At 49.2% G+C, this 144179-nt stretch overlaps 1 protein-coding gene and 2 non-coding genes across 5 annotated transcripts; all 3 read right to left on the bottom strand.

The window, feature by feature from the left end:
- Window positions 1-24320: 24320 nt before the first annotated feature.
- LOC142423659 (U1 spliceosomal RNA) lies at window positions 24321-24484 on the bottom strand. Its single transcript, XR_012779264.1, has one exon. It is a non-coding gene; the product is annotated as a U1 spliceosomal RNA (small nuclear RNA).
- Window positions 24485-40430: 15946 nt separating this feature from the next.
- Window positions 40431-110362, bottom strand: ZFP64 (ZFP64 zinc finger protein). Of its 3 annotated transcripts, XM_075528524.1 has the most exons (9): window positions 110025-110362; window positions 105448-105687; window positions 86236-86397; window positions 84339-84401; window positions 79752-80003; window positions 51744-51893; window positions 51482-51544; window positions 44248-44499; window positions 40431-42370 (listed from the first exon to the last, which is right to left on the bottom strand). In XM_075528524.1, exons 1-9 carry the CDS (start codon window positions 110068-110070, stop codon window positions 41661-41663), a joined length of 1938 nt encoding a protein of 645 aa, XP_075384639.1. In that variant the 5' UTR covers window positions 110071-110362; the 3' UTR covers window positions 40431-41660. The 3 variants fall into 3 exon arrangements, with proteins under 3 accessions (XP_075384639.1, XP_075384638.1, XP_075384637.1); XM_075528523.1 differs by lacking the exons at window positions 40431-42370; window positions 44248-44499; window positions 51482-51544; window positions 51744-51893 and adding an exon at window positions 69650-71242 and having other exon boundaries at window positions 105448-105681; window positions 110025-110248; XM_075528522.1 differs by lacking the exons at window positions 40431-42370; window positions 44248-44499; window positions 51482-51544; window positions 51744-51893 and adding an exon at window positions 69650-71242 and having other exon boundaries at window positions 110025-110240.
- Window positions 110363-117786: 7424 nt separating this feature from the next.
- LOC142423532 (U6 spliceosomal RNA) lies at window positions 117787-117893 on the bottom strand. The gene has a single exon (XR_012779163.1). It is a non-coding gene; the product is annotated as a U6 spliceosomal RNA (small nuclear RNA).
- Window positions 117894-144179: the final 26286 nt, after the last annotated feature.

Raw genomic sequence — 144179 nt, 5'->3', positions numbered from 1 at the left:
CATATCAGATCATAGAATCCTGGTGACACCATGGGTTCAGGGTGGGGATGGGTAGGAAACTCTGTAAAAAGGCCAGCATGGGGTCCCAATAAATGCTTTTGACAGATGTGAGGACTGGCCTGCCCATTGGAACAACATCCACTTTTTTTTTTCAAAATGAGTCATATTTTTTACTAAATAAAACAGAATATATATATTTTTAATATGGGATATTATGTTTTTGGGTTTTTTTGAACAACATCCACTTTGTGAACAAAGCCTTAACCTGTTGCATCCGGTCTCTAAAGTCAACACGTGCCAGCTTGCTTTGGAAGAGGCCATGAGCTCCCCTCCTGGGTCCCATCTGTCAGCAGACACTGACAGGCTTGGGTAGCAGACCTTTACTGGCAGGTGTAGAGCTGGTTCTACTTCATGGCAACCTGGGATAAACCAGATGGAAATGCTGCCTGGTTCCGTGCCAGTTTCATGGCTGCTGACACATTGGCATCCATTGATGCCACCACCCTGTCTCATGCGTTTTCCCCTTGTTTTCACCAGCCCTCCACTTGACCACCCACGATGCCCTTCTCCACTGAGTGGTCTGTCCTGATGACGTGTCCAATGTAAGCAAGATGCCACACCATCTTCGCTTCTAAGGTAAGGTGACCAGATTTTAACATTGGTGAAGTGGGACACCAGCGGGACACCATTGATAAAACTCATATCCTGGTGAAATAGCCACATGGCAGCTGAAAACCGTATACTCTAGTTTGTCATGCATTCTTTCCAAAAATTGGGACTTTTAAAAAACACTGTGGGATGCGGGGAAAATTGTTAAAAATCGGGACTGTCCCGCCAAAAGCAGGACGTCTGGTCACCTCATGAGCACGGTGGATGTATTTCTTTCTAACCAGATGTCTTTCTAACAGACTTCTTCAGGGAATCCGCAGAGTGATCAGCATCCCCTGCCACCACCACAGTCTGAGTGCCTCGATTCTCTTTCTGTTTTCCTTGTTCAGCGTCCAGCTTTTGCATGTCTATGAGGTGACGGAAAAGGCTAACACACTAGCCCTCAACCTTCTGTCTGGCACCGAAGAGCTCTGTGCCCAGCTTTCCTGGCACTGAGTGCCCAGCTTTGTTCTTACCTGTCTCCCAGCGGGGTCCTCCCCCACTCATGACAGCAATGGGGGACTTCTCTGGGCCCGGAGCAGGAGCTGCCCCACCAGCTGCCAGAAGAACGACAGTCACATCTGCTTGTGTAGCAAGCGCCAGTTTGCCCTTTGGGCATCAATGTGCATCCCCTGTCACCAAGATGACATGTGAGGGGCCTTTAAATATGTGGACCTAAACGATCATGACATTTCCCCACGAACACTTTGAAGCCCCTTCGTATAATTAACACACGTTAGCAAAATACGCGAGTTATCGGTTTATAATTGAGCCTAAGAGTATCCATGCAAATCCCCAAATGAAGCGTCAACAGATCAAATTTGATTTATTTATTTTGTGTAATAAGGAACTGGTTATACTCGTTTGCCTTCTCTCTGTCCTTGCTTTGTTTCTTCTAAACCCAAAATCTCAATGCCATCAGGTCAACTCTGACTCACGGCAAGTCTGTCTGTCAGGAGAGAATCGTCCTTCCAGGTTTCCGAGATGGCCCATCTTTGGATAGCCTAATTTTTCTCCTAAGGAGCAACTGGTGGGCTTAGACCCTCAGGTTAGCAGCTCAGTACGTAGCCGTGTGCCTCCACTCCCCGGAGACCCACATTAGACAACACACGTACTGCGCAGGAAAGAAAGCCACGCCCCTCTTAGGGAGCCAGGGAGTCTAGGGCACCGTCAGATGTTGCACAGACAGAAATCTTTCTCTGCCTTGCGGATGGGTGCGGTGAGAGGCCATTGTCAGCGCTGCGAGAAGGTAGAATGGGGGACGGTTTGGGAGCAGGAGGCTGGGTGGGCAGTGAAGTGTCCCACGAGAAGTCACGAGTTTTCTGGATGAAAAGAGCTAAATCCTGATTTCTAGTTGCACGTAGTTGGGCTGCTCTCCTACAAGACACCGGGAGGCAATCTGTTGATGATCCCGACCAATGGTGCCCAGGTTTGGATTAAGAAATGGAATCCAAATAGGAAAAATTACCTGGAGATCATTCGATCCAGATTTTTTTATTGTTCACCTTGACAACCAGCATCCTCTTGCTTCTGTTTCCGTAGGCTCAGTATGATTAGGGAGCAACACAAATGGTCTTGGACAAGCTTGGTCCGACCCAGACCGTCAGAGCCAGGGTGTGTCACGTGGAGCCTCTCGCGGAGCATGTCTGCTGTTTTACAACCCTCTTTCTTCCCAAGGAGCGGCTGGGGCTTTCGAACTGCTTACCTTGCAGATTGCAAGCCAACACACAACCACTACCCCACCAGGGCACTCCAAATGGGACTCAACCACAAACGTTTCTAAGGACTTAGAATGTGGAGGGATGAAGTACCACCCTCAGAGAATCAGAAGTTGCCCCAAAGTGAAATGACACGCATCATGATTGCTCTCGTAGGCAGTCGTGAGCTGCATTGACCTGGTACTGGCCATTTCAAATGGGACAGGTGTATACTCTGCTCTATGGGGGTAACTCATTGTTGAAGAGGGGCCGCCATGGCATCAGTTAAAAGACCATTTCAGGCTCCACCTTGAATTACAACCCCGTCTGCGACAGGATCATAGCCATGGCAACAAGGGAGACTTGGAGCCCTGGTAGTGCAGTGGGGTTACATGTTGGCCTGCTAATGACGAGGCCAGCAGTTCAAAACCACCAGCTGCTCCAAGGGGGAAAAGACAAGGCTTTCTACTCAGAAATAGTTACAGTCTTGGAAACCCACAGGGCAGTCCTCCTCTGTCCTACAGGGTCACTTTGAGTTGGTCTCACCTCGATGGCAGTGAGGAAGACAAGGGAGACAAGCCAATACCAAGACTGCACAACTACCGACGAGTACTATCAGTACAAGCTGTCCTCATGTTCTGATAGATGCTACCACATGGAAACCATGCTAAAGAAGTGAAGTACACTTGGCACAGAAGAACAAAGATTTGATGATCCCCCTTCTCCCAAATATCCGGTAGAGGCTGATTCCGGGCTGGGAAAAGAGGGGCCCTAGGCATCTGAAAGCAAATGAGGAAATATGCAGAAGGCTGGCTGATGAACTATGAAGCCCCAACAAGTAGATTAAGAACGTTACCCATCATTAAATCCGAACAGTGAACGAGAATGATCCAGCCCCAGCAGTGTCATATTTCCAGGGGGGCCGTGATTATGAATCTCTCTCGGATCTGTACGCGCCATTAAGCCCTGTTTAGGAGAATACGCTCATGTGCTGCGAGACAGTGAATATTGGACCGGCAAAGGCATTCTTGGCTAGCCGGCTGGGATTTAATTACAGAAGTAATACTTTCCAGGGCTCAGTGCAAACACTCCTTCGGAAGTAAAGTCGAGGGTCATAAAAGCTAGAGATTACATTAGTTAGTCATTTGTAACGGGTGTGTGTTCTAATGTCCGGGAGTAAGGGCTGAGCAAGCTGAGGGGGAGCTGAGCAGGAGGGAGGAGAGAAGAGGGGGTGCTGGAGAGAAAGGGCTTTATGTTTTCCCTAGGCTCGTGAATGGACAGGTACCAGTGGTATTTATTGTTAGAGGACAGATGTTCAGGACTAACCTTTGGACGCATGTCTGAATGCCGTGGTTAAGGTGAGGTGTACGCTCGGCCGGGCAGATTCTCAGAGGTTTGGCAGATATTCTGTAAGGACGCTATATTCTGAGACCTGGTGTGCACATCCAATCTGTTCAAAGGGCTCTTTCCTTGGGGGTGTGGCCTGCTTCCATTATATCTGGCTGTTCTGGTAAAGGCCATGCTCTCTTGCTCCTGAATCCAACTCATCATCCTCTGACCTCCAGTTCTTGGGATTTAAGCAGGCAGCCTGCTTTCTGACTTGCCTCATTTGGGGCTTGCCAGCCTCTGCAATAGCATGAGTCAGGAGAAGCCTCCAGTCTGATGCCTGACCCGCAGATTTGGGATCTGCCAGGCTCCACGCCCGTGTGAGCCATTTTCTTGAAATGAATCTCTCTATAAGGTTGCTGAGAGTTAGAATCGACTTGTATGGGTGTGGTGTGCACGCAGGGGCATGCACCACGTGGGCGCTTACAGGGGAGCTTCCAAAGGTTCGTGGGAAAATAGAATGGGAAGATAATGGAATTCTCCCATGAGCTTTGTGAAGCCCATGGTATGCACTTCCGACCGGTTTTGCCCTTTTGAAGAGCCAAGCCGAAGGCAGAGAGTAGCTAATGCCCCAGTCCAGCCGTCTTTTTGCCTCCTGCAGTTGTAGTTTTGGTAGGGCACAGGGAAACCCCACGCCACCAGCAGGAAGAAAGACTGGGAAACATTTACCTGATCTTCAAATGGTTTTCACAGTCCAGCCCAAGCTGGGCTCCGGAGGGGAGACTTTACCCGCTCAGCCCAGGGGATGCTTAACAATGTCAGGAGACAGTTTGGGTTGCCACGGCTTGAGAGAGGGGAGGGGTGCTATCCTCTATCCACTGTGCAGAGGTGAGGGATGCTGCAAAGTGCCCGCCAGGGCTGAGGGAGACCCCATGGCGGAATTAGCCCGACCAGCCCATCAATGGTTCTGAGGTTGAAGAACCCTGGTCTGGGCTTTGTTGGATGATGCATCAGACAGAACTCCTCTGTATGCAAAAGGAATTCAGAGCCAGGATTCCTTCTTTAGGATGGGCCTGCACCACAACAGAGGACTGTTTGGGAAACTCTTCCGCAGCCAGGCAGACTTGCCATTGATCCAGGAAGCCCCCGAGAACCTTTGGGAGGACGCCTCCTTCGTAGCACAGACACCACAGGTCCCGTCACTGAAGAAACAGATTAGAAGACCTGGAAAACCGAAATTGGATGGCGAGACTCTGTCTCCCGTACTGTGGGCATGTTGTCAGGAGAGACCAGTCCCTGGAGAAGAACAGCGTGCTTGGCAAAGTGGACGGGCAGCAAAAAAGAAGAAGGCCCTCCGAGAGATGGACGGACACGGTGCCTGCCACCTTGGGCTCAAACATAGGACTGGTCGAGAAGTCAGTGAGGACCCGGCGGTGTTTTGTGCCATTGTATGTAGGGCCACTGAGGGTCGGAACCAAGTCGATGGCGCTGAACAAAAGTAAGTTGGTTCAGAAACATCCTCGGAAAGATCCTGGCTGTTGGGTGTATCTTGGATATACGACTCCAGAAAGTCAATGTCAGACACAAGCAAATACATATCTATGAAAAAAACAAAACAAAAGACCATGATCTGCTCTTTGGTTATCCTTTTTCACAACAGTCTGTATGTTGACTTCTTCCTTAGGCATCTTTTAGCTTATTCCATATCAACAGGGAGCATGTATACTGACGTACTTGTATTTCAAATACACACACGAAAGTCTATCTAAATCTCAATGTTGTACGCTATCGTTATACAAGAAGGACCGCTCACTGTCTTTCCCTCTTCAAGCACCGCTCTAACCAGCGGTTTTAATTGCATTTCCTTTGGGAAAGCATCATTTCCCCTTTCCAATCCATGTCGCTAACACTTAAAGGGACAGTTATTTGTCAGGCGATGTCCTCTAAGAACTAGTTAATCAAGTCTCTAGTATAAAAATGAAGTGAGTACCCCATTCTTCCTTTCCGGGGGTTGGCAAAAATGGCCAGGGCCGGTTTGGCTGACTTGGGGAGACACCCAGGGAAACTGAGTGCCCTGAAGGGCGGCCAGGCCTCCTCGGGTTTCTGGCCACTGCTAATTAGTTTAGAGAGTATAAACCCTTCATATTCTCAAATTCCTCTTTCAAAGGAACGGGAGGCTTAAGTGTCCACAGATGCGAAGGATGACAACGAGGGGGGCCTCCGGAGCTGCAGCCGGAAACCATCTGAAGCTGGTCGTGCGGCACAAGCCATGCCGCGGCTGCGGTTAATATAATTTAACCCCACAAGAGCCAGGCCGCCTGTCCCTGCAGGACCTCAGTGGCCCCTAGCACATTCTGCAAATAATAAGCTGATCCCAAGGGCTCAAGCAGCAACTATTTTGAGAATGATGATGGCAACATATGTACAAATGTGCTTGACACAATTCATGTATGCATGGATTGTGATAAGAGTTGTAGGAGCCCCCAATAAAATGATTTACATTAAAAAAAGAAAGAAAATTATAATAAAAGCATGTCTTTTTTAATGGGAAGAACATTTTAAAAGTCAAGTCAGGAATATGGCCTTCACTGAAAATTTTCCCAAGGAGCCCTGGTGGTAAAGAAGGTTGGCTAAGCCCAAGCTGCCAACACGACGTGAGTAGTTCAAACCCACCAGCCACCCCGCTGGAGAAAGATGAGGCTTTCTGCTCCCATAAGACACAGAGTCTCAGAAACTCAGTGGGACAGTTCCACCCTGGACTATAGAGGGTCTCTCTGAGTCAGAACGGACCCCATGGCAGGGAGAGCTGGGACATGCGCACCGGCTGCATCGTGAGCTGCAGTCATTGCGGTGTTGTGCACACGGAAGGTCGTGTCCACCCTGGGGTGAGCAAGTCTACTGAGGCCACTCTTCCAACAGCATTGCTCCTTCTGGGTCTCTCCGCTACATTTTCGGTCATTCCCACCATATCTCAAAGTTTTTCATTATGTTATTGCAGTCTCTCTTAATAGACTGCCAGGAAGCCAAACCCCACCCACTGCCTTTGAGTGCGTTCTGACTCATATTGACGCTACTGAGTTTCCCAGTGTGTGACTCTTCACGGGTACAGCCCGTCTCATCGGTTTCTCTCTTGTGGAGCAGCTGGTGGGTTTGAACCACTCCCCTTGCGGTTAGCACCCCAACACCCACCTACCACACAGCATCACCGGTTCTTTAATAAACTGTGCCCCCAAACCCACTGCCGTGACGTCGATTCTGAGTCATAATAGCTCTATACAGAGTCCGAGGCTATGATTTCCTACAGTAGCCGCCACCCTCACCTTTCCCCCTCAGAGCAACCGGGTGGTTTGAACTGCCAGACTTGGCCATTAGCAGTCCAACCCAACTCCAAAACCAAACTCACTGCCATCGACTCATGCCGAGTCACAGCCACCCTGTCGGACAGGGTAGAACAGCCCCTGTGGGTTTCCAGAGCTATAACTCTTCATAGGAGTAGAAAGCCCATCTTTCTCTTGAGGAGCGGCTGGTGGTTTTGAACTGCTGATCTGTGGCTAACCACTGTGCCATCCGGGCGCTTTGACACCAAGGACCCTTTAATAGAATATTCAAGATTAAACTCAAACTCCCCGCCATCGAGTCGATGCTGACTCATAGCAACCTTGTAGGACAGAGTAAAACTGCTCCTCTGAGATTCTGGAACTGTTAATTCTTTCTGGGAGTAGAAAGCCTCACCTGTCTCCTGCAGAGCAGCTGGTGGTTTAGAACTGCTGACCTTGTGGTTAGCAGCCCAGCTGGGCCACCAATGCTCCTTTCACAGGTGATGGTCTCTATTTTACAATCTAATCGGCTTTCAGTGGAAGGGTGGCTTCCAGGTGTGTCTCCGGTCCACAGTGTCAAGGGCACCTCTGGGCCCTCGTCTCTAGGAGCCCACTAAGCCACAACCAGCCCAGGAAGTTCGATTTCTAACAGTTGTGGTTTGGTCCCAGTTTTCTCCTGTTTGGTCAGCATCTGTTGATTGTGTCATGAGCAGAACGGTAGCTGGGCACTAGGCTGGCTTCTGAAGTCCCAGGACAGTGGTGGGAGACTGGGGGACACCGCCCCCCCCCCCACGGGGAGATGGAATGAGCGAGTCTCCGGAGCTGGTGAGAGCACAGGCTCCGCAGCACAGCAGTTCCCACGATACCGCTAAACAGCTAAGCTTGTGCTGGGCGTCAAGTGCTTTATCACGGCTCACGACAAGCCCGGGAAGACAGGGCTTGCTGCTCCGGTAAAGAGTTAAAGTCTCAGGAACCCACAGGGCCAGTCCCACCTTGTCCTTTAGGGTTGCTGTGGGGTGGCATGAACGCGATGGCGGTGAGTTTGGTTTGAGTTGTCATGGCAAACCCACGCCCCCTCACAGTAGAGCCATACTTCATATGGTGTTCTGTGGCTAATGGTCCACATGTCAATTGCCAGGTTTTCTCCCAAGGCACTGTGGACGCAAACCCCAGCCTTTCGGTTTCCGCTGAGAGTCTTCATCCTTTGGGACAAGAGAGACCGCAAGCTCAAACGTAACTTTTTTCTTGTTTTCATGCGTCTTCTTCTTTTCTTTTTATAAATCATTTTAGGGGGCTCTTACAGCTCTTTTAATAATCCATACATTCATTGAATCAAGCCAAGAACATTTGTGCAGACGTTGCCATCATCATTTTCAAAACATTTTCTTTCTACTTGAGCCCTTGGAATCAGCTCCTCTTTTTCCCCTCCCTCCCCTACCATCAGGAACCCTTGATAAATTATAATTATTATAATTATGTTTTAATTATTATTTTCATATCTTACACCATCTGTTTTCTCCCTTCACTCATGTTTCTGTTGTTTCTCCCCCTTGGTGTGTGTGTGTGTGTGTTATACATCGACCATTGTGATTGGTTCCCCTCAGATATAATTTAAGGAGAACATTTATGAACTCTTACAAAGGATGAATACAACACAGGTGCACCATCCGGATGAGGGAGGCCACAATGGAATTTGAGGATCCACAGTCAGGACTTAGGAGATTAGGGCATGGGACAAAGGAAACTGTCCGAAGTTCATGATTGGTGGCAGATCAATATATCATAGTTACAGGTGAGCTACAGGGTTGGGAACAGGACCGTGGTTGGGACATGTACTTTATGTTCGACAGAAGAGCGTACAAGATGGTTCCAGGGCTTTCTGACCAAGGCAATCAGGGAAAAATGACTCGTGACATGGGACACTCCACCCCCTAGTACTGTCCCCATCTAATGATCTCCATCAAGCACACCCCTAGGCAAGCCCCTATGAGAGTCTGACTGCTCCTCCCTGGGCTGGCTGGAGAGAAAATGGAGCTAATCCACTCTCATCGCATTCTGCTAGAGGGCATGGCCATGCACATTCTTCACTCCTTAATGATCAGAAAGAATTCATCGGGGGTTCAATCTACCTGAGGACTCTGTAGATGGGGTGTGCGCTTTCACGGTCATCCGTAGTCTTCTGCAAACGGGGTGCTCAGATGTAAACTGTAATAAAGATCCAAAGTTGTGATGAGTAACGTTCTTTGAGAAAATAATACAGTCATTAAGATTTGGAAAGCACTTTGAAATGAACATTTCTTCGGGTGGGAGGGAGATAAAAATACTAATAGGCTTAATTCTCATGGTCCCTCTTAAGGGGTCTATATGTTGACTCAACTCATTGCCATTGAGTTGATACCAATTCATAAGACAGGGTAGCGCTGTCTCTGCGAGATTTTGAGACTGTAACTCTTTAGGGGACTAGGAAGCCCGGTCTTTCTTCCACCAGAGCAGTTGGTGGTTTTGAACTGCTGACTGTTCGGATAGAAGGCCAACACCTATCCCCACCGCTCATCTGCACTGATATTTGTCTAATGAGGTTCAGGCAGGAAGCACCACCAGGAACAAGCAGGCTCTGTGTCTTGAAGTCTCCTAGACCCCACTGCTCAGCAGAGGGTGATGGTAGCTGAGGCAGGTGTCCCCTCCTCTGATCCACAATGAGCCTGCTGTCTGATGTTGGGCCCCAGAGGATATGAGAACTAAGTCAGACAGAGCAAATTGGGAAAAGAGAACTTAATTCTAAAGTGCTTCCCAAAGCTTAATGACTACCACAGGCTTTATAGTTTTCTCTTAGTAATTTAGTGCCTCACCACCTCCACCACCACCACCACCACCACCACCACCACCACCTCCACCTCCACCACCACCTCCACCACCACCACGAGCACTACCTCCACCTTCACCTCCACCACCTCCACCTCTACCACCTCCACCTCCACCTCCACCACCTGGGCAACTTACTGCCATTGACTTCTTGCCACCTCACAGTGACCCTACAGGACAGGGAAGAACAGTGGGTTTCTGAGACAAAAACTCTTTATGGGAATAGAAAGCCTCATCTTTCTCTCATGGAGCAGCTGGTGGCTTTGAACAGCTGAACTTGTGGTTAGCCGTCCAACTCATAACCACCAGGATATCAGTGTCCAGTAACGCTCCTAAGCCCAAAGCCTCTGCTCATATTGGGTTTCCTGCCCCTGTTCAATCTTATAATTGACCTACAAAGCTTTAAAAACCCAAAGCAACAACCAAACCCACTGCCCTCCAGTTGATTCCCTACTCAGAGGGACCCTATAGAATGGGGAAGAACCGGCCCTGTGAGTTTCCAAGGTTGCCAATCTTTTCTTGTTGTTAGGTGTCATTGAGTTTGCTCTGACCAACACCGTCCGGTCCTGCACCATCCTCACAATTGTTATGGGCGAGTCCATTGTTGCGGCCACTGTGTCCATCATTTCCTGGAGGACCTTCCTCTTCTCACTGTCCCTCTACTTTGCCAACCATGATGTCCTCTCCAGGAACGGCTCTCTCCTGGCAGTGCGTCCAAAGTGCATGAGAGGAAGTCTTGCCATCCGTGTTAGTCTAGGTGGACTAGAGATACAAATCCAGGGAGACTCATATGTGAATGAGAAAGAACTTTATATACAAAAGCAGCCGAATACTGAGCAAACATCCCAGCCCAGTCCAGATCAAGTCTGTAAGTTTGATATCAGACCATGTCTGATGATGTTCAGATTAACAGCAAAGAATATTTTAAGTGAGGCTAGCAATCAAGAAGCAATATGAAAATATCTTGAATAATAACCTTATTGGGTATTTTTGGTCAGGTATGGTTTAATATATTTGTTTCATATTTTAAGACTCAGAATCTAGTTTTGTGTACCTCTTGTTGTTTAAGTACTAACTTCACAAAATAGTAAACGACCTGTTGGTACCTCGTTTCTTATACTTAAAGTGGCTGTTTGGGCAGTAAACCTGTTGTTAAATTATTTGAATCCCGCCAGTGGGGGTGGGGGATGTTTTAACAATGCAACCACATCCCAAAGTCCCTGGTGGGGGGCCTGGCTGCTCCTACAAGGCACCTGGTCTCAAATCTGCATGATAATCCATTCCCCAGATTTCCGGGCACAAACAGCACAGTCTCTTCCTGGAGAGGCCTTGCAGCAAAGCTTCTCTGCCCTTGGTCCAGCCATTCTCTGGCCTCATGGGGAGTTTGCCCACATCAAGGTGCATCCACGGAGGATCCCAAGGGCATCTAAGAAGCCCACAAATGCCTCATTGCCGTGGTCTGTTCAGGTTAGACAGGCAACCCTGCCAGAGGGAGGGCCTGGGACCTTCCCTAGGGCAGCGATATTTGCAAAACCAAGAAAACAAACAAACAAAAATCCCCAAGTCTCCATTTCCCTACCGTACTGGAGTCACTGCCTTGGTTGGATTTTTAAAAAGTGATATGAAGTAGGGCACTTAGGAGCCAACACTTTCCCTATTTTCTTGTAAGCCACATTTTCCTGGTCTCTTCTGGTTCTTGTAGATTGAAAGCTCAGAGAGACACTCAAGTGTATTCACCTGCATGTCACGAGTGTCCCAGCGTGAAGTGAGGGGCAGTGGGGCGAACAGTCACGCAGTTTGTGGAAGGCTGTGGTCGGCAGACGGAGTGGTATCCATTCTGAGTCTTCACCAACGCTCTCCCTTCCCTCCCTGCAGCCATGGAGTCCATTCAGGCTTACGGACACCCGATAGGACAGGGTGGAACTTTCCCTGTGAACATTTAAGATGGTAAGTGTTTCTGGGTGTAGAGAACCTCGTCTTTCTTCCTTGGATCAGCTGGTGGATTCGAACTGCTGACCTGGCTACCAGGGCTCCTCCCCAATGCTTGAGGACTATGAAGTCAGCAGTGTGCTTAGGCTTTGGCAAGCCCAGGAAGGGGCAGTTTTCCTTCCTGAAGAGGGTGGTTAGAGGTAGATTCACTCACTCACTCACTCACTCACTCACTCACTCACTCACTCACTCACTCACTCACTCACTCACTCATTCACACTGCCAGCGAATCAATTCCGACTCATAGCAACCCTGTAGGGCAGGGAAGAATGGCCCCGGTGGGTTCCCAAGGCTGTAACTCTTCACGGGAGTAGAAAGCCTCATCTTTCTCCAGAAAGGCACATGAACTAGTACGCAGAAAGTGCTCACACTAAAGCGTAGGGAACTGACCTGGGGTGGGGATTGGGGTGTTTACCAAAAGTAGACATTCAAAATGCGTGTTATAAACTCCAGTCTATTCTGGCCTAGGTGCCCTGGGCGTGGTGGTTACTCACTGGGCTGAGATCCTCAGTTAGAAAGCACCAGCCTCTCAGTGGGAGAAAGACAGGGCTTTCTATTCTCATAAAGAGCCACAGAGTCCCGGCTGGTCGCTATGAGTCACATCGACTCGATGGCAATGGATTTGGGTTGCTGATTTTATTCTATCATAGTGTCATGGGGTAGAATCTCTGACATCAGAGCCGCAGAATGGAAGATGACTATGGGGTTTAACGATGACATCATCGTCACGGAATAGACGGTGGGTACAGACGTGACATCCAGGAATGACTATGACGCTCCATCATCCTGGCATAGTCTGTTCTGTGAAGCGTCCCCCTGGGTTTCCAAGACTACTCCTGGCAGAAGCAGACCCACCACATCTTTCTGCAGACAGGCCGCCGGTGGGTTTGCAGTTTCCCATTCATACTTTAACCACTGCGCCAGGGATCCTTAGGCTGTATCTAGTTTGCCACAGGAATACAAGGAATAAGCACGTATAAGATTCTGGAGATGCATAAATTAGTTTTCTGATGATGGGGAAAAGTTCTATAATGCCCACCTATGATTACCAAAAAGGAAAATCAGATTCAACTAAAATGTGGGGTTTTTTTTGGTTAAAGAGGTAACACAAAATGTTGCTCAATGAGCACTTTTTCTGCCTTCAGGATACTCATATAAAACAAAGGAATTCCTTGCTTTACAAATAGTCCATTCCGAACGTCCATTGATTGGAACAAAACTTCTTGCAGTAACAAAAATGGGACAGCCATGCCCATCACCAACAGGGGGCGATAGAGCTCGTGCCATGTCCTGTCCCAACTCCTTACAATTTTGAGGCCAGGGCTGAAATGCAAACTCAATCCATGAAACGGCAGTGAGAAGGGACCAGACACCCCTGTGTCAGAATGTGCAAAGGCTACTATAGCAAACCCCAAACACCCCCTGGCTTTGCGTCCACGCTGACGCACAGCAACCCCATCGGGCGGGTGGAACTACCCCAGTGGGTTTCTGAGGATGTACATTTTTCTCCCAGGGAATGCTTGGCGGTTCTGAATGCTGATCTTCTGGCTAGCAGCTCCACGTGAACCCCACTATGTCACCAGGCTCCTGCATCCAGGAAGAAAGAATTTAATTATCGCAATGAACATCTAGGGGCAGTGTTGAGTCAATGATGTCATTAGCATGTGTAACAAACATAAAGGACCAGCCCTTGGTTGTTCACTGGAGGGTCAGAGGTTTGAACCCACCAGGTTTGAAAGTGCCCCGGAGAGCTTCTCTAAGGGTGGAAGCCTGGGCAGCCCTGCTCTGCCACGTGGGGTCACTATGAGTCGGAGTGGCCTGGATGGTGCCCAGCAACAAGAGCAGACCTCTCACATGATGGCCATTCACTCCCCCATTGTTGCTCCCACCATATAACAAAGCACGGGGCTATAATCTCGTTCCTATGTAGTTTATAAAGGATTGGCCAGGGAGATCAAATTCTGTTTGAAAAGAGTCAGGTAGAAAAGGTTCCTTTAAAAAGAAAGAAAGAGACAGAAAGAAAGAGAGAGAGAGAGAAAGAGGAAGGAAAGAAAGAAAAATATGTTCCTGCCTCTGTAGCTCAAATATAGTCTCTGTCACCCATTCTTCATTTTTTCCTTTTACAAACCTTTAATATATATATATTCTTTCTTTAAAAAACAGCCTTAGTTCAGGGACCAGAGCTGACTCTTGGACTGCCCTTTGTCAACCTGCGATTAACATGAAGCACAGAAAGATCTGTTGAGAATTCATAATTCAGTGACATCTGTGAGAGCCAGACTTGGATGGGACGTCCCTGTGCTTCTGGGTGTTGCTTGCTTGGGGCCTCTGACAGGGTACATCTCTCTCTCTCCCTCCCTCCCTCTCTCCCTTCTCTTTCTCTGTCTCTCTCTCTCTCTCATTGAAAAGTATTTGAGCTTTCCTTCTCTGTCAGGTTTCTGCCTTACACAGGCACTGGCTTTTTGGTTGTTTTTTTTTTTTTTACTGTACTTTTCTTCTTAAAATACTCAGCTACATCTCAGACTGACTGAAAAGTAAACCACAAAGGACAAACGATTGAGATCAAGATTTTACATGAGAATTGTTTAAACAAAACTAAGCTCTGCTTAATTTGTAAAGAGGGTTAGCCAAACACAAACCAGTCTTTTTAAAGAAACAATAAAATCCAGGGATGGATTTGGAGGGTTTTATGCTGAGTGAGTTCACCCATCACAAAGGGACACATACTGTTTGAGATCACCCATGTGGGGGAGGTGGAGTAAGATAAAGGGCTAATTACCAAAAGCTTTAGAAAAGTACACCTTAACAAGAAAATACAAATAACCCAATTAAAAAACAGGCACAGGACATGAATAGACAATTTACTAAAGGGGCCGTCCAGGTGGCCAACCATCGTATGAAGAAGCGTTCATGTTCATCAGTGATTAGAGAAATACAAAGGAAAACATCGAGCTACCACCGCACACCAATGCTTTTAATAAAACACACGCACACAGAAGCTCCTAAACGCTGGCGAGGATGTGGAGAGAGCGGGATGGTCCTACAGGGCTGCTGTGGCTGCAGAATTGTACAACCACGGAAGGCAATATGGAGCTTCCGGAAACAGATGCAGACACAGTTACGTTAGGATCCTGCCATCCCGCTCCTGGGTCATTATCCTGAAGAAATGAAGAACACACGTGAATAGACATCTGCAGATCGGCGTTGGTGGCAGCCGTTTCCACCATGGCGTAAACAGAAACGGCCCCAAATGCTGACTGTGGAGGAATGGATGGACAAACTGTGGGACACCCACAGAATGGAATGTCGTGCATCCAGAACCAAAATGACGACTCTCTTAAACTCTGCGAGACCTGGAATACCTGGAGCCTATTATGCTTGGCCAAACAAGCCACACTCACAAGGAAGTCTTGACTGACACCATGATGATAAGGGAAAACAGAACCAGGAAATGGTTTCCCACCCAACCATGAGCCTTGGAAGCTGCTGAGGAGCCCAGGGCTCAGGGCGGGGTGGGGGGGGTGTAGGGAAAAGAAATCGAGTACCCCAGGAGGAGAGGTTTAATGGGACATTGTACAGATCTCGTTTGTTGACACGGGCCATGTAGCCACATCGAGGATGCTTCTTTAAAAACCCAAGCAAACAAATAAACATTGAAAAACAAAATCATAACATGAGCGTCAAGGCCTCAGAAACCTCCCAGAGGCCTTACCCCCGGAACTTAATCATAGAGTCGCGTGTAAAGGGGGAAAAGTAAACGGGAAGTGCGATTGGAGTTGTTAGTGACTTACAACTTCATAGAGAAAAACAGCGAAGTGAGGGTTTTCCCACGGCCAGAGGCAGGTTTTGATGGGTACCAGGGGTGACAGGCAGCGGAGTGGGGCTGGTAATCCAGTGGGCCCAGGGGAAGTGAGTTTGGTTTGGGAGTTTTACAGTCCAAGCGGCCACGGTGAGGACGGGCCTTCTTGCTCCTGTCTAAAGGCAGCCTTCCGGGGGTTTACAAGCAGGTCCAAACAAACTCCCAGGGGCCAAGGAAGGGCTGGTGCCACGGAGACAGGATGAGAGGGCGGTGGAGGTGGAGACGGTGGTGACCGGGGACCCAGGCGCTGTCTAATGAGGACATCAGCCCCTGACGGAGAGATGTGGGACGTTAGCACGGAGGGAGATGTGACGCGGACTATATGCCCTAACTTATTACAGAGGGAATCTGGAAAGCTGGTGTCCCACGGTGGGGCAGCCTCCACTGTGGCAAGTTAGAGGTAAAGTCCAAGTACTTTAAACATCATTCCCACGAATTCCCCCCTTCACAGCTGTGCTGCCTTCAATGAGCACATGGTGGGTTCTATCTCCCTAGAGAAGCCGACATCATTCTTCTGCTCTCTCTTCCCGCCCCTCCCACCCCACCCCTGAACCTTCCCCCAATGCAGGTGTTAGGTTTCCTCGCCTGTGAGCTCAGGGACCTATATGTAGACACCACCCACCTTGTGACCCATGTAACTACTGCATATGCACGTCTCAGGCTCCCTATAAATGTCCCAAGATGACAGTCTCTCTCTCTCCTCCCAGTTCCATGCGGACCATCCAGAGGGGCTGAGGTGAGCATGCTGCCATCAATGTGTCGGGCTCCTTTATTTTATTCTCTCTCCTATCTTTTCTATCCTCTATGACTTTACTACAGTCTTTACATATTATCACCGTACTGCTCTGCTAATTGTCCCTTCGGTTGTTGGAGGCTGGTTTCCTGTGACACGCAGAAAGGGGACCTGTCCTTGCTGGACTGTCTGATTTGTCACCCTTCCATCCCACCACACACACACACACACACACACACACACACACACACACACACACACACTTTCCAAGAATTCAAATGAACAAAAGAAGCTGACCTCCTTAAGGTTACATCTGTTGCAGAGGTCAGTCACCCTGTTCTGCTTTTGAAGGAGTCCCATGATTATTGACGCCTCACTTCGGACAAATCTTAAAGCAATGACAGGTTCAAACGGATGGAAGAAGAGGAATGTATTGAGAAACAAGAGCACTAAGTTTACACAGGTGTGTGCACGAGGCTTACCTGGATACCGTCACCGACTTGTTTGTTCTTTGGGCAGTCCGTGGTCCATTCAATCTTCTTTACTAGCACCATGATTCAAACCCCGCAACTCTTCTCTGGTCTTCCTGATTCAATGTCTAACTCTCATGTGCATAGTAAGTGATGGACAATACCACGGCTGGGGTCAGGCACCCCTCAGTCCTCAAAGACGAAGCCTTAGAAGCCCACAGCGTCCACTTGACAGCAATGACCGTCAAGGTGAGTACACATTCCTAAAAATGCGCTCACACTCATCACTGATGATCATGAGGAATATGAGAAAAATTGGGATTCGTGTGAGCACTGGAGTATCACTTTGGCGGTGGGGTGGGGCGAGGGTGGAGGGCGTGGGAATTTGGAGACAGAACCCTGTGCGTGGGTGTATATACAGCAGGAATCAGTACCCCTAGCGGTGTCGTGGGTTCCCAGTTGGGCTGCCAACTGCAGGGTCAGCTGTTTGAAACCACCAGGCACCTCTTGAGAAAAAGATGAGGCTTCCTACTCTTGTAACGAGTTACAGGGGCAGTTTGAGGCCATCTGATCGGGTCACTGTGAGTCGGAATTAACTCGATGGCAGTGAGTGGCTTGGGTGTGAGTGAAGGAGTGGTAATTTAGTGGAAGGCGCCCTGGTGGCACGGTGGTGAAAGCACTCTGCTGGAACCAAGAGGTCCGTGATTTTTGCCCACCAGTCACTGCGGGGGAAAGAGGAGGTGGCCTGCTGCCATACAGAGCCCTCTGTGAGTTGGACAAGACCTCCGGCAGTGCGTTAGGGTATTTAAGGGGAAAAAGGAGGAAGGGGAACGTTCATCAAGAAGAGTGGAGAGGGTTGGGAGAAGCCAGGGCAGGGCAGGGGAGGGGAAGAGCTGACATATGCAAACAAAGTGGAGACCTTATTTTCAGAAGAACACAGGCAACGCATGGGGTCAGGGTGGCGGGGCTGGGGTGGCATGGGGACCCTGTGTGATGGGTCAGCGCTGTCTGGGCCATCCTCTTTATGAGAGTGGATCGCCCACCTTCAGGTCATCAGCGACGGTGCCACCAGGGCAGTTTAAAATGCAGAGCATCTGACCAATCGGTCCCGGCTGGAATCCACAGGGACCCTGGTCATAGAGAGCCAACAGAGCACACTTGGAGGGGCGTGGTGTTCAGGACTGAGTATGCTGTAAGGAGGAGGAGGGGAGGGGTGCATATCACCTGTCAATGCAGTTGGATTGGCTATCCATGTCCCTCCCCTACCTGTACCCTGACCTGGGCACTGAGGAAAATATGAAGTCGATAAAGAGCATAGGCTAGTGAGTAAAAATGGCTGGAGGTATTTATTTCTTCTGCACTTGCACACCCTCCTGTAAAGCGGTTAAAAACTCATGGAAAAATGAAATTAAAAGATCGTGGAATGTTTTCCATAAACTTTTTGAAGCTCCCTCATAGAATGGCCAAAGGCCCCTGGGTCTGGATGAGGGATTTATACTGGTGGACTTTTGAGTATTCAATCACCCTGATATGCCTAGAATCACCCCACTTGGTTGTGCTATGTCCTCCTCCCAGGCACACCCCCCCCCCATCGCCAAACAGTCAGTGCCAGCTCAGGGAGGCCCTGAGGGACGGAGTGGAGCTGCTCCCTGCGCTTCCAAGGCTACAGCTCTGCGTGCGGAAGCAGAGTGCCACGTCTTTCTCCCACAAAGTGGCCGGAGGGTTCGAACTGCCGACCTTTGGCTTTGCTGTCTCCCTTTCCCTACAGGAAGACGTGACCCATCCAACCACCAGCCCTGCCTCCTGGAGCTCCGATCTGCAAACGTGTGTTCTCTCCGGCCCTCAAATAATCTCTACAACTATGGCTCCTTGTGTGTTTTAAGGATGACATGCGACATAGCTTCATATTGCTAAATAACCCCAAAGGTTTCTGGGATATTGTAAATATTGGTTACACGACTTTCAATGCATCTGTAGCCATCTGAAGACCCCGCGTGGATCCCTGATCTCTGCCATCAACTATTTAAACATTTCACAGATGAGTTATTCGTATAGCTTGAAAATTTTCACCACTCGCTTTCCTCCTGAAAGCTGTTCCTCAATGCCACCAGCATCCTGACATTTTCATCGATTTTTCGCCCCTTGGCTTGGAAGTCTTTTATCGATCACCCTATAAACCTTCCTTGCCAGAAAATGAATACACACATTTCGAGAGTGTTAACGTTCGCTGGCTGGGACTGAGTTAGTACAACGTCCATTTCCCCGTCAGCACTCAGGTGCTGCTGAGTCGGTGCTACCCACAGGGAGCCCGTGCACCGCAGAAGGCACCACGCGTGCCCGGCCCTGCCACTCCCTCGTGCATGGTCGACGTGCGGCAGCCACTGCGTCAGTCCGTCTTGTCAGGGGCCTTCCTCCTTTTTGGTGCCCCTCTGCTTTGCCAGGCATGACATCAAGCTGCAGCTGGCATCAGCACTGACCTCCCTTGTTCGTGGTCCTCTCCTGACTCTAGCCTGGCCCGCTGGCAGGCAGGTCCCTGTCAATGTCCTGCTACCCCCATTGTTGGCTCATCTTCAGCAGTTTACTTGGATATGATATCAATTTATAACAGGAGCATTCCATTGGGTCGCCTTTCTGTGGAATGGGTACAAGTATGGATCTCTTGCAGTCAGTTGGCCAATTAGCTGTCTTCCAAATTCCTGCCATAGACAAATAACTGTGCCCAGTGCCTCATCAGCTTGTTGAAACATTTCAACGGGCATCCCCAGACTTCCTGGAGCCTTGCTTTAAGCTATGCTTTCAGTGCAGTTTGAACCTCTTCCTGCAGTTTCAGCGGTCCTTGCTCATATGCGACTTCTGGAAATGGCTACGTGTTGACCACTTCTTTGGGGCGCAGTGACTCTGGGTAATCCTTCTATCTTCTTTTGATGCTTTCTGCACGAGTCAGTATCACAGAATCTTTCAATACCGCAACTTGAAGTTGGCATTTCCCCCTGAGTTCTTGCCGTTTAAGCCATGCTGAGAATATTTGTGCTTTGTGGTCTTCTAATTCTGGGTCCTGGCCCATTCCACCACAACAGTGCCCTTGGCCTTCTCCATTTGCCCTTTGACATTTTCTGTTCAGCTCGGAAACCCACAGGGGCCACCTGAGTCAGCATTGACTCGATGGCAGTGAGTTCGTTTTTTTACAGGAGGCAGGAGAAGTCTCCAGCCTAACATCTGATCCACGGATTTGGTGCCTGCTCAGACTTGGACTTGACCGCTTCTACAACTGTGTGAGCCATCTTCTTGATATGGACTTCTCCCTCTAGCTAAGAGGTCAGCGTCACCGGGCTGTGACTTCTCCAGGGAACCCAGCCTGGCACACCACAGGAACGTTGCTCTTCCCTTCCCTGTCCACATGGCCTGTTCTAAGCGAGCCTCTCCATCCTTTCCCTGCCCCGTTCATCATTGCTCCCATTTATCTTCTGACGTAAGGAGCGTTGTCAGTGCCTGCACATTCCTACCCCTCAGGTTGCCCTCGGAGTTATTGAAAACCCAGCCTGTCCACGCATTAATTGTCCTCTGGTGTCCTCCCCCACCCCTTCCCCAGGGCACTGCTTTGTCCGGCTGCACAGTGAAATATAGGCGTAGAAACAGGCTTGGAGGCTATTAGCAATGAAAGATAATCGATTGGAAATGGTTCCCTTCTCCGCTGGGCAATTTTCGAGCCGAGTCATCACCCCAAACCCATTGTGTTGGCGGCTCGTGGTCATCGGGAACCTCCCTGACCCGTTAGGAGCTACAGCGTCTCTGAGCCCTCGGATCTCTACCTGGGCGGCATTCGGGACGTTTATGCAAGTGGAAGCATGGGGGCTCAATCCCCCACAGTTGGGGGGCAGAGAGGCAAGATTGCTAAAAATGATTTTCCCATTTTGCTTGTTACTGCAAGAGCTACACACTCAATAAAGTGGTGGGCTGCCTATGATTTTTCGCATCTAGAGTGCTTACAAAGTTGCTAGCTAAAGGCTTGGTAGAAACTCTGATTGTATAGTGAAGCCTGGTTATCAGAAGATTCAAGATTCTTGATGTTCTTGTTACACTTCTGCTAAATCAACGACCACATAAATTATGTAAAATAGGACCACATATGGAGTTAAAAAAACAACACCCAAACTTACTGCCACCGAATCAATGCCCTCTCACAGCAACCTTCTCAGTCAAGGTAGACCTTCCTTGGTCTGTTTCTGAGATTGTGACTCTTTACACGAGGAGAAAGCCCCACCTTTCTTCCCCAGAGAGGCTGGGATTAAAAAAAAAAAAAAAAAAAAGAACTCCTGTAATAATGTCATTAAAAGTTTCTAAGCAGCTTGAAGTTAAACAAGTGGCCATCTAGCAGAGAAGCAACAAATCCACATGGAAAAAGCACAACCAGCCTGTCAAAGGAATCAGGTAACAGGCCTCAGAAGACCAAAAACAAACAAGCAAAAAGAACACCATATTGTTGAGAATGAGGGGGGTCAGAGCAGAGACCCAAAACCCATCTGTAGACAATGGGACATCCCCTCACAGAAGGGTCACAAGGAAGGGATGAGTCATCCAGGGCTTAGTATACCACCCATGTAACACACAACATTCCTCTGGTTCTTTGAGGCGCCTCAATCCCCACTATCATGACCCCAGGCATGCCTTTCAATTCGGGCTAGACCACAGCTGGTATAGATAAGAGCTCAGGACACAAGGAATCCAGGTCAGATAAAGCCTTCAGGAACAGAAATGGGAATAGAGATACCAGGAAGGTAAGGGGAAGGTGGGGGAAGGAGGGGAGGAGAGGAAACAGTTCACAATGATCAATGCATAACCACGCCCCCATCCCCGGGGGCTGAGCAACAGAAACATGGGTGAAGGGAGACCACAGTGGGTATAAGATATGAAAACAATAATAATTTATAATTTATCAAAGAGTGACAAGGGTGGGGTAGGGGGAGGGAGGGGAAAAAAGAGGAGCTGATACCAAGGGCTCAAATAGAAAGTAAATGTTTAGAAAATGATGATGGCAACCTAGATACAAATATGCTTGATACAACTGATGTGTGAAATCCTATAAGAGATGTAAGATCCCTTAATAAAATTATAAAAACAAAACTAAATAAAAAAGAGTTTCATTTAAAAAAGAGTTTCTAGTGCTGTAATCCTAACCAGTTAATGTAAACTGGTAGGAGACTTAATCAAAACCAAAACCATCTTAGAGAGGGTGAGCCGTCCATACCTTGCTGGTGAAGAGTAAACGGCACAACCTTTGATGGAAAGCAAATTGGCAGTGTCTTAGCAAGAGCCTGAACAAAGCTCATCCCCCTTTGGCCCAGCAATGCCTTTCTGGGAATCTATGGGAAGAAAATAATCCCTTTATGCACGAAGCCGACATATGCATGTTATTTGTAACTGTTAAAAAATACCCCCAAAAGGACCGAGAGGCGGATACACTCACAGGGAGGAACGGTGCTGGGAAGTAGAGCTGTCAAGATGTAGACATCGACACTCACTGTACAGCCCAGCTTCTAGACTGGGGCCGAGCAGAGCTTCCCTTCCAGTGCGGCTTCACCAGAGACTCTGTCGGTCTCCTGTCTTCTAGCCACCACGCTCCCCCTAGCATCCAGGAGAGACAGGAGCAGTCAGCCTCCGGGTGGCCTTAGAGCCGGCACTCAGCCCTTGTTCAAAAGAATATGACAAAATAAGAATAATTTATAAATGATCAAGGTTTCATGAGGGAGGGGGAGCAGGGAGGGAGGGGAAAAATGAGGAGCTGATACCAAGGGCTCAAGTAGAAAGCAAATGTTTTGAGAAGGATGGTGGCAACAAATGTACAAATGTGCTTGACACATGGATGGATTGTGATAAGAGTTGTACGAGCCCCCAATAAAATGATTAAAAATAAATAAAATAAAAGGCATACAGGACACACACACACACACACACACACACACACACACACACACACAGGATCTGTCCCAGAGGTCCCCCTTTCCCCTCCTAAGAAGCAGCATCTTTCCCTGGCGGAAATTCAGAAGGGACAGGAGGAGCTGCAGAAGAAGGACCCCAAGCCCCATGAAGGTGAGGTCGGGAAGTAGCTGGCTGAGGCCCCGGAGCCTGGGAAGGAATAGCTTCCCAAAGCCAGGGAGGAGAATGGCGGCTTCAGCAAGATGGCGGGACAGAAGGCGACACAGAACGGAAGCCAACACAGAGAACCAACGGCGGCCCAGTTGGAGCGTTTTTGAGAAAAGAACCAGCACACTGAGGCAGTGCAGAATAACAGAGTCCACAGTCCGCTGAGGCTGAAGCTGAGTAATTCTGAGGATGGACTGACTTCCCCTCTGCTTCCTAAACAGCCCAAAGCTTACCGGCTGGTGTTTCGTTTTGTGCCCTCCTGACAAATATTCTAAAAGCTGATATGGAACTGGACCACAGGATATTGTTTCAGGGGCTAAAGGGAGAAATGAAAAACGTTTTACTCTTTTTGTGTGTGGAAGTGTTGGGGTCTTGCTAAGGCGGCAGTTTTTCTTGTGGCATCGCTTTGACTTCAGCGCAACGTGGTGTTCAGTGTTGGGGCTAGTGGTCCTGTGGATACCTGCTTGTGACGAGAGTATGCAGTGACTTGTGTCAAAGCAGTTAGATGCTAAATTATCTGTTCCATTTCAAAGCCCTCTTCTGTCCCAGATGCCTCTGTACTTGAATGGCGGATAAAACAACCCAGTACTGCTGGTGGCAAAACAGAACAACGCCCAACGACTTCCATGGAGTTGATTCTGACTCACAGAGACCTGGTAGGACACAACAGAACTGCCTCCCGTGGGTTTGGGAGGCTTTACACCTTTCTGGGAGCAGAAAGCCTCATCTTTCTCCTGGAGATTTTGAACCACTGACCTTGTGGTTAGCAGCCTGTGGTAGTTACATAATCTGGTGTCAATTTGGGACTTGAGAGGATTAAGAGTGAAGGGGTGAAGTCTAGTCTGTCAATTGGGTTATAGTCAATGAGACCTCTGTGTGGGCATGGCCTTCCCTGGAGGATTCTGGGAATTCCTGTATTTTCCTCCTTGGAGGCAGCAGTCTCTCTGTCTCTTCACTTCCTGAGAGACGCTCTACTGACAAGACACATGGCACGATGCTGGTAGACCCCATGCTCTGGGAACTGGAGAAGCCACATGGAGACCCCTGCCAGCACTGAGATGCTTACAATGCCACTGGACCCACAAGACTTACCACCTACTGGCCTGTGATCTTCCTGCATTAGGTGTCATTACACATGTTTCGTGAGTCTGAAGAGGTACTGGTATCGGACATATGGGCTAATATTGGACTTATGGACTAGATCTGGACTGTGCTGGGATGTTTTTTCAATACTCAACTGCTCTTGTATATAAAGCTCTTTCTTTCCCCCCCCCCCCCCAGGGGAGAGCGCAAACACAGTCCCCCACTACCACAAATTCTGCAGTTGAGTTTCCCACATTTGGGGAAATCGCAGGGGTCAGCACATCCAGAGTGCAATGGAGAAGCCTCGCCCTGGGAAAACCACCTTCGCGATCATGGTATCTCCCCTGCCAGGTAAGTATATAGAAAGCTCTTTCTTACACACATGAGTGTCTATGGATTTGTTTCTCTAGTCCACCCGGACTGACACATAGCCCAAGACGTAATCCACAATGCCGCCAGGGCTTTATGACTGGCACCACATACAACTATGAAAACGCTCAACAAGTGTTGTTGGCAGACTTGTGACCGAATTATTTTCACTGCTCAGTATTAGTTTGTACTTCCCACAAATTTTCAAAAATGGAAAAATATACAAACAATATATTTCTTTTTAAAAATCATTTTATTGGGGGCTCGTACGACTCATCACAATCCATGCATACATCCATTGGGTCAAGCACATTTGTACATATGTCGTCATCATCATTCTCAAAACATTTGCTTTCTACTTGAGCCCTTGGCATCAGCTCCTCATTTCCCCCCTCCCTCCCTGCTCCCCACTCCATGAACCCTTGATGATTTATAAATTATTTAGTCATATCTTATACTGTCCTATGCCTCCCTTCACCCACTTACTATTGTCCGTCCCCGAGGGAGGGGTTTATATGTAGATAATTGTGATCAGTTCCCCCTTTCACCCCCACACATTTCCCTTACCCTCCTGGCATCTCTACTCTCATTATTGGTCCTGAGGGGTTTATCAGTCATGGAGTCTCTGTTTCCATCTCTTATCTGTACCAGTGTACATACATCCCCTGATCTAGCCGGATTTGTAAAGTAGAATTGGAATCATGACAGTGGGGGAGGAGGAAGCATTAAAGAACTTGAGGAAAGTTGAATGCTTTATCATTGCTACACTGCACGCTGACTGGCTCACCTCCTCCCTGCGACCCTTCTGTAAGGGGATGTCCAGGTGCCTACAGATGGGCTTTGGGTCTCCACTCTGCACTCCCCCTCATTCACAGTGATATGATTTTTTGTTCTTTGATGGCTGGTTCCTGATCCCATCGACCCCTTGTGAGCACACAGGCTGGTGTGCTTCTTCCATGTGGGCTTTGTTGCTTCTGAGTTACATGGCCACTTGCTTATCTTCAAGCCTGTAAGACCCCAGATTCTATATCTTTTGATAGCTAGGCACTATCAGCTTTCTTCACCACATTTGCTTATGTACCCGCTTTGTTTTCAGTGATCATCTCTGGAAAGTGAGCATCATGTAATATCAGGTTAATAGAACAAAGTGTTCTTGCATTGAGGGAGTACTTGAGTAGAGGCCCAATGTCCATCTGCTACCTGAATACTCAAACTATAAAGTTATGCACAAAAATCTATTTCCTCATCGTCATATATAAATGTATTTTCATAGGCACATGGCTGTATTTAGACCTCTATAAATGCCCTTTGCCTCTGAATTCCTTCCTCTATTTTACTTTCCTCTTGGGACAGTATCATGTTCAGCCTTTATTTGAGTTTCAGTAATTCCTCTTGGTTACATTGCCCTTGATCAAGCCCTACCAGACTTCCTACACCCTCCTCGCCATCTATTTTGGATCACTTGTTGTTCCCTTGTCCCTGGGTTGTTAAAACCCACTTTTTTTCCCCCACCTCCCTTTCCCATGTCTCCCCAGAACCACTGGTCCATTTTTTTCTCCTCCAGATTGTTTATCCTGCCTATCTTATTTAGATAGACCTGCAGAGATAATAATACGCACAAAAACAAGACAGAGCAAAACAAGGCAACAACACAACAACAAACCAATGACCAAAAAGACAAAAAGAAAGAAAAGCCTGTAAATAGTTCAAGGCCTGTTGACCTTTAGGAGTCTTTTCCGGTCGGATCTGATGGGGTGACATACCCTGGCCCCACAGTCTATTTTTGGTATTTCCTAGGGACTTCATTGCTGTGTTCCCCTTGCTGTTCTGTTGCACACCCTTAGAGTTTTGCCTCAGTGTGGTGGGGTCAGATTGGGCGAAATTCCAGCACTGACTCTCCAGTGCTGTCTCCCACAGCTCTATGGGTCAGTGAGGGACATGGTGTCTCATAGTGGGGCCGGCCCTATGGTTCTCTCTGTGCTTTGGCTGCTCTGAGCAGGAATAATGTCCTCAGGGCTTGGTGGGCCTGGATGTGCTCCACTCTCTCTTCCTCCCCCTTCATTTGCTCCTGTATGCTCTGATCAGTCATGTCCCTCTTCCCGAGCTGTAGCTTCGATGCTGTCCTCTGAAGTGAATTCTTCTGCGGGGAGGGGGCGCTGTCCACATCATTGGGATTGAGGCTGGCTCCTCAGACCTCTGTATTGGTTCCCTGCTTCATGCCACTATGTTGCATTCACGTTTCAAAAGAAAGATCACTAGTTTATTTTGGTGTGAAAGCATGATTAATACAACCTTGCACTGTGTCCTCACGCCAAATGAGCTGCTTCTCAGAGGCCAGAATGTTCTCTGGGAACATTTTGCCAGGCGAAACCACAGAGTGAAAGGCAAGTTATAGATGGGATCAGAGCGTGATGGTTAAGGTTTTGCATGAACTTGACTGGGCCAGAATTCTCCACGGTTTGGCAGCTGAGCCTTGGTCATCCCCCATGGTGAGATCTCATAGAGGGTGTGGCCTGCTTCCTACATAAGCACACGTGGTGGGAAAGCTTGCTTGTTTTTTGTTGGATCTGGCTCCTACAAGTGGCTTGCTGACCTATTTTTCTTTTCAACTTGAACCAGTAGCAGACCCTCTTGCCTGCCACTGACCTTTGACCTTGAATTCATTCACATCTACAGCCACCAGCCTGTCTTCCTGCTGATCTTGGGTTTGTCAGCCCCTGCGGACTATGTGAGTCAGGAGAAACCTCCAGCCTAACATCTGACTCACAGATTTGGAACTTGCCCTCTTCTGAAACTGGGTGAGCCGGAGGAAGTGTGAAATACCAGCTGCTCAGTTAGCAACCGAGCACTGAACTGTTGTACCACCAGGGCTCCTTTCCGAGAGACAGACACCAGCAATGTGTGTCTATAGCTTTTGAGGTGTTTCCATGCACCAGCCTTCTCCTAGAATCCCCAGCACAAATGGGGTTTATCCTTTCAGGGTACAGAGCAATTTCTTTTGTCGTCCCCCCCCCCCACCAACTTAATCATTGCCTTTCTGTCCCTCGCCAAGTCAACAGACATGGTTGACATGGTCAACCCATAGTTGCCATGGGTCAACTATGCCATTTAACAAGACTGAGATTGTCCCCTCTATGGCTAGATCATAGCTTGGCCAGTCTTCTCATGGAAGGAGTGATGGTATACTGATTACTACAGGTGGTCCAGTGGTTGAGTATTCAGCTGCTAACCTAACAGCTGATGGTTCAAATCCACCCACCAGCTGCTTCAAAGGAGGAAGATGTGGCAATCTGCTTCCAGACAGAATACAGTTTTGGAAACCCATGGGGGCAGTTCTATTCTGTCCTGTCAGGCCACCGTAAGGCAGAATCTGCTCAATGGCAATGGGATTTACTGATGGAAATTTACGTAGAACTCAATGAACTGCTCTTAGGGACAGTCCAGGCGCCTTGTGGTGTAATGGGTTACAAGTTGGGCTGCTAACCACAAGGTCGGCTTTCAAAATGGCAGGAGAAAGAAGAGTTAAAGGCTTAGAAACCCACAGGGGCAGTTCTGCCTTGTCCAATCGGGTCACTACGACTTGGAATGGAGTCAATAGCAGTGGGTGTTTTTGAGAGACAGCACGACTCTGAACATACTCATACATGCAAAAGGGTCTTCCGAAGATTCACCCAAAAAATCCCATTACACCATTACACCCCCCCATGATCTTTGAATATCAATTTCCATGAGCTTCTTGAAGCTTCCTCATATTCATTTACATCCTTAAATTATTTCATAAGAAAAATTCCTACCAACAGAAGTGCTGAAGTAAATAAGATTTGCCTTTATTTCATCTTTTGGGAGCGACACCCAAACTGTTCTTCAAGGCCCGGTGCCATAGTGGGTTCTGTGTTGGACTGCTCTGAGACCGCCAGCCACCCCGAAACATGAGACGCTGGCTCCTGTGAAGAGTGACAGCCTTGGAACCCCACAGGGGCAGCTCTCCCCTGTCCTCTAGGGTTACCACGCGTCAGAATTGACTCAACAGCAGTGAGAGCAAGACACCCCAACGCCCCACCTGCCCATTGGCCCTACTGTGGCAGCTGGCATGTTATTGGAGGCCATGCCAGCGGCATGTCAAATACCAACCGGATCATCCCTAGTTGGCTTTCAGTGAGGTTGCCAGTGTAAAATAGACTAGGAACAGGCCTGGCAAACTACTTCCAGAAATTACCCACCGTTGGGATCCCAGCAGAACACTCCTCAAGCCAGTGCTGGAAGATGTGCCCTTAGTTGGGAAGACACCCTGCAATTGCTGCAGCAGCAGATCCCAGCACCGACCGGTGCCAGAAGGAAACCGGACTCAGAGCATTTCATGTCTGAGTTCGTGGGGAAATGCCATTTTCTTCGCATTCCACTTCTTCTCACAAGCTTTTGGAAGCCCCCTTATAGATAAGGCCTCCATGAGGCAACCCACCTGGACGGCAGGCAACAGGACTACATGTTTCTGTCTTCCCCAGGCTGCGGAATTCAGTGCGGTTTGCAGAGAAATAGATGCATTTCTGTCATGTTCACTCATTCCTGGTTAGTCTATCTTCCAAGTACAGACGGGAGGCACCTTTGGCTGAGCCAGAGAAGGGGGACAGGAAGATCTGCGTTGGTTTGTCCTAATTCAAGCGTGACCATCAGAGACTATAATCTGCAAAGGAAACCCCAAATAAAAATGGCACATGAGATCCTCATGCCACATGGAAATTATTTGGGGGTGAAGAAAGCCCTTGCCACCGCCTCATAGGCACGGGCCACTAAGAATCTTCTGCAGTTAGTACGTGCTCATTTAAAAGTCAAGAAGAGCCATTAACCCTGGCTTGGGGCCTCATTTTCTGCCAGGCACGCTGCTCGTTCTTTAAACATATTAAGCAACTCTATGAGGTGGGCATTGTGAGGACTTCTAGTTTATAGATGATGAAGAAGAAGAAGAAGAAGAAGAAGAAGAAGAAGAAGAAGAAGAAGAAGAAGAAGAAGAAGAAGAAGAAGAAGAAGAAGAAGAAGAAGAAGAAGAAGAAGAAGAAGAAGAAGAAGCAGCAGCAGCAGCAGCAGCACAAAAGTCTTCAGCTATAGGACCAAGGTCCCATACAGCTACAGCCATGAAGCTGAAGTTCAAGTCAGTGGCCTCTGGGCTCTTCACTACCCAGCTACCCTGAGTTTGTCTTCAGGACACAGGAGGGGTTCTGTGAGGGTTAGGGGTGATCTCAATCGGGCACTCCTGCTTAAGGGTAGCGAGTGGAGCCCAATTTATCAATTGGGTTGAAGCCTGATGATACCTCTTTGGAGTCATAAGCTTTTTTGTTTAAATCTCATTTTCTTGGGGGCTCTTATAACAATCTATACATCAGTTGCATCAAGTGTACTTGTATATATGTTGCCATCATTATTTTCTAAACATTGACATTCTAATTGAGCCCTTGGTGTCAGCTCTTCTTTGTATCCTCCCTGCCCCCCCACCCTTGTGACTCTTTGATAAATTTAAATTATTATTAATTTCAAATCTTCCACTGACTGCTGTCTCCCTTCCCCCACGGTTTCTTCCCCCTTCCTCCCTCTACCTTCCCCTTACCTTTCTGGTATTGCTACTCCCATTTCTGTTCCTGAGGGTTTATCTGACCTGGATTCCATGTGTCGTGAGCTCTTATCTGTACCTGTGCACATGCTCCAGTCTAGCCAGAACTTAAAAGCAGGACTGGGGTCATGATAGTTGGGGGTGGGGTGGGGTACGGGTTGCGGAAGCCTCAAGGAACCAGAGGAATATTGTGTGATTCATTGGTGCTATACTGAGCCCTGGTTGACTTATCCCTTCCTTTCATGAGGGATGTCCCATTGTCTACAGATGGGTGTTGAGTCTCTGCTCTGACCCCCCTTGTTCTCAAAAATCTGTTTTGCTTGTTTGTTTGAGGTCTTCTTATGCCTGTTACCTGATCCTGTCAACACCTCATGGTCTCACAGGCTGGTGTGCTTCTTCCATGTGGGTTTGTGCTTCTGAGCTAGATGGCCGCTTGTTTAATCTCAAGCCTTTAAGACCCCAAACACTACATCTTTTGACCTCAGGCACCATCACCTTTCTTTACCGCGTTTGCTTGTGCACCCATTTTGTCATCAGTGATTGTGCCAGGAGGGTGAGCATCACAGAATGCTAGGTTGTTAGAACAAAGTGTTCTTGTATTGAGGGAGGGCTTGAGTAGAGGCCCAAAACCCATCCATTCCTTTATTTAGCAATGTATTGCTATATAAATATATGTACATGGGCCAATGTCTGTATTTTTATGAATTAATATATTTACATAAGTGCATAGCTATGTTTATACCTCTACCCATAGCTTTTCTTTCTAGATCTTTCCTCTGTTTCCTTTTACCTTCCTCCTTTTCCACCATCACACTCACCCTTCTTCTGCCTCTTAGTAATTCCTCTCAGCTAGATTGCTGTTGCTCCAACGCCCCCAGGATCTCTATGTCCTCCTTGTTGTTGATTTTTTTTCCTTGTTGTTGATTTAAATTCCCTAGTTGTTCCCTGTCTATGAGTTGTTTGCTCATTGCTCCCTTCCCCCACCTCCTCCTCTCCCTAAGTCCCTCCAGAACCTCTGGTCCCATTGCTTTTTCCTCAGGCTTGCTTCACATGTCTATCTTATATAAGTAGATACAACAACAATAATGTATGCAATACAAAAAGAAAACAAAAAATTGAATAAAAAGAGAAGAGAAAAAAGAAATGGAAAAAAATTATGCAAATAAAGAAAAACTAGCAACCCCCCTCCCTCAAAAAACATAAATAATTCCAACTCTGTTCATTGACCTTTATGACTATGTCCCCACTGGTCCTGGGGGGTTCCGGAAACTGACCCTCCGAGCCTGAAGTCTATTTTGGGGGCTCTTCAGGAGCTTTGTGGCTTGGCTTTGCTCCCATTGCTGGTGTGTTATGTTCCCTTCTTGGATTGCCCCACTGTGGGGGCTTCAGACTGGACTCACTCTCCGCCGTGTGTCGCCAGTATTGTCCTGTGTGGTGTGCTCCAGTCAGGGGTCCTCATGTCTTGAGCTGTTGTCGGCCCTACAGTCCTCTCTGTGCCTTAGCAGCTCCGTGCAGGGCCGTCGTCCTCAGGGCTTGGTGTGCCAATACGGGGTCTAGAGCCTCACTCTCTCTTTTTCCTTCTTGGTTTGCTTCTGGGTGGGCGTGGCAGGTCAGCCCCTCTCTCCAACCTGTAGGTTCAGTGGTGTCCTCTGTAGCACATACTTCTAGGGAGGGGGTCACCTTGGCTCTGATTTGGGCCGGCCCCGTAGCCCACTCTGTTCATGCGTTGCTCCATGTAGTTACATTGCCCTCAAGGTTTGGTGCACCGTGGTGGGGTCTGTATGCACATTCCCAATTATCTTCATTTTCTGGTCTAGCATCAGGAGTGCCGGGCGACTGCTTCTACGGGGACGCCATTGGACTCCCCCTCCATAAGCCCTTCTGCATAAGAGAGAGACTGGGCAGACGTGAGTTCTCTGACGCTTAGGGTTCAACCTTGCATCAGGTCCCTCCATCTCCTGACACTCTGTCGATCTCAGGAGCTGTCGGCAGACCACGGACAGTGGACTTATTCTGTAGCCTTCGGCCTTGACATCCAGCAGCCTGTGGCCTCTGCTCTTTCTGCTTCCTCATCCTGTCTCCTGTCCATTGGCTTTCACAAGTTGGAAGAAGCCTGACTTGAACCACACTGGGTTTACCTAGGTCTACGACTGCACAAGCCATTTCTCGATATAAATCCCTTTCCATGTTCAATACATACAATGGCATTGACTTTGGTTTGTTAACGAAACCAAGCCAGCCCAACTTCCAGCTCCCCTGCTCTCCACACAGTCCGGCATCCTCACAGTGATTTAGGACATGGCAAGAGCCCCTTCCTTGCTGGATGGCATGTGAGTGGCTGGTGCCCCTGCTGTCAAACCCATTTCTCCCAGACCCATCTCAATGGCTGGACGGTAAATCTAAATGTTTCCTTTGCTTCTCTACCTTCTTCTCCAGTGACCACATCTGCTTCTATGATCAGAAAATAAAGTTAAAGGGTTGGAAGCCCTTTCAATATCAGAAACTGCCATCTCTTCTTGCCAGAGCGTCTACCTTAACCCATGTGCCATCAGCCACTTGGCATCAAAACAGTTTCATGGTATCACACCTCAAAACCAGGCACTGTTTCAAAGTTCCCTATCCATGTTGGGGTTTCATACTGCTGGTCAGCGAAGTAGCTAATGTGACTCTTCAAGCCGTCATCCCTATTAACTCCCATGAGACGACCCTTTTCTGACAGGACTGGGGAGGAGAAGGTGGGGGCAGGTACTGATCAGATTCAGCTGTGCACACTTGTTATCAGAATTCATTGCAGGTACTATGCTGCTGGGTATGAAACAGGCTCTCTCAGAAGCAGGAGAGGGAAATCGCACTCCCAGCAAGAATCAGTGGAGCGTGCCTTCTTGACTCTGAGACCCCTGCACAGTGACCCTCCTTGAGCCAGAAGACAGCTGTGACCCCAGAGGAGTGACAGAGGAGCAGCAGCCGAACCAGGAGCCAGAGCATGACACAGAGTGGTGGATTTCCCAGCCCACAGAGCGAGTAGAGTGCTTTGGGGTGGGAGGCTGGCTTGTGGAGTAGGGGCACTTAATTTGGGGAGTTGGGATTGCTGGCCCATTGGGGCTGGAGCTGAGAGCCTTTGGGTTGAGGTTTACAGCCCTTTATTTCTCACCTGGATGGTAACCCCTAAGCTTCCCTAATCAATTCCATATTTGTGAGCAGTGTCTGTGAGTTCTGAGTTCTGTGTGGCCACAGCAATGGGTTAAGGAAGCCGGCAGTAAAGTGGGAGAGCATGTAAAGAGACAGTCAGAGACTTGTGGGAGCTAGACACACGTGTTTCATACAACTCAGCCCGCCGTCACAGTCTTCCCCTATCTGGGGTACGCTCATGGCAGCCAGCCCAAACTTCACCACTGGGTCCTTAGGCCCAATGGAGTTTACCACCGTGACAGTTAAGAGTTAGTGTGTCAACCTGGCCAATAGGAACACGTGGGGTTAATCAGGTGGCAAGGCCCGCCCCCATCTCTCTTGCTCTGGTGATCAGACCAACATGCTGCTGCTTTCGCTAGTTCTCTGCCTCCACCTGTGAGCTACACTACTTGTGGGTCAAGCCAACCTGTGGATCATGTAGTTAGAGCTTGAGGTTCCTTCAAGACCTACTTCACTATGCTGCTGGTGTGGACATCGCTTGAGTTTGAGGCTGGTGGATCCTGCTGTCTTGCATTGCTTGAGTTTGATGTCCCCTCTGGGCCTGCTTCACTAAACTCCTGAGCTGCTGACTGTGGCTGACCCACCCTGCTGTTTGCTGCCTGTGGCCAGACTCTGCCTGCCTTGTCAGAGGGAAAACTCCAATATATTATCATATAAGCTGAGCTTTTCAGCACATTTTTTTTATATTGAAAAAACCTACCCCCCACCCCTCGGCTTATATTCGAGGCAGGGTCCCACTTACCTGTACTCCAGTGCAGTACGGGTATTCTCTGGTCTCTCCCGCTCATCTACGAGCACCTGCAGCCTCTGTGGGTGGTCGGATGACTGCTGATATCACCACTCTTCTTTTCTGCATGCCGGCAGCCTCTGTGTTATCTGTGCTGTACTGGGCAAGAACCTGCCTGCTTCTGTGTGCTGGTACCTGGGGTGCACCGCATCCTTGTCAGATGACTGTCGGACGCCGCCTCTCTTCTTCTCCTGCTCTTCTCCAAGGCTGTGGTCAATGACGTAGCCTTTGCAGTCTTACCCGTGCTTGGTCACGCCTCCTGTATACAAGTAATGGTTAATCTCTGGTCTTGGAGACACAGTACATTTATTTACATTACTTAGTCTGCTATAGTTTACCTTTTACTTTATTAACCCCTATCTGGACCCAGTGTTGACTACGCTTGTATAGAGCAGCCTGTGTTACGGCTCATAATAGACCCGCTGCATTGTATACGCACTGTGTTGTGTGACGGCATGTGTTGCTTTAGCGCTTCCCATGCATATGCGGTAATGCTGCGTATACAGTAACACACGCATGCAGTAACACGGTGCGAATACAACGCAGCGTGTATGAGACTTAGCACAGGCTGCTCTATGCAAACAGTCATGTCATCACATTCTGGAACATCATCAATCAGCCTGCGTTAGGCCTCAGACTATACAAGCTGCATTGTGCACATGCGGTGAGGCCCCGTATGTAGCAATGCAGCCCAGGCAGTGACACAGCATGTGTAGTAATTGTTGATACCATATTGTTTTTGTTGACCCTGTTTTCTACTTACAGAGCTAGTTTACGGTTTTCCTTTGAAATAAATATTCAAAAACATCTAACCTACTGATGCCTCCATTAATGTAATCTTATTGGTTTCTATTTTTATTTTAAAATTTACCAGTAGCCGCTGCATTTCCCACCCCAGGCTTGTACTCGAGTCAATAAGTTTTCTCAGTTTTTTGGGGTAAAATTAGGTGCCTCGGCTTATATTCAGGTGGGCTACTACTCGAGTATATACGGTAACACGTCCATGGGAGTGAGTTGAACTCTTAGCCCTTGCACTGCTGTGTGGACTAATTAGCTGCTATATTCCTTCTCACTTAATCATAAGTGTCTTGGTTTTATTTCTCTAGAGAACCCTGCCTAACACACCACTTGAGGGGAGAAAGAGGCACAAAAAAGTAAAAGACGAAAAAAAACAAACCAGCAAAATTAGGTAAGAGCCACTGGCTGCTTTGGTAAGAAGATAGAGGAAAAAACTGGTTGGGGCAAGATGAGGCGGTGACATTTGACAGGACCTTGGAGGATGAATAGCCGCCCACTGAGGGCTATAAAAAGGGGCCCAGTCAACGTGCTGGCTAAGTGCTGGCCTGCTGATGGAAAGGATGGCAGGTTAAACCCACGAGCTGCAGCTCGGGAGGGAAGGGCGGACAAGCTGCGGACAGCCTAGGAAACCCTGTGAGACGGCCCTCCTGTGTCCCGTGGGGTCACCAGGAGATGGAAACAGTGCCATTCTGTGCTGCTCTGGAGCCCTTGAAATTCACTTTCTCAGCGTGTGTCTGAGCTCACCGACCTCTGTGGAGAAGCCAGGGCTCAGAGTACTTAGCATGCATGGTCCCCACAGCATGGTCCCCACTGGCTGGCAGCAGCAGCAGCAGCAGCTTGGGGTAGATCAGCGGTTAATGAGCCCTAGAACAGTGGTTCTCAACCTTCCTAATGCTGCGACTCTTTCATACAATACCTCATGTTGTGGTGACCCCCTACCATAAAATTGTTTTCGTTGCTACTTCATCACTGTCACTTTGCTACTGTTATGAATCAGGCGACCCCTGTGAAAGGGTCGTTTGATCCCCCAAAGGGGTCGCGACCAAGTTGAGAACCGCTGTCCTAGAGCACCTCGGCCTCCGCTTGATTTCCAGCCTTAGCTCTATGTTTATCACATTGCGGAAGTTCCTACCCTCAGTGGACTCATCTGTAAAATGGGGAGAAGAGTCCTGGTGAGGTAGTGGTATGCATTGGTCTCTCACAGCAAGGTCGGCTGTTTGAAACCACCAGCTGATCTGCGGGAGAAAGATGGGGCTTACCACTCCCATAAAGAATTAGTCTCTGAAACTCACAAGAACAGTTCTATCCTGTCCTATAGGGTTATTGTGAGTTGGCATCCACGATAGCGACCCTATAGGATAGGGTAGACCTACCCCCAGTGGGTTTCTGAGACTGTTAACTTACTATGGGAATAGAAAGCCTCATCTCTCCCTCAGAGTGGCTGGTGGTTTCGAACTACTGACCTTTTGGATTGCAGTCCAACATGTAACCACTCCACTCTCGGGGTTCCTCTCAGAAATGTAAGCCCCTCTAACTTGCAGGTTGAACAACTAGAGGTGGTGGGTTACCATCGGGGGAAATGTACAGGGGGTCTCCCTTTTCTACAATGGCAGATGAGCCCTACAATCACCTTGAGTGTAGACCGTGGGTCCAATAACACTGGAACACGCAGGGTGGCGGATTGAGCCTGGAGGCTATGGGTAGCTGACGTCTGGATTACTTCCCCAAATGCTCTATGACCAGCCACATAATTCTGCAGGGTTGACTCCTCCCCTCCCACCGACAAAGCCTCCCTCATTGCCTCACTAGTGTTGGGTTTGCTTTGGCGGCAGGAACCTAGTGCACGTGACTTGGTATCGCATGCCCTGGATCTGCCATGAGAAGATTATGGCAGCTGGGCCCTCACGGGCAGTACAGGAAGCTGGAACCAAGTCCAGTGAACCAGAAGCTCTATGCAAGAAAGTTGCAGATTCAGGAGGGCGGGGGGACCTTGATATGCAACAGTATCTCAACAACAGCTAATAGGCTGGCTGACCCTCCTAGCCAGCGAGGACCAGTGCTGGGATAACAGGCAGCCCATGGAGAGCTCTGCCCCTGACCACCGCAGCATGGCGAATCCCACAATCGTCGCATGGTGTGTGCTAACCAGTGCATGTGAAGCGGCTTACCCTATATTGCAAGTGTATGTGGACGTGCACAAGAGATGTGTGAAAAGGTGTGAAATCGTGGGAGAATGGTCAGGACGGGACCAAGAGACTGAAGCGAGCACATGCGGTTGGGGAAACGGTGCCATGGGGGCTGCGCAGACCTTTCATCACCTGGGACCCCCACCCAATCAGGTGTGTCTGTGCTACTGGAAATCAAAGGGGAAGAGGAAGCGGAGGGAGAGAGACCCGGGGGCAATGTGGCCCATTGGGCTTGGCTTCCCCCTGAATGATTTGACCGAACCCAATGCCATTGAGTCAATCCGGGCTCATTCTCACTCACTGCCATCTAGTTGATGCCGACTCACAGAGACCCTGTAGAACAGGGTAGAACTGCCCCAGTGGATTTCTGAGACAGTAACTCTTTATGGGAGTGGAAAGCCTCACCTTTCTCCCTTGGGACTTGAACCCCCGGCCAGCCTGTATGGGGTTTTGAGAACTGTGAATCTTTACAGGAAAAGTTAGCCTTGTCTGTGTCCTGAGGAGTGGCTGGTGGGCTTGAACTGCTGGCTTTCTGGTGAGCAGCCCAAGGCCTCAGGCCCGGTGTCACCGGGGCTCGATGTCAACAATGTCTGAGAGATTGATTTAGATACCTTTCTAAAGAACGCATCGAGCCGGTTGTCAGCTGATATTCCGTGGGATGGCCGCAGCGAAGGCACGCTACGGAGCCGAGCGGAAGGGCAGCTCCAGGGTGACGCCCTCGATCCTTGAGGGAGCCTAGTACTGCAAGCCAACCTCAGAGGGCCACACGGTCGCTGGATGAAAGAGTGGGGCAAAAGTGTCGGCAGCCAGGTGGGAACAAGGGTGCTGCTGTATGGTGTCATGAGAGGCGGGAGGGGCCAGGGGACTTGACGATCACAAGTGGGCCTGAGGCATCACACAGCATCACTTCCGTGCAGGCCACACGGAGCCACGGCAAAGTGGGGTCTTGGGCACCAGGACACCTGTGCTCACTCCCCGTGTCTGATCCTGCTTCTGCCAGGAGGCCAATCTGTACAGAGGAAGCAGCATCCGCTGTGCTGCAGAGGCGCTGTGTGGAGATGGTGGCTGGGTGCAAAGCTACCTAGGACTTACTTGCTCTAACTTTGCAGCTAACTCAACAGAAAGATGGTAGGCATGACGCCTTAAATCCAAACTCTCACAGACACGAATGGGGATGGCTTGTTGAAGGGAGAGGGGTGGGGGTGGGGGTCTAGGAGGAGAGTTTGCACGCCAGTCCTCGGTGCTTGGCTTGTGTTTCTGGTGCAACTGAATCTCGTGCCGAAGGTGAAAAATCTTGTGCTGGCCTCGGTCTGGTCCCAGCTGCAGACAGCACCTGAGCAGACCCCAGAGGGGCTCGCAGGTGGAGTTCACTAGCCATGCCAGTCTCACAAATGGGAGCTCATTTCATTTGAGGAGGAAATTCGACCCGGGAAACGAATCATGTTCGGGCAATGTAGGAGGGAGCCGGCAGAGGGAGGGGAGAAAGAGGTCACCGTCTCTGTTGCTGCCCCTGGCAGTGTCATTGCATGCTGACCTTGTGGGACAGAGGGCCACTGGCCTGTAAAGGTCTCCTAGGCTGGCATCTTCACAGGAGCAGACAGCTGGCTCCTTCTCCTGTGTAGCCATGGGCTGGCCTCGAACCGCCAATTCTTCAGTTAGCAGTCAAGCGCTTCGCAGTTGCACCGCCAGGGCTCCTGGGAGGTGCTGTGGTTAATCTAGATAAAGATAGAGCCACAAGCCACGGAGCAGGTTCCAGCTGGTCCCTGGACCAACGCCCAGTTGCCCCAAAGCAGCACCTTCCTGAGATGCGGCTCCAGGAAATACAGCATTCTTCGTAGGGCTTTCCGGTTGCTTGCACTCCCTGGTCTGGTTCAGGGCTGGCAAGCTATGGCTGAGGTGAACTGGTGGCCTGTGTTCATCAGTGACTGCTTTACTGGGACATAGCCAAGCCCAGGTCTTCACATGTTGCCTCTGACAACTTGCCTTGTCACAGCAGAGTTGAGTCATTTGGACAGAGCCAACCTGGAGCTGGCAAAACGCCCAACATTCACACCCTGACCCTTTACAGAGTCTGCTGAGCCCTTGAGTCCAGGTGGAAGTCCAACTGCAGACTCAAGCCCCTCTGGAGCTGGGTGGCTTGCAGACAGCTGAGCCTGTCTTCAACCTCATCTCAGCTGGCTCGGCGCTTTACTCTCCCTAGGAGTACTGATGATTTAACTCTATCTTTGCCTGCCACCACCTAGTTACCTTGCCAATAACACCATCCCAACCCCACCCCAGGAAAACCACCTTTTAGCCTGAGAAGTTCGATTCTTGGCTTCCTTTATAACGTACCACGCTCCTGTTCTAAAACCCCGGAGTTCCTGCTATTCTCGACATTGAAACCCCAAGTTTGCAGCCTGAACGGACTCAGCCTTCTCTCTCGGCCTGCGCTCCTAGCTTGGTGCCAATCTTTCTCACGTCTCTCCCAGGCCGTCTGGGGTCTCCTCCTATGCCCTACATGGCACGCCTACCAACTTGTGGGATGAAAACGCTTCATGGGCACCAGCTGCCGTTAGGGTGATGCTAACCCATGGCGGCACCCCCTGTGTGTTGGGAGAGCTGTGCTCTGTGGGACTGGCAGTGTGGAGTTTTTTCCCAGGAGATTGCCAGGCTTTTCTTCTGCGGCACCCGAGTGGCCTGGCACCTCCAGCCTTTCGGGGGAATGTGCTCACCTGGACACCACCTCCTTGACCACAGGGCTTGGCAGGAGACACACCTTGGCCCCAATCTGGCCCGGCCTGTGGTTTTCTCAAGTGTAGCTGGACCACAGAACAGAACGGCTGCTTCGACTCACCATCCACAGCTGCTTTTGTGCTAAGTCATACAAAGAAGAGGCCACAGAGACTGTATGGTCCCACAGCATCTAAAATATTTACCATCTGTCCCTGAACAGAAAACCCTTCCAGCCCCTGCTCTTACCGTGAATCCAAATTTACCTGGCATGAAGTTCCCAGGTGAGTGAATCTCAGACCTTCCACGGAGAGGAATCCAACAGGTAAATACAGATAAAGGTCTTGAGACACAGGGGTTTGAAGTCCACCCAGTGGTCAACCGAATTCCACCTTCTAGAAAGGTTGGTCTCGTTCCCGTTTATCGGAAGAGCTCTAATTCCAGAAGACCAAGGAACATTGCCGTGTGATTTTGATCTATGGGGTCCCCACTTGAAAGGTCAACAGCCCTTCTGTTTCCAGAAAGAAAGTGTAGATAAGACTCGTTCCCCACAGCTCCGTGGTGACGGCGATCTGTGTGACCACAGCACCGGCACCTGGCGCAAAAGCCAAAAGCAGTTTCCAGCGTCAAGAAAGGATGCACGCCATCATAGCATCTCTGCGTCACTTTAATGCTCCTTCTCTGTCTTACAATAGAGATGGAATAGTGTGGCTCTCCACCGCCTCATGCAAAGCTTCAACGGGGTCTGTCCGATTTGCTCAAACGGCGCCCCACAAAAAAAAAGCATAGAAACAAACACTTGTCTTAACAAAATAAGCTACGTACCTTGTGCTAGCTCATAGGTGGAATCTCCTGCCCAGCCCCCTGCACGCAGACGACTGATCAAAATTGGTTTTCACATCCCCTTTTATTGTACCTAGTTTATAAAAAAACCAGCTTGTCCATTTTAAAAGCATAGCTGTTGAACTGGATGTGGGCATACAAGAATTCGGATTTAACACAGACCGTGTGTTTGCAGAACAAAGATGCCTGGGGCCCTCCCCTGCCCTGGGGTCATCTGAAATTGTTCACGGAGGAGGGGGCAGGGTCCTCCCGCCTTGGATTGGCAAACATTAAGTGCTTCCCACGATGAAACCCACGTTGGTCTGCCCCACTTAACCCAGATCGGTGTTTGTGTGTGCATGTGTGTGTGGGGAGGGGGGTCCCCTAGGGCCCTCAGCATCCATCCACTAGGATTATGAGGGCTAGGATGTGGGACTCTCACAGAGTAGGCAGACCGGCTGCTCTGGGGTTAGCTTGATCTTTGGCGCCATCTACATACCTAGCTGTGTCTCCGCCCTGGCTGAGCAATGCCAGACTGCCTCCGGCTCTCGGAACACCCACTGTGTTTATGGGGGGGGGGGTCAGTCCCCGAGGAGGAGGCAGGCCGAGCCCCGTGTCATCAGTTGCCAGTGGAGGGCTGTGCTGGCAAAGGAAGTATACTTCTGGAGCTAGGGGACCCCCGCCCCCCATTGTACAGGGGACCGGGCCTCCGGGGAGCATCAAGCCCAGCTTGAATGACAGAAGTTGGACAGCTGTGTGAGACCCAGGCGAGCCCACCCCCAGCACCCCAGCACTCCCTCCCACGACGCAGAACAGAGCAGTCTTGGCCTTGCATTTTCTGTACCGCCTAGTCCTTCCCGCATCCGCCAGAGGCCGGTGGTGAGTGGCAGCTATCCCCCTGGGACAGCACCCCGGAGGAGGGGCTTCAATGTGCTGTAGGCACCCATCACCTGCCCTGCCCACAGAAGAGGCGCACACCCCACTGAGGCGCCTGGCCAGTCTGGCTCAGAGGACTGGGTAACACCAGCCCGTTAGGGTTTCCCCACGGCCGACAGCTCTCCTCGCCTGGGCTAGAGACCTGGGCTGGGCTCCGGGGCCACCTCAAGCTGCCCAGTCGAGACCAGGGTGCCTGGCTGGCGGGAGGCACTGCTCTCGGGTGGGAAGGTGACCAAGGCCACGTTCTTGCTCTCTTTCTGGTCACTATGCTGCTTCCTGTGGCATCTCAGGGAGTCATCCCTGACGAAGGAGGCGCCGCAGGTCTCGCAGCGGAAGGCCCGCTGTGTCACTATTTTGGCCACGTGCTGGGGGCCGCCCTGCCGGGGCCCCTCTGCGGCCCCCGGGGCCTGGTTCTCCCTCCTGGCCTCGTCCCTGTGCACCTTGTCGATGTGCTTGGCCAGGCTGCTGGGCCGCTTGGTGTCGAAGTTGCAGAAGTCGCACTTGAAGGGGCGGTCGGTGCAGTGGACCCTGCTGTGCACGCGCAGGGCGGCCGGGCTGGAGCAGGAGTAGCTGCAGTGGGGGCACTTCTCGGGGTGGTCGGCTTGGTGCAGCCGGCTGTGCTCCAGGAGGTCGGCCCGGTCCCGGCCCTGGAAGGCGCAGTGCAGACACTTGAAGGTGTGCTTGATGCGGATGTGGGACTTGAGGTTGGCCTTCATGGTGCAGCGCACGTCACAGAACTCGCACTTGAAGGGTTTCTCCCCCGAGTGCACGATCATGTGCCTTTTCAAGTCGGAGCTGATCTTGAACTTGGCGCTACAGAGCCAGCACTGGAAGGGGGTGTCCCCTAGCAATGGAAGGTGGGTTTCCGTTAGAGCAGGTGGGCAGCACAGAACTCCCCCCAAGCATGCACCAGGACACCGTGCCGCAATGGGGCTGCTGGGCCCTCTGAACCCCAACTCCCTGCCGCCTCCCACAGACGGAGATATGCTCTGAGCTTTCCGCCTGGCTCCAGTCACTGCGGCAAGCACGCTGTGTTCACATGCCCCTACGCCCCACAGAAATCTCCCGGGTGGGTACAGTTGCCCCCACTTAAGAGACAAACACCGATTCTCAGAAACCAAGTGCCTGGACTAGGTCCAACAGCAGGGGCTTGACCCCTCCCAATAATCCTGCTGTCCCACTTCTGGTGTCCTAATGAGGTAACTCGGTCAGCGTCGGTTCTAAGTCCTCATTTCACCCGACACCTCTTGAGATGGGACACGGAGGGTGCAGGGTGAGCCCTGCCCCAAATCAAGTCAAAACGTATGTGCACGCACATTCTAGGGCTTATGTTCTACTACCACGCCATTGGCTTGTGTTACTGGTTTCACAGCATCGCAATCACAGGCTGCACTGGTATTTATAAACTTAGTGCAAGAGTCTGATTGCAGGACACCAACAAACCAAATGCACCCTCATCAAGTTCCACTCTGAGATAGGGTGGAACTGCCCTGTGGGGTTCTGAGACTGTAACTTTCCTGGAGTAGAAAGCCTCGTCTTTCTCCCGCAGAGCAGCTGGTGGTTTTAAACTGCTCACCTTGGAGTTAGCAGCCCAATTCATAACCACTATGCCACCAGGGCTCCTATCTGTACCTCGTCCAGCACAGCTTATAGGACTGGCCCATTTTATGCCACTTGTTTGCCTCACGTGGCTGACAACAGCTGGCTGACTATTTAGATGCAGGAAGAGTGGCTTGTTGCCTGGGTTCCACCAGCGAGCGTGTGTCTGCTGGGCTGTTTCCCGGAGCCACTTCTCTCCTGGGTTCTACATGCTGGAAACATACCCAGAACCTTCATGCCAGCAGACATTGGCTGGGACGACTGCGGCTCATGTCTGGTCTCCTCTGCTGGAACATAACTGGGTTTTGTTTGTTTTTACCACATTTCAAGTGCCAGCAGACTCCTATCTGTTTGCCATTATTGGCTGATGCATTGAGAACTCCTATCTGCTCATGAACTTGAGAATCTCCAACTCCTGTTTCTTAGTGTCATGATGGACTGGCTTGTGTTGTGTATTTTTATCAAAGGAAGCTTTGAGAACTAGTCTTTCGGTCAACTCTCCCAGGCAGAAGTTAAAAAAATAAAAAGATGTTGCAAATCCTAACTTCTAGATGTTGCAAATCCTAACTTCTAGATGTAATAGGGAGCCCCCGTGGGCTGCTAGCTGCAAGGTCAGCAGTTTGAAACCACCAACCGCAACATGGGAGAGAGACGAGGCTTTCTACTCCCCCAGCGCCGCAGCCTCAGAACTCCATAGTTCGTTCTCCCCTGTCCCTCAGGGTTGCTGGGTGTCAGCATCGCCTCGATGGCAGGGAGTTGAGGGAGACCTCCCAGGTGGACAGGTTTAGGATCCAGTGTCATTCTATCTGAATCAGATTCCATGGTCAGAGCTCACGCTCCATCGCTGGAAGCCCTCAGGCAGACATCAGACTGCTACTTGGCACACTGGCCCTTTGCTTCACTGGATGGCCCGGGCCCGCTGCACTCATGCCAAGGTACAAACCCTGCTGGCTGTCACGCTGGCGTGCCTCACCGAGAGCTACGCACCCAGGCAATGGAAAACCCATATGCATCACCGTCACGGCCCAGATGCCTTTAATGATCCCACAAATCCCTTCGAGTGGCCGGGGTGCAGATGAAGTACAGGGTACAGGAAGCATCCACGCTTGGCCAGGGCCTTACCCGTGTGCGAGCGGAGGTGGACGGTGAGCTGGCTGGAGTTGCGGCTGGCGTACGGGCACAGCTGGCACTTGTAGGGCCGCTCGTCGGAATGAATGCGTAGGTGCTTCTTCAGGCTGCTGCTGTCCACGGCAGCGTAGTCGCACAGGTGACACTTGTGGGGCTTCACGCTGGTGTGGCACCGCGTGTGCATGGTCAGGTTGTCCTTCCGGCTGAAGCACTTGTCGCAGAACTCGCACTTGTGCGGTTTGTCCCCTTGAAACACAGCGGGAGATAGGCCGGGATTGAGGGTTGCTACAATCAAGCTGGCACCGCCGAAACGCGCCGGGGAGGGCAGCCCGGGTGGCGTGGCTTCTGCCTCCTGCACAGAACCCCACAGATAAAGAGATGCGGGAGTCTAAATCCGCACACTGGCGCACGAGATGCCCTGCCTACTGCCTGAAGGTCTGGACAGCGATAGAGACCCGCCCGTCACAATCAGCAGATGGGGAAACCCCTGTGTGGGGACGTGGGCGTGGCTTAAGCACCGGCCTTCTCAGTGCAATGTTATTGGTTCAGGGCTGGTGTCCACTCCCTGGAGAATTAGCCTCAGAAGCTCACAGGGGCAGCAGTTCTACCATCTTCCAGGGTCGCTTTTCTGGAGGCAGAGTGCTACACTATCAACACACCAAGGCTAGGAAGATCTTAAAACCGCCAGGAAGAACAAGCTCCCCGCAAAGCCCCGCAAACACCCAGATTTAGCCCCAAGTGCTCCAAACAACGCTTTGTACTAATAAAAAAAAAAAGAAAGAAAAGGAGGCCATGTCTTCACAGCTCTATAGAATCGATTCCAGGAGTCCCAGACATGAGCGAGCCTTGCACGGGAAGAGAAAGTGAAGCCCAAGTGGCAGGTGACTGAAGGTGTCACACTTGTGAACCAGGCAGAAAAGTCAGGGTGCTTTTCTGTGGATCGAGAGAGGCTGCCCCACCCGTGGGCTCTGCTCTTCGTGAGCAGAGGCGTGACTGACCTCTGGTGGACACTAGTGAGCAGAGCAGTCTTCCACCGCCCCGAGATGGGGATGGTTACCACACACTTCGATGGCTATCACACACTGCCGACCGCTCTGGAAATGATCCCATTAGAAAGGTCCTGGACAGAGTGTGAGAAAATATGGAACAAAACCCCCAATCACAAGAGACCAGGCGTATTGGCGGGTTCCTCCCCAGACTATGGCCGCTGGTCCCCCTTCAGGCCTGTGTGCTCCGGTGACACTGGAAATGGCGTCATGTTATTGTCCCTACAGCAGGGTCTCCCTTGGTGGGTGGGCTTCAGCAGAGCTTCCTGACGAAGAACAGAGTGGGAAGAAAGAAGAGGTGGCCCACGACCGAAAACTTAGCCACTGAAAACGTAGAAGAGCAGTGGACAGACACATGGTTTGACACAGCGCTGGGCAATGAGGCGCTCTGGCTTCAGTGAGGGCACTCAAGACATGACCGGGGCAGGGCTGCTTCCTGGATGCATCTGAATTTACAGACTATCACGGGGGCTTATTTGATGCACTGGACGCTGATGACCAAAGACCGGGCAAGCAGTGGGATGACATCAAGAATATACCGCATGAAGAAAACCAACGGTCTCTAAAAAGACAGGACAAAGAGAGAAGGGCACAATGGAAGAAAGGAGAGTCGCCGAGGCTTGCTTTTGAACACAGAGCCGCTAAAGCAAACGGAGGAAATGATGACGTAAAAAAACTGAACAGAAAACTTCAGCGGTCAACTCCAGAAGATGAAGCAGGCCATCACCATGTGGCAAGACCTGGGTAGAAAGGTAAACGGGAGAACATACTCAGCTGAAAGAACTGAAGAAAGAATACACGTCCTTCGAGATGAAATACTCAAGGATTTGGGCAAAATATTGATTCATATAGGAAGCAGCATCAAAGGCCAATGGAAAACACGGAGCCCCGGTATCAAAAAGGATTAGTTGATGTTCACCCGTTTCAAGAGGTGAGCAATGGTCAGGGATTCCTGGTTGTGAAGAAGTTCAGGCTGTACTGAAGAAAGAGGGAAAACGAGGATCCAGGAATGGACACAATACCAACGGAAATGTTTCAACAAACTGAAACAGTATCGGAAAGACGCACTAGTGTCTGCCAAGACATCTGGAAGACAGCTACCTGGCCAACTGACTGGAAGAGATCCATATTGGTACCCATTCCACAGAAAGGCAACCCAGCAGAATGCGGAGAGTATCAAACACGGTCAGTCATCTCACAGGCAAGTAAAATTTTGCTGGAAACAAAAAAAAAATCAAAAAGAGTTCCAGCAATCCATCAACAGGCAACTGCCAAAAATTTACGCCAGCAGAACACGTGGAACAAGAGATATCAATCCTGACATGAGAGGGATCTAGGCTGAAAGCCAGGAATACCAAACAGTGCTTTATTGCCTATGTAAAGGCATTTGACGGTGGATCACAGCAAATAACCTGAGAAGCTGGCCTGAATGAAGAGGAACTCGGCATCGGGTCAGAGGAAGACTCGCTACCGTATAAATAGAGGTATAAGCAGAGGTGTGTACTCATGTAACTACATCAATCCATAAAAATAGAGGCATTGGCCTATGTACATATATTTCTAAGGCAATCACTGACGTTGTGGATGGACCTTGGGCCTCAGCTCATACTCTCCCTCAATATAACACTTTATTCTAACAACCTGGCATGATTTGATGCTCAACCCTCCCCCACCCCACCCCCGGCACAATCACTGAAGATAAAATGGAGTGTAAGCAAATGTGGTGAAGAAAGCAGATGGTGCCCAGCTATCAAAAGATATAGCATGTGAAGTCTTAAAGGCTTGAAGTTAAACAAGCAGCCATCCAACAGTGAAGCAACAAGCCTACATGGAAGAAGCTCACCAGCCGGTACAATCACGAGGTGTCACTGGGACAGGTAACAGGCATCAGAAGATTCATAGCAAACAACAAATAAACAAAAACATGTTGAGAATGAGGGGGTCGGAGCAGAGACTCAAAGCCTGTTTGTAGACAACGGAACATCTCCCCACAGTGGGGTCACAGGGAAGGGATGAGTCAACCAGGATGATCAACGGATCACAATGATTGGACATAACCACACACACCCCTCCAGGGGGGAAAAAAACAACAGAAACCATGGAGGAAGGGAGAGCGATCAGTGTGAGAGCTGATAGGAGGGGCTCAGATGGAAAGAAAATGTTTTGAAAAAAAGAAAATGTTTTGAGAATGATGATGGCAACACATGTACAAATGTGCTTGACACAATGGATGGATGCATAGATTGGGATGAGAGTTGTACGAGTCCCAAATAAAATGATTAAAAAACCAAATGAACGAAAAAAGAAAATAATAATAATTTATAATCTATCAAGAGGCCACAGGGGTAGGGGGTGGGGGAGGGGACAAAAAGAGGAGCTGATACCAAGAGTTCAATAGAAAATAAATGTCTCACAAAGAATGATGGCAACATATGTACAAATATGCCTGACACAAGTGATGTATGGATTGTAATAAGAGTTGTAAGAGCCCCCAATAAAATGATCTTTTAATAATAATAAAAAGCTGAGATGAAACAGTTGTAGACAAGAGGATGTGAGGCCTGACATAGCACAGAGGGAGAGTAGGTCCCATAAATGATGAGGGGATTTAATACAGGTGTCCTGGCCAAAAGTAATTTTTTAGCTTTCTTGGGCTAGGAGAGCAGCCACTGCCATGGCCCTTAAGCCTGGAGTCCATCCGTGTACAGCTGGGTCTCTCTAGGACTGTGGTTCTCAACCTTTCTCATGCCGTGACCATTCAATGCAGTTCCTCATGTTGTCATGATCCCCAACCATAAACTTATTTTCGTTGCTACTTCATTGCTGTCATTTTGCTACTGTTATGAATCCTAATATAAATACCCGATATGCAGGATGTATTAGGCGACCCCTATGAAAGGGATGTTCGACTCCCAAGGGGTCGTGACCCACAGGTTGAGAACCGTTGCTCTAAACCATCAAGATGCAGATGACACAATCTACTTTAAGCACTTAGGGGATGAAGGTCAAACAAAGACTGCAGCCTTCAGTGTGTGACAGCTCGGTGTAAGAGAACCAGCACCGGACCAGTAGGCAGCATCAAGATAAACCGAGAAGACTGAAGTTGTCAAGGATTTCATTTTACTTGGATCCACAACCAACCTTCATGGAAAGAGCAGTCAAGAAATTAAATGATGTGTTACATGGGCCAAATCTGCTGCACTAGACCCCTTTTAAGAGCCAAGACCCCAAAGAGCCAAGATGTCCCTTTGAGGACTGAGAGGTGCCTGCCTCACGCTGTAAAAACTGGACAAGAAAAAAGCAAGATCACAGAACTATGGATGCATTTGCCTTCTGGTGTTGGCAAAGATTATTCAAAGAAACTGGGAACCCCAGACGAACAAACAAACAAACGAATCTGTCTTGGAGGAAGTATAGCCAGAATGCTCCTTACAAGAGCCAGACTTTATCTCCTTGTTATCAGGAGGGACCATTTCCTGAAGGGCCTCATGCCTGGTAAAATCGAGGTTGAGGGAAAAGGCGGAAGACCCTGATGAGATGGATTGACTTAACACAGTGGCTGCCATCCTGGGCTCAACTATGCCAACCACCCTGAGGAGGGTGCAGGACGGGTGGTGCTGGGTCCCTCCGGGTCAGAATCGGCCGGAGGGCAGCAAACAACAACATCAAGAGCGCTGGACCTGGAGCTCGTGTGTATTCCAAGCAGCTCCTGGAGGAGTGCCTATTCCTATCTGAGCTTTCCTCCCTTGCCCCCAACCTCAGTCCTTTTCTCTTGCGCATTTGGAAAGGATTTAGCCTTTCCCCACTCCTCTAGGAAACACTAAGATATAATAACGTGCAAAACAAATAAAAACAAACAAAATGGAAAAAGGCGGCATAACTGTAGAATAAAGTCATACAAATAAGACAAAATCAAAGTTCTCAGCCGGGTTGCCCAAGACTTCTCCCAGGTGGCCCCAGGCTAGCTTTCAGATTGGCTCTTCCCACGGGAGACCTAAGCCAGCCTGCATTCCGGGCCTGCAGCAGTGTTCCAAATCATACAGACTAGACTGGTTTTTACTATAGACCAGGGGTTAGCAATGGGTTTTTTTCTTGGAGGGGGTATGGTATAGAGCCAGATGGTAAATTGTAGCCTGTGTGGGACACACAGTCTCACAACTACCCAGTCCCGCCGTTTTGGCACCCCAACAGCCAGCGAGGACACATTCCTTGGTTTTATGCAGGTAACAAGCACCTTCGACCTCTGCTTGCCAGCCACCTTCTCCCCCAGGGGGTGCTTTTGCAAACACACCATTCGATGTGTTTTGAGAACAGTAGCATGCTTGGTTCTGTTTCCGAGGCACGGCAGGCTTTCGGGAGGGATGGAGTGCCCCCCCACTATCATGACCCCAGGGCTGCTGCTCAATTCAGACTAGACCAGAGCATGTACACAGGTATAGATAAGAGATGGGGGGGGGTGTGTCACAACACACAGAATCCAGGAATAGGAGTGGGAATAGGGATACCAGAAGGGTAGGGGGAAGATGGGGAGAGGCAGGGAGAAAGGGGGAACAGATCGCAATTATCCTGACACATAACCTTACCACCCCTCTCCAGGGGGAAGAACAGAAAAGATGGGTGAAGGGAGATAGTGGCCGGTGTATGAAAATAATAATGATTTATAATCTATCAAGGGGTTATTGGAGGGGTGAGTGATAAAAGGAGGAGCTGATACCAAGGGCTCAATAGAAAGTAAATGTCTAAAAAAGAACAAAGGCAACATATCTACAAACATGCTTGACGCCATTGATGTGTGGATTGTAACAAGAGTTGGAAGAGTCCCCAATAAAATGCTCTTTTGTTAAAAAATTATTTTATTGGGGGCTCATATAACTCATCACAATCCATCCATCCATTGTGTCAAGCACATTTGTTGCCATCATCATTCTCAAAACATTTTCTTTCTACTTGAGCCCTTGGTATCAGCTCCTCATTTTGTCCCCTCCCTCCCTGCTTCTCCCTCTCTCATGAACGCTTGATAATTTATAAATTATTATTTTGTCATATCTTACACTGTCCAACATCTCCCTTCACCCACTTTTCTGTGTCTGTCCCCCAGGGAGGAGGTTATATATAGATTCTTTTAATTGGTTCCCCCTTTCCATCTTACCCTTTCTCCACCCTCCTAGTATCGCCACTCTCACCACTGGTTCTGATGGGATCATCCGCCCAGGATTCCCTGTGTTTCCAGTTTCTATCTGTACCAGTGTACATCCTCTGGTCTAACCAGATTTGTAAGGCAGAATTGGGATCATGATAGTGGGGGCGGGGGGGAGGGAGGAAGCATACAAATAAAAAAAAGTTAAAAGAAAAGAAATTATGACCAATGTTTGCAGCCTCTTCCAATGGCTAAGGAGTCCCGTGGCCAGGTGGTGCCAATGTTTGGTGCTTGACTAAGAACCCCTGCCCATGTGGGCAGCACAAGCTTGCCGTGAGGCGCCTTGGGAGGCAGGCGTGTGGATTGGCTTCTGGAAGCTCCCCAGCACGAACACCGTATGGATCAGTTCTGTGCTGCGTACACAGGAGCTATGAGTTGGTACCCCTGTGATGGTAACGATGACATATCTCCTGGCTCCTCCCCTCTCTGCAGGCAGCATGGGCTGCTCCCAGGGAGGCCCCTAGTCTTCCTGGCCAAATCCAGGACTCTTCTCCAGCATCCCCTCCCACCTGGCTTACCCCTGCCCTCTGCCTGGCACACTCTTGCTGCTCTGGAGCCTGACCCCTCTCTTATGCCACTTCTTCACCAATGCCTCTTCCCTGGTCCCTGCCCCGGGGGCTTTTGCTGGCTCAGTGACCTGTTCAGTCTAGAGCAGGGGTCAGCAAGGGGTTGAGAGGCTGCAGAGCCAATCCTGTCCCTCGCAACCATTTCAAGGTTATCCGAGAGCCATAAATAGATGTTTATAAACAAATAAAATCACCACTATCTGAATAAGGTCCTTTCACATCTTCCCATTTTGCTCTGGAGGAGCTACAAGTTCATACTGAAACTGCCTCCCGCACATGGCTCCAGACCTACAGTCTGCCGACCATTGCCTAGAGGTAGCGGGGGCCTGAGCTGTCTTGCTCACACCAAGGACTCGGCCCTCGGCTCCTGCCCACCCCCATTTCTTCACCAACACGCTGAACCAGCCCACAGGACTCACCCGTGTGGATTCTGAGATGGCGGTCCAGATCTTTCATGCCGTGCACGGTTCTGAAGTGGCAGCCTGGAAGAGGAGGAGGCAAACACAGCTCTCTGATCACTTCAGCACACCAAGGCTCTGGGACAACCCTCACCGAGCTCCTGGGGGCCACAGGGGCGCTGGTGCTGGCATAGAAGCTGCTCTGCCCCATGAACCACATACCCGATGTAAGGACGACAAGGGAGTTAGCTCCCGGAGAGCCAGGGCCAAGGGTCCCCCCTACCTGGATAGCAACAGTTGAAGACCCTCTCCCCGAGGGTGGCTGTTTGCTCCTTGGTCTCTGGGGTAAGGGAGGCGACAGGGGGTTTTGGGGTGTCACTGTTTTCCGTGGAGAGGCGGGCGGGCTTTGGGTGGTCATGATCCAGTTCTGCAGCTGAAATGAAGACGTAAAGTGTTATATTTTCTCAGACCCAATCACCAAGGTACCTTCTGTTATAGCAGGTGTGGCCTTACTACACCTTCTTTCAACAACCCTCCCCCCAAACCTAATAAAGATGCAAGCCGCCTTCAGCTTAACCCAACTAAAACTGAACCACGCCTACTGCTGCCGAGGGGATTCGAACTCAGGGCGGCCCGTGGGATGGAGCAGAACTGCCCCCATCGGTTTTCTAACACTCGCTGTATGGAAGCAGGCTGTGGGTCTTTCTCCCAGGGGGCAACTGGGAGGTTTGAACTCCCAAATTTTGGTTCACAGCTGAATACTTTTAACCATCGGACCACCAAGTCTCCTTTCAGTGTAACTAAAACAAAACAAAACACACTAAACCTCACTGCCATTCTGACTCATCCATGTTAGGGCTGCTAACTACAAGATTGGCAGTTCAAAACCACCAGCTGCTCCAAGGGAGAAAGACTGACGGTCTCAGAAACGCAAAGGGGACAGTCTTTGTCCGTCCTATGGGGTTGCTATCAATGAGTGTTGCTATCAATGAGTGTTCACATGTCGCTCATTGGCTAGGCTCAAGGGGGACCTGGGAGTCCCTGACACCCGTCTGACTTCAGCAGGGTGGAGCCTGGCAAAGCTGCCATTTCATGAGCTCAAATAGCCCATCACAACAACTTCCTGTGGTTCAAAGCCAAACCAAGGTTCAGAAATCTCTCTTACAAGTACTCCTGAGAGATCTCAGCCTGAGAAAACACCACCACCACACAATAAGAGGGACCATCGAAGCTCGAGCTTAACTCAAAAAAGAGAGATCAGTTAGTTTGTGAATTAAAGGCCAACCCCACCCCTCCTTCCCAGATGATAAGAGAAGGTGGACTCCTCCTTCACTTCAAGATGAAGCCACTCGTAAAGTGGATGCCCAGGTGGCTCCAGTACACACGCAGCTCTGAAAAGCACAACCCACAGACAGAGCCAGTGCCGTCAGAGTTGATTCCAACTCATCGCAACGTGATAGGTGAGAGCAGCTGTCTCCATCGGGTTTCTGAGGCTGTAAGTCTCTATGAAAACATAGCCAGGGCTTTCTTCCACGGAGTGGCAGGACCACTGACGCTCCTTTCCTCAGCTCAGAGTGCATAACCACTGAGAACTGAGCTTCCTTTGGCTTTCGGACACACAGAATTAGAAAAAAGCAGTGTCCCGGGACAGAAAAACATAAAAATTAGAAAAAGCTTCACTGAGCCCCCCACACAAGGGAGAAGTTGGTGCGGAGGTAGTAGGGTCCGGGTCTAGGAGGCTCCAGTTTTCCAGGAGAAGGAAAGGGCAGAGGAGAAAGTTCAGGGAAAGCCCCCTCCCTCCTCTTACCTTGGATGACATTTTTTTTAAAAGGAAAAGGTACTAGCCAGGGAGGGCAACGAGAAGTAGCACAAAGCTGGACTGTTCTCCTCTGTGCAGGGGGATCGGAAAGAGAGCACTTCAGACATAGATTCCGGCCCTCACCCTACGGAGATTCCCACGAGTTGAGTTGGGGGCTATGCACATGGGGATAGTTCTGAGCCACAGACCACAGAGGAGAAATGTGTGGCTATGGATCGTCTCCATGGTAGTGAGTCCATTCGCTGAAGGCCGAGAGGGTCTCCTGGGGGTCTCCACATGGCAGCTGGGGTCAGCCAAGCCCCACCCCTGCCACAGCCCACTAGATCCCTGAAGGATCAAACCCTTCCCCAGTCCTCTGAGGTCCCTGCACCCTTTTCCTTGCATTTCAGGCTGGAAAGAGATCCCCGAGAGATGGTGGCTGAACGGCTCCATCCTTGGGGTTTTTACAACAAGGGCCCACAGTGGGAAAAGCCTCCCTAGCGCTTTCCCTAGCGACTTCATATGCTATTCCCTACCAAAAACCAAACCAACAACTCACTGCCCTCGTGCTGACTCACAGCGACCCTACACTCACTCCCAATACCTTCCCGTTGTCTTGCTTGTCCACATTGGCCCATGAGCATCCGGTTAACAACAGACAAAACCGACAGACAGTCCAGTCCTTGGACTCATGGCGACCCCATTGGATGGGCCGCCTCCTGGGGTTTCCAGACTGTATTCTTTAAAGCAGCGATTGGACTGACACATCTTTCTCCCGAAGGGGCCAACCGGACCTCTGGTGAGCAGCCAAACCCTTAATCATTGGGCCGCCACGGGAATTTTGTCCTTATTGTTTAGGGCTGTGTGCCCGTTCCCCCCGCCCCCTACCCCCGCTCCCAATGCCTAGTACCTGACAAGTCTCGGGAACGCGGACCCTTTTCTAATGCTTGCCCCCCGACGGCAAGGACGCCCAGGCCACTCGCCCCAGAACGCCCACATTCCAGGAGCGCAGCCCAGCCCGGCGCCAAGGAGATCGGGCATCTGGGGGACCTCGCGCCCCAAAGACGGGGGTGTGTGTGGGGGGTGGTCTCGCAATACCGTTCTGGGGTGTTTGCAGGGCGATGTGCAGTTCCCAGCTCTTGCCGGGAGTGGCTGGAAGCCAGTGCGCGCGGAGGGGCGTAACTTAGCCGCGGAGGCTGTAATTGACAAGAAGGTGTCACCCACGAAAGGAGGGGGCCTCGGGTGGAAGGCCAGGTCCTCCAGCCGCGGAAGCTTCGCCCGCCCTTGCCCGCCCGTGGCCCTGGCACTCGCGCGGCCCCGGGACACGTCCAGGACCCTCCCCTCTGGACCCCCGCAGCGCTACTCACCCGGCTCCCCCGTCGCCTCGGCCCGCGCGCGGCGCCCGGGCCGCGGCTCCTCGCTGGGGAGGTGCTGGGGCTTGGCCTGCTTGCGCCGCGACATGGCCAGCGGACACGGCCTCCGGGAGACTCCCTCTGAGTGGCCTACTTCCCCCGGCGGATTCCCGGAGTTGGGAAATTACCCCCACCCTCCCACCGCGGCCGGAACGCGCATGTCCCGGCAGCTCTGCCCGGCAGCGGCGCGGTTTATCCCGGGCCCCAGCGGCTGATTGGCCCAGAGCCAGGCCCTCAGGGGTCGCCGGGCTCCCGGGCCGCCTCCGCACCTTCGAGGAGCCGCCTGGAATTGCGCGCTCTCGGGCTCCACCCCAGAGCCGCGGACTCGGAATCTGCATTTTAACAAGATCCCCAGGTGACTCGCGCGCACTCCAGAAGTTGGAGAAACCGTGCCTGCATTTTAACGAGCTCCCCAGGTGATCCGTCGGCCCATTAAAATTTCAGCCGCGCCGCGCCGCTCCAACTCGAACGCGCGCGGCATCGCTGGGGAGCTCGTTAAAATGCAGATTCTGAGTCCGCGGCTCTGCGCTGGGGCCTGAGCGTCTGTATTCCTAACGAGCTCCCAGGCGAGGCGAGGCTGCGGCGCGGGTCACGCGGCTAGATTCCGATTTAATGGGGGCTGGACCGGCACCGGGCCTTCATCTGCGCGCGCGCGCGTGTGTGGAAGGCTCCCCAGGTGATGCTGGCGAGCTGCCACGGTGCCGGACCGCGCGGGGAGGTCCTGCTAGGCTGAGAAGCCGACCTCCGCTCACGCCTGCTGAGTCGAATTTAAAATTTAAATGAGCCACCAAGAAGTCTCCAGCATCTGGGGGGGTGGGGAAGCCCAGTTATTGAAAAACAAACACCCCCGCCCCAAACGACCCCGTAGGACCGGAGATTAACTCCTTACTGGAGTAGAAAGCCTCTTCCTCCCGCGGAGAGGCAGCTGGTTTCGAACTGCGGTTAGCAGCCCAACGCGTAACCACTACGCCACGGCGGCTCCAGATGGCGGTTTGGGGAGGTGCTGGTTAAAGACGGATTCCCAAAGCTGTGGGTTACGTGTCGGGGGCCCTGGGGATTCGCATCCTGCTCTCAGCTCCTGACCACCCCGGTGACGCGCTTGGGGACTAAAGCCACACAGGTGAGGCCTCCAGGGGCATCGCCCAGCAGGCGACAAGCGTCGTCTCCAGCGGGGGGTGGTGGGGGGTGGAGGGGTGGTGGTGAGCTAATTAGCGTTCGTGCTCAGACTGGCTGGGACCTGGAAGGGACCCGAGGGAGGGGACCCTTCCTGGCACCAGGTAAAGGACATCCTGCCGAGAGCCGGCGGAATGCCCCTCCTGCTCAGGTGTTTACTTTCTGCCCCTGGGGAGGCACTCAGGGCCGGCTGCACCCCGAGCGTGCCCGAGCCTGCGCGTCACGTGGGCCTGGCGTTCAAAGTGGCCGGGGTGTGGCCCCGCAGCACAAGGCGGGGCCTGGCAGCCGGTGTCTTTAATCCGCGGGTGGGACCGGGTCAACCCGGGAGAGGTCGCTGGCGCGGGTCTCCAGAGATTTGGCAGCGAGCGTCCTGTAAGGCGCGTTTTGTGAGGTTGCCTTCGGCCAAACCTCGGGGAGAACCTTCGAGAAGAACCTCTCTACTGTGTTTGTTCCTCCCCCGCCCCACCCCCTGCCATTTCTCAAAGGCAGAGCTGTTTTCCTCAAACTTCACTTTGATTTTAAAAGCTATGAAGTGACTTTGGGGAGGTTTGTGGGATGTCGGATGAAGTCACTCGAAGTAAAAAACACCAGGGTTTTACGTTTCCTTTGGGATGTGGGTACAGACACTGGAAGAGAGACATCAGTGTTTGCCGGCTCCTTTAGAGATGTTTGCATGAGCGGTGGTCTCTTTGGAAGCTGAAGGGGGCGGGGGGCACCGGATACCCCTGACCCCTGTGTATGCTTGAGGCGCTGTTGTGTGCCACCCTGTGCCCAACAGTGAAAGACTGCCCGTCCTGCTCCATCTTCACAGCTGTGACCGTTCCAGGCCATGGTGGCTGTCACTGTGCCTGACCATCTCAGGGAGGGTCTTCTCCTCTTTCGCTGTCCCACCACTTTATCATCAAGCATGATGTCCTCCAGGGACTGGTCTGTTCTGATCACATGACTTGACTGATGAAGATAGAAGATTGCCCCCTTCAGGGTGGATTCCCACTCAATGTAAAGAAGACCCAAATCCTCAGGGTAACAGGAGAAACCAAGAAAAGATTGAAGTCCTCAAGGATTTCCTCTTGCCTGCATCCACCCTCACGGCTCATGAAAGCGGCCTTCAGGAAGTCAAAGGTATGTTACACGTATGTAACGTGTGTGGGATGGGCCATGCCACTCACACCAACAGAGGAGGGCTTCCTGTAAGGTTTCCTTTGATGTAATGGTACAGGAGCAGACACCACCCCCCCCACCCCCCCCCCCACCCCCCCCCCGCCATCCTCCCTTAGAGGTGCTGGGTGGGTTTGCACTAATAACTACATGCTTTAACAGCTGAGTGCTTAACATTGTACCATCAGGGCTCCGACTATATGTAGATACACATACACAGATAGACTGCATATGTGTATATAGTGTGTGTGTGTAGTCCAATGTATATGTAATATATAGATGGTATGTATGCATATACACAGAGACATATATACAGCCCATATGTGTATATAGTATATGCGTAGTCCAATGTTTATATAATATATAGGTGGTATGTGTCCTTCTCTTGAGGATTCTGGGAATTCCTGTCTTCCTCCCTGGATGCGCGACACACACTCTCTCTGTTGACAAGCCACATGGAGCTACACTCATGGAGCCAGAGCCCTGGAGCTTGAGGAGCCACACGTGGAGGGAGACCCAAGCCAGTGCTGAGAGGCTTCCACCGCCACTGCATCCACAAGACTTTCCACCCACTGGCCTGTGATCTTCCTGCATTCGGCGTCATTGCGTGTGTTGCGTAAGTCTGAAGAGGAATTTACAGACTGGTATCGGACATGCGGGGTAATATCAGACTTATGGAGTTGATCTGGACCGGGCTGGGATGTTTTCTTCATATACAATTACTCTTTATATACAGCTCGCTCTTACATATATATGAGTATCTGGATTTGTTTCTCTAGTCTACCCGGACTAACACATCAACCAAATTGACAGCACGCAGTGCCTCCTAGATATCTAGGCTCCGCTCTGTACCTTGGACATGACTTTCCCATGAACCTAAAATGGCTCTGAAAAATAAAGTCTAACACCACCACCACCCGCCGGGAAAAAAGTATCGCATTGTGTGTGGTCTGTATTTGCATTTTTTCTGCAAGCGTTCTTTCTAGTAAAAAAAAATTATGAAAGCCTTCTATAAATCTACAGAGTGACAGCAACAGATTAAGTGGCCTCATTTTTGGAAAGCCCTGTTTTACTCTTTTGCGATGCATGCGTGCAACGTGCTGCTGGTCCTGAGACTCAGGTACCAGGCCTGGTGAATGACTTGGTCTCAAGGGACAAAACTCGCAGGGAGACAGAGCACTCGAGGACAGAAAACTGTGCTTACTAAGTCAGGATTCTTTGCAGGGCAGCGATGAATGAACGTGGCCCTGCTAGCTGTGGTATGTTAGTTCCCACCAAATAACTGGGTGGGGCTATGCAAATGAGGTGCTGCGACCCACCAAAGGGACTGGCTAGCTTCTTGAAAATGCAAATAAGATGCATGGCAGCCTTGTGAGGGGGAATGGAAACTTAAAGAATTAGTTCATTTCCCTAGGCTTAAAGAAGAAGAGAAAGGGACGGAGCACATCTTTGGGACCCAGGGTCCCTGAGTTTCTACCCAGGAAACAGACAGACACACAGATACCGCCAGAGGCTGGGAGAAGCCCAGCAGAGAGAGAGAGAGCAGCAGCAGGAGAAGGCAGGACAGGCCCCCAGCTCGCAGAGCTGAGGTGGCTTTGAGCCCAGGCTGCCTGGCAGAGTGGGTTGGCTGCCTCTCAGAATGTAGAGGACAGAGAGCCTGTGACACTAGCTGAACAGAGCAGGAGCCAGGCCAACCAAGCAGGCTCCTGGCGTGAAGACCGGGACTTATGGGAAGGCCTGCCTGGAAGCACAGCTGGGAAGAGGCTGTCCTGATAGAGAACTCTCCTGAGAGGCCCTCAACCTGAAATGGTAACCTAATTAAATCCCCACTGCTGGGAGGACATCTGTGAAGTCTATGTGTCCCTTATATTCCCAGAGAAAGTGGCAACCTCTGCCCCTTCGAAGAAGAAAAGGGACCACCTGCAGTTTTGACAAATCGTTTTGCCAAGAGACACGCAGCGAGTCCCTGACTCATCCAGCAGTCTCTGTCCACACATCATCTCTTCCCCACTGCCCTCAAGTCCATTCCTGACGCAGAGCCACACTAGACGTGGTTTCTGAGGCTGTACATCTTTATGGGAGCAGACAGCCTCATCCTACTCTCGTCAAGCTGCTGGTGGATTTGACCCTGCCGTGAGCACCTTCCTCTTTCCCGACAGCACCTGTACGGAGCGTGGTGAAGATTCCAGCTCCGGTCCTAGGTGCTGCGGAGTCAGCTCCATGTGAGGACAGCCCGGGTGTGTCAGCGTTGACCTGTGTTCCATCAGGTTGTCAGCGGTTGCTTTTTGGGGGGCAATCCATGGCAGACCTTTCTTCCCAGAAGCCTCTGGGTGGAGCCCCATCAGGATAACGGGGGCTTGTCAAGAACGAGAAAGAGCATAGCTTGACCGGTCACCCCACGGACAGCCATGGTAGGTGGCCCATGTAACGCAGTGCTGGGGAGCACAGGCTCCGCAGGCTGAGTCAGAACCCCGGCTACCCTACTGTGTGCCCTGCTTCTTTCCTTGTGGAGACCTGACAGTGTGAGTCTAGGCAGGGGGACAGTAGCAGTAAAATCTGTGAAAACCAGACCCTGTTTATGACTCAGTGTTTCCCTAAGTGGGTATTACCACCCCCTGCTTGGGTGTGTGTGTGGGGGGGGGCGCAGGATGGGTGCTGGAAAGATCCTGGGGCATTTTGAAAGCAAATACCTACACGTGGTTATCCAGAATGATGGGCTAGAGCAGGGCTCGCTTGGCTTTTGAGATGGAAGAGCCGCGTCTGTCCCTCACAGCAATGTATTTGAGAGCCATCAACACAGATTCACGAGCCCAGCAAATCACCATGATCTGAATGATGTCCTTTAAATGAAAGTAGGCTAGTTTCATTTTTGTTTTCAGTTTTACTTCAGAACCACCAGGAGGGACAGGAAGAGCCTGGGGCTGAGGACCAACCGTTCTAATTGACAGGGAGGCACAGGGCCAGGTGTTTTGATTTCTCCGCACCCCGCCCCTCCAAGGGGGCAGTAGGCCAAATACGTTTGGGAAACTACAACAAAACGGAACTCTATCAGAGAAGGAAAGCCCAGACATTTCCCACTAAAAGAGAGCGACGTAGCAGTGCTGAGACGTCATGCACGTGGGCGGGTGGCCTGTACGCTGAACAACTCACTGCCTCCGAGTCCGTAACGGCTCAATGCAACCTTGAGGGACAGGTGGAACTGGCCCGGTGCTTCCTGAGCCTGTACTGCAGCGGTTCTCAACCTTCCTCATGTGGTGGGGACCCACCCCCCCACCATAAAATTACTTTCCTTGCTACTTCATCACTGTCATTTTTCTACTGTTATGATTCAGGTGACCCCTGTGAAAGGGTCGTTTGACCCCCAAAGGGGTTGCAATCCACAGGTTGAGAACAATCACTCTCATGCTTTAAGGCCCCTCTTGCTCCTGGTTTCAAACTGCTGGTCTTGCGGTTAGCAGCCCCTAGCACACCCACCATGCCACCAGGAGCCAGCTATTATTTATAATAACAGTGTTAGGGCAGTAATTATCTAATTACCCATGATAATAGCGAGCTCCAGGCTGTAATTGGTCATTCCACTTAAGTAGGCACCGAGAATTTGCCGTGGAAATGAATTAGGAGCAAACAAGGCTGAGGCAGCCTGCCCAGGCTGTGGAATTTCCATGTTTCTAGACCAGTGTCAACCCGCAGAGCAAATGAAGGAACTTATTTTTTTTTTAAGAGAAAAAAGAGGATGGGGAAGGGGGCTGATGGCAATAATGGCTATATAGCCCCACTCGCGGGGGACAGAGTTGTAGGTGAATGGATATATTGGATGGGGTAAGATAGCGCTAAGAAGAAAAAGAATAATAATATATAACAATAATAACAACTTTCCCGGGGGTGGGGGCATGGGTGGGGAGGGAAGGGATCAAGCTGAGCTGATATCGAAGAGTTCAAGAAGAAAGAAAACGTGTTGAAACTGATTGTAGTAGCAATTGTACAAGTCTGCTTGGTTTATCTGAAGTATGGAACGCTATGACATGTATAAGAGCTCCCAACAAAATGCTGAATAAAAACAAGTAAACAATCGAAGAGAAAGTAAAGAAAGCAGTGAGCTATATGCCATGTCCCTCAGCCTCCGGGGAGTGCCCTAGACCTCGCTGGGGGCGAGCCCCGGCCTGGGACTTGCTCTCATGAGCCACCTGTCTTGGCTTGCCGCATCACTGTCTTACTCTCTCCTAGGAATACCTGGGGGAACAAATACAGCATTTTTCCAGGGGACAGGACGCCCCAGGGAGGTGACAGCTGTTGTTTGTGGCAGTTGAGTGACCCTGGGGACAAGAGAAGGACCCACTGCCGGCCTACGCCCACCTCGCCATTGTGGTGTGTGAGCCCCAGTGCTGCCGTTGTGAGGTCCCGGCAAGTCACTGCCAACACATGGCGACCTTCAGTATGACAGAATGAAACACCACCCGGCCCTGCACCCCGCTCACGAGTGTTCCTGTGTGTTTCTGTCGAAGGTTCTCCAGGAGACCAAAGGGGGAGGGAGATGCAGAACAGAATGAAAAATTCTCTCGGAAGCCAGACATTCTCTTTCTAAAGCCACAGAGGCTGGCAGGACCCGCAAAAGTGCGGCCTTGAGACAATCTTTAAGCTAAAACGACTCCCGTGAATTTTCCTTAAACCACAGTCGAGTTGAACGGCTGAGAAAAGGAAGCATACCAGGGCCCTCTGTGTTTTTTTGAAGATCTTTGTGGGATCGAAAGGAACCCTGGTGGTGTAGTGGTTACATGTTGGGCTGTGGTCCGCATGGTTGGCAGTTCGAAACCACTAGCACCTCCGAGGGAGAAAGACCGGGCTTTCTACTCTCCTCCACAGGGACAGTCTCAGAAACCCACAGGGGTCGCTCTGAGTTCGTGTGAACTCGATGTCAGCGAGTGTGGTTTTGGTTCATGCGGGATCAAGGTGACTCAAAAAGTAAGTTAGGAACCGCAGAGGGCAGTGAGCTCCTGTGACCGGTGGGGGTGGGGAGACAACTGGGAAAGGAGGTGAGAACAGCCCCAGAGCTGGCAGAGCCGTCACTCATGTTGCTGACTTGTACACGCACACACTGCTGTTGAATGGGTGTCCATTCTGCTGTGTATATTCTCTTCAAAAACAATCAAGGCAAAAGCAAACTACTCCCCCACCCCCTCATTGCCAAGCAAGTGACAGCCACCTGGGTACCTTCGGTTACCACTTGGGTTTTCAAAACAAAATACGAACGACGGAAAGACTCTCATTGCACCAGTTCTGACTCAGTGACCCTATAGGGTAGAGGTTGCCCAGGATGTCAGTCTTTACAGGAGCAGCCAGCCTCATCGGTCTCCCGAGTAGTGGCTGGTGGGTTTGAACTGCTGACCTTGCAACCCACGACACCACCAGGGCTCCTCATTTGGTTCTTAGAAGCATTTACGACCCAGCCCAAGGGGCTTTACTTATTGTCCTGTTGTTGTTCGGTGCCATCGAGTCAGATCCTCTGCCCAGCAGAATGAAACACTGCCCAGCCCCGCACCATTCTCACATTTGTTCTTCGCTTCAGCCCACGGTTGCAGCTGCTGTGCCAATCCATCTTGTCGAGGGTCTTCCTCTGGTTCATGACCTCTCTACCGTACCAGCAGGATGCTCTCTCCTGACCACATACCCAAAGCACAAAGTCTTGCCATCCTTGCTTCCAACGAGCATTCTGGTTGTACTTCTTCTCCCAAGACAGATTTGTTTGTTCTTTTGGCATCCCGTAGGACTTTCAATATTCTCGGCCAGCACCATTTTCTTTCCCCGCTCACTGATCTGTGCCTCTTTCCAGGATGAGCAAGCTCCCCAGGAGTCCACCTGGGGGATGATTTGTGAATCTGCAGCCTCTGGCAGGGGGAGTGGTCCCTGGTTCCAGGGACACAGAGGGAAAGGGGAGATGAGGGGAGGGAGGCAGGCTCCTTAGCCTACGGTATCTTAAGGCAACAACTCACCGATGAACGGCTCTTTTTCTTAAAAAGGATTTTCAAATAGCATGGTTGGGGCAACATTATTTCACTCAGCCAAACAAACACCGCGCAATGAATACACAGGCAGCTCTGTCAGCTTCCCACGTTGACTTCTTCGAGCCCTGGCAGCCTCCTGTGCTGGCAAACCAGCTCACACTCTCAGTGGCTGTCCGTTACACATGTTTACTGTCTCCCTCTGGCTCTGCTGGGCTGAGCTCCAGGCTGTGGGTGCCAGTTTTCCCTAAGGGTTTTTGCTCATTTCTCCTCGGCCATCAGCTACTCTGGGTATGTGCTCCTGGTTGTCCCTGGAGGGCAGGAAACCCCAGACCAAACCCCACTCACTGCCATCAATGGATTCTGACTCACAGTGACCCTCCAGGACAGGGTAGAATGGCCCCTGTGGGTCTCTAAATCTTTATGGGAGCAGAAAGGCTCATCTTTTTTCCCTCAGAGTGGCTGGTGTGTTTGAACCACTGACCTTGTGGTTAGCTGCCTGATGCACCAGCCCGTTTGATGATCTTCCCATCCCATTGTGGGTTGTGTTATGTGCCACTAAGCTTGGGCACAGAGTAACCCCATGTGAGAGAGTCTAACTGCCCGCACCTCCAGCGATGGAGTTGACGGGTGGGGCGGATTCAAACCATGGACGTTTAGGTCAGCATCGAACACTTCACCTTTGGACTGCCAGGATTTCTTCTCTTCTCATTGGGCTCATGGTGCATTGGCCAAAGCGAATGGCCACATGGCTTTGCCCAAGGCCAGTGCATCAGGGCAGCACAGTGCACGCACCATGATGCCAACAGACCTGGTGGGCACACAAGATTCTGTAGCAGAGAGGAAGTGTGGACACTCAAAACAAGAATCGAAGCTACCTGACATGGCAAATAGGTAAGAGAACACACCTACGGGTGGTTGACTGGCACAGACCAGTACGTACGTTGACAAGAAATGCAGCACTGAGTTTACATCTGGACTCTTAGGTGGAAAATCCGGATGGCTATCACCATTGTGGCCTTGGAAATTCACTATTTCCTTATCAAACTGACCCATGGGAAGTAAAATGTAATCCGGTGTGCTGCTGCACCCCACCCCTAGGGGGAAGCATCAGTCACGAGTCCACAGCTTCAGGGCTGGACCTGCTGTCAGCCAACAGGGTACGCTGCACACATTTTTGCCCTGGCCCTTTCCACATCATTGGAATCGACTCGATGGGTTTGGGCGTTGGTTTTCAGCATAAGGAGCCCTGGTGGCGAAGTGGTTACGCAGTGGGCTCTGATCAGAAGTGGTTACGCAGTGGGCTCTGATCAGAAAGGTCAGCGGTTAGAAACCACCAGCTTCTCCGTGGGAGAAGGATGGAACTTTCTGTTCCCATAAACAGTTTCAGTCTCGGAAACTCACAGGGACAAGTCTACCCAGTCCGATAGTGTCACTATGAGTCAGCGTCAACTTGGTGGCAGTGAGGTGGTGGGGGCTTTTGTTTTGTGTTGGCATCGCTATCAATAAAGGCACTTCCCTCTCAAACGTGTCCTGGCTCAGATGATGAATGACACAGCTGTCCTTTCTATATAATACCTATGTAGTATTTCTTTCCCAGAAATGAAAACAATGTAACTTTTTTTTTTTTTGAGCAGCCTTCTCAGGAACTAACTCTCCCCAAGAACTTCAATGCTTTCCCCTGTCTTTTCCCTTCTATTTCTCTGTCCCCTGCTTGTTCTTCTCCTATAGGTTTACTGATGTTGAGAACCTATACAGCAAAACTCCCACCAACTCAACCGTGTTAGCACATACAGCCCAGTGACCCCGCTGGCGGCCTCTGGGTGGCGCATCCATTCTCCCCCCCTTTTCTGAGATGTTCCCCCGCCCCCAGTCACTGGAGGCTATCTAGAGCAACAGTAGCTTCACATTTTAGTTTAATAAAGGTTTCTAAGGTGTTGTAGCAATACTTTGTGTCTTCATTTCATAGGAAGACAGTTATTTTAACACGACAACAACGCCACAATGAAAGTGGAAGAGACAAATGAGAGCTGGAGAAAATTTTCAGTAGTGTGTTTCAAAGTTTGTTGATCCCGGAGCCCATTTGAAAAAATGAGGGAGGAGCAATCAAAAGTTCACAAAGGGGAAACACAAATGGTCCAAACTCTCATGCAGAGATGTTATGGAAATGTGGATCCAAACACCAGCTGGGGCTTCTTTGCCATGAGATCAGAAGAACTGGATGGTGCCTGGCAACCATGCCTGAACATTTGGGTCAAAGATTCGAAAGGAAAATCCTGATCAAAAGGGATACATGCAGAACAAAATTAAAAAATTCTCCTAGCTAGGAACTGTAAATACGGGGAATCCAGGACAGATGAGCCCCTCAGGACCAGTGGTAAGAGTGGCGATATCGGGAAGGTGGAGGGAGGGTGAGGGAGAAATGGGAAACAGATGACAAGGTCTACATGTAACCTCCTCCCTGGAGGACAGACAGCGGAGAACTGGGTGAGGAAGACGTCAGATGGTGTAAGATATGATAAAATAATAAGTATTTCTAAATTATCAAGGGTTCAGAGGGAGGGAGGAGAAAATGAGGAGCTGATGCTAGGGGCTCAGGTGGAGAGTGGGTGTTTTGAGAATGATGATGGCAACATATGTACAAATGTGCTGGACACAAATAATGTATGTATGGATTGTAAAAAGAGTTGCATGAACACCTAATAAAATGATTAAAAAAATAAAATCAGGAAAAAAATTCCCCTAGAATCTGTAAGCTAGATGAACCCCTCAAACTGTTGCCCTGAAATAATATTCAATCAAAATGCAAAAACATCCCGGGAAGTCCCCTTCAAACAAGTTTCCCTGACTTAGTGAAACTGACTTTCTTGAGCATTATGCTCTTTGAAGAACTAACTATATGAGATGAGGTTGACATCAGCAACTTGAAAGATTCGGTAGGAACCTTAGGGGGCTTTCTATGCCAGTTAGTTTTGGAAGCCCACAGGGGCTCTGTCCTGTCATATAAGGTCACACTGAGTCGGCATCACCATGATGGTGAGCTTGTCCATAAGACTTAGTGTAAGTGTCCAGTTATAACTCTTTTTAAAAGAAATATTTCATCTTTTTAAAAACGTTTTATTAGGGGCTCATACAACTCTTATCACAATCCATGCATACATCAATTGTGTAAAGCACATCTGTACATTCATTGCCCTCATCATTTTCAAAGCATTTGCTCTCCACTTAAGCCCTTTGCATCAGGTCCTCTTTTTATTCCCCTTCCTCATGAGCCCTTGATAATTTATAAATTATTATTTTCTCATATCTTGCCCTGTCCAACATCTCCCTTCACCCCCTTTTCTGTTGTCCGTCCCCCAGGGAGGAGGTCACATGTAGATCTTTGTAATCGGTTCCCTCTTTCCAACCCACTCTCCCTCTACCCTCCCAGTATCACCACTCATACCCCTGGTCCTGAAGGTATCATCCGCCCTGGATTCCCTGTGCCTCCAGCTCCTATCTGCAACAGTGTACATCCTCTGCTCTATCCAGACTTGCAAGGTAGAATTCGGATCATGATAGTGGGTAGGGAGGAAGCATTTAGGAACTAGAGGAAAGCTGTATTCTTCATTGGTGCTACATCACACCCTGACTGACTCATCTCCACCCCTAGACCCCTCTGCAAGGGGATCTCCAGTGGCTGACAAATGGGCTTTGGGTCTCCACTCTGCACTTCCTCCTTCATTCACTATGGTAAGATTTTTTTGTACTGATGATGCCTTGTACCTGATCCCTTCGACACCTCGTGATCGCACAGGCTGGTGTGCTTCTTCCATGTGGGCTTTGTTGCTTCTGAGCTAGATGGTCACTTGTTTACCTTCAAGCCTTTAAGACCCCAGACACTATCGCTTTTGGTAGCCGGGCATCATCAGCTTTTTTCACATTTGCTTATGCACCCGTTTGTCCTCAGCGATCGTATAATGGAGGTGTGCACCCAAGGAAACCAATTTCTCATGTCCAACACACAAACCATCAAGTTTTCCAAATCAACATCATGTAATTTCCCTACTTCGTTACTGGAGTCCCAGGGTGGTGCAAATGGTTAAAGCGCTTGGGCTGCAAACAGAATGGTTGGATGTTCAAGTCCAATCAGGGGCATCTGGAAGAAAGGCCTGGTCATCCACTGCTGGACAATCAGTCCTTAAAAGCCCATGGAACTGAGTTCTGCCCAGACACAGACAGGGTCCCACAAGGAATCAGAGTTGACTACATGACACTGGTTTTATTTATTAATCCCCCTCCCCCCAAATGGGTGGGGGGAGGAGGGCATAGTCTTCAAACAAAACTGAGGTTTATCTTTTGGGATGTTTTTGACTAAACAAATTTGTGCTGGGGCAGGGCAGGGAGAATAAAAGCGGCAACAACATTGGTGGCAGTGTGTCTAAGAAGCCGGTGGTAGTTGAGAAGGGTCAGACGTCTGGTGTCCCTGGTGTGCGTCAAGAGTCCAGAGGGTTTGCAACAGCTGAGAATTGTCTTCCCAGGAGACTTCCAGTGGACCAGAACCTCCTCCCTTTCCCCTAGCAGCCGCGCCCATTTGCACTACCCCCATGACATGCTAAATTTGCCTCACCACGCCTTGCTGACACTGAGAGCACGTTTCAGTCAATATTAACTGCCCCAAACGACCTGAAGATCACTGTTCAAAAAAACCCCAAACTGCTATTAAGTCAATACTGACTCATACAGAACCCCTGTGAGTTTCCAAGACTATAACTGTTTACACAAGTAGAAAGCCTGGTCTTTCTCTCGCAGAGCTGCTGGTGGTTTCAAACTGCTGATGACTCACATGGCAGCCCAAGGTGTAACCTCTGCTCCACCAGGACTCCTTGAAGCTAACTCTACTGGAGAAGTCAGAGGTGTTACCACTCGTGGAGAACACTGTTGGGCTAGAATAAGGATCATTCTAGCTGGCTCTCTGGTTCCATCTGCTGGACAAACAGCATTTTAACAAAACATCATACAGGTAATTTGACTTTCTCTTTCAACACACGCAGGAGCCCTGGGGGCCTCCTGGTTTACACGTTGGGCTGCTAGCCACAGGTCAGCAGTTCAAAACCACCAGGGAGAAGGGTGAGGCTTTGCCTTACCGCAAAGTTTGTCTCCGCAGTTCTGCAATCCTCTGAGGCGCCATCTACAAGACGACAGGGAGTTTCGAGAACCCACTTCTCCGGGTGAAGACTAAAGCGCCCCTGACCCAAGCCATGGTCTTTCCAGTAGCCGCCCACGCTCTCGAAAGCTGAGCGTTGAGTAAGGAAGCGCGATGAGCGGATGAACTGGAACGATTCGAGACGCGTCAGAACGAACCAGCTGTCTGGGAGGAAATACAGACATCTCGCCTGTACACCGTACATGTTATCAGGAGAGACCCGTCTCTGGCGGACATGGAGCTTGGCAAAGTGTAGGGTCAGGGGAAAAAGAGGAAGCCCCCCCAATGCGATGGAGCGACACAGTGTCTGCAGTAGTTGGTTCCACATGGCAACGGCAAAGATGGCGTAGGACTGGGCAGTTTCCTTCCGTGGCACACGGGGTCGCTAGGAAACAGAGTCAACTCAATGGCACCTCACGATGACAATGCAGTCTGCGATGGAGACACCTGGCTGCCAGCACGAGGCCACTCAACCGGTCCCTGCATCTGCTGCACAAATACCAGGGTTCCCCCAAAGTGGCATCCTAGAATATTCTGCCCTACATAGTAATAGGTGATTACATCAGATGTCACCCCAGGACGAGTCCGTCGGGGCCTGCCGATGCAACCGGTGTCAAACCGTATCCGGTACCATAGTTCATCTGACTGGGAAGGCAGTGATGTGCGTGAGTACTATTTGTGTTGTGTGGCCGTTCGGTGCTGTCGAGTCGATTGCGACCCACTGCGACCTCGTGTGACAGAGTAGACCTGCCCACGGAGCCTCCTAGGCTGAAGTCTCTGTGGGAGCTGGCCGCCAGGTCTCTGTTCTGCAGAAATGCCACGCCTATCTTCCAGGTAGCGGCCAAATGCTTAACTGGTGTGCCCTCAAGGCTCATGAATATTTATAAGCTGGACCTAGAAACCTCTTTTTGCTTCTTCTGTTTCACTCTTTGTTTATTCTTGAACTTGTAAATTGAGAAATTGGGTGTAGGTTTACAGAGTGGATCACCAGTTTTACATTCAACTCACACCCACTTTGGCCAGCCCCTCCACCAGCTGTCCCTGCTTCCGCTTCCTCCCTGCGTTTCCGGTTCCCATTTCTCTTCCTCAGCCTGGGAGCTGGGTCCTCTGAGCATGTCCTCGGGTACAGGCTGCACCTCGTCTGGCCACTTCAATTGTTCAATGGGCAGCCCCTCCATTCACACCTCAACCCAAGACTGGTAACTATCTTTGCCCTCAGGAGATTTTAATCGTGTCAGTTTATTAGGAAGCCATCCATCTGTTGGTCCGCGATTATAGGAAGCATTTCAGGGGAGGGGTGTGTGCGCGTGTAAGCCATGTCACACGGCAGAGAAAACACGGTCAACCTGCCACCCACGGTGTATCCAGTCCAACACCACCATCATCACAAACTCGTTGGGGCATTTCAAACAGGGGCTAGTCTGCGAGTCCCATCAGCTTTAACTTAAAAGGCCAGACAAAAGAAAACACAGACAGAACCTTTATTAGAGTCGAGAAATGGATTTGGAAAGGAACGTTGTCTCGGGCCAGTCACTGAATTTCATTTCGAGGCGGCTCCGCCTCACATTCTACAACGGTTACATGGGAGGCGCTCTCAGACGTGATGCGGGAGCAACATGGAATGACACCTGTTTGGGGGTGGGGCCGCATTCCTAAAAACACTCGGAGTAAACAGACCGCAGACAGCTTTCTACCTCGGGTTTCCTTTCTTGGTCTTGCTTTTTAAAAAATTCTCCTCTCCCCTGTTCAAGTCCTAGTCTGGGATGGAGTCGGCCGGACAGAGCAGAGCGGGGTGGGTGGCCCCCTGGATGATGGAGTACGCCTGCTTGGGGAGTTCTTGCTGGGACGAGGAGAAGATGGGGGCCGCGGTGGTGGCCACGGTGATGTTCTGGCCGTCACTCACCACCGTCACCTCGGCGGCCCCCTCTTGGATCAGCGCGTTCAGGCCTTCCAAGTCTGCGCACGTAATCCCCGAGCCGGTGATGAAAGTCTGGCTGGCGGACCCTTCCGGGGGGCCTCCGGGGGCCGCGGGGAGCAGCGTCTGGTGCAGCGGGGCGCCCTCCGCCTGCTCGTGGGTGGTCAGCAGGACGGCGGGCTGCGCCATGGCTCCCGCCTCGCTCGGGCACCCCGCGGCCTGAGGAGGGGCGATCAGACTGACCTGGCGCAGGATCTGGAGCCGGTTATTTCCAGGCAGGTCCTCTGCGCTCTGAGCCACCAAGGCAGGGGACACAATGTTCACTGTGGCGGCGGCGGCGGCCTGGACGATGGTGTTGGTCTGGGGTACCTGGTGCCCAACGATGATTTTGACTCTGCCGTCGCTGAACTGGGGCGCCTGGCTGGGCTGCAGGGGCACTTGGAGCTGCCCCAGGGCGAGGGGCGTGGCGGTGGCATTGGCGTTGGCTGGGGCCGCGGGCTGCTTGCCAGCCTCCACCTGGAACTGCAGCACGGCCACGTCCGCGGGCTTGTTCTCGCTGTACTCGCTGTGTTGCCTCTTGTGGCTGCGCAGCGAATCCTCCCGCATGAAGGAGGCGTCGCAAATGTCACAGTGGAACGTCTTCTTGGCGTCCAGCCTGGCCACCTGGCGCCCGCCCTGTCGGGCCGCGTCCTTCCTCTCCAGGGCCTCGGTCTTGACCAGGGCGCCGTGGAATTTCTTCGTGTGCTTGCTGAGGTTGCTGGGCTGCTTGGTGTCGAAGCTGCAGTGGGTGCACTTGAAGGGGCGGTCGGTGCAGTGGATGCGCTCGTGCACGCGCAGGGCCGCCTTGCTGGAGCAGGAGTAGCTGCACTGGGCGCACTTCTCGGGGTGCTCCGACTGGTGCACCCGGCTGTGCTTCCGCAGCGTGGCCTTGCTGTCGCCCACGAAGTCGCAGTGCGGGCACTTGAAGTTGTTCCCGCTGTGCTTGATGCGGATGTGGGACTTGAGGTTGCCCTTCATGGTGCAGCGGACATTGCAGAACTCGCACTTGAAGGGCTTCTCCCCAGAGTGCACGCGCATGTGCCTTTTCAAGTCGGAGCTGATCTTGAACTTGGCACTACAGAGCCAGCACTGGAAGGGGGCGTCCCCTGTCAACACAAGGTGAGTTTCGATAAGCACAGGCAGGCAACAACCACCGCGGATCCCCCCAGAAAACCGCTCAGACAGGGCAGGCAGGCAGAGAAGGGGGGCCAGAGAGGGCTTTGCTTCTTGCCCCAATTCTCCACCACCACCACTGTGCTTGGCTGCACCGTGGAGCTATCAACCCCATTAGGCAACAACCAAAACAAAACAAAAATGGGAGATTGCAAAGAGCTAGTTCACGGGCCCCAATAACATACGAGTTGCAAATATACTCAGTGTATTCCTAAAAGACAGTCAGGCCACAGTTCCGTGTGGGAAGGCGCTCACGCAGCTAAGCCAGTGGTGCCGAGCTGTGTAATTCTGCACCATTCGTTTCCACTGAGCCAGTGTGGTCACAGAGTGAACGAAATCCTTTCAGGGCCCTCTAATCTGTGCCTTACTCATTCCTCAGTGTATTTTTTTTAAAGATCATTTTACTGGGGGCTCTTACAACTCTTGTCACAATCCATACATCAATTGTACTTGACATATTAGTACATCTATTCCATCGTTCCTTTCTAGACATTTACTTTCCATCAAGCCCTTGGGATCAGCTCCCCCCCCCATCTTCCCTCCTCCCCCTTCTTTTTTTTTTTTACTTTTTACAAATGATGTAATCTTTCAGGAAGATCTTTATTAATAACGACGTGTTGCTTGCAAAACACTTATGTACCCTGCATAGCCCAGCTGCATTCTTGTGAATTTATAACATCCAGCTGTTTGGGAAAAAAATCAGATTCACAGAAAGATGGGGTGGTGGTGGCGGGGGGTAGGGGGAGTGGACGCGATATCCCACGTATATATTCTCAAAGCATGCCAAGTCTGAATGATCTAAGGCCTTGGTAGTTCAAGGCTGGTGGCCCCTGCCCGTTCCAAACAAATCAGCCCGTCAAATGGCAGCAGCTGGCAATCTGCACCAGCTTCTGGGGAGGCAGGTGCTGCCTCGCTGAACAGGGTGCTCAAGACACCCCCAGGAGGTGGCTGTGGGTACTACTACCACTATTCATAGTCAAATGAGAGCCAGGCTGAGAAATATTCTCAGACTTGATTGCGGTTGCTTGTAATGCAGGCAAGAGCTTGGGTTTCATCTCAGGCTTGATTTTAAAGCGAATCTCCCTGACTGCTGGGCAAATTATCTGTACATCCACCCAGTGTTCGATTCCCTAGGCAGAGAGCTCAAACGAGTGAGGAGTCTTTTCCAGCTTTTGGGACGGGGCCTACAGCATCTGTATGGACAGATTAATAACTAAAGATGGCAGAGAGTAATTCAACAAACTTCTATCATTAGAAAAGCCTATACCTAAACAGGGAACCCTGGTGGCACAGTAGGCTAAGCATCTGGCTGCTAACTGCAAGTTTGGTGGTTCAAACCTGCTCCCATAAATGTCTACGGTCCTAGAAATCCTAAGAAGCTCATAAGGTATTTGTGTTTGCATTTGTTTAAGGAAGCACCATATTGATGTCCATAGGGGTTGTATAATTTTACAATACCATCAGCAATGTGCGAGCGTTCCCATATCTCTACATCCTCTCCAGCATTATTATCAGCATAACTTAAAAATTTTGCTGAGTGTCAGTGTGAGGTGGTATCTCATTGTTTTGTTTCTCTTAAGGCTAGTGAACATGAATTTTTTTTTGTATTGTTGGCTGCCTGGATGTTATCATTAGTAAATTGTCTATTCATGTCTTGTGCCCATTTAAAAAATTGGGTTATTTATATTTTTCTCATTAAAGTTGTAGTTTTCTACAGATTTTTGAAATTAGCCCTTTATTTGATATATCACTGTTCAATATTTCCCCCAATCTGTGGGTTCTCTTTTCACTCTTTTGATGACATCTTTTGGTGTGTGTGTATATGTCATATTTTTAGAAGCTCCCAGCCTCTATTTTATTTTCTATAGTGTGTATTTTTCATTATGTTTGGTAGTGCATTTATGCATTGTATTAATGCCCTTAAGTTTGTCCCTATTTTTTCACTGCTGGTTTTTATGGTTCCAGGATTAATATTTATGTCTTTAATCCCTCTTGAGTTCACATTTGTACATGAAGTGATATAGGGGTCCCGCTTTAATTTTTTGCAGGTGGAGATCCAGTTTTTTTTTAGCATCAGTTATATGTTTTAATGCGTTTCCGTCCTTAATGAAGATCAGGTGTCTGTCGGCCCCTGGCTGTATTTCTGGGTTCTCAATTCTAATCCATCGGTCTTCATGTTTATTGTTGTATCAGTACCAAGCTGTTTTGATTACCCTGGCTGTAGAATAGGTTTTGCCATATGGGAGTGAAAGGCCTTCTATTTTGTTTTTTAATAGTGTTTTGCTTATCCTGGGTTTCTTTGTTTTCCATATAAAGTTGGTGATTAGTTTTTTTCCCCCCCATTTCTTTAAAGAACTATGCTGGGATTGGTAGAAATTGTATTGAATTTATAGTTTTTGTTAATCTTGGCATTGTCAGTATATTTAATCTACCTATCCAGGAGCATGGAACAATTTTCTATTTGGGTAAGCCTCCTTTGGTTTCTCGTTGAAGTGTTCTATAGTTTTCTTAGTATCATTCTTTTGTTTCTCTGGTAAGATTTATTCCTAGATAATTTTATCTTTTGGGTAGTTATTATAAGTAATATTGTTCCTTTAATTTCCGTTTCAGTGCTATCTTCTTGGTTTATTTCTATTTCTTTTAGTTCGAACCAACTTGTATGTCACAAAAGAATCCAAGTCAGTTTCAGTTTTACCTTTTCCTCCTCCTCTAGCCACTCAAACGAATGTTTAGAGCTCATGGGTAAGAAATATGGAGGCGCCGTCTTCTTTAATGTTAAAAAACTCCAACGGACTTATGTAGATCGATCTTATAGCCTGCTACATTGCCATTTCCCCCCCCAATTATCTCCAGCAATTTTTATAGAATCTTTGGGGTTTTCTATATTAAGCTATCATCTGCAAACAAGGAGAGTATTGTTTTTTCTGTACCAGTAGTGATGTCTTCAATACTTCTTTGATGTCTCATAGTCTGGACAAGACTTCCAGGACTATATTAAATAAGAATGGTGAAAAAGGACACCCCTGTCTGCCTCCCGTTTAAGGGCCGTGGGGAGAATGTTCTCAATTCCTCTCCATTAAGTGAGATGCTAGCCAAAGGCATCTATGGCCTTAATAAAAATTAAAATATTAGGTTGAGAAATTTCACTTCTATTCCTATTTTATTGAGTGTTTTTTTATCAAGAATGAATGCTGAATTTAATCAAATGCTTTTTCTGTATCTATTGATATAATTTGGTTCTGATGTTTTATTTTGTTTATGTGGTGGATGACATTGATTGGGTTTCGAATATTAAACCATCCTTGCAAACCCACATGATTATGCTCTTTCCCCCCTAATGCTTTATTGAATCCTGTTGGCTATACTTTTATTGAAAATTTTGGCATCTATATTCATCAGGGATATTGGTCTATAATTTTCAATTCTGGTGATATTATTGCCTGGCTTCATAAAATGAAGTTGGTAGTATATTGTTGGTTCGTACATTGTGAAATAGTTCATGTAGGATTAGTGGTAAATCTTCTCTACAGGCTTTGTAAAATTCCTCAGTAAGACCAGGGCCCATGATTTCTAAGTACTGAAGGAGATGAAATATTTTGATCTACCAGAAGCAACTGTGAAGTTTGTGAAAATGTTTTCAATTTCTACTGGTGGCACCTGCTTTCTTGCCTATTAAAAAAAAATTGCTGAACATACACAGTTTCAGTAAAAGTGAAAATAATGACAATGTAATTCACTTCTTTCATCTGTCTCAGTTAACTCAAATTTGAATTCAGAGGGTCAGCTCCGAAACAGGGTTTTCTCTCCTCGCCCCGCCCTCCCCCCAGAAGGTCCTTGTATCCTTTCAACTTCTATGGGGCAGGTATTCCTTGGAGATCTCTGTGTCTTGACTCCAATCTTATCCTGAGTCAGATTCCTAGTCCAGGAACCCTGAGTCCAAAAGCCAGACTCCGTTTTTGGCTCTTCTTTCTTGCTGGTACTGAGGTCCCCGCTCTCTGCTTGCTTCTTTCTCCTTCTGTTTCTTGTAAGATAAAAGGTGACGCAGGCCACAGCCCAGGGGGACTCCCCTTAGATCAGGTCAGGGCTGTGATGAAATTGAGAGTTACATCCTGCCCTAATCTTCTAACAACTGATTGACTGATCACATTAGATCACATCACGGGGGCTGATTCCATCATTTCATAATGGCCAAATTATCTCATGCCGTAACTGTCACACCTCTGAACATCATGGTCCAGTCAAATTGACATACATTTTAGAGGGATACAATTCAACCCATGACAGTCCATCCTTTGCCCATCCCCATTTCATGTCCTTGTCACATTCAAAACACTTTCACCCCATCATATTTTACCAAAAATACAATTCCATGTCCAAGTTCCATCCTGGAGCAAAATTCTTCTTCCTCCGTGAATCTAGAATACAAGTGAGCTACTTTCAAGGTGCAACGACACAAGGTAGACCAGGGGTCCTCAAACTTTTTACACAGGGGGCCAGTTCACTGTCCCTCAGACCCGTTGGAGGGCCAGACTATAGTTTTTTAAAAAAAGAAACTATGAACAAATGCCTATGCACACTGCACATATCTTATTTTGAAGTAAAAAACAAAACGGGGCAAAACCTGGATAAATATCCTCTGCGGGGCCGGGCCGCATGTGGCCGTGGTTTGAGGACCCCTGACTGGAAGTCATTTCCATTACAAACGGGAGACACCTGAAGGAGAGAAGCATTACCAGGACTGAGTAAGTGAAAAACCCAGCAGAATAACGCACCTTCTCTGAGACCATCTTCGCAGTGGCCCTGCCCTCCAGACTGTGCGTTGGCCATGCTCTCTGGGGATTCCGCAGGCCTGGCCTTCAGCTCCACCGTCCAGGCCCGCTGTACTGGCAACTCTGCTCCCTCAACTTGAGCAGCCTCGTTCCCCTAGTCTCACTGATGATTGGTGACCCCACACCCTCAGCCACAGGAGGCTCCCTCAGGTTGGGCAGCAGAACTAGCTACCTGGCACTGATGGATGGTAGAGCATGGGTTCATACTCTAGAACCAAGTTGGGGAAGATCTGACTCTTTGAAGCCCAGCTGGTGTAGCCCCACCCTTTGAGGTCCCCTCCCCCAGCTCATGGCCCCACCCTTTGAGGTCCCCTCCCCACCCCCAGCTCAGGGCCCCGCCCTTTGAGGCACAGGCAGCTGTGCTTCCTGGTTCCTCATCTCTTCAGCTTCTGTTTCCTGGTTCCCTGCCGCTCAACCCCTTGGACCGCTTAGGCCTAAGCTTTCACTCCCTGGGCTGGCACGTTAGCGCCACCAGAAGGCTACCTCCTCCCTGAAGGTACTCGGCTCTCCTGCTCTGTGGCTTGGCTCCCATGGCACCTTATGCTGGTCACCTGGTTCCGCTGCTACTTCTAGGGGTTCTGCTGTCTCCAGTGTGACAGCTCCCCTCGCTTCCTTCGTAGCCCTCACCAGAAATGCTCTTCCTGTCTATCAGTCCATCAATAGTCTTACGCCAGTATCTGGACCTGCTCTAGTGGATTACGAAAGGGGGCCCAAACGTCTTCTGTTGAGCCTCACATGTAGCCACGGCATCTGCCAAGAAATCTGCCTCCTCCACCGCAAGGGGCGGGGGTGGGGTGTTGCTGTGGCCCTCCATGCTGGGCTCCACCGTGTTATTGGGTTTGGCTAATGAGGTGCTAATTGGCATGCACCTCCACCACCCCATGAGAAGACCAAGCCTGGTTTGCTCCCCTGGCTCCAGGCAGAGGATGAGCTCCAGGCATGGAGCAGAGCTGGGTCACTCCCACCAAGCCAGTGGGCAGCTGGCCCACAGCCAGCAGAATCCCAGTCTTGGACGTGAGCCCACCTCAAGCAGCAGAGCTTCCTACTCACAGAGCAAACCCCCAACAAGTGAACAAAAGAGGCTTACTGGATGCCGCCGAGGCTTGGTGTGGGCAGTTTGGGGTTTTACACAGCACAACGCTGTTGAGACCTTGCAACAAGGTGCTGTCATACACCAACATTCCCGGTGGCACAGATAGGCAGGCACTAAGCTGCAGACCAAAAGGTTGGTGGTTGAGCCCACGCAGAGATAAAGGTTTGGCGACCTACTTCGGAGAACTCTGACACAGACCACCCTACGGAGCAAACGGTCTACCCGCAGACCCCAAGGGGTTGCCGGGTGTTGAAATCAACTCAATGGATACTTCAACATCTTCCCTCCCCCACAACAGAACCCCAACACATGCTGCAGATAGCGGCTAGAAAACCGGCAGACCACATGTCTTTGTAACAAAGCACTTGCTACCTGGGGTAACTTAGAGGCTAGAAAACACACCTGGTGAACTTTGAGGCTAAGTGACTCACTGCCATCTCTGACCAACGGCGGAGTACAAGGTCTGATGAGAACGCGACATGCTTAAAAAAAGAGCAGACCATTTTCCTGGCGAATTGAGAGCACATATGGAAAGGTCAAGGTTCGCCAGGCTAGTTTCTCATCTCTGGCTTCTGTAGCCAGAAAATGATTTCCTGAGAAGATAAAGCAAGGGGAAAACATCATATTCAGGAGACTGATCTTCGTGGGGAAGGCAAAGGAGAGAGGTGAACAGGAGATGGTCTGAAAATGCCTCAGAGGATATTTAGCGGGTGCCAAGTCGCGTCTCTCAGGTACACCAAAGGACTTGAAGTAGCCTCAAGGGACTGCAGCTTCAGCAGCCAGCGGTGCTGCAAACGCCCATCAGTGAGTTTACAGAGGAAGGCGAGTCTTTACAAGAATTGGGTTGTGGGGGAAGGGGAAACTTTTGGCACATAGATACACGGGACATTCACATGGTTTTTAAGATAGCTCTACTGACAGAGGAGCCAGACGTCGGCTACTAACCACAAGGTGGGCAGTTGGAAACCACCAGCCACACCATGGGATAAAGATGAGGCTTTCCATTCCCATAAAGATTTACATTTTAGAAACCCACATGGCAGTTCTCTTCTGTCTTATGGAGTCGCTGTGTGTCAGCATTCATTAGATGGCAGTGACTTTGGCTCTTTTGAGTTTCTTAGCAAACTGTTGCCAGCGTAGACTAAAACAGCACATAAAAAACCCCAAGTGTTTTGTAGTTGGGAAGCAGGCAGAATTTTTCTCAAAAGACTTACTTTCCAATCCTCTTCAGAAGTAGCTAAGGAAGGCTATGGGAAGGGAGTTCCAGGGGACACCGGAGCCAGGGAGGGGATCCAAAGCCAAATTAAGAAATACTTCCTGTCCCCAGAGGGGCTTTAGCAAGGCTGGGGACAGCGGCTGGCTGGCTGGTGTCTCCCTTTTGGGCAGTAATGTAATTCTGGCTCTGTTCCGCCCTTACATGATGGTGCTGGGCTACAGGTCTGGCAACTTGTCTTTTACATCAAAGATCAAAAGGAGCCACGTCCCAGCCCATCACAGATCACAAGACACTGGTCTTGAATGGTCCTATGTCTGGGAAAAGCTTGTAGTGGTTTGGGGAGGGAGAGTGCATTTCCCATTGTGGGAGAGATGTGAATGGTGGTGGGTAGAACGGTAGTTGGTGGTCCTTTATAAACATGGCCTGGATTCTCGACACTTCCCTGCCTCCTGGATTTTGTAGTGATTCGGAACAGAGGGTGAACTTCAATCTACCAGGCCTATCCAATGCAACTTGCTTGAGCCAATGGGATGTTTTCAGACTAAATGCAGCCTTGAGACGTGCTCACCCCTGGGGACACGTGTCCCTGCCATCCCTGCGAGATGGACAAGCCTGGGCCGGCCCAGGGTCGAGAACTGCTCGGAGCACCACCTGCCATGTCAGCCACATCCCGAGGTCACGGCCTGTGCCACACATCTGATCACAACCACTCAAGACCAACCGGGGTGTCGGGCCAACGCCAGCTGACCCCAGGCATGTGGGCAATACACAGGTGCCATGCTATGCCAATTGAGGTTTAGTGTCCGCTGTCACACAGCGTCACCATGCCCATAGCTAACCCACACACTCACCAGAGGACAAGGCGCCTGTCTTGTAAGTGACCTCGCCTGCCGACTTCACAGGGAATTCCATCAAGCTTCCCACGCGGAATGCTTGCGGAGTAGCCTTTCTAAAAGGATCAGAGTGCCTCGCCCACACGTGGGGGAGGAATGAAAGATGCACGGTCGCTACCCGGGTTTCCTTCAGCGCACTTCCTCCATCCATCACACCGCTTGCCAAGGAGCATGCTACAAAGTTTTCTAAAGAGACTCGCCGAGATTTCCATGGAGTCATGAATTGGACGCCCCCACCGCACCGGTTGTGCTCAGAACGGCTCAGCAGGGCAGAGGAAAGGCCACACTGCACATCCCCCTTCCCCACGGGGGCGCGTACGCCCCACCCACCTCCGGCAGGTGCGGTGATCTGCGCTTAGGCCTCAGGCAGTGGGAAGCGGAGCCCCGCGCAGCGCAGCGGGAGGCACCTACCGGTGTGCGAGCGGAGGTGGACGGTGAGCTGGCTGGAGTTGCGGCTGGCGTACGGGCACAGCTGGCACTTGAAGGGCCGCTCGTCGGAATGAATGCGCAGGTGCTTGTTCAGGCTGCTGCTGTCGGCCGCCGCGTAGTCGCACGTCTTGCACTTGTACGGCTTGACCCCGGTGTGGCACCGCGCGTGCGTCTTGAGCTTGTCCTTGCGGCTGAAGCACTTGCCACAGACTTCACACTTGTGGGGTTTGTCTCCTGCAAACACACACACACAGAGGCCATCAGGAAAAATGGTGAGAAAAAGAACAGAAACGTGGCTGGTGGCGCAGCGGGCCAAGCACCCAGGAGGCTGTGCGCTGAGAGATCCGTGGTTTGAAACTAACCAGCGGCTTGGCGCGAGAAAGACCGGCAGTCTCCTTCCTGAACGACTCACATGCTCGGAGCCCTACAGAGTTGTTGTTCTACTCTGTCAGCGTCAACTCGACTGCAGGCAGTTGTTGGTTTGCTTTTATGAAAAATAGATCAATCTGAGACTTGGCAGAGGATTCAGGAGAAAGAAAACAAAACAAAAAACACTCCACGATGAAGACTGGCAATGAGCTAACATCTTACCAGCGCACAATTTTCTTTTTCCATTTTGCGTATTGGTGATTTCTATTTCTTTCCCCTCACTGCCGATGCTAATTTTGTATTATTTGAAAGCAGAAGGCAACGAAGGAGACCATTCAGGTACAGCTACATAATGTAAGAAATTGTTCTTTGGATGTAGTTTCCACTAACCCCCTGTTCCTCATAACAGACTGACTCTAGAAGGTAGACTGCCGACAGGTTCACAGGTTACCTGCTAACAAAGAGCCCAAGGGGTGCCAAGGGTTAAGTGCTTGGAGTGGCTGGCAGTTTAAAGTCACCCAGGGAGAAAGACCTGGTGTAAAGATTACAGGAAAGAAAGTTCTGTCCGGTAATGTGGACCCACTGTGATTCCGAATCAACTAGACAGCACCCAACAAAGGCTGGCCAGCTAACAAACACATTTCCCGCCTCCCTTGCAGCTAGCTAGGTGTGAATCTATGTCCAAGTGCTTGCCAACGAAGGGCAGAAGATTTATGGTGAGCAGTTTCTTTAACAGGAAACTGCTTGGCTTTCTTCCTTTTTGGCTAACCTAACCAGTGTCGTGGTTATTTGTTAGTCTGCCAATTGCAAGGTCAGCAGTTCAAAACCACTAGCAGCTCTTCAAAAGAAAGAGGGGGCTTCTATGCCAGTAAAGAGTCACCGTCTCAGAAACCCACAGGGGCAGTTCTACTCTGTCCTACAGGGTCGCTATGAGTTGGCATCGACTGGGTGGCAGTGAGTCTGGTTTTTGGTTTATCGCCCTCTGTATTTTTGCGTAGTTGTGTGTGTGGTCTTTGGGGATAAACAAAACAAAACAAAAAATCCAAGCTCTTGTCTAACCGCAGTTGAAACACATACTTCTTGAAAGGCATGCTTTCTTGGGTCTCGCCAGCTGGGACTACCACTGGGTTTGTCTTGAACTTTCAGCCACAGTAACATCCACCTTTCCATTAGGTACTTTCTGCAGGTGAAACCGGTTCAGCTGTGTTTTCCCACAACATGGCAGTGTTTCACCGTGGGTGGTTGTGCCCGTACATGATGGAGCCACTGAGATGATTGGGGATTCTAACACACGAATGTGGAAAGGCACCCAATGTGGAATGGGGAAAGCAGGGGGCCGCACCAGTGTCGGTTGTTGGTGCAGGCCTCTGCGTCAATTCTGACTCACAGCAACTCCATAAAACTGCCCGTAGGGTTTTCTAGACTATAACCTTTCCAGGTGCAGATCGCCAGGTCTTGTCTCCTAAGTAGTAGCTGGTGGGCTCGAACCGTCGACTTTCCATTAGCAATGGAGTACTTGACTGTTGTGTGTAGGGTACTTGATAGCACATAGAGCATTTGATAGTACATACGGCACTGACTTAATAAAGAGGAAATAGATGTTTTAAACCCATGCTTTAGGCCCAGTACAGGCATATGAAAACGTTGTCACCATACGTTTGAGACAACCAAGGCTGGTGACTTTGGGGTGTGAGATGAGAAGGAGGTGGGGTGCAGGGCAGTATGTTCACTTTTTGTCTCACAGGCATCAAATCTGTACTTTGACCAAAAGCTAACTGCTCATTAACCCCTTGTCATCATGGCAGTTTTGACTCCTAGTGACCCTTTAGGGCAGAGGACACAGCGCCATTGGACTTCTAAGGCTGTAACTCATTACAGGAGAAGACAGCCTCATCTCTCTCCTGGGGAGCAGCTGGTGGGTTTGAACTACTGACCCAGGGCTCTCTTCAAAGGCTAAATAGTCAAGTGCTAGCATCAATTCTCAGCCAAGTCTGATCACTTTCACCACAGAATAAACATCTGGGATTTAAGAATATATCTAACAATTTATTTAAAGTAAATTGGTTACTGAAGATTTTAGTAGTGGAAATGTAAAACGCACAGTTTCTCAGCACCGTTAGTGGCTGCACAGCTCTCAGGTCGCCCCACTGTGTGATTTGCATCCTGGAGCAGATGTGTGATGGGGGTGGGGGGAACAAGGTGGGTTTCTGCCCGCTCTGCCATTAGAGAACCTGGCTCCCGTTCGTGGCAAGGGTAATACACACATCTAATGCTCTGTGAGTAACTGAGGTCAGGACACTTTTTCAGAGGTGGCAGTCACCCAGCTTGGAAACCATCTCCAGATTGGCCAAGTGAGGGAAGAAGATACATTCTGAAAAGGTGCAGAATTTATATGTATATTGTATGTATGTTGTGCTTTTCCAATCGCTGTTACTAATGGTGGTGTAGAGGGTGACACGCTACATTGCTAACTGCAAGGCGAGCACTTCAAAACCACCAGGCTCCCTACTCCCGGGGAAAGGTTCGGTGTTGGAAACCCACAAAGGCAGTTCTGTCTGGTCCTATAGGGTAGCTTTGAGTCGCTATGTACTCGATGGTAGTGAGTTTGGTGTTTGGTGTTTATTCCTTCATCCACAAGTATGCTAAGTATGCACAAGTCTGGGTGAACTTCAACACAGGAAACAAAGGTGGCCCTTACTATTCTTCGTTATATTGAAAATACCACATATTTGAAATGTGAGCCCTTGGGTAATTATACTAGCAAGTGACCCGACGCTGAGAGGCTGCTGAGAGAGGACGGTGATCCCAATGACATCAGGCCTGCCAGTCTCACACCTCCAGAGCGGATGCTAACCAACCGATTTGGGGCCCTGAATTTCAGTGTGTTCCTACCCTGTACACGTGTATACCCTCTGAAGTCATACAGGCCGGCATTTAAATAATCATGACCCGCTGATAAGCAGTGGCTTTAGGGGCTTTGGGGCAAGTGCTGGACAGCTAACCACCAGGTGGGTGGTCTAAATCCTACCCCCCCAACGCCCCTGCCCCCAGCTGTTCTGAGGGAGGAAGAGGAGGCTCTCTGCTCTGTAAAGATGTCAACAGCCTTGCAGATACTATACCAGAGCCAACTCCATGGTTTGGTGTGGGAATACTTTGTTCCAAAAGCCATACTAAAGCAGCTTCTCAACATAGAAATATTAAAAATAAAAAAGTAAAGAAAATCAAGATCATCAGGCATGAGCACTCGATTCTTTTCCCCTGTACTAGTAATTTTTTAATGTTCTGTTTTATTATAATAATCTATACAACAAAACATCGTCTCAACATTTATTTCTAAGTACAGTGCAGGGCAGCACGTGCATCCTAGCGTCTCAACCACCACCATTATTTTTTTCCAAAATGCCAACGCCCTTGACGGAGAGCCGCGTCCTCTTAAGCTGTGATCCCCCCTCTCCGCCCACTCCCTGCCCTTTTACAAAAACACAGGCAGTCCCGACGGATGACACAGCCCCGTTATGCCAGACCACACTTACGTAATCTTATCATTAATAAGCATTGTAATGTGTGACATCATCACTCGCAGATGTTCTCTTGCAGATGTTCAATGCTACGCTTTTGATACTGGTAATAAAAAGCAGTAGTGATGCACAGTAAAAACAGCAGAAAACGAGGTCTTCAAGGTACGTCAGAACTGACTTAATGAGAGCGTTGCAGGAACAGAATCTTGTCATAAGTTGGGGGCTGCCAGGGTTTACGATGACCTTCACCAAAGCCACAGTAACACAAGCTCACTGTATCCAGTGACGGAGGCAACACTCCTCTCTCCTTCCTCTGCGTTCCCTACGCCCGCCTGACACAAACACACGCACACACACAGGAACGTTTATTTTTATAGAAATGCCTCCCCTAAGTGGGAAGACTACACACACTCAGCATTGCAACTGATTTCGCCAGATTTCTTTTCAAAATGGGGATCACCGCTTACAACCCCCCTTTGCACGGCTGCCTCATATACTCTCCAGCACTGCAGACTCTTGCCTGAAACACTTAACTGCCAACATCGCTTGTGAAAATGCGCCTCTTGCATTTAGTCAACTTATGCCGAGACCAATGGGGTTCTGCACCCCATAGCACCCCTGACTTAGAGCCCTCCCAGTTCCTAGCAGAGCACAGGCGTCCAGGGTGTCTGGGGTGCCTTACCTGTGTGGATTTTTAAATGCCGCTCCATGTCCTTCATGCCATATGCCGTCTTGAATTGGCAACCTGGAAAAGACAAGGAAAGATCAATTCCAAAAAGATACAATGAATCCTTTTTCCAGAAGGGTGGGGTGGGGGAGGCACCGAGAGTATACACAGCACAAGTACCCCAATCCAACAGAAGGGGCAAAGTGACATTGGTTTACATTCTTGCTGTGTTTTGTAACAATTGTGTAACAAATCGCAACCTCCTTTTCTGAGCCGCTCCTCCCCATTAATGCAAGGCTCCGCCCCCCTCAGTTTCTTACCTAACCTGTCTAGTTGCCCTTGTCAATTGGATCCCATAGAGATCTTTAAAAAGCACCCTGCTTAAGGCAGGCCTCCTCCCCTCGCATAAGCTGAATGATACTTTGGTATAAAGGTGACTGCAGGGGACATTTTTGTGGGTTCAGATTTACAGATGATCTCAGGGCAGTAGCTTCAGGGGCTCACAGAGACACTTCATCTTCGGCATGAAGAAGCCTGGTAGAAACCATCGTAGCCCAGTGATTAATGCTGACACCGCAGAAATGGGACAAATGGACATCAAGTGCCTCTTGTTAGGACACACCTCAAAAGATGCAATCCCGCCACTGTGGTGGCTTCTGCTTAAAGCTGCATTAACTCGCTCCTCTCGCAAGTAAACAGCAGATAAACCAGACGCAGACAGGCACAGGCAACAAAATCACTGGGCTCTCCGTAAACAAAGTGAAGGTCACGAAGGACAAAAGCTGAGGAACCATGAAAGGGAACTAACCCCAAACCCAAACCAAACCCACTGCCCACGGGTAATTCTAATACACAGCAACACATGAGACCTAAATGTAAGGTGCTTACGGAGAGGGGAAAAAGGCTTCTCCTTTGGCAGGATGGACCTCCGTGGCACGAGTCAGATTTCCCTAGCTAGGCCAGAACTGACCATAGTAGCTGCTGGCGCGAGCAAACACGTGCGACAGGACCACGGTGCTCCCCAGCGTTTTCAGTGGCTGATTTCAGCAGGCCACCCGGCCTTTCTTCGGAGGCACCTCCCTTTAAAAACCACCAGTGTTTACCCATTTGCTCCACCTCGGGACTCCAGCTTTGGTAATGATACACACAGAGGTCAACGCCCAGCTCTGATGGTCCCGCAGGAGCCCTGGTGGTGTAGTGGTTACATGTTGGGCTGCTAACCGCAAGGTCAATAGTCTGAAACCCCAGCTGCTCTGGGGGGCAAAGAGGGGGCTTTCTTCTCTCCCGTATGGAGTTCCAGTCTTGGAAACCCACAGGGCTGGGTCTACCCTGCTCGATCAGAGTCGACTTAATGGCAGTGAGCTTTGTTTTTTGGTTGGAGGTGACTGTGCTGCGGCTCTAGAAATCGGTTTCCTTGTTTGAGGCAATACGTGCTGGTAAAAGGGCACCGTGCCTGCAATTCATCCGCCAGGGCCCGAGAGGAAATGATAGGGTCCCCTGGAGGAAGGACTGAGCCAATGTGGTCAAATGCTAACCTTCAGGGGTCTCTATGGGAAGTACACACTCAGCTGTTTGCAACTTTTATATAAGCCTGAAATGATTTGTTTGTTGTTGTTGACAAAAGATGGGAACTTCCTGAGTGTCTTTCCAAGATATTGCCGGAAGAAAAACACATGTCAAGCTGAAGTTCCCACAAGCCCCACATCAAAGCCCAGGCCCCTAAAAGCTGTAGAACCCACACCTGTAGTGACAGGAGCCAGGAAAAGGGCTGACCGGTGGCGGTGTGTGTATCGATGGCGCAGGGCATGCAAGGAATGAGCTGGGAGGCCGTCCACGTCCAGTTATGGGGATTCTGAGAGGAAGCCCGGGGCACCCGTGTCAACTCCCACGCCCTGTACAAGCAGCTCTTTACCTGGATAGCAACAGTTCAGTCTTTTCTGAGCAGGGGGCGCGGCGGGCTTTTTGGTGCGAGATTTGGCAGGAAGGGAGATGACGGTGGCGGTCTGGTTCTCACTGCCTTCCGTGGGCAGGTAGGTTTGATAGCCGTGTTCGAAAACGAATTCTGGAGCTGAAACTGAAGGACACGGTGGTTATTCCTTTCTGAATAGGAGCACCCTTCGGCCATCCCTCTGCAGGGCATGAGCGTGGGCACACTGCTTCCCACGGCTCCCTGGTTGCTTAGGGGTGTGTGGTGGCCTAACCCAGGTCTGACCCCATGGATGATGGAGCAGGACCTGCTGGGGATTTCTAGAGGCGTCTCCTCCTGGATCCGCTTCCAAAAAGGGAGGGAGAGAAAGCGAGGCCGACGAGGAAGCTCGCCTCGTGACTCTTGCTCCCTGATTATTCCGCCTATCTCGTCCTTGGACAGAAGGCGCCTGGGTTACTGCCACCTGTGGCAGTCCTGCCGTCAACATGACGGGGAGCAAGGCAATCGGAGGGTGAGCCGGAGCACCCGAACCTAGACCTTCTGTTAAATAAGCCTCAGTTCTCCCCCTTTCTTACGACCATCGAGTCGGTGTTGACTCACAGCGACCTTACAGCACAGAGCATGACTCCCTGTGTGGGTTTGCAAGGCAGTAACACTTGACAGGAATAGACAGCCTCATCTTTTCCCCACAGGGTGGCTGGTGGGTTTGAACTGCTGCCCTTGCAGGTACATCCCGGCCAGCCAGAAAACCAGCGAGGGTTGTCTGTATGGTCCTTTCCTTGCTTTTCTTCACAGATTATCTGGGAACACTGCAGCGCTTCCTCAATCTGCCTATCGGCGTTAGCAAAACCATGAGCGTTTGGGGCCAGGTTTCAAAGCAACTAAAGCCCCAGTGTTTTGAGCCGTAAATCATAAACTCAGATATCTTCAAGTGCACAGCTAAGAATGGTAACATCAGCAAATTAGACTCAGCAACATTGTACCTAGTCCCCATGACTAGGGATTAGCTGTGTAAAATAATAGTAACGATAAAGGGCGGTCGTGAAGTGCCGGTGGCATTATAAGGCAAAGACCACCTGCTCTTCATTCACGGCAGGTTTCGGGTGAACGGACGGAGAGTGCTCGCCCCACGGGTTTGAAATGTCTGGCTATATTCTGTCGTACGTTTGAAAACAAGCACACCATTTCTGAGACCCTGAGACGAAGAATCAATGCATTAAATTACAGGGTCTTGGTGAAGAATATTGGAAAGTTCCATGGAGTGCCAAGAGGATAAACACGTTTGTCTGGGAAGAAGTACAGCCGGAATGCTCCTTAGAGAGTAAGACTTTGTCTCACGTACTTTGGACATGTAGGAGAGATTAGTTCCCAGGTAGAGGGGCGGCAAAAGAGAGGAAGGCCCTTGACCAGAGGGACTGACACAGTAACTGGGTCGATGGGATGAAACTCAAGGACCGCTGACTGTGAGGAAGGTGCAGGACCAGGCAGAGCTTTGTTCTGCCGCAATGCATTGGACCGAGTTGATGGCTCCTAACAACAACAACAACAACAACAACATGTGCTAGGTTGTGTGAAGCAGTGAGTGTATGGGCAGTTACATACATCATGACACAAAGCTTGGAGAGCCTCCCTTTTATACCAGGGCGTTCAGAAAGTTTGGGGACACGCAGAATCGAAAGAGAATGACGTTTTCCCATCAACTTTCGGAAGCCCACCCATCGCGACTGTCTGAGCTCCTGCTCCCCAACTCTGTGGCACCCATGACAATCACAGGACCATTCTTCCACCGTCCTGAACACCTGGGCTTGTCAGCAGCTGGGATTGCAATGAGCCTCGGTGCAGCAGGGGCCCTGGTGCTGCTGTCAGGCACGTGCTGGACTGCCTGCTGAAAGGTTGGAGGTTCAAACCCACCAGTCACCCCTTGGGACAGCGTTGAAGCTATCCGCTCCCATGTAGATTTACAGTCCTGGCAGATGGCAGCGGGTGTGGGTTTTCTGGGTCAGTGGTACAGTGATTAAGTGCTTTGGCTGCTAACCCAAAGTTGGCAGTTCGACCCCATCAGTCGCTCCACAGGAGAAAGACGAGGGAGTTTGCTTTTGTAAAGATTCCATTTTGCCCTGTAGGATGGCTACGAGTTGGAATTGACTTGGCAGCAGTGGGGTTTGCTTGGTTGGGGGGCATTTGATTAAACACAGGGACTCAATGTTCTCCATTGGTGCAGGAAGTGGAATGGCTTCTGTTGAAAGCTCCTGGCACACTGATGTCCCAGGTCTTACTCTGATGTGTGAATCAAACACCCCAGCCTCCTGTGGACACCTCTCACTACGTAACACAGGACTAGAAAGTGAGATCTGGATCCTGCCCCTCTTTCCCAGATGCACAGCTTGGTTCTCAGAGTGGTCCCCAGCCCACAGCTCCTGGGAGCCCGGGCGTCACCTGAAAACATGCTAACAGGGCAAAGTCTTGGCCTCCACCAGACCTACACTAACGGTTAATGCTAGGTGCCAGCTCAGCTAGGATGCAGTTCTCAGTGATCTGGCGGACACTAATGTAATCATCCTTTGTTTTTTGTGATCTGATGCGAGCAGCCCATCATTTGAAAGAGGAGTTTCCTTGGCGCTGTGTTCCGGGCAAAGCTCACCCTCTCTCAGACACTGCAATCGCAGGGAGTTATTTAATGTGGCGCTCGTACCCAGGGTCTTCTAACCAAACCACCTTTTCCTTCGTGGGTCTGGTAAGAAGGTGAGGGACGCTACTGATAGGATTCACCTGTGAGTAGTTGTGAACAGGATTCCCTGGAGCGGCATCCAGCTGTGTATAAATTATAATGAGCCCTCTGAGCAGCAGGGGACCTGGGGACCAGCAGTAGCTAGGAGCGGAGTGTGTCCTTGGAACCTGCGATCTCTGCATAGAGAACCTCTTGGATCTAGACCATAGCTACCACCTCGGAGGAGCAGCCGCAGGAACAGAATGATGGACGGATCTCCCAACCTGCAGGGCAAGTTGAGATGAGTGCTTTGGGGTGGGAGGCTGGCTTACAGAGTGGGACAGGCACTTAACTGGGGAAGCTGGACTTGCTGACCCAGGGGAGAGGAGCCGAGTGCCTTTGGGCGGAAGCTTACTGAATTGGGGTGCCTCGGGGCACTTAATTCAGGAAGTTGGGCTTGCTGATCTTGGAGCTTAAGCGGAATGTCTTTGGGTTGAAGCTCACAGCTAAGTGGTATGTCCTTTTGAGTATTTATTAGCAGACCCGACACTTTGTAGGATGTCCTGGTAAACAACTACCCTGATCATTTCTCATTGGTATTACAACTTGCTAGCATCCTTCAGAAACCCTTTCAATCACAAATTTTGTTTGTGAGTTTCTATGTAGCCTTCACAATGGATATCAGAACCAAGAGAGAGCAAGCTGAGAGGTGATTCAGACAATTTAACAATCTTCTCCACAGCTGACCCCAGGTCCTAGAATGTAAGCCAGCTGGGGGCTCCAGTCTGTGGTCTGAGTTGTAGGTCTTGGGGTCTTTAACTCCTGCAGCCACGCGAACCAGCAGAGGTTGTCAGCATGTTGTATGAACCCCAAGTTTTGTACTTGGCAGCCCTTATAATTGCATGAGTTGTTTCCTCGAAACAAATCTCTCTGTGAATATCTATCTCCATTTCCCTGGTCTCACGCCTCTAGAGAACCTGTGCTATAACCTCTAACCCCTACTGAGCCAGCAACTCCGGGGCTGCGCTCCAGCAACCCTTGGCCCAAATGCTTGCAGGTGATTCTGATGCCCTTTCAAACTCGAGGACCATCAACACAGACCCTCCTCCCCCGAGCACCTCGGCAGCAGAACTGAACCCCGCTCTTGTCGGCTCCAGGGATCCACCCTTCTTGGTTCCTTGCAGGACATAGGACAGGCAGTTGTTCCTTGCGCAACAAACATTTGTCTCCTTAATATCCGAACAACCCTTGCTACTCTGTCCAGCGTGTGCGAGCTTATGTGTGCATGTGTCTCTAAGTATGTGTGAGTGAGCTGGGTGTGGATGTGCACATGAGTATGTAAGTACATGTGTATTTTAGTGTGTGAGAGAATTGTGTGGGAGTGTGAGACCGAGTGCGTGTACGTGATTGTACCTGTGAGACTGTATGTGTGTGAGAGAGAATGTGTGCATGTGTGAGTGTAGATGAGACTGTTTATGAGTGTGAAAGAAGATGAGTGCAAGGCAGAATTTGTGTGTAGGAGTGCCCTGTGTATATGTCTGTGTTTATATGAGAGTTTGTATCTAAGTGTGTATGAGGATATTGGAGCATATGATAGTATGTGCATGAGTGTGTATATGTATGTGTGTATATGTATTTGTGAGCGTGTATGTGTGCATATATGTATGTGTGAGTATGTGAATGTGTGTGCATGTGTGCAGATTGCTCTCAAGCTACCTTCTGTCTTTATTGCCCACCAGCTAAGGGAATACGACCTAGTCACGTGACGTCGCTGAGCTTCAGTTCTTTGGCAGGGAGAATGGGGATGGCTGGGTGACCTGCTTGGGCACCAGCGCTGTCCTGATAAAAGTTCAAGTAGTTGAGGATGGATGGAAGCAGCTCGTGGAGCTGGGCATCCCACTGTCCCCGGCAAGTGTCAGCTGCTCGCACTGTCATCACACAAACAATAACAGACGGCTCTTCAGCGGTCTGTGCTTGGCCTGGGTGTCAAGAGAGCCACTGGTCCTGGGAACCTGAGTGTCCAGCAGAAGTGATGGCAGCAGGGCCAACCCCGGCACTCCAGATCTGCTGACAGCTCTGCCTTGGGCCTCGGACTGGAAGTGCTTCCAGCAGAGGGGGGACCCAGCCCCTCCATTTTTGAGGGTACAGCCAGGGCCTCCTGTTCCCAACTTCTAAGCTGCTCACCGCCTCCACCCCCTGCCCCCACCTCCCCAGCCCCCTGACTTGATGGCCACAACAGCTCAGAAGCCCACATTGGTTTCCGGTTTGGCTATTTTGGGTGCCTGCTCAGCAGGGTGTCCAGGTGCACCCGAGAGGCCGTTTGCACTCTTAAACTTGGTTGGCAGATGGAGGCCCTTGGGTGCTCGGCTCATCAGCCACGGGGCTGTCGAATGCTTAAGCTGCTATGGGAACACCACCGGCACCAGAATCTTGTTTCTGGAAACCTCTGCTCCCAGTTGCCACGAACTTCCCGTGTCCTGTCCAATACCACCGTCCTCCAGATCCCCCAACCCACCTATCCCCCCTCCTCTGTGTTTAAAAAACCCCATCTTGCAGTCTCAGCTTTAAGTTAAAAAAATATCAATCGTTTTTAACAGCAATGCAAACTGCTGCAAATCTTCCTATAGAAAAGTGTGGAGGAGAAAGGAGAAGCTACAAGCTACCAGTGGTCATCCCAGGCAATCTGCACCTTATATGTTGGACACATATCCTGTGTTCTCTCCCCCCCCCAGGCTAGATTATTGTTTGAGAAGGTACTTGTGATCACCCTGCCCTCTGCTCGGTTTGCGGAGGCTCATGAGGACAGACTCCTGGTCTCCCCCCATTACTGTTGCCCAGCATTAAACACAGAACTTGGCAAAGGACAGATACCTGAAACTGGTTGCCATCAAAAGTGATGGCAACCCCACTGTCCCCGTGGGGGTTTCTTAGATGTCACCATTATAGAAACAGGTCACCAGGTCGCGCTCTGGGCTACGGCACTGTAGCGGGGCAAGGCGGTTTCGCTCGACTCGTCAACCTTTAGGCTAGTGGTCAAGCACAAGCCAAGAAGGGAGGGGGCTCAGACAACATGTTCAATTTAATAATCCACAGAACAAAGACGGGTTTTCTATTCCCGTAAAGAGTTAGTCTCACTGGAAGCTCTACTTTTTAGTAGCAGGACTGGAGTCATGATAGTGGGGGTTGAGGAAACCTCCAAGAACCAGAGGAAGATTGCGTGTTTCATCAGTGCTGTACTGCACCCTAGTTGATTCATCCCTTCTTTATGACCCCTCTGGGAGGGGATGTCCTATTGTCTATAGACGAGTTTTGGGTCTCTGTTCCGACCCCCCTAGTTCTCAACAATGTTTTTGTTTTGGGTCTTCTGGTACCTGTTACCTGATCTGGGCTTCTTCCATGTGGGCTTTGTTGCTTCTCTGCTAGATGGCCGCTCATTTAACTACAAGCCTTTAAGATCCCAGACACTATATCTTTTGATAGCCGGGCACCATCTGCTTTCTTCACCACATTTGCTTATGAACCCATTTGTCTTCCAAATTCTGGCTGCAGGTAACTGAGTATTCCTCTGCCCCCAGGCATCGAGCGGGCCTCTAGTTAGGCTGTTTCAAAATAACCTCCATCCACAATGTTGAACCTCTTCCTTGCTTATCTCTCAGCTGAACAGCTGGGTCAAGACTGTAGGGCGTACTGACCAGATCGGTCCAGAAAACGTTGACTCCCTTTCTTCTGGTTCTTGGGATATGAGCCAGCAGCCTGCTGTCTGACTTGCTGATTTGGGGTTCATCAGCCCATACAGCCCATTTGAGTCAGGAGAAGCCTCCAGCCTGATGCCTGACTCATGGATTTGGGACTTGCCGGCCTCCATTCCCGAGAAAAGCCATGGTGATGTAATAGGTTCCATGTTGGGCTGTTAACTACAAGGTCAGCATCTCGAACCCACCATCCATTCTGAGAGAGAAAGATGAAGCTTTCTACTCACACAAAGATGTACAGTCTTGGAAACCCCAGGGGGCAGGCCTGCTCTGTCTGCATTGCTGGGTTGCGATGAGTCAGAACTGACTTGAAAGCATGGAGTTTGTTTTGCACCCCCACCCCTGTGTGAGCCATTGCCTTGAAATCAATGTCTCTCTCTCTCTCCCTCTCTATGTATATATATCTTCACATGTATGTGCCACTGGCTTTGCTACTCTGAGAACCCCAGCCTTTGGCAGGGGCAATCCGTGGATGGAGCAGAGAAGTGCCCTGCCCACCGAGAGTCTCCAGCAATGCTTCTCAGTGTGCAGCATGCATACAGGCCACCCACGGCCTCATGACCACGCACGTGCCACGTTCTGGGTGGCGTCTGAGACTTGTGGTGGCCGTGGTCATGAGGCCACACTCGGAGCTTCAAGCCCATCTCTCTTCCTAAAACCCAGCCGCACTCCTGTCAGGCGATTCTCAGTTACTTCCCAGAGACCTATAATAGCAACCCAGGCGGTGCAGTGGTCACGTGTTGGGCCGTTCACCGCCAGGTCAGCAGTTTGAAACCACCAGCGGCGCCGTGGGAGGAAGATGAGGCTTTTTGCTTTCGTAAAGAGTTACAGTCTCAAACGGAGAGACAGCTCTACTCTGTCAGAGAAGTTCACTATGAGTCAGAATTGACTTGGTGGCAGGGAGCTTTTTGTTTGGCTTTATCTCTGTCCCTAAGTAAGGTTTCAGCAGAGCTTCTAGACCAGTGGTTCTCAACCTTCCCAAGTCTTCAACCTTTTAATAAAGTTCCTTGTGGTGGTGAACCCCCAACCATAAAATTATTTTCATTGCTGCCTCATAACTGTAATTTTGCTACTGTTATGAATTGGGCGATCCCTGTGAAAGGGTCATTCGACCCCTAAAGGGGTCACGACCCACAGGTTGAGCACCACTGTTCTAGACTAAGATAGACTAGGAAGAAAGGCCTGGTGATCTAGTCCCCCAAAAATCAGCTAGTGAAAACCCAGGAGCTCACAGTGGCTCCATCCCATTGTTCCTGGGTTGCCACGGGGACAACTCAATGGTAACTAACAACAAGATACGGAAGATTAGCCTGCGCTGTTCTACAGAGCAGGAGCCCTGGTGGCACTGTGGGTTAGCTGTTGGGCTGCTAACCACAAGGTCAGAGGTTCCAACCCACCAGTCCCTGTGTGGGAGAACTTTGAGTCTGTCTGCTCTCTAGAAGACGTACCATCCCAGAAACCCACAGGAACAGTTCTGCTCTGTCCTACCAGGTGGCTCTGAGTCAGAGTCGACTCCACCGTGGTGGGTTTGGCTTGGCATAATTTATGGTTATGAAGCATTAGTTCACAAACAGTACTTGGCAAAGTGCAGGACACATAATAAACACGTATAGAAACGAGCTATTGTTGCCGCCAGACCTTGCCTGCGAATCATTAGTTTGTCTTACCCGATCCCTCGCATGCTCAACAACCTTCCATGGCTCCCTCGCTCCTTCAGAATCAAGGCCGGAGCCAAGGCCTGGCTCCTGCCCCGTGTCACCTCCAGCCACTGTTCTGAGATCTTGCCTGTTCTTTCCTTTGCTGCAAACATCTGGGAAATAGCCCCTTTCCACCATCTTTCTTCTTTGTTGTTGTTGTTAAGGGCCACCAGCGACCTCATGTACCACAGAACGGAGCACGGCCCGGTCCGGCACTGTCCTCCAATCGACCCTATGTGTGCGCCCACTGCTGCAGCCCCCGTGTCCATCCGTCTCACGGAGGGCCTTCCTCTTTCGCTGCCGCTCCGCTTTACCAAGCACGATGCCCTTCTCCAGGGACTGGTCTCTCCTGACACCACGTGCAAAGTATGTGAGATGCATGCTTGCCATCCTTGCCTCTGAGGAGCACTCTGGCCTTACTTTCGTCTATGGTCGGTTTGTCCTTTAAGCAGTCCGTGGTTCTTTCCATATCCTTCTCCAGCACCGCAATGCACACGCATCCGTTCTTCTTGGGCCCTCCTTACTCAGAGTCCAACGTTCACATGTGGATATAAACTTCACTTCACTGACATTTTCTCCCCGGGGGACCAAGCTTCCCCTTTAACCCTTTGCACCTTTAGGGCAACGCTTGGCCTAGCATGTGTTATGACGGCATCTTCTTCCCCGAGAGACCTGGGCGTCTCCCAAGGCAAGCATCCCTGCTATCAGAGGCTCTGGCACCTGGCGCTGTCTTGGCTCCCCAGTACTGCTGTCACAGCAGGACCACGGGCGGGTGGCTGTAAGGAACAGACACTGATGCTCACAGTTAGGAGACCAGCAGTCCGAGCTCAGAGTGCCCGCCCTCTTCCTGTGGGCTTTGGGAAAGGTCCGTGGTGACCGGCAGGCATGGTATCTGTCTTCCTCCATCTCTGCTTCTTTAATGTCTCAACAGAGGTTGACTCAATGCACACCCTACACTACTCCTGCCATATTAACAGAGCAAAGAAGAGCCAATCCCAATGGGATTGTAATTCTAGGTATAAATCCCAAATCAAACCTACTCCCACTGAGCTAATTCTGACTCGTCGCAACCCTATGTTGGGCTGCTAACTGCAAGGCCAGCAGTTCAAAACCACCAACCGCTCCTCGGGAGAAAGATGAGGCTTTCTACTCTCGTAAAGAGCTGCAGTCTCAGAACCCCACAAAGGCATTTCTTCCCTGTCCTACAGGGCTGTTAAGAGTCGGAATGGACTTGTTTCCAAATTTGTAAATCTTTACTGGAGCTGACGGTCACATCTCTCTCCTTCGAGAAGCTGGGGGGTTTGGACCGCTGACCTTGTGGTTAGCTGCCTAACGCCAACCCGCAGAGCTAGCAGGGCCTCAACCATCGGTGTGAGTTAGGCTTTATAGCACGTTTCTGTGGGGGAACACAAGTCAATCCACAAAAGACACATTATGATCTGCCGAGCTCCTGCAGTGAGCCCTTGCGATGGAGCAGAACTTACGCATCTGAACCCATTCTCTTCATCCCACCAGCTGCCTTTCTTGTCCTCACCAAGCGCCTGTGACATGCCAGGCGGCAGCAGAGCAGGAGTGACTGGGGCCCGGCTCATGGGGAGATTTGTGGGCCAGTGAACCAGAAACAAGGGAATTCTTCAGTGAGACGGAATGGTGCTCAGTCATGGCAAATATACTGGAGATGGCGCGGGGCCAGGCAACACTCTGTGCAGATAGACCCGAGATCGTTCTGTTACACAGGATCCTGCATGAGCCCCACCAGCCTCGCTACGCCTGAGCCCATTGAGGCAGCCGCTGTGTCCATCTCCTTGAGGGCCGTCCTCGTTGTCACTGCCCCTCTGCTTTACCAAGCCTGCTGTCCTTCTCCAGGGACTGGTCTTTCCTGATAATAAATCCAAAGTATGCGACACAAAGTCTCACCATCCTCGCTTCTAAGGAGTAGTCTGGCCACACTTCCTCCAAGACAGATCGGTTTGTTCTTCTACTGCATTTCAAGATTCTTGGCCAGCACCATAATTCAAATGCATCCATTCTTCAGTCTTCCCTATTCAATACCCTCTTGTTAGGGTCATGCACAGGTTTATCTAATGTAATACATTATTTAATTTCTTGACTGCTTGCTTCCATGAGTTGGGGAAATACAGACTCATCCTACCAAATCCTATCGTCTCTCTAATTATTCTTGTCCCCACTTTGAAACCAGACACCAGGGCCCACGCAGTGTGGCGGCAGCCTCTCAGCTCCTCCAGGCAGCTGACCTGCAGACTCGGGCACTCCGAATCGGAGGGCCACAAGTGTGAAGCCGTGAGCACGGGACATGCATATAGGATGCCTACTGTCCCCTGCAGAGTCAACACCAACATGATGATAAATGGAAACAGGAGGGAAGGTGTCCATGACTTCAACTTGCTTGGATCCACACAGTCAAGAAATCAAACGAAAAAGAGCTGTGAGAGCCCTCAATAAAATAATGTTTAAAAAATTTTTTAAAAAGACTTAATGCATATTCTCCTTAAATTACCAAAAAAAAGAAAAGGAAAAAGGAAGAAATCAAATGACATAATGCACTGGGAAAATCATCTACATGAGATCTTTGAAGCGCTGAAGAGCAGAGATGTCACAGGGAGACTAAGGCGGCCTGGCCCAAAGGCAGGGTGCTCTCAATCGCCTCGTAGGCCTGCGAAAGCTGCCGGGTGAACAAGGAGAAGCCGAGAGGAGGTGGCGCCACCGCATGGCGGTGTTGGAGAAGAGCACGGAGCATCCCCACCAGGGCTTGCCAGAAGCAGGAGGAAATCTGTCTCTGAAGGACAGCCAGGATGCTCCTTAGAGGTGAGGGAGGTCAGACTGTGTCTGGCGTGCTTGGGACATGGTCGCAAGAAGGCCTGGTTCTCAGGAAAGGACATCATGCTTGGTAAAGTCAGGTGTCAGCCGGCCAGAGGAAGGCCACGTCACGGACATGGATTAACCTAGTGGCTGCAACAACGGCCTCACGCCGATTGACCAGGGTGAGGACGGGAGCGGGCAGTGTCTCGTTCTGTAAGACATCGAGTCGCCAAGAGTCAGAGTCAACTCCATGGCACCCAACACCACCGCCACCAATGGCCAGGGACCCTAGTGCTGCGGCAGTACAGCACCCACCTGCCAACCGAAAACCACCTGTTGGGGCGACCAGCCGCCCCACAGGGGAGAGGTGAAAGATGAGGCAGGGGGCTTCTCTGAGAAAGGTCACAGCCCAGCCAGCTCACGGGGCAGCTCTGCTCTGTGCCTGTGGACTTGCTATGAGTCAGAACCAACTGTCAGCAATGTGGCATTTATTTCTTTTTAGCCATCACTTAACAGACTGGGCCCATGTAACCCTCTTCCCGTGAGTCGATGCTGACTCTTGGTGACCCTACAGCAGTGGTTCTCAACCTTCCCCATGCCGCGACCCTGTCACACAGTTCCTCGTGTGGTGGTGACCCCCCAGCCAAAACATTATTTGCACTGCGACTTCATCACTGTCCTTTTGCTACTGTGATGAACTGTCATGTAAATATCTGATATGCAGGATGTGTTTTCATGGTTACAAATTGAACATACCGAAACGTGATTAAAGCATAGGGATTAACCACAAAACAGTAAGTAATTATATATTGTTAAGTATGTATCTGCTTTCCCATGGTCTTAGGCGGCCCCTGTGAAGGGTTGAGAATCTACAGGATAGAGTAGACCTGCCCCAAAGTGTCGTTGAGGCTGGAACTCTACAGAGCCGACGGCCACATCTTCCTCCTGGTTCAAACCACCGACCTTTCAGGTAGCAGCTGGGTGCTTAAGCACTGTGCCACCAGGGCTCCAGTTGCCCCAAGAGGAAAGCACTTCCTTCAGTCCGCTGTCAGAGCCATCAGGCCCAGAGCAAGGGTGACTTCACACTCAAGTGCTGCTGCAGAGCCGGGGACACGGGCGGAGGGGAGAGGGATGGGGATAATGTGCTGCCGAGGGGACCGACCAGTCTGCAACGTGTCAGTGGATGGACAAAGCTGCCGGGTTTGGGGGCACTGTGGCCTTGTGTGGTGAGGGCCTCTCCACCCCAGCTGAGAGCTGGACTCTCCGGGGAGCTTGTTACTAACACAGATGCTGCTTCTCAGCCCCACAGATGGCGGAGCGGGCGGTGGGGCCCGGGTACCTACCGGTGTCTTTAACAAGCTCCCCAGGGATCCTGATCCCACAGAGACTTGGGAGCTGCCAGCTGGTGGGAACTTGAATCTCACACTTGCAGGGACAGGGCTCCCGAACGCCAAACTACACGACTCTCCGGGACCACACACCAGCCCGAGGCACCAAGACAAGGCGTGAAAACAGGATGCCGGTGCGTGGGAGTCGGGGAGAAAGGGCTGCGAGGGGAAGCCCCGTTTGTCTCGGGCCCTTCATGAGGAGTCGGATCAGACCCCAAACACCCAAGCTCACTTCCATCATGTCGAATTGGACTCCAGCGACCCTGCAGGACAGGGTAGAACTGGCCCTGTGTGTCTCGGAGACCGTCACTTGTTACAGGAACAGAAAGCCTCATAGTTTGACCTAAGAGAGGAGGCTGTGTGTTCGAACGGATGACCTCGAGGTTAGCAGTCCAATGCTCAACGGTGCCACGAGGGCTCCTTAGGAAGACGGCAACCAGAGAGAAAAGCCAAACTCACAGCTCTGGGTCAATCCTGACTCACAGCAAACCGATAGGATCGTGTGGAACTGCTCCTGTGGGTTTCCAAGCCCGTAAACTCTTGATGGGAGCAGACAGCCTCATCTTGAAATGACCCAACCACCTGGTTGCTAGGATTGCCCAGGCAGTGCTCCCAATAAGCATGAGACAGGCTGTCCACTCCGGTAGAGAAGTAGTCTTGTCTGGGAGACCCTACGCCAGATGGCTGTGAGTCGGCATCGACTGCACGGCAGCAGCTTGGTTGGCTATTGGGTTGTTATTGTCAGCTGCCGCAGTCAGCCTCAGCGCATGGTGACCAGCATCGGCACAACAGAAAACTCCCCCGGGCCCCGCGGCATCCCACGGCCAGTTGCAAACCAGGCACTCATAATCCACAGGGTTTTCACGGGCTGATCTTTAGAAGTCGGTCACCAGGCCTTTGTTCCTAGTCTAGAAGCAAACGCTGAAACGGGTTCGACCTCATAGCAACACACAAGCCTCCACGGGCAGATGGGTAGGGTGGTGGCTGCCTGGGAATGGAACGTGGGGCTCCTGCGTGGCAGGGGAGAATTCTGTCACAGACCCGCCCTGGTGCTCCTGGCCCCTGTGTACAGATGCGCTGAGTCAAACTAGAGAGAGGAAGTGAGTGCAGGGAGGGAGGCAAACCCGGCATCTGTCTCTGGATCTTCTAGTTCCCTCACGCTGGGCGGTGGAACGGTGGGTACAGAGGGCGCCTGGCATGGCCTGAGCGTGTGGGCAGAAGTTGGCCACGGCACAAGGGCAGTGGAAGGGCGCAGAGGCAGGGAACCTTTCTGAATGAAGAACTCACGTTTCTCTCTGGCTGTGCAGCCAGCTTCACCAGTGGAAGTGATGGGGAGGCTGTTCTTGACCCAGCGATGCGAGCGTCTTTGTGGAAGCCTTGTTCCATGCACAGGGAATCCAGTAGCTTGTTCCATGAAGCGGGAATCCGGTAGCTTGTTCCATGCAGTGGGAATCCGGTAGCTTGTTCCATGCACTGGGAATCCGATGGGGACCAGAGCGGGTTGCTTCTGACCTCACACTGTACCCGACTGAGTGACCAGGACCCTCTTTAAGTTTATACACACCCCTCTATTTATGAACGGGGCAGGGATGTGACTTTGGATGCGTTAAGTGAAACAATGGCCAGACTTGCTTATTGCCAAACATCCACATACACTTCAGAAGACAAAATTCACCTCTTCGCTCCAACGCCTACCCCTCCCATCAGTTTGTCACACTGCGGTGGCGTATCCAGTGCTGGAAGCGATGAGGTCATCATACAGAACATTTCAGGATCTATGCTGAAGGACGATGCTGTGTGTGACAGGGTGATATCCATCTGGTCCCCAAGCAGGACTGGTTGATCTGGCCATTATTTAAGTGTATGCACCACCCACTAACGATGCAGAAAGTGAAGCCTTTGTACCAACTTTGGCAGTCTGAGAATGATTACATGTGCAATCAGGACACATTGATAATGACCGGTGATTCGAATATACAAGTCAGAAACAGAGAAAGGAATCAGTTAGAAAACAGGACCTTGGTGACAAATGACGCTGGAGATCCCACAAAAGAGGTTTTCAAGACCAACGAACTATTCAATTGAAATACCTTTTCAACAACCTGAGTGGTGACGATCTACACGGGCCTGTCCAGAGAGAACACAAAGGAATCCACTGACTACCTCTCTGGCGGCGATGATTTCAAAGGGCAGCTCAAGAGCACAAAGTCTTACGATGAACTAGTTGGAGACCTGGAGTTAGAAAACCCAACTGAAAGAACATACTCAGCAGTTTACAAAAGAGGACGGAAGAAAAAGTTCAAGCCTCAAGTTACAATATCGAAAGATTCTGTGGGCAACACCCGGAACACTGCAGGAAGCACCCAAAGATGGCAGGACTAGGCAGAGCCACCGTGCCAAAGAGAATTGGTCCCGCCCAGCCATCGCAGGAGGTGGTGGCTGGTCAAGAACTGGTGGTACCGGTCAAGCTGCATTGGGGACCCTGGTGGACAGCCAGGCTCCAGGACCCGACAGACTGTCAATCAAATGCATCCACAAGCACTCAAGAGTCTATGCCAAGACACCTAGACAACCGACTGGAAGAAATCCATATTTGTGCTCGTTCCAAAGAAAGCGGACCCAGTAGAGTGTAGAAATTATCGAGCAATGTCCTGAAGATCACACTCAAGTAGAATTCTGCTGTAGGCAATTAAAAAAACCGTGGTTATTACCGCACATCGGCAGGGAACCGCCAGTAATTCAGGCCAGATTCAGAAGAGGATGTGGAATGTGGGCCATCATGGCTGATGGGTAGATGGGGTTGGGGAGAAAGGAGACAGTACCAGAAAGATAGTCGTTTACCTGTGTTTTGTTGATATGCAAAGGTATTTGACAACGCGGACCGCAGAAAACTAGGACGAACATTGCAAAGCATGGGGATTCTAAGACACTTCCTTGTGCTCGTGTGAAACCTGTACACACACACACACACACACACACACAGCAGTCGGAACCAGGGGATAGTGAATGATGCACAATCAGGAACAGGTGTGCCAGGCTTGTATCCGTTCACTATCCTTATTCAATCTGCACACCAGTTTCCCTGTTCAAGGCCAAGTCATATTCCTGTGAATATGATATCATCTGAATCTCTAATATTTCTCCATCTGCCTCTTGATGTGTACATACAAAAGCTCTACGTTTTCTACCTGACATACCCTAAATGAATTTTAAAACAATTAAAAAAATGAAGTTCTATAGGATAAGTACCTCAAAGTAGATTCACTGGATTAGAGTGTTCATCTAGATTTCAAGTTGAAAGATATCAGAAGATTGCCCTCCAAATAGAGTCTATAAACTTATGTTCCGCCTCTGAGCCTTGTTTTGCACTTTACAGTAATCCTTGGGTTACAGACATCCACCGAAGAACAAATCCCATCCCCCTGTAATCTTACATAAACATGCGCTCATTTTGAAAGGCTTGGACCGACCCAGTGGCAACAAATGGCTTCATCAGCATTGTCTTCACCAGCTGCTCCTGCAGTTTTCACATCACAGAAAAGTTTAGACCAAGGGTTCTCCACCTTCCTCACGCTGCGACCCTTTCATACAGTTCCTCGTGTTGTGGGGACCCCCCAACCATACAATTTTTTTCGTTGCTACTTCATCACTGTCATTTTGCTATTGCTATGAACCGGCGACCCCTGTGAAAGGATTGTTCGTCCCCCAAAGGGGTCGCAACCCACAGGTTGAGAACCACTGATTTAGAGCCTTATTGGGCCGCTAACTGCAGGGTCAGCAGTCCACATCACCAGCTGCTCCTCAGGAGAAAGATGAGGTTTTCCACCCCCGTAAAGAGTTACCATCTCAGAAACTCATAGTGGCAGGTCTACCCTGTCCTATAGGATGGCTGTGAGTTGGAATCGACCCAGTGTTCGTGAGGTTATTTTGTTTGTTTGTAAGTATGGCTAAATAAGAGCCTTCCACACTTGTTCTGGCATACCCACAGCTCTATTTAAAGACTGTTAGCAGTGGAGCTTGTTTGTAACCTGGGACTCCCTATCTTTCTTCGATTTCAGAGACGGTGGGGGCATCCTTTCATAGTTTCTTGGGTATCACCTGCTGCCCTTTGCTAACGTGTCTCAGTGTTCTTCTCTACTTTCATTGATGTGTGTGTGTGTGTTCTTTCTATATGAGGGACATTAGGCCTTAGTCCTATAGGCCACAAAAGTCTTCCCCAAACTGCTGACTTGTTATTTGGGTTCGTTTACACTTCGGTTTACAAACATTATTTGCTGCAACCTTTGTAGTTTTACTCATATTTGTGATTCTTTTTCTTGGTGGGGGAAGGGGTGCTCCAGCAACCTGTTCTCTTTGTCAGGAATAGTGATTGTATACATGGTGGTGCAGTAGTTATGCTGTGAGCTGCTAACCACAAGGTCAGCAGTTCAAAACCACCAGCCACTCTGAGTTGCTGGTTTTTGGTTTTGTTTTGAATGTAGTACATATAATAAACTCACTGGCATTGAGTGGATGCCAGTTCATAACAACCCTATAGAACAGGGTAGAACTGCCTGAGATTGGGTTTCTGAGACTGTATAGAAAGATTCCTGTCTTCTGCGGAGTGGCTGCAGTTCAAGCTGCTGACCTTGCAGTTAGCAGCCCAATGCCACCAGGACTCCCTGGTATATACCACTGTGTGTGTGTGTCTATAGTATATGTAATACATGGCCTATAGTATAGGAGGGGGTAGCCCCCCCAAAAAACCAGATTTTTTTCAAAGCTATGTATTTAAATGTTTTTACAAACAACTTATCACCTTCAAAGTACTGTCCATTACACTTAATCTGTGATTCCATTCTTGGAAAACGTTTTCAAAATCATCTGCTTTGATGGCTGACAACACCTGCCTCGTTTTTTTCTCCACCTCTACTACTTTGTCAAATCGCTGTCCTTTCATGTCTTTCTTCGTTCGTGGAAACAAAAAGAAGTCACAAGGAGCAAGGTCAGGCGAGCAAGGTGTGTGGGGCAACACAGGCATGCTGTTTGTTTGTTTTCCTGAAAAACTGGCGCACTGAGGCGGCTGTGTGAGCAGGTGCATTGTTGTGGTGGCAAAACCCCACCTGCCACTAATCAGGCCTTTTTTGTCGCATACTGCTACACCATCTTTTCAGAACCTCTAAATAGGAAGTCTGAGTAACAGTCTGAGCCAGTGGAACAAACCCCAAATGCCCTAGGACTCAACGTTTTTGTCCATTGGGGAATTGACAGACATCCAGAACAAGGTTTGTCATCAATAAACACTTCATCTTTTTTGAAATGAGAAAACTATTCCTATATTTGAGTTTTTCCCACAGCACTGTCCTTGTAAGCTGTGTTCAACATCACAACAGTTTCTGCAGCAATTTTCCTGAGCAGGAAACAAAATGTCATAGTTGCACACTGTTCTCTTAAATCGGCCGTCACAAAAACAAGGTTTGAGTGAAACTGCTTTTAGTAAAAATTCACTGTGACCAGAGAGAACCTTCCCAGGTGACACCACTGGGTGCACTAAGTCAGACCAAGTTGCTCAGTGCTCACCTAGCAGGAAAAACTCATATTATGAAAGCTCCACTCTGCCCAGCACAATTCCACTTTTTTTTGGGGGGGGGAGGGTACCTCCTTGTATACTTTCTCTATAAAAAACATACCGGTTGACATCAAGCTGATTTTGACTTGTGTGTGAGAGTAGAATTGGGCTCCACAGAGTTTTTGATGGATGATTTTTTAGGAGTAAATTAACAGTCTTTTCTGAGTTGCCTCTGCATGGGCTTGAACTTACAACCTTTCCATTAGTAGCTGAGCACTTAATGGCACCATCCTGGGACAGACAGACTGACAGACACACACACACACACACACACACACACACACACACACTTAGATATTAGTATAAAAATACATGTGTGTGTATTTAAGGAACCCCGGTGGTGTACTGGTTAAGCATTTTGAAGCTATTAAACACAAGGTTGGTGGTTCAACTCCCCAGGCGTGCTGTGGGAGAAAAGAGCAGATGAGAACCTGGGGCACCATGGGCAGCTCCACCCTGTCATGTGGTAACACGAGGAACCAGGACTGGTGCATAGCAATTGTGTACATGATATTTAAAAAATTTTGAATGTGAATGCCTTAGCTAAGTAAGGCTAAGCATATCTATCTTTATATTTTTAAAGTTGTCTGGAGAATATGTAAGACGAATTATATAGGCTTTACAAGAATGTGCATGTGTAATGTTAACTTTTATAGTTTCATTGTGCATGTTTCAAGTTTGGGGTCTACTTGTAATTCATTTTGGGGGAGCCACCCAGCACAGCCAAGAGCAGGGACAGTCCTACCTGCCTTCCTGGCCAGCAGGGGCGTTGCCAATGCTTGTTGATTCGTTTTATGTGGCTTGTTGTTTCCAAACACGTTTTTAGTCTCTTTGCACAAGTACTGCCCACTCAGGGGCCACTCAAGTATTCCCACCGCCCCCAACAACCGCTTTTTAAATCACGATGCATCTCCCGTACGGCTTACACAAACACTGTGTTTCTTAACGTACCGTCCGTTTTCGTTTCAGAAACCTGCTTTTTGTCGATGTGACGTTTCTCACACGTGAGGGCACTTTCCACCAGGGAACACTTCATGTTTTAACCCAGCAGTTCCATAACCTGGCCATGCAGCTGGCTTCCCAGAGGAGCTTGTTAAAAATAATGAATCAGCAAGCCCAGGGGGCCAGCGCTGGGAACCGATATTTTTAACAAGTTCCGCAGAGGCATCTGGGGCACAGCGAAGTTCCCACCCCCGTCTCCCCCTGTCCGCCCCCCCCTCCGTACCTGTGATGGTCTGGGTTTCCGAAGTGATGGTTCGGCTGCTGGTCTGGGTCTGGGTGGCCGGCACAGTTTCCTCCGACACAAACTGGACGGTGCTGGGGGCGGCCCCGGGTGTGCCGGTCAGCTGGCAGCCACTTTGCTTGTGAGCCACAAAGGTGTCCAGGTTGTTGAATTGCTGCTTGCAGATGCCACAGATGTGGATGTCCGGGGTGAGCTCCACCAGCACAGTTGTGCCACCTGGGACTCCAGGGGACAAGAGGAGGGTCACAGATCAACTCTAGGCAATGTGACACTGGAGGGGTCCCCAGATCGACATGCGGGACCCCTGGCCAAGAGGTTCAGACCCGGCCGGGCGCACCACAGAAGAAAGGCCTTCCAATCTGCTTCACAAAGGCCTGGAATACCCAGGGAGCACAGCCCCATTCTGACACCCCTGGAGTTACCATGGTGGGTGGGCTAGTTTGGGTAGCAGTTGTGGCTGGCTCCCAGCCCATCCTCCTTGCCACCAAGTCAATTCCAACTCCCGGTCACCCCGTAGGACAGAGTAAAATTGCCCCATATGGATCCCGCAGCTGTAAATCGTTACCAGAGCAGACTGCCACATCTTTCTCCCGTGGAGCGGATGGTGGCTTTGAACCATGAACCTTTCAGGGAGCAGCCCAGGGTTTAACCACCGCACTGCCAGAGCCCCTCTCTTTCTTGCAAACAGAATCTCAGTTGTCCTAGCAGCAGTGTCTTGAGACCCCAGTGGCCCATGTCACACTTGAGGCACTGGGGCAAGGACAATCTGGTGGGTGGGGTTGCCTTGCTATGTAGGGCCAGCTGTCCTCTCCCACCCCAATTAAGAGCTGTTGTGATGGAAACCAATTCTTCCAAAATGTAAATACCCCGCCCACCACAACACTTGTAGAACCACTGGTCTAAATATTTTTTTTCTCCTGAGTTAACTTTTCTGCCTTAAAATTTTTTTAAATTAAAAGATCATTTTAAGGGCGTGAGGGACGATGCTGGGAGAGTGGAGGGTGAGTGGGTTGGAAAGGGGGAACTGATTACAAGGAGCCACATGTGACCTCTTCCCTGGGAGAGGGACAGCAGAGAAGGGGGGAAGGGAGACCCCGAATAGGGCAAGATATGACAAAATAACGAGGTATAAATTACCAAGGGCATATGAGGGAGGGGGGAAAAGGGAGGGAGGGGGGAAAAAAAAAAGAGGACCTGATGCAAGGGGCTTAAGTGAAGAGCAAATGCCTTGAGAATGATTGGGACAGGGAATGTATGGGTGTGCTTTATACAATTGATGTATGTATATGTATGGATTGTGGTAAGAGTTGTTGGAGTCCCTAATAAAATGTAAAAGAAGAAAAAAAAAAAGATCATTTTATTGGGGGCTCTCACAACTCTTACAACAATCCATACATCAGTTGTCTCAAGCATATTTGTACATAGGCTGCTATCCATCCTTCCTTTCTAGACATTTACTTTCTATCGAACCCTTGGTATCAGCTCCTCTTTTTGCCCTCCCTCTGCCCCCACCCTTGTAGCTCCTTGATAAATTATAAATTATTATTATCTTCATATCTTACCAACCCCTATCTCCCTTCCACTAAGTCTAAATAATTTTGGTCCCCTAAATACTTGGGAACCCCCTCAGCACAGTGCTGGAGGAGCGTCTGGGACATTTTTGGCTCTCCTGCTAAAAGGAGCAGACAAAGCCGGCACTCTCCTCTTGTCATCTGGAATGCTGATGTAACACCAGGGGCTTCTGCAGCCACTCTGTAACCACGAGGAATATGTGACAGTCCCTTTAGAGAGGCAAGCCCTTACTCCATTGTTCCAATGAACCGATCCAATCTGATATTAACCGCGACTTCTCGTTAGACCATGACATTTGGGTGTTCTGTTACTTCTGTTCAGACTTTCGTTCTGTGTGGAAAACTGCCACCGAGTGGATTCTGACTCATAGTGACCCTACAGGACAGGGTAGAACTGCCCCTGGGGGTAACTTCCCGGGAATAAAAAGCCACATCCTTGTCCCTCAGAGCAGCTAGTGCTTCGGAACTGCTGACCCTGTGGTCGGCTGCCCAGCACGCAACCGCTGTGCCTCCAGGGCCCCTGACGGACAGGGCCATTAGTTCATGGCAGTTCACACTGTTCATCTCTGATAGGCCCCTGGCGCCCTATCTGCATGTGATATAAAATGTCCATTCAATCAGCAGACACAAGTAGTTAACAAATCTCTAAACCCACGCATTTAGAGTTTTCATTCTTTGCCTTATTAGAAGGTAACTCACAAATACACCAGAATCACTAACAGTCTTCCCGCCTATGCCTACCATCAATATTGTGAAATACTTGTTTATCTGCAATGCATTGAAAAATAAATCCCTTTCCCACATACACGTAAGTCTTGTTCTCTATGAATAACGCTGTCTGTGTCCGCTGTCTCCAATGTGGGCAGCTGATTCCTCCCTCCTTCATAGTCTGTCCTTAGTCTGGAAGCTCCGCTGCACCCTGTTCACTCCGGGTGACCCAGCTGGCATCTGAAATACCACGGACCTAGCTCCCAGCATCCCAGCAACATACAAGCCACCTGTGTGACGAACTGACAGGCAAATGGTGCTAAGAGCTCTTTATAAATAGGATCAAGGAGCCCCAGTGGCACAATGGTTACGTGTTCAACTGCTAACCGCAAGGTTGGCAGTTCAAACCCACCAGCCGTGCGTGGTAGAAGAGAGCTGGAAATCCGCTCTTGAAGCCTGAAGGGGGCAGCTCGACTCTGTCCAATCGGGTCGCTACGAGTTGGAATCCACGGCACGCAACCACAACATACACATAACTACTTACGGATGACAGAGGATTCCATGGGGGGGGGGGGGGGCTCCAGAACATGTGCAGGAAAATAAAAGGAAAGAGATCATGGGATTTTCCCACTAACTTTTTGAAGCTCCCTTGTAGGTCCTAATCTTCTGACCAAGGAAGTGCTACAGCCATCACTTCCCATTTTTCTTAAGTTTCACTAACAGCAAGCATCATCTCTGTGTATATAGTTGGCGTCCAGGTGCCATGATTTTCTTAACCCTGGGTGGGGGTGGGGAGAAGTTCCTCTGTCACAGGGTGCTGGTGTCTTACCCAGACAGTGCTTAGAAGAGGCCTGCTCAGAGAGCCCCACCAGCTTCTGGCCCCAGCTATCTGGTTCTTACTGAAGTCCCCTTTTGAGTTAGTTTGAAAGTATCCCCCTGCCCCCTCGCTGAGAATTCAGAATGATAGTCTATCCCTATCTTGGGGGTTTGTCAGTGAGACCCACAAGGACCAGACTTTAAAAGTGGGCCCAGTGAAATGCCCCCAGAGCCACCCCCCTTTATGCCTCTAGGGCCCAGGCGTCCTCAAACGATGGCCCGTGGGCCACATGCGGCCCACCGAGAACATTTATCTGGCCCGCCGGGTGTTTTTTGACTTCAAAATAAGATATGTGCAATGTGCCTAGGAATTTGTTCATGTTTTTTTTTTGTAGTTCTTTTAAAACTATAGTCAATGGGTCTGAGGGACAGTGAACTGGCCCCGTTTAAAAAGTTTGAGGACCCCTGCGGGCTCTCCAACAGTTTCAACCCCAGAGTGACCCAAAGATATAGAGGGAGTTGGGTGAAGAGCAGAGAGCGCCAGGCAGGGAACTGAATCCCATCTGGGAGATGGTGTCAGAATGGGGTGTCGGGGGCTGGGTTTGGGGGAGACCTGTGCTTTTTACAAGTCATGCAAGCAAGAGACGGCCAAGTCTGGGATCGCGGCCTCCAAGGTTAAGAGTGGGGGCGGGGAGACCCTGTCTCTGGATCAGGTGCCTGCACAGCCCTATGCCTGGTCTCTCCAACTTCCCTAGCTTCCCAGCCGCCCAGGCAGCGGGAGGAGGCAGGCCGATCCCTGCCCCTCCCCAGAGAGCTTCTGGGTGGGGCCTGGGAGCTTTTTAAAAGAAGTGTTCCCGCTCTCAGGTGGCTGGTGGGCGGCGGCCCCAGGGCTGCACGTGGTGGAGCCATGCCCCGGGCGAAACGGGGACTGGATGAGGCTGCTGCCCTCCACAGGAAATCTCAAAAAAGAGCCCCCAAACGCAACGCACCGGTTTCCCATCCAGAGTCCCACTTTCCAGGGGAGAGAGGCTTTCCGGGGAGCCCACCGACCTCCGGACGCCCAAACCCTCCAGCCCCATGCTCTTGGCATCAGGAGCCTCCAAGGGAGAAGTTTTCCAGATCAGCATTGTCCGGGTTACCCCAAATCCTACCCCCAAACTCCACCGGGGGTGGGGGCGGTAATGCCCCCAAGGGATAGTGATTTGTGTCCCCAGCATCCCCCCCACCAGCTCCCTGGCTAAGGGGGCCTTGCCAGGCTAGCGAGCACCCCCCCTATCTGGGTGCGCACCCCCGGTTCCCTCCTGCGCCCCTGGCGCCGCGCGCCCGTCGCGATCCCGGCGAGCCGGCTGGCGGCCGTCACCCCGATTTCGGGGCCCCGGGCCTGCTGGCTGCGCCGCAGACGCGCTTGGGCCCGGGCCCCGGAGCGCGCACTGGGCCCCGGAGCGCGCGCGGCGCGGCACTTACTTTGCACGGAGCCCGGGAAGCCCTCGGCCTCGCCGCTCGCGTTCATGGCCGCGGATGGGGAGCCCCGGGCGGCCTGGGAGCCGAGCAGGGCGCGGGATTACATGGTGCGGGCACTTTTCCTTTTATTTTTCCAGCCCCCCCTCCCAGCCGGCCTTCTCCCAACTCGGCGAGGCGGGAGGACGGATGTAAAGCCGGCGCCACTTCCGCTGCCTAGAGGGCGCTGGCCCCGCCGCCCTGCTCGCCGCCGCCGCCGCGCCCCGGGGACCGCGCGGAGACCCCGGGCCTGGGCGCGCGCCTCCGGGGCCTGGCGCCGAGCCCGCGCCCGGCGCCTCGGGGGACCCCGGGAGACCGGGGGGCGCACCGCCTGCAGCCCCGCGGGGCCTCCGGAGTCGCCTGTCCCCGCTGCACCTGCCGCCCGGGCCCGCCTGGCTGGTTTGCAGGGACCGGGTCCTTGCGGTGGGGGGGGGGCGGGAGCGGAGGGCGGGGGGCAGAGAACCCCCCGCTGGGCGTGGGCACGGGCAAATCAGGAGCACCCAGGGCAGCTCCCCGGGCCAGCAGGGAAATAAAGGTCCGTGCTAGCGTGCAGGGTGAAAGTGCCAGCGGCTCTCCAACTTTGCTGTGTCTCGGACTCGAACACAGACTCCACCCCCCACCCCGACTCCGATGCCTACTAGGGAGCGCGCAGGCCCTTCTGGGTCACCTCCGAGCTTTGGAAGCTGCTCCGTGGACCCACACTCTGAGAACACACTGCTACCCCCCCCCTCCCAACTCCTCTCCCCGCTCCCCTACTGCAAACCCAGGAACCTGCCTCTGCCCAGAAACCCACCTGCCACTCTCCCTAACTCATGAGTGTATTTACATCCACCTGGGGCAGTGTCCTTGGCCACTTTCTGTAACTCCCTGGCCCCCATCCCCCCAAGCTATCGACTCTGCTTCTCCCTCTGTCTTGGCTGCCATATCTTTCTTCTTATGCATCGTATCTGACATTCCGGTATCTCTAGTTATATCTATCCATCCCCCCCCCCCACCAAAATAATAATAATCCTGTGACCTGAATTAGAATCTTTCAGCCTCCCGGGCACCAAATGGGTTACAGGGTAGGAGTGGGCCATAGGATGTTCTTTCAATTTTTAAAAAAATAGGGTTTCTTTCTTAAAAAAAATCATTTTATTGGGGACTTGTACAGCTCTTATCACAATCTATCCATCCACTGTGCTAAGCACATTTGTACATAGGTTGCCATCATCATTTTCAAAACATTTTCTTTCTACTTGAGTCCTTAGTATCAGCTCCTCATTTTTCCCCTCCCTCCATAGGATTTTCTTGCCTGTAATATTTATGGAAACAATTTTCAAAGGACCTGCCAGGTGGGTTCAAAGTGGCAACCTTTAGGTTAGTAGTCTGGTACAGACAGTTTACGTCATCCAAGGGGAGTCATTTACTTCTAGAGCAGCCGGTGGCCTTGAACAGTGGATCTTGTGGTTAGCAGTCCTCCTTGTAATAAATACACTGCCACCAGGGCCCCATTACTCATCCAGAAAGACCACTCACTGCCATCAGGGGTTCGGACTCATGCGACCCAATATAGGGTTTCCGAGGCTGTTCACTTTTATGGGAGCAGGTAGGGGGTTTGAACTGCTGACCTTGCATTACTAGGGCTCCCTCCATTACATTATAGATAGATATCATTTACTTACTCTCTGTGTTATCTGTTTACCTCCGTGCTAATCCCATCTCTTTACAGCCCATGGATATAGGGTCCCTCTGCTCACTGACAGACTCCCAGTAACCTGCAAAAAGCACTCAGGAAATTTACAGTGTGGGGCTTCCCCTGTGGCTTCAGTCAGGATCTGTCCCTTCTTTCAGCAACTCATAAATGCACCGCACTCATCCCAGAAATAGAAGGGTGAGCCAAACAGATGCCACGGACGTGGTTCCTGTTGTGATAGAACTTAGCTTGTGGCAGGCAGGCAGTCCTACACAGTCAAATCCACTGGGTAATTTCAGATACTGTTGAGTTCTCTGAAGCCGGAACCGCAGGGAAGACCAAGGATGCTTCTATGAGACTAGGGAGCTGGGAGGAGGCAACCGCATGGAGATGAGGCAAGAAGCCAGGGGGTGGGTGAGGGTGTTGGGGGTGCTTTCAGGCTGAGGAATTGCCAGGAGCAAGAGCCCTAAGGCAGCGCCAAGCTAGCTGTGAGCTGACTGTCACCCACCAGTGCCGCTTCGAGTGGTAACCACTTGCCTAAGGAACACCAGCTCACAAATTCCGAAGTCTTCCCGTGCTGGAGGTGCTGCTTCTGTTCCTGTCATCTTCCCAGAGACGCTGTCCCCTCTCTACTGAAAGCTCCTCTTTCCTGGGGCTCAGCTATGTCACCTTCACATACCTGTCCCTGGATGACTGGCTAGAAAGGCATTGAGGCTCAGGGCCATCGGCATCTGGGTGACTAGAACAAGGTCACGCTGCATGGTTTAAAAACAGGAAAGCTGTAGTGATAGGCCTGTATTTATCCTCTCACCATACTCAGTCTGTGTGCTGAGCAAATCATCAGAAGCTGGATATATATGAAGAAGAATGTGGCATCAGGATCGGAGGAATGTTTATTAACCTGAGATACGCAGATGACACAACTTGGCTTGCTGAAAGTGAGGAAGACTTCAAGCACTTGCTGCTGAAGATCAAGGACTGTAGCCTTCAGGAGAGATTACCATGTAAAGGAGACCAAAATCCTTCCAGACCAATAGTTAACATCACAATAAACAGAGAAAAGATGGATGTTGTCAAGAATTTAATTTTGCTTGGATCCATGGGAGTAGCCGTCAGGAGATGAAACGACACCTTGCAGTAGGTGAATCGGCTGCACAGACCTGTTTAAAGTATTCGATGTGGTGTTGGCAAAGAATAATGAAACTACCATGGACTGCCCGAAGAACAAACAGGTGGAGGAAGTACAGCCAGGATGCTCCGGAGAGGGGAGGGTTGCGAGACTTCCTCAGGAACGTGGGCCATGTTGTCAGGAGAGACCAGTCGCTGGAGAAGGACATCATGCTTGGTAAAGCGGAGGGCCAGCGAAAACGAGGAAGGCCCTCCGTGAGATGGATGGACACCGTGGCTGCCACCATGAGCTCAAACATAGGAAAACGTGGGAGGATGGCGCAGGACTGGATGGTGTTGGCTCTGTTTTGCACGGCCGGGGGTGGGGGTCTATGAGTCAGAACTGACTTGAAGGCACATAGCAAAAGCAGGTCAAGATACAGCCCTGGCGGTGTAGTGGGTTCTACCCTGTCCTACTGGGTCGGTAACTGGGCAGACTGGTTCTCTCATCCCCTTCCCAGTCAAGGTTACTCTTGGACCCTGAACAGGACCCACCATTCTGTCTCCTTTAGAGACTTGTCATTCCTCTCACAGTGGGTTATTTGTCGCTAGCTGCTGGGAGGTCATTGGGTCCCTTCCGACTCCCATTCTGACCATAGTACAGAGCAGAAATGTCCCCGTGGGTTTCCAAGACTAACTCTTCCCGGGAACAGAAAGCCTCATCCTAGGATCATTGCTACCATCAAGTCAGTGCTGACTCATAGCGACCCCTTAAGGGGTTCTGAGACTGTGTTAGTCTGGGTTGACTACAGAAACAAATCCAGAGATACTTGTATGTGTGTAAGAGAGCGCTCTATATCACAGAGCAATTGTTTATTGAGAGAACATCCCAGTCCAGTTCAGATTAAGTCCATAAATCTGACATTAGCCCGTATGTATGATGCGAGTCCATTAATTCCTCTTCAGACTTACACAGCACATGCAATGATGCCAAATGCGGGAAGGTCACAGGCCAGTGGGTGGAAAGTCCTGTGGATCCAGTGGTGGTGGAGTCATCTCCAGGGCCTTGGCTGCCATCAGTATGGCTCCATGTGGCTTGTCAACAGGAAGGTCAAACAGAGAGAGAGAGAGTGTGTGTGTCCCACCTCCAGGGAGGAAGAGAGGCTGTGATCTGATCTGATAGGCTAGATAGACTACACGCCTTTATTTTATTAAGCAAGTTGACATGCAATTATGTAAGTACCACAGACCACCCCTTGTCAACTTGACATGTTTACATAACTCTTTAGCCAAAGATAATTTTTAAACAAAACAATAATAAAGTCATATTTGTACCTAACAGGATAAAACTAAAATGCATACAATTCACAATGTGCCAGTCCCATTTAGACATAATATTTTATAAGTGAACAAAACAGCAATATTTAATGCCTAACAATTGCCATTATGTGAACGCCTGTACCTCAATCCTATAATCGTATGAATATATTCCCCCATCTATGAAAGCTTGGAAGCCAGCCACTTCCTGCCTTTATCCTCCCCATTTTGAGTATCCAATTTCTATACTGCCCACTTATACCAACCCAGTGTTCTGAGGAGACAAGCATGATCATTGATGTGAAGTTGGAGCCTTGTGAATTGGTATCCATAAGCAAAGTCAAATCAGGACAGGCCATCTGTAAAGTCAGCAGCAACATGCACCAATTCACAGGCTCCAGAAATCTTCTCTTCATCTGGTCAGGTTCTGCTCAACTCACTGTGGGCTGCTTCACTTAGCCTCACCAGGGTGCCCGTTGGTTGCCTCCTCTTTAGACTATGGACCCCATCACAAATTCTCATTACCCCTGTGATAAGTCATGAACTTCAGACCAGGGAACCCACTCTCCTCTTCTCTAGTCTCGGTGAGCCAGGTCCATGGGTCAGTGGCCAGACACAATCTGTTTCTCTATTGTTCCGTTTCTCCCACTTCCATTCAACAAGTGGATCCAGGTGGTCACCTAGCAAGCATTACAGCCTGCCCACAGGCTCCCTTTAACGTTCAGTCCTAGAGAGGAGAGTTCCTTCATGGCTCCAAATTTTTCCAGCCTTAGTCGCAAACCACTAGTTCAAAATTCAGAAAGCCCAAAGGTTCCATTTTCTTCTTCAGTCTGTCAACACCCCCCTGGGAAAGCCTCTTCCAATGCAAACATCCTGAGTATTCCAAAGCACTGGTGGGCCTTATCTTTTCAGAGCCTTATTTGCAGACTTGTCCTAATTCATTTAAAGATTCAAATTGATAGCTGAAAGCAAGTAGACTTACAAACTCTCTATTTTTACTTCCCAATCACCATTTTATCCATCATTATATCAATAACAATAAGCAGAAGAAAACAGTATAAACCTAGTAGAGCCAGATCCTAGACTCAATTCTTAAAAGTCAAGTTCAACCTTATCTAAACTATTCAATTGCTAGGAAATATAGCTGTAGGTTTCTGTCTCTTTTAAAAAATTTGTTTTATGTAGTTCAACTTCATCTGTAACCCCTACAATAGTTTTATATCTCAAGTAGGGATTGCTGTTTGGGTGCCCAGTACCTGTGCCCTCTGAATTCTTTGTGATAACATTCCCGATGGTCAGCGAGGCATGCGTCCTCCTGGAGAAAGATCTTTCTCATCCTTCTTTGCAACGTGGCTTGGCTCTGTGATGACCTGTGTTTGGGCAGTGGAGATAGAATGTTAAGACATCACTTCTGGGGCATCTCCTGAAAAGAACGGTTGGCACATGTCCTTTGCTGCTGCTTCAGCCCCCGTTCCTCCCCCTTCCTCTTGACCAGGGGCGCAGATATGATGCCTGGAGTTCTAGCTACTAGTTTGGACGGTGAGGATGAAATTATGCTTAAGGTGTGGCGGAGGGATGAACTGGAAGTAGTCCAAGTTTCTAATTTCTTTGTGAGCTGCCAATTTGGACTGCCTACTTCTGGACTTCATGGATGCAAGCAATGGACATTTACCTTATTTTACCCTTTTGTGACCCACCTGTAGTTTCCTCTGGGGCTTCTGGGGTAGCTCCTTCCCCTGTGACAGTGCAAGCAGCCATCAGGAGAGGGCTGTCTAACCATTTGAAAGGGAAGACATGCGCATGCGCCACGGAGTACTGCTTTGGTGATATTGTCTGAGGGGTTGGGCAGTTTTATAAAACTTTTATCTCCTTTCACTTTTTTACTGGGGGATCTTTCCAAGTTCTGGTGCATTCTTTGGAAGTTATCTTTCTCATGCGGATTCCATGCTCAGACAAATGTGGGGTTTTCAGGAGTCCTAAATTGTATGCAGCTGTCACAGCATCTTGAAAGCAATTGTGCTAGTCTAGGTTGACTAGAGAAACAAATCCAGAGACATTCATACGCGTAAAAGAAAGAGTTTTATATAAAAGACCAATTGAATACTGAGAAAACATCCCAGCCCAGTCCAGATCAAGTCCGTAAGTCCTATATTAACCTCTATGTCTGATACCAATCTATAAATTCCTCTTCAGACTCGTGAAACACATGCAATGACACCAAATATAGGAAGAGCACAGGCTAGTGGGTGGGAAGTCTTGTGGATCCAGTGGTGGTTGAAGCTGGTGTGGGTCTCCATGTGGCTCTTCCAGCTCCTGGCTCTGGCTGCATCAGCATAGCTCCATCAGGCTTTTTGTCAGTAATGCCTCTCAGGGACTGAGTGTGTCCTGCCTCCATCATGTAATTTATCTCCATGGTGCGCCTCTAAATGTCATCAAGCTGTACCCCGATCGACAAGCTAAACTTTACCCCTTCACTCTTAAGTCTCAAATTGACACCAGATGATATAACTACCACAGTAATGCAGCATCCAGAGAGACATATATCCCATATAATTCTACCCACCCCCTGCCCCCAGAGTTCAGAGGGATATATGGCCATGTGTCACAAATAATATTGGTTAACATCTATATTTCATAACAAAATTTCAGAAATGTTTCTTAATTCAGTATGCCTTCCACTGATGAAAACTCATGCTATTGACAAAATATTCAAAGCAGAATTAATTGGGCCTCAAAAGGGTGATTTAGACTACAGTGATTTAGACTTTCATAGGCATGTGAATCAAATCCCAATCTAACCGGATAACGTGCTTCCCAAACCCATTGCTGTCCAGTCGATTCTGGAATCTGACTCATAGCAACCCTATAAGACAGAGAAGAATGAGCCCTTATGGTTTCCTAAGCTGTCATACTTAAGGAAAGAGGCCTGGTGTCGCAGTGTTCAAAGCACTCAAACAGTTGGAGGCCCTATAAGTTCGAGTTCACTAACTAGTCCAAGGGAGAAAGATGCAGCAGTCTGCTTTATAAAGATGCCGGTCCAGGGAACCGTGCAGAGCAGTTCTACGCTGCTCTGGAGAGTTGATGGGCGTCAGAATCTTTACAAGTCAATCCCAGAGAGTGTGCCTAACTAATGTACCACTATGCGTGGCTTCATAATCATTTTTATTTTACTTTGCAGATCCTTCACAATTTGGTAGGTGCATTAGATTTACTTGAGAAATTGTTAGGTGTACAGATTCCCCAACTTCATTTTTGGATAGGCGGCTTCAGAAGTACGAACAAGTCTGTCTCCGCAGTCTTTGGGAGTCCACCAGTGTCTATCTCATGGAATTCATGCGACCCAACAGTCAAGCACTCAGCAGTCTGAAGTCCCTCGGGAAACGGGCTGGCAACCTGTCCCATAGAGACTGCCACCCGGGGAACGCCGTGGGGGCAGCGGTGCCATGTCAGCACCCCCGGCATTACCATCATTCATTTTCCTGACTTCCAGCTCATTCCAATGTTCGTTTTCCTTCTCCTTCTTCCTTAAGCCACTCTGACTACTCGTTAGGTTTGAGGGATTAGGAATCTGGAGGGATTAAAAAAAAGAAATATAATTACATAGCCCATCTTTCTATCTCTCTCCTTTTTAAAAATATGGAACACTTCATGAATTTGCGTGTCATCCCTGTGCAGGGGCCATACTAATCTTCTCTGTATGGTTCCAATTTTAGTACATGTGCTGCTGGAGCGAGCACAGCCCATCTCAAGAAATGAAATCGACAACAATATCCCGTAAATTTATGAACAGAGCAAAAGAAATCCGGTGAAAAGTGGATGGCAGGAGAGGGAGAGAGAGAGACCAGCCTTCATCTCGATGTGCCAAGACGTGAATACAATGTACCGGTATGTACCAGGGAACCAATAGAGAGGTCTGCAGGGTCGGCCCCAATCCCAACTATGTGAACCCCCGCTCAGAAGAATGTATTTCAGAGGACAGCACTGGGGATAGAGCTTTGGGAGAGGGGCACATCTGACTAGAACACATGGGAGAAACGAAAAGGGATGGAGAGGGTGGGGAGGACATCTTGCCCATCAAGCCCTGAGGATGATATTCCTGTTTGGAGCAGACAACGCACAGAGAGGACCATAGGGCCGACCCCACCATGTGACACAATGTCCCTCACTAAACCATAGTGCTTCTGGGGACAACAACTGGGGACACAGTGTGGGAATTGTGCACAATCTGACTCCATCACTCTGGGGCGAAATACTCAGGGCGTGCAACAGAGCAGCAAGGGGAGCAAAGTGATGAAATCCCCTGGGAATACCAAAAATAGTCTTTGGAGACAGAGCGTGGCACTCCATCAGACTGGAAAACACTCATAAAGGCCAACAAACTGACCTTGAACTATTTATGAGCCTTTCCATTTTTGTCAGTGGCTTTCTTTTTGTTGTCATTGTTGTTGTTGGTCTTGACTTCCTTTGTTGTTTTATTTGGCTTTGCTGATTGTTTGTGCATATTAATGTATCTGAATGTCTATCTAGATAAGATATTATCTAGGTGGGATAAATAGTTCTGAAATTAAAAGAACGGGACCAGTGGTTCCAGGGGGAAACAGGAGAAGGGGAGGTGGGAGAAAGGAAGGGGGCTGGTGGTGGACCAACTCAGGGACAAGGGAACAAGTGAACTAAAATCAATGGAAGGAAGGTCGTAGGATGCCTAGTGGGGCTCAATCAAGGGCAATGTAGCAGCAAGGAATTACTAAACCTGAATGAAGTGCTGAGCATGATGGTGGGACAAAAGGAGAGTAAAAGGAAATAGAGGAAAGAATCAGGAGGCAAAGGGTTATAGAGGTCTAAATATAGGCTTGTACATATGTAAATATATTTCTATATAACGAGAGGGGAATAGATCTATGTACACATGTCTATATGTTAAGAATTAAGGGTGCAGGTAGACATTGGGCCTCAACTCAAGTACTCCCTTAACACAAGAACACTTTGTTGTAACAATCCGACATTCAGTGATGCTCACCTACCTGACACAATTGCTGAAGACAAAATGGGTACATAAGTAAATGTGGTGAAGAAAGCTGATGGTGACCAGCTATTGAAAGTTATAGTGTCTGGGGTCTTAAAGACTTGAAGATAAACAAGTGGCCATCTAGCTGAGAAACAACAAAACCCTCATGGAAGAAGCACACCAGCCTGTGTGATCATGAGGTGTCAATAGAATCAGGTACCAGGCATCTAACACCCAGAACAAAATCATAACCAAGGTGAATGAGGGAGGGGCATGGAGTAGAGACCCAATGCCTATCTGTAGACAATTGGACATCTCCCTACAGAGGGGTCACAGGAAAGAAATGGTCAGTCAGGGTGTAGTACAGCACTGATGAAACACACACTTTCCTCTAGTTCTTTGATCTTCCTTCCATCAACTATCCTGACCTCAATTTTACCTTACAAATCAGATTAGACGAGAACATGCACATTGCTACAGACAGGAGCTTGCAATACAGGGAATCCAGGATAGATAAACTCCTCAGAGCCAACAATGAGAGTAGAGATACCAGGAGGATCAGGGGAAGATGGGGGGAGAAAAAGGGACTCGATCACTAGGATCAATCTATAACCCCTTCCCAGGGGGGATGAACAATGGAAAAGTGGGTGAGGGGTGATAGAGGACGATGTAAGATATGAAAATAATAATCTATCACTTATCAGGGGTTCGTGAAGGAAGAGAACACTTTGAAAATGGTGAAGTAGCATATGTGCAAAGGTGCTTGACACACTGGATGAGTGTGTGGATTGTGATAAGAGATGTAACAGCCCCCAATAAAGGTATTTAATAACTAAAAAAAGACAAATACTGTATGAGACTATTATTATAAAAGAAAACTGTCCCCCCACCCAAAAGAAAAGAAAAGTGGTGGCCCTTCAACTCCCTACTAAAAGAAACCACATGGCCATTGAGTGGATTTCAACTCATTGAGACCCTGGAGGGCAGTTTAGGAGCCTGCCTCATCTTTCTCGCTTTGAGTGGTTAGTGGTTTTGAACTTCTGACCTTGCTGTTAGCAGTCCCATTAGTATCCCACAATTCCATCAGGGCTCATCACTCTCCCACAGTTCCCCAATTTCCTTTCCAGGGAAGTGACCACTGGGACCAGTTTCCTGGGATTCAGCTGGCTCGCACCAGTTCTGCAGACCTGATACCCAATTTTTAAATTGAATTCAGTGAATCAGTTGTTAAAATGGCATTTGAAATCAGGGTTCTTTCCAAGGTGGGCACGGGAAATCACAAATTTACATGCCTTACTCTTCTTTAATGTCCATCTGCACCATCTTGTCCACGCCCGTAGTAATGTCCACAGTTATAAAAGATTACCCAGGACTATGCGTGTAGTATTTATTTATCCATTTCATAAACCTTTTACACTTGTGATGAAATACTGTATGTGTGGTCCTTTGCATTTTTTACTCCAGTAAACAAACATGGAGGGTAAAAAGAAAGCTTTCAAACAACCAAAGGGCGACATGCTGTCATTTGTTTAGCTTTGCGTTACTCCCCAAGTTCCCACGAAATATTAGGAGTGAATTATGCAATTCGTCCAAGTCCTCAAAAGGCTAAAAATATTGTCAGGACAATGGTTTTAAGCTCAAAAGAAATAGGAAGGAGCTTTTAAAAGATGAACATAATATGCTTAGAGAAGTCGCCTATTTCTAATATATGAAACACAGTGACTATTTTCTATTGACCTACCTCTAAAGGAATAAGACCCTGCTCCTGTAGTGAAAAGATGGTTAAGCATAAATCACACAGCTGATGATGCTTGAATAAAAGCAAAGAATATTGTAAGTGAGGATGCCAATCAAGAAGCAAAACGGAAATATCTTAAATAACATTTTGTGTTTTTTTGTCTGATATTATTTAATATTTTTTTCATTCATACTTTAAAATGTCTTTAAAATATAATCTAGTTTTATATACCCCTTTTATTCTTTTCTTTAATCATTTGATTTGAGGCTCATATAACTCTTATTACAATCCGTCAATTGTGTAAAGCACACCTATACATTCGTTGCCCTCATCATTCTCAAAACATTTACTTTCTCCTTGGCCTCTTGGAATCAGCTCCTCATTTATCTTTTTTCTTTCCCCCCTCTCCCTCCCTGCTCCCCCAGTCCCTTGTGAACCCTTGATAATTTATAAATTATTATTATTTTCTCATATCTTACATTGCCCAACGTCTCCCTTCACCCACTTTTCTGTTGTCCATCCCCCAGGGAGGAGGTTATATGTAGATTCTTGTAATCGGTTCCCCCTTTCAATCCCCCTCTCCCTCCACCCTCCCGGTATCGCCACTCTCAGCACTGGTCCTGGGGGTTCATCTGTCCTGGGTTCCCTGTGCCTCCAGTTTTTTATTCTTATTTAAGTATTAACTACATGAAACAATAAACGCCCTTTCGATGTATCATTTTGCTATACTTAACACAGTCATTAGGAGTATGACTGGTGATGAAATTATTTGAATCCCACCACCAACTGTCTTCCAGAACTTTCCTAACTATATACAGAAAAGGTATATGTTTATCCATCCCTTCCTGATCTTTCCTTAAAAAAAAAACAAAACAAAACAAAGCCTACTATCCTTGAATAATGCAAACAGCATTCTATTTTCTTTTTCCTTTTAAAACTAACAGTATATCTTGGAAAGCATTGCTTCTCAGTGAATCTATATTTGCAGTGCCGTTTATTTAAGAGTTCAAATTATCTAAGTAACCCTTATTAATAGATGTTTAGTTTATTTCCAGCTGTTTGTACAAGCACAACTGTAACGAATATCTATATGAATCTGAGAAAGTATATTGATGAACTAACGTCTTCAAAGACACAGCCTAGGTCAAACATAGAGCCCTCGTGTGGTAGCAGTTACAAGTTTGGCCACTAATCCCAAGATCCGCAGTTCGAAACCACCAGTTGCTCCAAGGAAGAAAGATGAGGTTGTCCGCTTGTGTGAAAAGTTGGAATCTAGGAAACTCACAGGGACAGTTCTACCCTGTCCTACAAGGTCACTCTGAGTCAGAATCGACTCAATGGCAGCGAACTTGGTTTGGTTTGGAATGGGGCTCTTCCACTTAGAACTCCCCTACCAGCACACTATAGCACTGCTTCCTCACCACCACCCCCCACCACTAGCAGAGTATTCCCCACCCCTGGCTCTGTATCATTCTGATGGGCCCAGAATGGTATGGAGTAGATTTAATGGGCTTTTCTTGAATTAACCTCTCTAAGTCACTGCCATCGAGTTGATTCTGACTCACGGGGACTCTATAGGACAGGGTAGAATTGCCCCTAGGAGTTTTAGAGACTGTAACTCTTTATGGGAGTAGAAAGCCCCATCGTTCTTCCAAAGAGCAGCTGGTGGTTTTGAACTGCTGACCTTGCAGATTGCAGCCTACCGTGTCACCGTGATGCTACCAAGGCTCCTCTTTCTTGACTTAGGATACAGGAAGTAATTTAAAACAAAGCCAATCCTAACCTACCTGCCCCTCGAAGAACAGACCAGAGCAGAGTAAGGTCGTTACAATCTTTGTTACGGTTGACTCAGAAGAGGTTCCAGTAGAATGCAGATGTAGCAGAGGTAGTCTGAATGTGAAGCATTACCCAGAGAGCCTGCTGGGATACCCTGGATGATAAACGTTAGGATGTATTACCTTGGGGTGGTGGTGGTGGTGGTGGTGGTGGTGGTGGTGGTGGTGGTGGTGTGTGTGTGTGTGTGTGTGTGTGTGTTTTCACAGGGCTTCCCATGAGAAAGCTAAAGAATGAGATCCAAATCAGGGACCAGCTGAGCTAGTACAACCCCGTCAATGGTGAGACTGAAGGCCACGGGCTTTGTCTTCCTCTTACAGAAAGGGAAACTGAGGCTCACCTGCTTTTTGTGGGGCTCCAATTCGGTTGAAAACTAGATGTTTAGATTGGGAAATAATTCAAGCCCCACAAGATGTTGTGAGAACAGCGCCGCTCATTCACAGGTATCCTCTGTCCAGCTCCCGGCAGGCACCCATCACATCACTCTCCTTTCCAGTTGCCGGGGAGCTGAGGGGAGAGGGATGCGCGGAGAGCAAGGACTGAGCTGTGCTAGTCTGGCTGAGCTCGGGGTCCACCCTGGGATGCCGGGGTCCACCCTGGGATGCCTGCCTCCTGACTTTTCACGAAACACCATCATCAATGCCCTTACGGTCTAAGTCAGCTCGCCCCATCGTTTTTCACGCAAGCGTACATGATTTACATCGACAATGATTGCATCGTACACTGGGGGTGGGGGTGGGGTAGAAATGTCAGAAGATGTGAGCATTTTATATGGAGGCTGGGGAAGAAAATTGATCATACTTTCTACGATTTCCTTAAAATATACAAAAATCAAATCCCACATTTTAGAAAGCAATTAAATCCCACATTCCCATGACACTTCTAGTTCCCAACTGTCAGCTTTTTGTACACGAGAAACTTGAGCTGGCTTCTGTGGACACAAGTGGCGTGTGTCGGAGTCTGTGCTTACAGCGGTGGGGTGCCATTCATTTCTGGTGGGACCTTTTTAATGATGAGCCTGTCAATCCTGGATAGGCACCATCAATGAAGAGCCTTATTAGCACAAGGAGACGACATGAAAATGTAAAACTGCCTTTTAAAAAACCACCTTTCAGAAATTTCCATCACTACCATTTTTAGTTCAAGGCTCTACCAGCAAGAAGCTCCTCTTTTTCACTGAGAAGAGTTGGAATGTTTTGGGGTGATCATGCAAATCGCTTTCAAGTCCAAGCCAACTTAGAGATGCAATGGTATATATTTTACTGTAATAAAAAGGGCCCATTTGCAGAACATGCAGACAGAGCTAGAGCAATTCCCTGCAGCTAACATGAATCTACTGAGCAAGCCTGGTGGAAAAGTACAGCAGTCACCAAGCCACCTACCACTTGCCTGTCAGTTTGTCATACTGGGGTGGCTTGTGTGTTGCTGGAAGTTATGTCACTGGTATGTCCAATGTCAGCAGGGTCGCCCAAAGTGAACAGGTCAGCGGAGCTTCCAGACTAAGAACAGATTACAGAGAAGGAATCGGCTCCCCGATTCAGGGGGAGGAGCTGCTAAAAACCTTATGCATAACTTTGAAACATTGTCCTGAGAGGCGGGAAGGGTGAGACTCGGTCTTACACACTTTGGACATGTCGTCAGGAGGAACCAGTCCCTGGAGAGGGACATCGTGCTTGGTTAAGTAGAGGGGAAGTAAAGACGAGGAAGACTCTCAACAAGATGAATTGACACTGTGGCTGCAAGAGTGAGCTCACGCACAGGAACAATTGAGATGGCACAGAACTGGGCAGTGCACCCTTCTGTTCCCACAGGGTCGCCGTGCATCACAACCAACTGGACAGCACCTAACACCAGCAACAACCACCAAGTCATATCGCCAGAGATGAGGTCTACTACCTGGAAATGTTCCAACCAGCAGTTTCCGCCAACCAACTGCATACATGTTGGGCTGGGTACCACGCTCCTTGGGCATCTTGAGACACAAAGTTACTCCGTGGATGCTGTAAGGAGCCCGCAGGATCCACAGTGGCTTCCGGAGTGGCTCTCCTAGAGGGAACCTTCTCTACCACATACTGAACTCCATCCAGGCTGTTTAGTGGAGGTGCTACATGAAGACTGAAGATGCTTCTCAGCATGGAGGGTCCATAGCTGGTGCGTTTGTCAGGATTCTTGGCTACAAAGGAGAGAGACCCCACTTGGCTCAGGAAGGACCCCCTAGGTCTACTGCTCACCCAGTGCGGGAGGTTGAGTTCACCCAGGGGTCCCTTAAAAGCAAGGGCAGGCCCTCTCCTTCTGGAAGTCACGGAGGACTGAACATCACACCCCTACTCGGAAACAGTGTGATCCCCGACACAGGTGCAGGTCAAGGCAAGGCGTGTGTGACCCCAACTCCAGAAAGGGCCAGGGTCAAGGTCTTCCTGACACCAGCAGGAAGAGTCCTCGCTCCCTCTTTCTCTCTCTCAGTGCCCGTCGAGGGAAATGAAAACAAAACAGCAGCAGCAAACCCAGAAAACAACGCTCCAACCCAAACCAAACTCACGGCCATCCAGTCAATTCTGCCTCTTGGCGGCCCTATCGGACAGGGTAGAACTACCCCTAGGCATTATCAAGACTCTCCCTCTTTTTCTCTTCATAAGAAAGAGCTGTATATCAAGAAGTAAGTGTGCATCAATAAAAACATCCCAGCCCAGTTCAACTCAAGTCCATATGCCCGATACAAGTCCTTCTCCAGACTCACGCAGTCACCTGCCATGATGGAGAATGCCGGAAGATCACAGGCTGGTGAGTGCACAGTCCTGTGGATCCAAGGTCACGCCGGCATCTCTCAGGGTGTCCAGCAAGCAGCAAGGTGAAGGCTGGGAGAGAGAGAGAGCGAGAGAGGGAAGTCGCGCCTGGCAGTGAGGCAGTGGGGCGTGTATAGGGCTTGAGCCTAGGACGGATGTACTGACAAGGGGAAGGAAGGGAGGCCTCTGGTGCTGCAGCTGCAGGGTCTGAGTCAGGATGTGGGCTGTGAGTAAATCGCCTTGGAACACCGAGGGAAGGGGCTGCACAGACTTGGCCCAGAGAGATAAGCTCCCTGGAATGCTGGCGGCAGGGACTGCACAGTCCAGCTCTGGCCTTGAGAGGCAGGGGGAAGGGGCCGCATAGTCCAGCAGGCTGTCTTTCGGGAGAGCTGGGGGAAGTGGATGCATGGTCTGGACCCGGCCCAACCAAATACTGTCAAGGTTGTGGGGACACTGGAACTCCCACCCGTGACTGTGGGGACAGCATGTGGTATAACTGCTGTGGGGCAGATTTGGCAGTTCCTCAATAAGGGGCGCATACCACTGCCACTGGCCCAGCAGACCCAGTCCTCTGTGGGCCCAGACACGAAGAAACCGAACCCTGTGCAGCAGTGTTCTGCAGGATTTTTCGTGATCGTTGAAAGGTGGGACCAGTGGGAATACCCATCAACGGGAGTGGGTAAACAACATGTGTTCTGGCTAAACACATGCGAGGGCTAAACACAATGGGGGAGGCTCAGCCGTCAGGAGAAGTGAAGTCCCGATACACCCACGACACGGAGGGACCCAGGAAATATCATGCTGAGGGAGACACACAAAAGGACTGATTCTGTAAACGAGATCAGCAAATCCACAGAAGCCGAACGTGACCAACGGGTAGCAGGCGAGAGAGGAGGCAAACCCGCAGTGTAGTGGGTTGCCCATGGGGCTGTTTGCTGCGGAGTGAACACTTTCAATCCACCAGCTCCTCTGAGGGAGGAGGAGGGTTTCTTTCTCCTTTTTGCATCATTTTATTTGGGAGCTCTTACAGATTTCCTAACCCCCCAGAGTTCAGCCACGTCAAGCAGGACTGTACGATTGCTACCACAGTCAGTTTCAGAACCTTGTCTTCTTGAGCTCCTTGGTACCAGCTCCCCTGTATCCCTGCCCCCTTCCTCTCTCTCCCCCAGGAGCCCTTTTATTATTATTTTTGGCCGCATCTTACACCATCCAATAATCAATCAACTCACATACAATTCTGTTGTTTGCTCCCCTCGAGTGGGGTTATATAGTCCTCGAGAGATGAAGTGTTCTACTCCCATAAACATTGACAACCTTGGACACCAGACCCCTAGGGCCAGTTCTACTCTGAGTCAGGATCCACCGGATGGCAGGGAGGAGTGAAGGGAGAGAGGGAGAGGGAGAGGGAGGGGTCTGGCTTTGCTTAGGAGAACCATGAGTGTCTGCTCACAGGAGAGCAACGAAGGTTGTGCACGGTGAGGACAGCAATCGCTGTTGATGAGCTGAACACGTGGGAATTGCTGAGCAGGGGCAAGTGCTGTTGTGGCTGTCTTGAAAACCTGATGGGTGGTCTTGGTCTCGATTTCCTGGGGGTTTCACGTTTCCGCCTTTGACAAGGCAGCCTCACCACTCATTTCCGGGAACAATATTTGAGCTTTCCTTCTCTGACCAGTTTCTACCTTATATCAGTTCTGGCTTTCACAGGCTTTCTGGCATTTGTAAAATATTGTGTGTGCCCAAGATGTATGTTTGAGCTTATGGTTGCAGCTAGGGTGCCAGTCCAGCTTGTCCTGGATCTTCTTCACTGCCCGTCCATGTTACCAAGCATGATGTCCTTTTCCAGGGACTGGCCCTTCCTGCCAACATGCCCAAAGAACGTGAGATGAAGTCTCACCATCCTTGCCTCTAAGGAGCATTCTGGCTGTATTTCCTCCAAGACAGATTTTTAGTTTTTGCAGTCCATGGTACTTTCAAGATTCTTTGTCAGCCAGATAAACCCCTCAGGACCAATAATGAGAGTAGCAATATCAGAAGTGTAGGGGAAGGTGGAAGGGGAAAGTGGGGACTGATCACAACGATTGACATATAACCCCCTCCCAGGGGGATGGACAACAGAAAAGCAGGTGAAGGGAGATAGCGGCTGGTATAAGACATGAAAAAAAAATTAAGGATTCATGAGGGAGGGTGGGGTGAGTGAAAATGAGCTGATACCAAGGGCTCAAATCGAAAGAAAATGTTTTGAAAATGATGATGGAAACATATGGACAAATATGCTTGACACAATGTATGTATGAGGCCCCAGTAAAATGATTAAAAAATTCTTTGTCAGTACCATAATTCAAATGTGTCATCTTTATTCAATGACCAACTTTCAGATGCATGGAGGGGATTGAAAACGCCATGCCTTGAGTCAGGTGCAACTTAGTCCTCAAAGTAACATCCTTGTTTTTCAACAATTTAAAGGAGTCTTGTGCAGCAGACTTACCCAATGCAATGCAATGCACTCTTTGATTTTTTGATGGCTGCTTCCATGACCATTGGTTGTAGATCTAAGCAAGATATAATCCTTCACAACGTCCATATTTATTTTGACATATATCGTGATGGTACCTATTGATCCAATTGTGAGAATTGTTTGTTTACTTTGAGTTGCAATGAGGTATAATCCACACTGAAGGCTGCAAAGCTTGATCTTCATCAGCATGTGCTTCAAGTTTTCCTCAGTTTCAGTAAGCAAGGCTGTGTCCTTGACACATTGCAGGTTGTTAATAAGCCTTCCTCCAAACCTGATGCTGAATTCTTCTTTATAGAGTCCCGTTTCTTAGGTTTTTTGCTCAGTGTGTTAGTCCAGGTGGATGAGAGAAACAAGTCCAGGGACACTCAGATATGTGTAAGAGAGAGCTTTATATCAAAGAGCAATTGTATATGAAGAAAACAGCTCAGTCCAGTCCAGATCAAGTCCACAAGTCTGATATTAGCTCATAAGTCTGGTACTAGTCCATAAATTCCTCTTTAGGTTCACGCAGCACATGCAATGATGCAATATGCTGGAAGATCACAGGCCGGTGGGTGCAAAGTCTTGGGGATCTAGTGCTGGTGGAAGCATTTCCAGGTCTCAGCATGGCTCCACTTGGCTTGTCAACAGGAAGGTGAAACCAGGGAGAGCGGGGGCGATTATTCAGAGGACCATTTATCTCAGTCGCCCTGAGATTATGTCACCACCATATTCAGCATACAGGTTGAATGAGGACAGGATGACGATCCTGGTGCAGCACTTCTCTGTTGTTAAACCATGCAGAATCCCCTCGTTCTGTTGGATGACTGCTCCTCGGTCCATGGACAGGATCTGCAGGAGCACACGGAAGTGTTCTGGGCATCCCATTCTTCTCAAGACTATCCACAGTTGCTTATGACCCACACAGTCAAATGCCTTTGAATAGTTAATAAAACACAAGGAAACCTCCTTCTGAAACTTTCTGCTTTCAGCCAAGATCCATTAGCAATGATCTCCTGCGTTCCACAGCCTCTTCTGATTCTGGCTTGAATTTCAGACAGCTCCCTGTCAATGTATCCCGACACTCAGTGTTGAATGACCTTCGGTAAAACTTTACTTGCATATGATATTAATAACATTGTTTGATCATTTCCAGATTCTTTGGAATGGCTACAGATATGAATCTCTTCAGTTGGCCAGGTAGCTAGTGTGATAGATATATAATCATTTGTCAATTTGAGAATTAAGAGTGTAGGGGTGGAGTCTAGCTTGCCAATCAGATCATAGCCAATGAGGCCTCTGTGTGGGCGTGGCCTTCTGAGAATTCTGGGAAATCTGTTACTTCCTCCTTGGATGCTGGAGACACTTCTTTCTCTCTGCACACACCCTGGGAGACACAGCAGCTGATAAGAGACATGGACCCGCCCTGATGCAGAGACTCCTGCCAGCGCTGAGATGTTTCCAATGACACCGGATCCAAAGCCTTTCTACCCACTGGCCTGTGATCTTCTACATGCAGTGCCATTGCATGTGTTTTATGAGTCTGAAGAAGATTTATAGATTGGTATCAGACATATGGGCTAATATCAGACTTATGGACTTGATCGGAACTGGGCTGGGATGTTTTCTCAAGGTTCAGTTGCTCTTATATTCAAACCTCTCCCTTATACACATATGCGTGCTGATGAATTTGTTGCTCTAGTCCACCCAGACCAACACAGCGGGCTTCTACATTTCTTAGCATGGGTGAGGAGTGCGTTCAGTGCTTCAATAACTTGTTGAAATAGGTCAATTAGTGTTCCATTAATTCCTGCTGCTTTGCTTTTTTTTTTTTTTGTAAACATTTTATTAGGGGCTCATACAACTCTTGTCACAATCCACACATATACATACATCAATTGTATAAAGCTCAGCTGTACATTCTTTGCCCTAATCATTTTCTTTTTTTTCCTCCTCTTTTCTTTTTTACATTTTATTAGGGACTCACACAACTCTTATCACAATCCATACATATACATACATCAATTGTATAAAGCTCATCCATACATTCCCCGCCCCAATCATTCTCAAAGCATTTGCTCTCCACTTAAGCCCTTTGCATCAGGTCCTCTTTTTTTCCCCCTCCCTCCCCGCTCCCCTCTCCCTCATGCGCCCTTGGTAATTTATACATTGTTATTTTGTCATATCTTGCGCTATCCGGAGTCTCCCTTCCCCCCCTTCTCTGCTGTCCATCTCCCAGGGAGGAGGTCACATGTGGATCCTTGTAATCAGTTCCCCCTTTCCAACCCACTCACCCTCCACTCTCCCAGCATCGCCCCTCACACCCTTGGTCCTGAAGGTGTCATCCACCCTGGATTCCCTGTGTCTCCAGCCCCCATATGTACCAGTGTACAACCTCTGCCCTATCCAGCCCTGCAAGGTAGAATTCGGATCATGGTAGTTGGGGAGAGGAAGCATCCAGGATCTGGGGGAAAGCTGTGTTCTTCATCGGTAGGTGCTTTGCTTTTTTACTGCATCTTGTACTTCTTCCTTCAGTACCATTGGTCCTTGAGCATCTGCTACGTCTCAAGATGGTTGGATGGTGACTACTTCTTTTTGGTACAGTGACTTCATCATTAAGTTCTTTAAGCCCTGTTTGCTTCCTGCAAGCAATGTTTGTTATTTACATATTGCAGACTGTTAATAAGCCTTCCTCCAATCCTGATGTCACCTTATTCTTCATATATTCCTATTTCTTGACTTATTTTCTCAGTATGAAGATTGAATAAATATGGTGCGAAGATACAAGCCCGTCACATGGTTTTCCTGATTTTAAACCATGTAGGATTCCCTCGTTCTGTTCACACAACAGCCTCTTGGTTTAAGCACGCGTTATGCATGAGCACAGGGCAGTATTCTGGAATTACCTTTCTTCACAATGTGATTATCTGAATGCCTTTGTATATTGCATGAAACACAAGCAGCCATGTTTTCCCTGGCCTTCTGTCCTTTCAGCCATGGTCCATCTGATGTTAGCAATGAGAGCCCTCATTCCATGTCTTCTTCTGAATCCAGCTTGAATTACTGGCAGTTTCCGATGGGTATACTGCCGCAACCATTTTGGAATTATCTTTAGTAAAAGTTTACTTGCATGTGACATGAGTGACATTGTTTGATGATTTCCATAGTCTCTTGGGTAATTTTCTTCAGATTGAACACAAATACAATTCTCTTTCAGTGGGCTAGCCAGGTAGGCGTCTTCCGAATTTCCCGGCCTTGATGCCTGAGTGCTTCCCGTGCTGCCTCAGTTTGGTGGTAATATTTTCACTGGCGTTCCATCAATTCCTGGGAGCTTTGTTTGTAGCCAACGACATCATAGCAGCTTATTCTTCCTTCAGCGTCACCATATGTGACCTCTGGAAATGTTTGTATGTCAATCAGGTCTTTTTGCTTTAATGACTCTGTATCCCTTCCATCAAGCTGTCCTGGTGGGATAGTGACTACGTGTTGGGCTGCTAACTGCGAGGTCAGCAGTTCAAAACCAGCAGCCGCTCTGAGAGAGAAAGATGAGACCTTCTACTCCCATAGAGTCACAGTCTTGGAAAGCCAAGGGCAGTTCTACCCTGTCCTCTCCGGTCGCGGGGGGTCAGCACCAAGTTGATGGCAGCGAGTTTGGTTTCATTTGTCTGTCTGTTCCTTTCATCATTTTTGGATGCTTCCTGCGTGGCTCAGTGTTTGCTCATCGATTCCTTCAACATTGCAACTCAAGGCTTAAGCATTTTCGTTAGTTCTTTCTGCTGGACCAGTGCTGGACATGTGATTTCCTTCTGGGTTTCTGGTGTCAGGTCTTTACACATGTTTAAGAACATTTTACTTTCTCAAACTTCCCTTTGAAAGTGTCTGTTCAGCTGTTTCATGTCAGCATCACTTCCAGTTGCTCTAGCTTTCGTGTGCTCGAGAACAAGTTTCACGATCTCTCTGACATCCACTTTGGTCTTTTCTTTCTTTTAACCTTTTGGGATCTTCCTGGATGATATCCTGATGTCATTCTACCACTTGTCGGTTCTTTAGTCGTTCGTGTTCAGCGCACTCTATCTGTTCCTGGTGTGGTCTCTACATGCACATGGGGTATACTCCAGGTAAGGTCTGGGCTGTCACGGACTTTATTTTATTCTGCTCCAATCTGAATTTGCATGTGAACAATTGATCTGTTTTCAGTTGGCTCAAGGCCTTGGTTTGGATGGTGAGATTGAACTACTCCATGGTTTCTTTCCACAGGTGTAGTTGATTGGATTCCTGCATATTCCATGTAGAAAAGGCCACACAATAGTCACAGTTTAGGTTGTCGTAAAAAGGTATCTGCAGCAGATAAGTCGTTGGTCTTGCACATTAAAATTTCTATCGTTTAATCTCCGGTGTCATTTCTATCACCAAGGCCACATCTTCAAACGCCTCTTCTTTCTCTTTGCTTCCAGCTAATTATCAGTGTATCTCGACTGTGTGTGTGTTTAACAATTTCAGACTGTGCAAGTTGGTGTAAGTCTTACATTTCTTTATCATTGGCTTTAGTGGTTGGTGTGTAAATGTGAACAATAGTTGTACTAACTGGTCTTCTTTGCAGGTGCATCGCTATTATCCTATCACAGAGCATTGTACTTCAAGGTAGATCTCGAAATGTTCTTTTTAAGGTGGATGCTGTGCCACTCCTCTTCAATTGGTCATTCCTGACACGGTCAGCCGTTTGACTGTTTGCATCAAAATGCCTGTTGCCAGTCGATTTCAGCTCACGAATACTTAGTCTCTTGGTTTTCATGCGCTTTATTTCATTTTTGATGACTTCCAATTTCCCTAGGCCCGTACTCTACATTCTACGGTCTGATTATTAATAGGTGTTTGCAGCTGTTTCTTTTTACTTTGAGTGAGGCTGTCTCATCAAAGGATATCTTTGCTTTACCCACGCCATGCAGCTGGCCTCCACGTTGAGAAAACGGCTCTCCCCCGGTCACGGGTGGGGGCCTTCCAACCTCGGGGGCTCTCCTTCCAGCACACGGTTTCCCATTGCTCTTCAGAAGGTTTTCATGACGAATTTCTCAGAACCCGTTCCTTCTTTATTCTCGGTCTTAGTCTGGAAGCTCTGCTACAGACCTGTCCGCCATGGGTGACCCTGTTGTCCTTTGAAACAAGCGTGGCAAAGCTCCATCATCACGGCAGCATGCGAGCCACCACAGTGTGACAAACCGACAGCTGGGTGGTGGCGTTGCATGACCGTCCTGTGCTGTGACAGTGAGGCTTAATGAGTAGGTCAGACATCACTGCTACTAGAGGTTCAGTTCGTACAGCCAAGGGTTTATGTCAGGTAGCACATGCTTGAACATCGCTCTGTGCTCATGCCTGTGTGCTTTATCAATTCCACGTAAAAGTCGGTGTAATTCTTCAATTGCTTTAACACTGCCTTTAGCAGTTCAGGTAGAAATTTGAATCATGGCTGTAACAACTGCTTTATTTCAAATGACACACGCTTCAGCATGTCTCTGATCATCAGATGACTACAGACACGCTCTTACAGTAATATCCTTGTCTTAGGCTCCTGCACTCCACTGCCATCGAGTCGATTCCCACTCACGCCAGCCCCTTGGGTTTTGGAGACTGTAAATATTTATGGCAGCAGACAACCTCATCTTCCTTCCAGGAAGCAGTTTGAACCATTAACCTTGAGAGCAGCAGCTCAGAATTTAGCCCACGATGCCACCAGAATGCCTTAGTCTTCTTCACTCATGGCCATTGAGTGAATTCTGAATCATAATGACTCTAGAGGGCAGAGTAGAAGCGGTCCTTTACGTTTCTGGGATTATACACCTTTATGGGAACAGTAAGCCTCATCATTCTCCCTCCAAATGGCTGGTGTTTCTTGAACTGTGGATCTTCTGGTTAGTATCCTAACACATACCCCTCTAGGCCATCCTGGCTTAGGGTGCCTTGAAAAATGCTCAGCAAAAGCAGTGGTTCCCAAGGGGATGTGTTGCATCAGAAAGGTTAGCTCATAAGATTAGGGTGATTAATTTTTAGGGTTTCAAAGGGGTTGTGGCAGTTACATAATCTCTTGTCAACTTGTGAAGGGATGGAGTTTAGCCTGTCAATCAGGTTGCAGTTTGATGACGTCATTTGGGGGCACTACAGAGATAAATAGCTCACTGGTGGCCAGACCTACACACTCAGCTTCGTTTTCCTGTTGACAAGTCACACCACTGGATCCACAAGACTTCCCCCCCCACCTCTCTGGTCTGTGATCTTCCTGCACTCATCATCATTGCAGTGTCACATGAGTCTGAAGAACAATTACAGACTGGCATTGGAGATATGGACTATTATCGGACTCAGGGACTTGATCTGGACCGGGCTGGGATGTTTTCTTAATATACAATCACTCTTTGATATAAAGCTCTTTCTTATACACGCATGAATGTCTATGAATTTGTTTCTCTAGTCCATCTGGACTAACACAGGGGTAACCTTGATAAATTCTCTTGAATGACGCAGGATGATCACAGTGGCTTATTTGGGAGAAGTTTTAATTAAATAGAAAACATTATTGGTGAGAAAAAAGACCAGCAATGTTGCACTGTGGGATTCCAGCCCCCAGCCCTATCAGAACAATACACAGGAGCATTCTTTGAAAGTAGCAAGAGTTGTTGTATGAAACTGTTGTGAGGAAACCTTACTCCATCTATCCTGCAGTACCGATCTTGCCCCTCCAGAGTCCACCTCCCTCCCAAAAGAAAACCAAAATAACACCCCCAAACCTCAGCTTTTAAAAGGAACATGATTGAGTCATTTAAAGACACCCAACTTGCCCTTCTGATGTGGTTAAATGGAAGAGCACGGAATTCTTCAGGGAATGGTTAGAGAGACGAAAATAGGAGAAGACAATGCTAAACAATAGCTACGTATATTTCTAATTTTGCTTAATAAAAGTTTCTATGCTTTTGTAGCAATACTCTTTCACCCCCACCCCTATCTATTTAATGAAGGTAAATCAGCGAATTCACAGGATGAAGTGAAACCGTATGACTCTTTCAACAGATGCAGAAAAAATGGAGAAAATTCAGCCTGACACCATGGCGGAGGTCCTCAGCATGCCCAGCACAGAAGGGAATGCCTATGCACCTCGCACCAAAGCCCTGGCATAAGAGCCCACGTAGGGGCGCAAAACTGTAACCTGGCAAGGATGTCTTCTTGCACCATCCTCTGCTGGGAGGCTGGCTACCAAACAAGATGCCATGCACAAGCGAGGCGTGGGAAGATGCCGCCAATCAGAAGCCTCCTTGGCATGGGCTTCCATGTCACTTGCTTCTCTAGCATGCTCTGGTCACCTGGGGCGCTACGCTGTGGTGGCGACTGCGGAGGACGCTGCAGAGACGTGCTCTCCCATCCCTTGCACCTGCCCCTGGGGGTGCTGTCACCCCCTCTGCATGGTCTCTATGTCGATGGACCAACCGGTGTCCCTGCGTGGGGTTTTTCATCAGGAGCCTTCAATCCCCTGCATCAGGTGAGTCACAGGTTGACTGGGTGCTGAACCCCCTTCAGGTCAGTGGTTGGGTCCCACTTGCCTCTGCTTCCATCAGGATTGCCTCTTGGAAACCCCATTGTACTCTGCCCTATAGGGTCACTGTGTGTCCCCACTGACGTGTGGCAACGTGGCTTTGGGAGCCTTTTCCCTTCATGCCCAGATTACATTTCTCTGGATTGGTTTGTATTTCTCTCATTGGTAGATACTTTTATAAGGACATTATAGGAATGAAGCTTTTATTGCTTAATTGATATACATCTTTCCTCCTATGCTGGTCTTTTTCTTTTAAATTTTATTCCCTATTTGTTTCTCCCTGGAATATGTGAATTCAATCAGTTTAATATATTGGTTTTATATGATCCACCTTGCTAAATTCACTTATTGATTGCAGTTGTTTATGAATGATGGTGCATTTGTGTGATGATGTCACCAGTGGACAAGCAGAGTTTTATTTCTTTTCCCTGGAGCTGTACGTCTTTTAATTCCTTTCCTTGCTTGAGCGCTGTAACTCCCTTCTTCAGTTCCATTGTGAATATATGATTGCTGATGCCGAGTCCTTGTTTGATTGGGGGGGTGGGGAATTGTGAATATATGATTGCTGATGCGGAGTCCTTGTTTGATTGGGGGGGTGGGGAATTAAATAATCATACAGTAAGTGTGATGTCAGTTATAGGTTTGTTTTAGACAAACTTAATCAAAGTAATCAAGTTACCTACTTTTACTACCTTGGTGAGTTTTTTTTGGGAAATGAAGAGATGTTGAATTTTAACTAAATGCTTTCTTATATGTATGTTAAAGGATCATATTATTTTATCCTTTTATTTACATGATTTAATTTTTAATGCTATACCACTTTTGCAATTTTCTCTTATCCCATCTGGTTTTGATATATTATCTTATTGTACATGATGAATGAATGCACAGTACTTTGCATAGAATATTTGCATTTCTATGAAAGAGAGGGCCTGTAATTTTATGTTTTCTTCTGAAGATCTGGCAAGAATGTCATATTAATGTGGTGCTGGTCTCACAAAGGAAAATATTCTGGGTTTTCCCTCTCTGAGAGAGTTTGGGGAATTTAGGTCCCCTTCCCCCTTGTTTTAGAAATGTTTGGAATAATTCATTAGTTAAGCCAAGACTTTCCCTTTGGAAAAGTTTTGGTTGGTTGGTTTGGGTTTTTAAACAATTGATTTCAATTATTTAATAGTTATAAAACTTCCTATTCTATGCTCTTTTTTGTTTCAGTTTTATTAAATTGGCTTAAAAAGAAAACCATTTTAATTGGTGGTAAATATCCAAGTAACAAAATATTTACCACTTCTGTAATATTCACATGTTCAGTGTGGTATTAATTATGTTCATTACACTGTTCAACTGTGACCCGTAACTATTTGTGAACTTTTCCATGATCATCAATCAAAGCTTAGTATTCTCACAGGTTTCATTTTTAGGGTCTGAACTATATTCAGTTGACTCTTATGTCTATACCAGTGCCAGGCCGTTTTGATTTCTGCAGCTTTATCATCTGTTTTTAAGTTGGGAAGTGTGGGTCTGACTGTTCTTTTTCAAATTGCTTTGGCTGCTTGGGGTCCCTTGCAGTTCTATGTGCATTTGAGGATTGGGGTTTCATCCCTGTGAACAAGATGATTGGAATCTTAAGGACAATGCAGTGAATCTCCGGCAGTCTCGACAGCTTAACCATATGAGGAGCCTTAAGAAGTTCGAGGAAAACTTTCATTCTTTTAAAATTCCATTTTCTCCATGAATTTCTTGAAGTCCTCTTGCCCCAAATCTTTCAATCTTAAGCATGGACTATTCTTCCATTTGATTTAGGTGAATACTTATAGCAATGTGTGAGCAGTTTTGGGTACGTAATAATTTCACTTACTTGCATACATTTAGCTCTAGGTGTATTATTCTAATAGATGCCATTGTAAATGGAGTTACTTTCTTAATTTGCTTTTCTGATTGTTTATTATTGCTGTAGAAAAGTGTGACTGGTTTTGTGCTTTGAAAGCTCTCTTTTAATTCCTATAACCCTCTTTTTTTAATGTTTCATGGTCAGCAATGACATTGGTGGCCCCTCAGGTTTGGCATGCTAGGAATAATCTTTTCTCAGTAACTTGAAAACAACCCCCCCCCCCCCGCCCCCCACACACACTAAAACCAGCCCACAGCCATCGTGTTGATTCCAACTCACGGAGACACCCTGTGGGACTGTTGAGGCTTCGTCAATCTTTAGGGCGCAGATCACCTCATCTGTCTCCTGCAGTTTGAACCACTGACCTTGCAGTGAGCAGCTAATGCCTGACCCACAGTGCCACCAGAGCTTCTTAGCATGAAGACAGAGCTCTTGCAATAAAGGCTTCTGAATCTCCTGTCCACTAGGGGGCGCATTATGACAACACCCAGTGAATTTTGAGTCTTTAGCACAAGAAAAGAGAGAGAAAAATTTAATAGTCACTTTTTGATAGGTGTAATTATGACTTTCCTTCCCCTGGATTTGATGAAGCCATCTGAATTCATCCAATGTGTTCCTTTGACACGTAATGCAGTGTTTACGTAAAATCATAAAACTTAATTGTGTTCCTTTTGGAAATGATTAAAATTTTCCATCCTTGGCCTGCCTTATTGACATGTGTGCGTTAAAGTATAATTTTGTGACAATAATCATTTTATAGCAGTGAATAAATGTCAAATTAATTTTGTCAAAATAATACTTTGTCTGCTTCCTTTCTACTCTGTCTGATTATTAATTTGGGGGAGCCTGCAGAAACTGCTCGGTGGATTGGCACAGCTGAAGAACAAGCCCCAATGTTTGTTTCATGAAATGCATTCTCTGGGCATTGGACCAGGACTGCTGCCGGAGGATCAGCAGGTTTCAGGGCGATTCCAGGTTGTCTCTCAGACTACAGACCGATGGTTAGTAGGTGTCAGGAGAAATATTACCAGAACTTTCTGCTCATAAAACATTACCATTTTTTGGCATTTTATCCTGTTATATGAACAATTTTACCATCCTGTAATTTTGTTGAAAAAAGAAAGAACCAGGCTGTAGAAGAATTGATGCGATGGGGTCCTGATGTTGGCAAGGATTTTGAAAGCGCTGGGGACTGTCAAAAGAACAAACAGATCTGTCTTGGATGGACTACGGCCAGAATCCTCCGTGGAAGCGAGGGCAGTGGAACTTCTTCTCCTGTGCTTTGGACGTGTTGCCGGGAGAGACCAGTCTCTGGAAAAGGACATGATGCTTAATGAAGTAGAAGGGCAGCAACAAGAGGATGACCCTTGACGAGACGGCTTGACATGGTGGCTGCAGTGATGAGCTTGAGCAAAACAATAGGGAGGGAGGCTCCGAACCAGGCATTGTTCGGTTCGGTTGCACATAGGATTGCTCTGCCTTGGAACCTACTCAACGGCACCCAACAACAACAACAACAACAACAATTTTGTTTGTTTGACAGGACAGCTATCCAGCTAAACATAGAAGAAGCCCTCCTGCTTTAGTTCACCCCTTATTTAAATATTACCTTAAAGATTCACCTCCATCAGAGAATCCTTTCCAATTTAGTCTCTACCTAAATTGGTGATGGTCTTCCTACCATTGTTCAGATAACATAAAGAATCTAATCTCTTAATTTTTTTCTAACCCTAATAGTTTATGATTTTTTTAATAAACAAAAATTGGCACCGATCAAATTTCCATAGCCCTGCCATTGAGTTTATTCCAACTCATAGCGAGTCCGTTGGCCAGAATGGAACCAGTCCCATTGGGTTTCCAAGGCTGCAGTCTCTATGGAAGCAGATTGCCACATTTTTCTCGCACATAGTGGGTGGTGGGCTCACACCCAGCTCTTGGAGCAAGGCCCCGGGTTTGTAAATAATCAATAAAAATTCTATAATAACCATGGAAATTTAGTTGCCTGGTATTCCCTGACTAGATATCTAGGTTGTTTCTCACATTTGCCCTTTCAGAAGGGCTGCGAGGGTCACCCCGTCCACACACGTCCCTATAGATCTTGGACGAGTTCCTTAGGCTCAATTCATAGACATGGACATATTGGATCGAAGAAGAGACGGATTTGTAAGGCTCCTGGGATATAAGTCAGGAGTCTCTAGACAGCCTGTACTAGTTTCTGCTACCACTCCCAGATGAAACACATTCTGCAAAGCTACATGGATGATATAAGTTAAAAATTCACAGTTTCCTTCCATTTCTCTTTGTTATATGTTTGTATCCCTTTTCCTCTTCCACGCCCCACTTCTTATTATTTCCTACCTGACCAAAAGGGTCCGGGAAAGTCTGGTTAAACACCGGATTGCTCACGGAAAGGTTGGCAGTTTGAACGCTCTATGTGTTGAGTTGATAATTGCAAAGTCAGAAGTTCAAAACCACCAGCCCCTGCATGAGGGAAAGATGAGGCTTTCCACTCCCATAAAGCTTTATAGTCTCAGCCATCCACAGGGGCCGTTTCCCTTTTCCCATCAGGTCTCTATGGGTCGGAATGGACTTGGTAGCTGTGGGTTTCGGTACCTGATTCAAATGATGTGCTCTGCTGAGACAGTGGATAAATACAGCAAGTATCACTTACACTTTTTCTACTCTCGGCCACTTTTCGCTGATGAAATTTGCAACGTGGGCAAATGTGGCCAGCAACACATTAGATTTATTATGTTTCATGTTGAATTAGTTGCATGTTCAGAAGCCTTTGATTTTGTGACTCCAATATGGGCTTGAGACCCACAGTGTTAGATGCTGGGGTTTAAAGGAAAATGTTGCCATTGGTGTCAAATGAATAAGATGGAAGTGGGATCACGGAAAAGTAAATGTTCTTCCCTCACTTCCGGCTTCCTGCACAATCTAGGGACTACCCTCCTGGAGTCTTTACAACAACATTAAAGAATAGTACAGTGAGTAAATAAATGCATTCTTATAAAAATATGATTCTTAAGCGTATCTAAGAGTACTTACTTATAAGTGACAGCTTACTATGCTTCTTGTATGCAAATACTTTTTGCATCAATGATATGGATCAACTTCCACACACATAGTTCTAATAGATTTAAATGAAAAAACAAAGAGGCTGCTATGGGAAAAGATTCATCTTCAAGGTGCAATTCTGTGGGCAGAACATTGAACGACGCAGGAAGCATCAAAGAAGACGGAAAGAAGACCGAGTCCCTGCGCCAAGAACAACTATCGGCGTCCTGTCATTTCAAGAGGTCGCATACGAGCAAGAGCCAACGGTGCTGAAGGAAGAGAGTCCAGCGGCTCTGAAAGCAATAGTCAAAAACAAGGCTCCGGGAACTGATGGACCACCAATAGAAATGTTTCAACAAGCTGACGAAACACTGGAAGCAATCGCTGGTCTATGCCAGGAAATCTGGAAGACAGCTACTTGGACAACTGACTGGAAGAGATCCATCTTTGCACTCATTCCAAAGAAAGGCGGCACAACAGAATGCTTACATGATGGAACAATGTCATTGATAGCACAGGCAAGTACAATTTTGCTGAAGATCGTCCAACGACGGTTGCAGCAGTACATTGACAGGGAGCTGCCAGAGGGTCGGGTCAGATCCAGAAGAGGATGTGGGGCAAGCGGTATCGTTGCTGATGTCAGATGGATCTTTGCTGAAGCAGAGGACACCACAGGGACGTTTGCTCGTGTTTCATGGACTCTGCAACGGCCTTGAGAAGAGCGGGAATTCCAGAACGCCTCATTGTGCTCATTTAGAATTTGAACATGGACGAAGAGGCCGTTGTGAGAACAGAACAAGGGGAAACTGCCTGGCTTAAGATCAGGAAAAATGTGTGTCGGGTGTGCATCCATTCACCATACTTACTTGACCTGTGTGCTGAGCAGGTCATCAGAGAAGCTGGATTATATGAAGAAGGATGTGGCATCAGGATTGGAGGAAGGCTTCTTAACAAGACGCGCAGATAACACAGTCTTGTTTGCGGAGAGTGAAGAAGACATGAAGCACTTGCTGATGAAGCTCAAGGATTATAACCTTCAGTCTGGATTAAAACTCCATGCAAAGAGGACACAAATCCTCACAACTGCTGTAATAGTGAACCCCATGATACATGGAGCAAAGATGGAAGTTGCCAAGGATTTCACCTAGCTTGAATCCACAGTCAGTGCTCATGGAAACAGCAGCCGAGTGACCGGATGATGTGCTGCACTGGGTAAATCTGCTGCACAAGGCCTCTGGAGTACTGAAAAGCAGGGAGGTTATTGTGAGGATGAAGGTACCCCGACCCACGGCCATGGCGCTTTCAATTTCAAATACAGTGAAAGTTGGACATGGCTGGAATAAAGATGCCCGAAGAAGAATTGGTGTGTTTGAATTGCGGTGCTGCAGAAGACTATCAAAAAAGTTCGCCGGTCTGCCGACAGAACAAACAAATCGGTCTCAGAAGAAGTATAGCCAGAGTGCTTCTTAGAGGCAAGGATGGAGAGACTTCATCTCAGGTACTTTAGACACGTTGTCAGGTGAGACCAGAGCCCAGTCCCCGGAGAAGGACATCATTCTTGGTAAAGTAGAGGGGCATAGAAAAAGACGAAGACCCTCACTGAGATGGCATGACCCAGTGGCTGCCTCAGTGAGCTCACGCATGGGAACAACTGGGAGGATGGTCCAGAAGCAGGCGGTGCTTTGTTCTCCTGTGCACAGGGTTGCTATGGGTTGGGACGGACTCAGTGGCACTTAGCAATGATCACATGGGCTCTCAGTCTGTGACATACAGGTGACCCTTTCTGACTTGTTGGAAGTGAAGAGGTCGTGAAAGACTTAACTGATGAAAATCAAATTGTTCAGCTGTCCACGGGGATGATACCTCAGCACCAATTAAAACATCCTCGCAACGGGGCCAATAGACAACATCACAGACAACTGGGAAAAGATTGATTGAAGTTATTCGTAATTTCTTCTTACTGAATCCACAATCAGTGCCTGTGGAAGCAAAAAATCAGGCAATCCGTGTGTTTGTGGCCAATGACCTCTTTAAAGTGTCAAAAGTCAGTGATGTCCCTTTGAAGACGAAGGTGCACCTGGCCCAGGCCCTGATATTTTTGATTTTTCATACACATGTGAAAGTTGGTCAAGGAATAAAGAAAACGGGAGAAGCGCTGATGCTTTTGAATGATCGTGTCGGCAAGGAACATTGAATATGCCCCTTAGACGCTCGGGCGATAAGACTACGCCCACCATCCTTCAGTCATGGAGGGACCAGTTCCCGGAGAAGGACATCATGGTTGGTAAAGTGAAAGGCCAGAGAAGAAGAGAAAGACCCTCCATGAGATGGACTGACACGGTGGCTGCAACAACGGCTCAGGCCCGAGACTTGTGAGGATGGTGCAGGACCGGCAGCAGTTGACTCTGTTTCACATGCGGACTGCTCTGCATAGGAGCAGATTCAAAAACACCTAATAACAACAAGGATTCTATAGCATGATTATATGAGGGCCAGCCCGGGTGGCACAGTGGGTTACACAGTGGGCTGCTAACCACAGGGTTAGCAGTTTGAAACCACCGGCTGCTCCACAGGAGAAAGGTGAGGCTTTCTGTTCCCGTAAAGAGTCACAGTCTTGGAAACCCACAGGGACAATTCTGTGAGTCTGAATGGACTTGATGACATTGAGTTTTTGTTTCATTTTTTTTAGAGTGCATGGGAAAAAAAAATCTGTTATCATGTAATGCCAATTTTCTAAGCTTTTTGAAGCCCTCTTGGATTATTCTAATAATTTTTTATCAGCGATTTCCTGGTTGATGTATAGTTGTCACCAATTGGTTAACATTATAGGTTTGGTGGACCTTCTACCTTTGAGCCTAAAATTGTGCTTCTTTCTATGTGAATGCATAACTCAGTATTGAATGCGAAACAAAGAGGCAAAGTTAAGTTTTGTGACAATATAGCTGTAACCTCTGTTTTGTTTGTGCAAACCTAGAAGGTGTTTAATTGAAAACAAAAATTAACCAAAAACCCATTTCATCCCTGCCCCAATTTCAACTTAAAATTCTTATTTACAAAGCCCAGCTCCTGCCTGTGCTGCAAACTTTTAACTTTTAACCCTAACCCGAACCACCTTTAAAACAAATCACCGATTCCAAAGGCTTGCCGTGTCATAACTGCATGGTTATTTGGATGATGGATGTGTCATATCTGAAAACAAACTAGTTATCCTTTGGAATTTATTTCAATGTGCATTATCTAAACCACCAAAGGGGAGAACCCTGTACAGATAAATACGATTAAACAACAACAACAAAACCCCCACCGTGACAGATGGACCCTCCTGGGCGCAGGTTGAGTCCTTGGTCATGTTTATGATGCTGTCAGGGCTGGGGTCCGGTGACAGAGCGGAGCAGCAGCGGAGTGGTTACCGTCTCTCCTAGTGTTTGCCCAGGATGGAGGTAATTCTAGCCTAGCAGTTCTTGAATACTTTACAAGTAATAGAAAGCCAAGTGGGAAAAGCAGGCTCTATATTTTCAGGCTGACATTCTCATAGGGGGGAAAAATTAAAGATTCAGAATACTTGGCTGTGATTCAGTACCTAAACACTTCCTGGTATTTTTCAGAATTCCCCGGAGACTCATAAATGCTTCTGTGCGGGAGG

The sequence above is a fragment of the Tenrec ecaudatus genome, chromosome 12 (genome assembly GCF_050624435.1).
Source record: "Tenrec ecaudatus isolate mTenEca1 chromosome 12, mTenEca1.hap1, whole genome shotgun sequence".
NCBI classification, from domain to species: domain Eukaryota; kingdom Metazoa; phylum Chordata; class Mammalia; order Afrosoricida; family Tenrecidae; genus Tenrec; species Tenrec ecaudatus.
Note: the sequence above shows the minus strand (reverse complement) of the source record. Positions and strands in the feature narration are given on the sequence as shown.

Bases quoted from the DNA above. Each gene is read 5' to 3' on its own strand.
- ZFP64 (XM_075528522.1), bottom strand. From the start codon at position 110,070: ATGAACGCGAGCGGCGAGGCCGAGGGCTTCCCGGGCTCCGTGCAAA. The intron at 86,398-105,447 runs GTACGGAGGGGG...CGTGTCCTTCAG, and splicing joins GGAAACCCAGACCATCACAG to TTTCAGCTCCAGAATTCGTT. The intron at 84,402-86,235 runs GTAAAGAGCTGC...TGTCTTTTCCAG, and splicing joins ACTGAACTGTTGCTATCCAG to GTTGCCAATTCAAGACGGCA.